The following is a 141158-nucleotide window of genomic DNA, read 5'->3' on the forward strand; positions in this document are numbered from 1 at the left end:
CAAGAGACCTTTCCTCGGATTCTCGTCCTCCATGTCATCGTAATCGTGCTCATCGTAATTGCTAACGATCGCGTTATTATTGCCTGGGCTGTAAGTTACGTCAGTGATACTCAGAGAACGGGAGCACGCCGGGCTTTCGTATCGGAACGGGAAGGGTGGCGGTAGCCGATGATGCTCGTTATAATTATTGTCGTTCTCATTCTCCTCCGAGTACGTCATTAGAAATACGTTATTGTGATAACCTTGATTACTTGAGCCGATTGGGAGTAAGGGATCGATACGAAGTTTCGCGAGTCTGTCATGCAATTCGTACATGTATTGCTGCTGCAGTTGCTGTTGTTGCAGCTGCAGCTGCAGCTGCTGATCTTGATTGTGACGCTGCACAATGAGTAGCGGTTCTTGTCACACGCAGTCTTCCAGTGACATTAGTAGAGGATTCACATACTCGAAGCCGTCAAATTCACTCTGATCGATTTTCTCAATTACCCTCCTGAAAGTTTTTTTTCTCATCTGAATATGACGCGCGGCATTATGATTATGACGACACAATTAACATGTCGACGTTCAAAACATTTTGGAGTTAAACCAGTATTCATGAGGAACGATGTTTCGCGGATATCCCAAGATTAATTAACCCTTTTGCGACTAACTACACAAATTTGCAAAATAACTTACGGATCGTCCGGAGTCAGATGCACAGGCTCATCCGTAAATTCGGGCGGGAAATTTGCCAGATCACGATCGGAATCCAAGCGTGGCTTGTAAGGCGGTGTAACCTGCTTGTGCTCCAACTGCGGCAGTGAAAGTAATCGTCGATAAACGCGATAAATTAAAAAAATTGCATCTATATCATGACGAAACTTACCATGTACCAATCGATCACTTTGAAGAAGGGATGGTTGGCAATGTCGTGAAAACCGGCAGGCCTCTTCGCGCAACCTAGCCTTTCCGCGGGGTCTTTGCAAAGGAATCCTTTAAGAACGGACGCCGCCTTAACGGATAACGAACGAGGTATACGTATGGTCTTCTCCAAAATAACTTGAAACAAGAAGTCTTCGGTGTTCTGATCCGGATTCTCGGATGCGCCCGTAATGTCGAAGGGACTACGACCCGCCAGCATCTCGTACAACAAGACTCCTAGGGCCCACCAGTCCACAGAAAAACTATATTCCTCGCCGCGGAGTATCTCGGGAGCGATATAATTGGGAGTACCGCAGAAAGTGCCCGTGTTGTCACCTTCTCTGATACCCTCTTTGCACATTCCGTAATCCGTCAGCTTGACGTGTCCTTCGTGGTCAAGCAGTACGTTGTCCAGTTTCAAATCCCTATAGATAATTCCTGAAAGCGAATCAATTTTACGTTAAAATGCGCATTTAATCTTCTAAATTATGAATATTATTACCTATAATCTTTAAATTATCTTGACTAAATTTACAAAAATTATCAATAAGTTCATATGAAAAGTGAGAAATATACACTTATGTAAGTATATTTATATGAAAGAAATAAAGTCTTTTACCTTTTTCGTGTAAGAAGTTCAAGGCAAGACTGATCTCGGCTACGTAAAACCGCGCGTGATCCTCGGGAAGACGGCGCTGTCTTTGCATGTGGAACATAAGATCACCGCCACGCACGAATTCAATCACAAAGAATAGACGCGAGGGTGTTTGGAAGCAGGAATGCAAGCCCACTAGGAAGGGATGATTCGAGGCCGTCTCGAACACATGTTTCTCCGTCTGCACCCAATCGATGTCTTCGTCGTCCGTCACCAGGGCTTTCTTGATCACTTTCATAGCGTAAATCCTCTTGGTGCGTTTGAGCTCTACCATCAAGACCTTCGCGTAGGAACCACGGCCGATCACCTTAATTAGCTCGAAGTCATTTAACGAATACTGACGTTGCATGTCATTGGAATTATCGCCGTCATTTAACGTGTCCAATGGCAATTCCTCCCCTTCCTCACTTCCCATCCCTGCGAAATAAAAAGAACGGTAAGATTTGATTGTAGGAACAGAAAGATTTCTGTAGGAGAGTTTTTATTTGGTCAATATCTAACAAAGTATGGGAAACGAGTGTAAGAGTTATTGATTATCCTTCATTAAATTAAACGCTTAATGAAATTAATCGTGCCTTCAGGACGCTCAAAAACGTCCGGTTCCGCGCGGCGTCTGATTGAGAATATAATCAATCACGTCACGGGAATATCTCCTTGAGAAATTGCAATTTGATATACTCTACGGTTGTCAGGGTAAACATCAGGCGTACAAATCATGCATCTTCACTGCACTGTTATGTCCGAAAGGAAGTGCATTATTAGGAGAACCTGAGAAGACGAAGCGTACGAAGGTAAATCTGAGGTAAACTCTCTTACGATCGCGCGGATGCTCCTCCATAATCGGCGACTCCGTGATCTCATCCTCGAGATGGGTCGCTGTAACGCATGGGAACGAATCAAGCTGTTGGTCGCCATTCCTGTCGATCGTCTGCGACTCTGCGCTCTGCAGTTGCTGCTGCTGCTGCTGCTGCTGCAGACTCAAGCATGGCTTCCTCACGACCTTGTGACATTTTTTGTGCACGAGTAACTTGCACTGGATGCACTTGAATCCCTGCCGCCCGAGACCCCAGATCCGATCCTGGCAGTATGCGCAAAAGGCTCTCTGCGAAGCAATCGTCGAAGGACGTTATTACCATTTACTTCTCGGACGATGACACGCCGGACAGCTGGCGTCCTGGGGCGCCGGCGGGATGAGGAAATTCGTAACAGTTAAGCCTCATTGCTCGACACGCGACGCTCCGCAGGTTGCCATGCCAAGTTATAAAGATCAACCGGGCTCGCCGAAGTTACTCGAGACGCGACATAACTGTAGTATCATCAGTGTGTTGGCGCAATAGCGCAAGTTCTCCTCTTGGCAGCTCGGAGCTGCGAAGTGCTTAAGGGAGAACGAGAGAAAGAGACAGATAGATGGATAGTTGGAGATAAAGATAGGAAGATATAGAGAGAAAGAGAGAGAGAGAGAGAGAGAGAGAGAGAGAGAGAGAGAGAGAGAGAGAGAGAGATATGATAGTTAAGTTTAAACCTGTATTAAACGCGAAATGCTCCTCCCGGAACACGGGCTCAATTCCGAGGGATAAAAGGAGTTAGGATGAACGAAGCGGGAGGATTACGCGCGAAGCGACGGATGTGGATATGTACTCCACGTATACGTTTCGTACGGGGATAGCTCTGCGCCTCCAGCAAAGCACAGACAGCAGAGTCTGCTCTTCATCGACGACGAAATCACTAGCCAGCAAGTTTCAACGTTGGAAGTGCTCTACGAAAAGTGCTTTACGCCGTGTCGCGACGTCGCATCCGCGAACATCTACCTTCGCGGGACAAAGTCTCTGGCGTGGAAGGGTGGAGCGACGGGATAAAGGGATAAAGGGATAAAGGGATAGAGGGATAGAGAGATAGAGAGATAGAGAGAGAGAGAGAGAAAGATAGAGCGAGGGGTTGATGAGTAAAATAGGCTGACAATGATAATTAAATGAATATGATGCTTACCCGATTGAATCGTTTCGCCTGAAAAATATGGCCGTTCACTCGGTACAGCTTCCTCCATCTACGAGCGCCACGTCTGTAGATGCTTCCTTCGGAAAATGAAATAACATAAATGTCATAAATGATAGAAAGCATCAGCTGATTGATCGGCTCGCCGCGACTCCCACGACCGTGGCAAGCTACGATGAATAATCGCGCGGTCATCCCGACGCGAGTGTTCCCTCACGATTCATTCAGCTATTCTTCAATAATAAAAAAAGCCGATAAAATAGTGGTAACGAATTGCTCTCCACGAGATCATCGAGATGTTCAGCGGTGAAACATCATTCGCGCGCGCTCTTTTTCCTCTCATATATATCTCTGGGCTTTAAAGAGAGAGAGAAAGAGAGAGAGAGAGAGAGAAAGAGAGAGAGAGAAAGAGAGAGAGAGAAAAAGAGAGATGAGCAGCTCCGTACAGTTTCAATTATACAAAACATTCACACAATTCGGAGCGAGTAACAGTAACTATCCATGAGCAATGTGAATTTTTCAATACCAGCGTCCATAGAAACAAATAACAAAGTTTCGCCGCCGAACATCGCGAGCTGCTCGGCGGATTGATTTCGCACCACCATTTTCTCTCCCTTTTCGTCTCGACCGCGAGACCTCGACGTGTGATTGAGCGACGCGCGGCTTCACCGGCAACGGACAAAGCAAATCGACGACGCAGCGAGACAGCGACCGATGGCGATAACAGCAACGAAATATATTCGCGCGCCAACGCCAGTTTCCTTCTTTTACTCTTGAGAGTTACCGCGCGAGAAGCTTTTCATCAAGTGTAAGACTGGTCTGATCAAGTCCATGTTGCTCGACAGGCACGATCGCCGAATATATCACACCAGGCGGCGATCCGGGGACTCTTGGCACTCTCTCGACACTTTCGCACACGCGCGAGAAAGAGAGAAGTCGCGTGTTTGAAAACAAAAGTTGATCCCGACAGATCAAACGGGTCAACAAATCGACTCAAGAGAGTAACGTGTAGTAGTTGCGCAAATGACGTGATTTCGATCTCTCAGCTCGCTGCGGCATCGAGTGTTGCGAGTGTACCCTGGGTTTCAAAAGTGCTCCGACACTTTTCCCTTCTTCTTCTTCTTCTTCTTCTTCTTAGATGCGTTTCGGAACGCGGTAGAAATGTTCGGCGAGAGAGGACTTGACTTTTCAAAGGAATTTTTTAGAAACCAAGCCATCGGCTCGAGTTTTCTTTTTCAACAGCAGGTTCTCTCATTGGACCATCAGCTGCGTTCCGAGCTGCATTCAAGAGAAGTGTCGGAACTGTTTTAAAAGCCAGAGTATACGTGTAGGAGTCCGAATGCGCTCTAAAACTACCCTGACGCAGGCGTTGATGTTATGATTGATTGTGATGGTTTCGACTGACGTATCGATGGGGAGACATAGATAGACAAAGAGTGAGAGAGACAGAAAGAGAGAATTTAGGGTAGGGTGTGAAGAAAGAGTGTGTAAAAGAGGGGGAGAGAGAGAGAGACAGAGAAGAGAGAGAGAGAGAGAGAGAGAGAGAAAGAAAGAAAAAAAAGAACCGGACGGAAGTTTCTCCGAGCGCTTCTGTTTCTCTTGTAAACGGAGCGAGCGCGAGACGTGTCTTCTATTATCGCGTGCTAAAGTCGTTTCTTTCCACCGGCCGGTTAATTAGAACTCGCTGGCTAGTACGCAATTGACTAGACGTCGAGCGCAAGCGGCCTGCGCGGATTTGGCTTGCGATGTTTCCAATGAACGGTAAACACACTCACTGTCTTCTCCCTGACAAGGCATCCCAGGTGCGGGCGGCACGTTTGGAAAAACTGCAACAGAAGAGAAAAATTTACGCTCACTTTGTGACCCACAGGATCCCTTTCTCTCCCCTTTCTCGATGCGCTAAGGCGGGATTTCGAATCACACTTGGTGAAGTGTGAACCCGCGACGGTTCCGTTTGAGCAATCATCATTTCTTTTTCTATCGCACCATGAACTCACATCGTGAACTCAATGTTGCACTTTTCAACCAAGTTCGAGGTACAAAGAGAACAGATTGAGATTAAAGCGACGCACGGAGACAAAGAGATCCGTGGAATCAACGCGACCATGAACGGAGCAAACGCGCTTCCGTCGGAGGAGGTAGAAAATGCCGATCTCCTCGTGAAGCGAATTCGACTCGAAGAAGCGGAAACTCTGCCTCCTCGAATCAAGACGCGCCGCCTGTTCGCTTCATCGCCGCGTCAAGTCAACCGGTCTTTTTCCTCCGTGAGGTGATTATCGTTTGTACGGCAAGATTATATCATCATCGACGATGAGACGGAAGACTTGTTTCCTCAGATCGAGCCATCACACTGACAATCAGAGACAGACAGAGACGGACAGGTTTCCCGAGGCAGCGAGACCCCGATCTCATCCGGACGATAATCCAGAAGACGCCGCGCGGAGAGTCATACTTTTCAGCAACACAAGCGTCAACGATCTGAGAGCCGCGTCCTCGAGGTGACGGTGAGCGAGCGACATCGCGCTCGTTCGGGCTAGTCCTGAGGCCACCGCCGAGAGAAGAGCACCACGTCGCGGCTCGGCCGACGGAGCGACGGTCGCGGCTTCGACTTACAGAGGAAACAGTCCGCGTAGAGGAACCCGATCGAGAGCCGCTGCTCGATGTCCAACATATCGCCGCGTTTCGTGCTATCCTGCGCGGTATCTCGCGATGTTACCGCTTACGGCGAGATAACGAGTAACACTGTGAATACTAGGCATCGAGGCATCGAGGCGCGTTATCAACTTATTATCGCCGTCGTTGTATTCGCGAACGTGGGGCGCGCAAACAGCGGCACACGTCGCAAATAGACGCGGCCGAGCGAGGTGGTCGTCGCGCGCTCTTCTCCTCCTCTCGGCGTCGCGCGGCGTTCGATTAAATTTCTCCGTGCGGCGATAACGCCCAGCCACCACCGCCGCCGCCGCCGCCGCCGCCGGGTGGAGGGTCCGGCGACGGAGACGCGCGCGTGTCGAAAAACAGCCGCTCGTGAGTCTCCGCGGTGCACGCTGACGTTTGTAATCTCGTTACCAGCGTTAGCCGGCGTTTAATCTATCCCTACGACGGTCACGAACGCGGTATAAATTGCGATTAGCGAGAATACGAGACGCGCGCGATATCCCGCGGCCCTTCCCCTTACCCGGAGCCGGCTTGTGTAACGGCACGGCCGGGAGGTTAAATACAAGCAGGTACATTGCTTCGCGTGTCGCCGTGAGCTGGATAACGCGCCTCGCGGGGTCCAGAATCCGGGGAGGAGAAGAAAGCGGACGCGGCGGCGCGGAGGTGAAGATTAAAGCCACGAATTGTTCCGGATTATTCGCTTTAAACGCTTTAAAGCGGTCATCCAGACGCGGCGGAGAGTCGTATTCCGCACGACGGCGGAGGCTTCGGAGGAGGTGGAGCAGGTGCAAGTGGTGGAGGAGGAGGAAGAGGAGGAGGAGGAGGAAGCTCCGATGGAGTGGCCAAAGCGATGCGGTGGCTGAAACGACGTCGAAGGTCACACGAAGCTGCCGAATATAAAGGGTTTTTATCGGCGGCGGGCACGTGCTCGATCGGATAAAACCGCCGCGACTCTTCGGGATAGGTTCCTGCCGCTCTCGATGAATGTAGGGCTTCACGTACAATGGCTGCGAGGTGGCGAGGAGGGAGCGAGCGTCCGCTGAAAATCACGCGGCACGTGCGGCGAAAGAGGAGAGGTACTCGAGGATACATCGTCGGCCTCTCGCGTAGCGTGACTGCGCTCGGATCCCTCCTATGGGCTATGAGCTATGGGAGGACGAAACGCGTCGGAGCCGAAGAAGCGCCTGAGAGATCACCACGAGACTCACACCCCTGCGCCAAAGTCACCCCAAGTAGAGGCTCGAGCATCAAGCGAGCGGGATGCGAAATATATGTGTGTGTGTGTGTGTACTCTCACGTTCGGCCGCGCGAGAGTGTCGTTCGGCCGTATACATCCCGCGTAGAGACAACGACGCGTGTCATACGATCGCAACGGCGGGCTCGCTAAACGAGGCCAACGCGGCGCTCTCTCGATGCGTAATCAAATCGTTCGTTACGAGATCGCGGCTCACCGCAGACACATATCAATGATGCAGGGCGTGTACAGAGAGAGAGAGAGAGAGAGAGAGAGAGAGAGAGAGAGAGAGAGAGAGAGAGAGAGAGAGAGAGAGAGGGAAGGAGGGGGGATAGAGGGGCGGGGAGAAGAGGGGGGACAGCGAACGCGAGCAATTTCTTAAAATATTCATGGACTAATTATCGCGGGGGATCGATGACACGAACGATAAAGACGATACGATACGCTCCCCCACGGTGCAACGAGGTATGGGGATGCACGTATACGCAGCGTGTACCCCAGAAGCACGATCTATAATGGCAAGCACGTAAGTGCACCCCGCCGGTGCATACGTGCGAGGGGTAGGAAGGCTCTCCAGCCGAGATCGTATTTGAAATTCTTCTGGACGCCGGCGAAGGGTTCGCGGGTGGAAGAGCGAGCTCTCTCACGCGCCGGTATCGAGAGCCGGAGCGAGCAACGCACATTTGTCGTGTATTTGCCGATAAAGGAGAAACGGCGAGTTACAAGAGAAAGATAATATTTATCGCCGAAGCGCGATATTCAGAGCGATAATGAATCGTTGCTTTTATCGCTCGAACGTGTTGTAAATAAAAGAAGCCGCTCTGCGCGGCGCGTATCGTTCGTCGCGATATGTGCGTAACATGTTTCAAAGGTTTGTCAACAATACGGTGTTACGTATTCTCCCCCCTCTCTCTCTCTCTGTCTCTCTCTTCCTCTTCCTCTCTTTTTTTCCCACGAACAAATCGTCGGCTATTCTGCCGTCGTGCCTCGTTTGTTTAATTGTACCGCATCGGAGAAATGGTTACTCAATGTGACGGCGAGTGGCAATGCGTCAAATTACGTCGTTAGTCGCGGCGCTGTCGAATGAAGCGCGAAGCGTTAATTAAGAAACGACGAGGGAAACCTTTCTCTCTGTCTTTCTTCTCACCCACTCACCCCACCCATCCAGCCGACCGACCACCGAGCATTAAGTACTCAACGTCGAAAAGAAGGGAAAAAAGGGTGTGCTGGAGAGAGAAGCAAGCGACTCGACTACAATCACTAATCTCCGCCGTCTTATTTCAGTGAAGGACAGAGTCGTGATAATGAATTCACGTGACCGACTTAGAGAGTTTTATATTACTGCAGTGCGCTAAACGTCGCCTACGGTCTCCAGACTGTCGTCGTCGCCACCGTCAACTGTCAACAATACCAAAGCCGACCAGACACGGTGGCGACAGCGTACAACTGCCGCCGATAATAAACGTCGCCGAGGCGCCGAGTCCTCCGAGTGAGCGAAACGCGCGTTTTTCTGCGAACGCGCGAGACGGGCGTCGCTGGGAATGTGCACCGAAGGCGGATACACAAAAACGTTATCTGGCAAGCCAGACTTTGACCTAGATCACGCGCGCGCCGCATTAAAGAAATACGACGAATCCCCCGCTGGGGCGGGGGGTGAGAGTCAACGAGGAGGGGGAGAGGCGAAGCTGGTTGCAGCGCGCGCGAAGGGCGCTCCCGTGGGACCAGACTCGCCCTGAGGGAAACAACCTGGGACCACGAAACCGCCGTCGTCGTCGTCGTCGTCGTCGTCGTCGTCATCATCATCATTGCCGACGACGACGACCATGACGAGCGACACGATTCACGTACCCCAGGTGATCTCGTTGAACTGGAACTGCGACGAACCCGCGTGCTCCTCCAGCAGTGACGTCATTGAGGGCGCGGGTTCAGGAGGCGGATTGCACGGCCCGTGCACGCGGCACGTCGTGGTAGTCCCCAGTCCGCGACTGGCGTATATCAGCTCGGCGTTGTGATGCACCTCCTCGAGCTCGACGTCCGGCAGATCTTCCATGCCTTCGGGGTCGCAGGGAAGCGGCGGTTTCGGCCTGCCGGCCGACGAGGACGAGGTGCCGGGCTGCGCGAAGATATCGTCGTGCGGCGTGCCGCCGCGGGGTGGTGAGATCTCGCCGCGGATGCCGCTTGTCACGATTGGCTGCTCATATTCGGCGGAGTCGCCGCTACCCGGCGACTGTGGCGCGTATGCGCTCGTGCCGGGTCTTATGTGTCGTTCGCGGGGTAACACTTGAATGCCGGTGGACGTGGTGGAGGAGGACGGGCCGACCTCGACGCCGGTGGTGATGCGCCGGCTGGCGACGGCCGCGGCTGCCGCCGTCGCCGCCGAATACGAGTAGAAGGAACCACCCTGGATCATCATGCTGCAGGGTGGTTCCTCCACCACCGCGACCGCGCAGCCGGGGGTGGCTGCGAGCTCTCCTTGCTGCACGCCGTAAGTGCTCTGCGACAGCTCCGCTTGTGTCTGGTACACTTGTGATTGCTGTTGCTGCTGCTGCTGCTGCTGTTGGTGCTGATGCAGGCTGCTCTGGTGTTGCTGCTGTTTGTCTTTCTCGCGGCGAGGCGACCGACCCCGATCGCTGACGGAAGTTGCGCTCCAGTAGCCCCACGCCATTCTGTAGCAGCGAATTTAGCCGTGCTTGCCTCGCCTACCTCTATCGCACCGATGTGTGTATCCTTTATCGCTCCACCCGCGCGAGATCACCTCGCCTTGCCTCGCCTCGCCTCGCCTCGCCGCGCCGCGCCTAGCCTCTCTGTTTTCGCTCTCTCTCTCTCTCTCTTTCTCTCTCTCTCCCTCTCTCTCTCTCTCTCTCTCTCTCTCTCTCTCTCTCTCTTTCTCCCTACCGATTTCCTGCCCCACCGTTCGCCGTCTCTACCCCGTCTCTCTTCCGTCGGCTTGTGCGCCTTGCCCTCTTTCTTTCTCCCTTGTCTCCTCGCGCTTTCTTTCTCTCTCTCTCTCTCTCTCTCTCTCTCTCTCTCTTGGACTCCTTCACCACCGCGGTCGACCTCTTGCAGGAGCCGGGATGAGCATGCGACGACGAATCACCAGCTCGATCGATGCTAGTTTACCGCCTCTTTTGCGACCTCTCTCTACTCGCCGAGCGTCGAGCCAAGCGCGCCGACGACTATCGCGAATACTACTACTTGTCTACCGACATGATGACGCAACTCCTTCGCAGCTAACGACCTGTCGAAGGTCCGTGTTGAGGAAAGTCTCGTTTTCTCTCTCTTCCTCTCAGTCTTTCTCTTTCTCTCTTTCTCTTTATAAGTGTACTCTCTCTCTCTCTCTCTCTCGCTCTCTTTCTCTCTCTTCCTCGCTCTTTTTCTCCGGTAACCGGGTCTCTTCCGGCACAACTTCCCTCTCGTCCGCGATCGACACTTCCTCCGTCGACCTCGGCGAAACAACCCGAATCGCGTTCTCACGGGACGACCAGGCGCGACAGTGAGGTGCGACGTGACGTGACGTTGTTGCCCTTGCTGATCGGCCCGTGCAAGGATATCGACTACCGCGGTGAGATGCGTTAACCGCCGCCGCCGCCGCCACCACCGCCTCCACCGTTGCGCCGCCGTCGCCGCCCGGCGCGCGCTACCGACCGAATCGCGCAAACGCGGATCACATCGAGGTGGAAGCGATATACCGTCCTTCGTCGTCCCCACGCCGTCGACCGGTCCTATGTCCCGCCTGTATCCACCCACAGGCTCTCTGCTTCTCCCAAGCTCTCTACCTCTGTTCACAGCCTCGTCCATCCTTCTTTTCGCCCCGTTTTTCTCCTTTTTCTTATGCTTTTGCAGTTTCAGCACTGATCATCCAGCGATTCTTCTTCCTGATCTCGCCCCCGTCTTCGCGCTAACTTTGCTTTGCCGACTTATATTGCGTTACCCGGCGCCCGCGCTTTTCTCGTTAACTCGATTTCTCTTCTGTCAAAGGGTATTCCGTTCCCGCGGCAAGTCCTACGGATAATTTCGTCCCAGAATGGCGCGACTCCGTTCACAGTGCCACTTTATTTTCTACCAATTTTTCTTCCATTTCTCTCGTCGAGTTTCACGAAAAGCCCTTCCTCGACTCATCATCGCCTTGGCGACGTTGATCCTCCCTTGTTCCTTCCTTGCGACACGCAGTATCACTGTTGTTTATCACAGCCGCAGCTGCAGCTGATGTCGAACACACGTGTGCGATTGTGTAGGCACACAAAGCTGCGACGCGTTACGTGCATCGATTCCACTGTCGACTATTGCGCGGTGATGCTTCACTCCACATATCGGGTACAGCCAGCCGCGTCGCGCCTCTTCCGTTGATCTCCGTTACAAGATCGTCATTGATTTTCGGAGTGGAATCTCGTCAAAGTCCTCAGAGAAAAAGTGCAATCGTCGCATTTAATAAAAGCGATGAGAGAACGATACATTCCACGTAAAGGTCTCCACCTCTTTGAGCCAGAGTGCCCTCGACAAGGCGCGAAACTTATCTTGTCCAAGTGTCTTCTTAATTCGCCGTACGTGATCGATATTCCTCGATGATCGATGCTGCTCACGATGAGATCGTTGCGTTTATTAATCCTTCGCTGTCGAATGTCGAATTACAATTTCTCAATATGAAATTTATACCCCCCTCCCGATTGTTCGAGAGCCGGAAAACACGATGAACTCCTACACCTATCTCTTTCAGAACTTCGATCTTTGCCGCTCAAAGAGGAGCAGACGACGAAAGCGTGAGAGTCAAACCTTTCGGGCCGAAAATGGGAAACGCACGAACGCAACAAGATCTATCGTCTAAGAAGTATCCTACTGTCACGCAAATGAAACCTATATAGAGTTGTATCTCCAGTGCATATCTCGGGCTAGACGAATCCCTAAGCACGTCACGTTCCGTATGTGTGTGACCGGGGAATACTCGTGAATACAAACCTGCGCCCGCGCGCGAGCGATCTGAAAGAATGTCATCATCTCTCGTGGCGTCGCGATTGATAGATCAGCCAGTGTGCATTATCGGTAATAAACAACGGGGTCAGCTTTCCACGAAGGTATTTCGCGCGGAACTCGATACGATGACGCTGATAAGCAACGACTCGTATCACCGATAAACTACCGATAAGTTGAGCATCGCTGCGTACAGCGATACGCCGATGCATCGTTACTCAAGGCGTATATCGGCGCATCGTGATCACATAAAGAAGCGCGTAACACGCTGGTGTATTATCGTTAATTGTATGTTAACCGCATGCGCGACTGTTATGGGTGCATTCGATGCTCGTTTCATACGTTCTCACCTCGACGGAGCATGTAGATGATCTTTAATCGATGCGGCGGCGCGATCAACTAAACGCTCCGAGGATCGATCGGATGCACGTTAGCGTTAGCTCACGGGAATTAATTAATTCATTGCGTACGCCACCGCTTGTCGAACCAACGTCGCAATCACCATCGTCGCATGCACGTCCATGAGCACGATATGACACTTTTGATTATGTAAGCGTCTAACATGCAAGGAATTTACCAACGCAACGCGTAGTCTTCAAATGATTAATGCATCGTTGCATCACCATGAATCCAAACGATAGACAAGACAGCTATGAGGTCGACTTCTATGTTAGCCTATGAATAACGTACTAACCGTGTATCGTTATTTCTGTATCCTTCTCGAGCTCGTACAGCCTCAGTGCTTCGTCCAGTTCCTGTTGGGAGGCGATTCTGCATGGATCACCTTCGTCGTCCACCCACTTCATAGTGAACTGTGACTCTGGCCGCATGTCAAAGCCGCATATTGTCCGCATCTCCTCGCGCAATGTGTCCACTGAGATTCCAGCGGTGATGTATGTGATTTGCACCTCCCTAATGTGAGAAAATTATGAAAGTTATCGGTTGTGAGGAAGTCACATTACGCACAGTCAATTTGCTGTATCTGGCAAGCTTGACTGATCTTCCTATTAAACTATGTTTTTAAGCATTTGCACAATATTATATCAGATTTATTGTCAGATATTGTATTCAACATTGATACGATTCAATTGCTAAAGAATAAGCATAAAAGATAATCCCAAATATATGAATATATGATAATCCTCAATATGTCATACAGCGATATGAAATATCGAGTGTTATTCTTTTGATCAGAGACAAATGTGAGAACAAATATACTACTGAGATTATGGCTTTGTAAATCGTAACAGTCAAGTTGATTAGCAAGTGAATTACCCATTGTATATGATTTTCACTCGAATGTCATCGTTCTCTGTCATCTGTGTAGGCATTTTTGGTACAGCGGACTCTTACTCTGAAAACACAGTTCAGCCGTATAACACCAAGTTCATTTAACTCAGTTCACAGAGGTACACTTGGTCTGCCACAATGTCACATATTATTCAGTGCAATAACGCCACGAAGAGGATACTGTGAATGTTGCAATATAATGTGTGTGTACACATATTCAACATTCTTCAATAATGTAAAGTTCAGATGCGATTTAACGAGTCGCTTCGAACACTCGACCGCACGGACTCTCACACGAAACTGCTCGCGAATGTTCCACTCTTAGCGTTAAAGTAGAAAAAGGCGGAAATTAGAAGAGGCTACGATGTTGGATAACAGTTATCTCCGAGTGGAGATACAGATCCCGCGACGCGGAAACAATGCTCGACGGGCGACGATCGACTAACGGCCAGCTTCTTACGGTTGTGCGACCGCCAATCAGGCCAGATACGTGACAATTGAGCTCTACTTCTACTGTCAATTAGGCTGCTTTACGTGCATGGCTTCTGTGACTCACCGCGATGAACTGTTACTTGGCAATCGCCATGTTTGTTGGTCACTGGCTGCCTCGTCGTGCGTACCTACGTATTCGCTGTGGTCGTTAATGCGCGAGTTTCGTGCTAGATGGCGCTCGCATCTATATTTTCGAGCATAAGACAATTTAATGCGAGGAGAGGTGCTTTAATTCACAATGAATCTTCCAGATATTAGAAATCGCCCACAGTTCATTAATGTATCATGATGACGAAGGATATCCCAAAAATTCACCACCACCAAGCGCAACTTGATACACGGTGTAACTAGGTTATAAAAACTTTCCACCAACGCGCATTAACAATACCACATATACGCGTAATTGATTATTTATTGATTATTCAACGAAGAAGAATGTCATCATGATAGCTTCACCTTAATATCCACAAACGAATGTGTGGAATTAGAAAATGCCGAGGTACAACCTCACGCTGCGCCCGCTGCGATGTCGTCCCGCCGGTTACACGCGCAAATGGACTGTAACTGCTAACCAAGCGCATCTTTCAAATAAACGCGAGTCTCGCAAAATAAAGCTCCCAGACGCGTGATATTCCGCTCAATCGTCTCATATGCTTGCCAAGACAACTTACCGTCGTGCGACGAACCGCACGTAGCGAGAACATGGATACGGTTTGGTCGAGCCATTCGAATCAGCTGAACTTGTCGACGAGTTTGAACTCGGACGATAATCGAGGTGCGAGATTACCGATCGAGAGAACACGCGACGTCGCACTTCGGTACGCGGCAGATTCGAACGAGCCGCCGGAGCGGCGTCGCGCAATGGCCAACCTGTTCGCGGTTCTATCGGAAAGACTGGGGGCCAGTCCAATGGGGGAGGGCGTCGCAATAGCCGGCGATGCGGGTGTAGACGCATCATCGAGATGCGTCAGCGATCTAGTCGGCGACACTTATCTCCGTAGATAGTTTCGTTACGCGCGAGCTGTTGTCAGTCGTCCTTGCTGCCTTTGCTCTCTTCACCCTCTCGCGCGAGAGCCTCGGGATCGTCGCTGCGAAGCTATGTTTGTCGCTCGTGTGCTCTAAATAGAATTTCGAGGAGGGACTCGAAATGTCCCGAGACGTAAACACTGGCAGTGTTGCAGTTGCGCATCGTTACGCTTGAGGATGCACTAGGAAGTGGCGTGAGGTCTTGCGAGGATTCACATCCGCGCTGGGACGACGGCGATCATGAGTTGACATCGCTTGACGGCGCAGTGAACGCCGCATCAGCCGAAGGATGGACGTCGCGGAGGACGCCGAGAATGCGCTGGACCCGCGTATACAGGTGACTTAATTGCGCGTCCTTTCTTTTTCTCCGGATCTTCTCTCGTTGGGTCGCGGAAAAGTAAGCCTTCGTCGGGCATTCGCGCGCGGGTTTTCCGCCCTCGTCTTTAGGTTATGTTACTCGCCGTTCGACGAACGGCCACAGTGCCTAACACCGCCTGGTACACTGTCCCACTTTGCTTTCACTTTCCTTCCTGAGCGCGTGTAAGAATGAGATGCGCTCGGAGATCATGAGAGATCATTGATCGCGCCGTTGCTCAGGCGTTGAGCTGTTGTATCATGCAGAGAGGTGATCTAATGCAACATTTGCGTGGTACACGTGTAACCAGACAGTATTCTCTTTGTTTTTCATACTTTGACACGTCACGTTTCAAATGGAAGATCATGAAGTTGTTTAATTGTTGTTGATTTTGTCTTGATTTATATTGTTTGTGTTTCAATGGACATTTTTCTTTTTTAAATATTTCATGACGTGACTGAAGAAAGGAAATATAGTGATTCACTCTCTCTCTCTCTCTCTCTCTCTCTTTCTCTCTCTCTCTCTCTCTCTCTCTCTTTCTTGCGAGATAACATTCCTTAGATTAAGTTGAGTATGGGCACATGATATGATTGGCATATGATAATGATTCAGGTATAGAATGCCATTTCTAACCGAAAAGATTCCAAGAATAATCTTTCGCTAATGATAAAATTTTATCTGTTATAAATTGCTCGTGATTGTATGTGAAGTACATATATAAAGAAATATACAAAATATAAATAATACACATGAGAGTTAAAGAATAAACTTATATATATTTTAGATTGAATTGGAGAACTTGAACAATGCAACAGATGATATTAATAAGCTGGAAACTGAATTGGATGTAAGACACAAATATACATAATTTGTATAGAAAAACAGTATGCTTGAATAAAGCATATTTTACAATGTAATTTAATCATATTTCATTTTTAGGAAGCTCATACTGCTTTTAGGCAGCTTCTTTCTGACACAACAAGGCGACTGAAAGAAATAACTGATAAGTTGGGCACTAGTTGTATTGAGAAGGCAAGATGTTATTATGAAGCACTAGAAATGGCTCGTCAAGCTCAGGTAGAAACTTACTTAAACCTGAGAGTTCAATTTGATGATAAACATCTCTTACACAATAATAAATTGAAGATATTGGGACATATAAAATTTCTTGTATGAAAAATACTATGCAAATATGTATTCATCAAAATAACTTTTTATCCATTCATCGTTATCAGAAGATGATATTTTACTCTTGGTTGCTGATGAATGTGTTTTGTTATATCAATTAAATGTAATTATTTGGCATTACTCGGTTGTGGTTGCAACTGCATGAGTTGTTACTGAACAATGCACATTCTCATGCAATTCACAGGTGCAATGTCAGCAACAGGCACAGCTATTTCAACGAGCCAGCGAAATTCACGCGGCCGCGAAGGAAACGGTCGCTCTGGCCGAAGCGCGATTCATGTCGCACCAACATGAGTGGAATTTCGACCAAGCATGGCAGGATATGCTCAATCATGCTACTATTAAAGTAAGCACCAGAGTAGAACGTACGGCGCGCGTACGCATGGTTATCGCGTAACGTGTTCAATAACAATTCTCTTTGAATTGATAAAGCGCTTGGAATTACAATAGAAAATATTTTGATATCGCTCACGTTTTCTTTATTTGCATTTTTACCCGCGTATCGATTTAATCATATTTTATGTCAGTTAATTTAGCAACGGTTGATCCCTGTGATAAAGATCCCTTGTGATAAGGAAATAGCAAAGTAATATCTTATCTAGGTGATGGACGCGGAGAATCAAAAAGCCGAATGCGGCCGAGAACATCATAGGAGAGCAATGCTGTTTCACGACGCCGAAAAGAAGCTGCTGCAATTGGAAGAGAAACATCGACGCTCGATAATAAAAGCAAGGCCGTATTTCGAGGTGAAGGCGCAGTGCGATCAGATGCTAGCGACGCAGAAAGAGAGAGTAGAGCATCTGCAACAAACCGTTAAGGAAGCCAAGCGCAACTACGCAACGAGTCTTCGGACATTAGAGGAAATCAGTAACCAAATACATCAGCAACGAAGAGATTACGGTAATTGGAGACATACTTTACTGGAGATGTACAACAGTCCCGGAAACTGCGCTTGCATACTCCTTCGTTTTTGACACGTAACATTTATATTTTAGATATCGTGGTTAATGGACCGCGAGAACCTGGTGTTGGCGCCGAGTTGATCGGCTCCGACACGTATCAGAAGCGTGAAAATGAGTATAGTGCTTCCGACAGTCGTAAAATATCTTCAATTAGGTATAATGAAAGCGGAAACAACGAAAATCTACGCAATATCGAAGTTAGTAAAATGCTAACTTGTAGTGTAATAGTCACACTAATAGCCGTTTTTTCTTTCTCTAACATGCTTGTCGGTTTAACAATCGCTTCAGCATGAATGTTTCTGAACGATCAATGTCATGAGTAATCAATGCTGTTTCATTCCAAGTAGAAATATCATGAGAATTTCTTTCTAACTATCTAACTACACTACATCACTTCGCTTTTGACTCTCACTTCATGCCCACTCAAGCTCGATTTCATAATCGCCACGCTTATAGTGCAAAGAGTCGCAATTACAAAGCGCTATTATCCATTTGAAATTTTTCAGAAGCCTTGTTCAACGAAGGAAGACACGGAGAAACTCGACAAGAGATCTGTGGACGGCAGCGAGAGCAAGTTTACCCAGTGGGAGTTGGAGCTGCAAGCTAGCATGGAGAAACTGAATCGTTTATCACTCGAGAATACATTGTACGTGAAGGAGCGAGTGATTAATTCTGCCGACCTACCGAACGGCCGAACTGCTGTAAGCGGAGAATGTTACGGCTTCTTATCCATGGAACAATCGAACGCGCACGATTTGAAGCAACTTGCGCGATCGGCAAGAGATCCGGCGATTCTGAAGAACGAGACATTCATCGACGGATCGTCACGTCTGCAGAGATCGTTCTCGACAACCAACTCCATGACGACACTACGCAGTCCTGCGTCGAAAGCCGTTTCGAAAAGCAATACCTCCAAGTCACTAAGCAGTAGCCCAGTGAACAGAAGAACGTCCAATTTCGGGCATAGGATAATCACGGAGAAAGCTGCTAGTGTAGATATGACGAAATATGTGCCAAATCGAATCTCCCAATTCGACGTTCAGAAGGGTAGATCATCTCAGAGTAACTGGGACATTGGTATTCCCAGCGACGTTGACATCAATGTCACAAACGAAGAACGAAACATAGATAACTGTAGTAACACGAGCGATAATTTAGTCGGTAAGAGCCACTGGCAGCTTACGAGTTTACCTTACATGCAAGCTTCTCGTAACGTCGAGTTCCTTCCCGCGAAAGCTCACTCATCGGAAGGCGTCCGTCGACGTCCTACGAGCTCGCAGGACGACGTCACGTTGTCACCAATACGATCTAGCTGTAGTATTCCGCAAAAGAACGCATCGTGCAGTGCCAACTCGAGTCCGGTAAAGCTGAAGAGTTCACTAATGTCGTCCTCCGGTTCGTCGGACAGCGAAATAAGGGAGCAACATCTCGGCGGGCGATCAACTTCCAAAAAGTTTGCTGTCAAAACCGCTAGTATTAAAGAGTTACCGTTATTGTCGCTCTTCGGGCGAACGTCCAGCTTGTCGGCGATCAGAGGCAAGAGTTGCAGCATGATCGACTTGGACAGTAAACAGAACCTGAAGACGCTGCTGGATAACTCTCGTTTGGGCAACATACAAGCGGTCAGTGCGGAGAGATTAGCATACGTGAGACACAAGTTGGTTAACAATAACCCAGAGATAAAAGCGGACGCTGTTACGAAATAAGTACAAGAGAACAAGTTAGGGTAAGATAAGTTATTCTTGTGATAAACAATTTTTTTTATGTTTGACGCGTCTAAGTAGAGAATTGTTAATAACTTTAAGGAAAATCATGCGCGTATGAAAGGTTGTAGCAGGTAAAGGTTACACGACGTAATTTAAGCGACAAATTTCAAACGTTATACGAAAGTTGAAACATTGTAAAGTTAGTTTCTGCAGTTGTATTGCCAGTTGTACGCATTATGCGTATATCACCGAGGCTGATCGATCGTACGTATAATTGATTGCGTGTATAAATATTCGCAGACTAGATATTGATATTTCATTTGTAAATTTACTTGAACGTGATTTTCGAAGAGCTCTCAAACTCAATCAGTAAGAAATTCACACACGTACGGGTCGATTGAGCATATAAATCTACGCGATTATTTACAATTACACCTGCCACGAATAATTAAGCAGGCGTCGTGTCGTTTACTATTTTCTAATCTCTTTTAATATGTGCTTTTTTTAATAAAACATGTTTCTTAACAAGTATTTACCGTGTGTATTTTTTTACACTAACATTAGGGATCTTTTTTTTTTTTTTTCCATATGAAAACTACCTTTTCATATGAGCAAAGCTATCTGTGATAGTTCATACTTGTATTTCCAAGTACATATTCCCAAATGGAATAATTAATACAATAATTACTGTTTTGTGCTACCTTATTTAGAAATAATGTCTAGTTTGTCGAGTCATACTGCGAGCTCGATTTTTCGTTAAATAGACAACGACGACTCGTAGCAGAGACTTTGGAACTAATAAAGTATAACAGGCTAAACTGTCAGTTAAACAAGGTTCGAATCCCGGATAAATTATTTTTGAAGTTCTGAAGTGTCCGTTATGAGTCGCCACCATCCTTAACGAAGACGAGGTCGTAATACGACTCGATGATAGGCTGCCATAATTTTGTTCAAGTAGTCTAATTCATTTATAAATTAGGCAGACTTTGCATTCAAATAAATAGTACGACACAACGGTAAATGGTTTACTTAATTATATAATCTATTTCATTAAGCTATGTATATTTTTTATACATATATATTTATTAGATGATATATTAATATATTATTAAATATAATATGAAATTTATACGTTGCTGTTATATAATTAATTTTATTACTTTCTTGCAAAAATGAATTATAATATATATATATATTTTTTTTCCCCCATGTGTATATCTACTTGCGTATTAAAATAATTAAAATTATAAATAATGTTGAGATCGAGTTAATTTATACAGGGATCAAAATTGTGATCAGTCGATATTTTCTTAAAAAAAATAATTAATACAAAGTACACCTATTATTCCCATGTAATTTGAGAGAATTAAATACAAAATGACCACAGATCAGATGAGATCTTTAACGATTGAAACTGAAATTCTTGATCTTGGAAGCCTACAGGAAGTTAATACCCGATGCACCGGGTATGGAATTTTCTTACAACGTTGTTGTACTGATATCTCCGTAACTTGTTTCTTGTTTGTCCCCGGAGACGTCAATATGGCCTCATATTTTTGATCTAAATACCGTGCGTATCGAGTATTTTCTGGCTGACGAATGTAAATTTCCTCAGACTAAATTACAGCGAATCGGGAACGCAGGCGAACGCTCGTCAATTGGACTCTCAGTCTGCCGTCGAATAATTCTCGTCGCGAGTCAACACAGAAATAAAAAAAATTCGTCTCGCCGGTATATATCTGCTTTTAACTACGTAGCTTTAATCTTCAAGCAAGGAAGATTGGCTCTCTCTTCGGAACGGGTAAGCTGACCGCTGAACCGTTCTTTACTATACAGGGTGTCTTGTGTTAATTTCGCGGCAGACTCCTTGACGATGTTGGAATCAGAGACTTTTCTCGATAAAATGGTTAAAGTTCCAGTATAATCCGCAAGTGCATAATAATAGAGAAAAATATAGAGAAGCCAAAGTAAATAACAAGATCGTGTTCCTCAAAGGAGAGACCTTAACAGAATTTTAAATTAAGTTTTATAAGAGGCAACAACGCTGCAACATGCTGCGGGTTCTAAAATCGCGGCAACGCGCAGTGACTTCTCTCGCTTTCGCCAAAGTCATTCGTCATTTTCAACGAATGTCCAGAAAAAAAATCTCTTGCCCTGGAAAAGAAGAATGCTTTATTAGACGCTTTATTACAGTCAGTCGTAATCATATTACAAAATATCAAAGTATCTTCATACCCGTGTTGTCGTTCGAGAGAGAAGGGGGAGTGAGGGAGGGAGGGAGAAATAAAAAAAGTACAGTGCATTAAAAATTGCACGTGTTTGTCGCTTCGTTAAGTTTCAGATACCGGAAACTGCAGTCTTGCATTATACGAAGGGTAAACGGTTGCGCGCGAGGATAAGTCGATCGCGGAGACGCGCGTCATCGACGAAAGGTTATCGCGCCGGGCGATAAACTGCTGACAAAACGGCGAGATGCTTCGCGAAGAAACGGAGAGCGAGAGGGTCGATTACAGAGTCGCCAGAGACGACGGCCACGCGATAAATAATCACCGCAAGGCATGTGATAGAGTCTCGCATGCACGAGACTGCGAGAGCGACGATGACGAGAGCAGACGCGACTGTCGCAAAATTTTATAACACCTGATAACGGATTGCGCGGAACAACGGCTTTTCCAATTCTCCTGCAGACGCAATCCGACGCGATTTTTTTAATCGACAATTACGATCTGACAGATGCGATATGACCGGGGTAACTCGCGTAGAAAGGAAAACCCGCACTTGCTGAGAATTATAATTACTAGCACAAACTGATATTTATTTATATTCATAATTTTGTTAAATGCAAAAGTTACTTTGCGTGTTCCAACCGAGTTCCCACCGAACGTTGTAATCACTTCAATTAAATATCGCACGCGAGATAAGCGATAGCAACCGATGCACATCAAACTGATATACCCGATGCTGATAAGTTCCTCTGCTTGTCGAGTATCTGAAAGAGTGTTGACTCAATGAGGCGACTCTTATTTAAGTAAAAGAAAAAATAAATCACGCGATTTTAGGGGTCGGACTTTCTTCACCTCGGTCAGAAATATTCAGATATCGATAAAAGAGCGCAAGAGAGGAAAGAATTCTTTACCGAGGTCGCAGGAGACGAGACGGAAGACGAAGAACGGGAAATTGATGAGGATCAAAGCGAAGAAGAGGACACAGAGCGGCGGGAGATAGACAGGAGCAGGAAGGAGAAGGGCGAAGAACAAGAGCCGGAAGAAAGAGAGAACAAAGACGAGCAAGGAATTCGGGAGAACAGGCAGATCGGGGAGTGCGCGATCTGCCACATTATCGTCGACGACGCGAACCTCGGCGGCAGCATCGTCGATTCCGAGGAAAATCCGCGCAACACCGAAGGCTGTGTGTTGTGTCAGCGTTGCGTGCGGAAGTTTTCGATTCGTTCAGGTCAATAAAACGCGGTCATCTCATAAATTACATTCATCAGCAATCGCGATAACGGCGGTAATCCGTCCGCGAAGTTCCGCCGAAGATCCGTCGGATCTCCGCCGATTGCTTCGTCGACAATAATTGATCGGCGAAGACAATCGATTACAACGTCGGACCGATTGATCCTAGTCATCATCGATCTACCCTCTCTTCAAGTAGTTGCATACGAAAGAAGCTCGCTCGATCCTCACAGGCGCGGAATACCTTCAGCCTCGAAAATCGCACGGCAGTCTCTATCAAAACAACGACCGTGGTCGCGCACGCTCCAGGAAAACGTACGACTCGCCGATCGCGATGTACCTGCAGCCACCTGCGCCACAGCAGGTGTATTCGTCGCAGCCGCGTCGCGACCAGTGGGCCAACTTCGCCAGGATGAGTCGTCCTGAAGAGGCGAGCGAGACGCCCGATTACGAAGCGATATCGGACGCTGTCTCGTACGTCGCCGTCGATCGCGAGCGAGCCGATCCGCGGGAGGTACGAGGAAGACAGTGCCAACAGCAGCACGGCTATTGCGACCTGTCGACGCGGAGGAACGACGCGGATCGATACAGCGCCGAGATTAAGGTCAAAAGCCTGGCGTCCGTTGACTACTCCCGCAGACCCATACGTTGTCCCCGTCTGGATTGCTCGGTGAACGTCGCCTTCTCGGCGCTCACCCATCACTTCCTCTTCGACCACCCCGAGGTGCCCATTCTCAGCGTCGAGCCCGGCGCCGAGAGCACGCTCGTTGTCAGCTACGAAGCTCTCTCGTGCGACTCCAGTCGATGCTTGGCTCTCTTACTAGTCTCCGGAAAGCTCTCGTTAGTATCACACGCTAGTGTCATCCTACATGAATATTTATCATGTGAATAGAGAATACGTTTCGTATAGATGTGCGTTTGTGACGTGCGGTCTTGATGAAAAACGAAACGAAGCGATTTCTTTGGACAAGATTGGTCTTGTATCTAGTACGGAGAAAAAAGTTAGACTGAGTCGATGCGACGATGGACGAATCGGACGAATCTTGCTGGAAGGGAACCGGATTCTTGCTTCTTCCGCGCCCAATTCAGTCGTAAGAACCAGAAATCTCCTTCAATCAAGATCAAGATTCGATTCGTTCATGGTCATATAAATCCCATCCACCAGTTCTTTTCTTCATGCGTGTATGCGTGTTTTCGTGAAGGCATATTTCTGCAAGTGCACAAACTTGTAATAATCCCAGTCAAGAGCGTCGCGCATCGCGACACACGCGTATGTGCGCGTAATTAACCCTACAAATTTCTATAATAACAAGAGACTCGTCAGCGAGGCTGTTCGGTGGTAATCAGATCAACCCGAAATATCGGAATCGGCTGCCGTTGCCGGTGCTGGCCGCGCGCCTGCACGGCAATCGTTACGCCTGCTGCGAGGAGGTGCACGCCGGCGGAGAAGGCCAGTGCGAGAAGGACGTGATCATCGCCTGGGTGGCGGGACTCGACATGGGCGACGCTTCGGCCCAGGACAGGCTTCGATGCAGTATCCAGGTATCGGGCACGATCGATTCGCTGCAAGACGAAGACGTACGAGTGCGTCTTCCGCGCAAGGTGCGCGGCTAATAACGACGCTCGACCGCTTCACGACAGGCCGTGGACAGCATCGAGAACGGGGGCTTCCGTTCGCTGACGTACACGGGCCCGGTGACGTCCCTCAGAAGCGCCCAATGCCCGCGCGACGTCCTCCTGGCCGGCGACTGTATAGTTCTTCACGAAGGACTGATCGGCCACATCACGTCCGGCTGCACCAGTCTCAATGTAAATGTCATTGTACACTAAAGCGCTGTCGCGTGTCGCCGCACGGTGTGTCCGTGCTCGTCGCATCTTGTAAGCATCGTTGTCCCAAGAATGTATGGTCGTCCGATATAAAGCAGTCCGAGTGGACAAGAAATGAGCGAGGGTGAGGCGAGATAAGGAAATGAAGGCACCGACGTAAGTCGCGTAAAGGAAAACGTTATATTGCACAGGAATACGTATAAAAATGCGCGCGGGGGAGATTCGTCGAGAGTCACAAGCTAGTCATGGCAGGAGGCCGCGCGTACGCCTTAGGAATGAAACCGTACTTGCGGGTTTTGGGCGCGTACGCCCAGAGCCAACCGTCCACCGTTTGATTTCCCAGATCCGCGTATATCCAGTCGGCCCTCCTCACCGACAGGTCGTCCGGCGCCTGCGCCTTGTAATCGTAAAGCACCACTAATTCCGTACCGGTCGTCTCGTCCCGGAAATCTCGCAGTCCCTTTTGCTGCAGCGATTCGCTCGCCGCTAGGTTTCCGGTGCCCTTGCCTGCAAAGCAAACGCACCGTTAACACCAGCTCGACCAGAATCGAGAACAACGCGAGTCTTTTGCGGAATTTCACTAAGTCCTATCGTTAACGTCTGCAAAGTTTACAGACTTTCAAGAGGAGTATTTCTTTTCATTACTTTGTAAACCATTTGATTGTCGGCCAAGGTGCTGACCTAGACTATGAGTCTCGGCGGACGCTGTATTCGTAGTGACAGTGGTGGCCGTTGTGGTGGTCGCGTAAGAATGAAGAACGTGGCCTGGGTAGACGAAACCAGATGGCACGAAACCTTCGTTGCCATCGCAATGCCGGAGCACCCAGAACCAATCTGGATCGTCGCGATTCAGCACCGTCACGAACTCGCCTCTCTCGACGCTCACGTCGTTTTCGTCCCGTGCTACGAACGTGTAGAGGACGATGTATCTCCCGGCCGAAGGGTCCTACAAGGGTAACGTGAACTTACAATGCGACTTGTTGCCGACTCAAGCAACTGTGGCAGTCTCTGAGCAGTCGGCTCGTACCTTGAAGAAGGGATGCACGTCCGGCTGCGACGATATGGTCTGTATGGAGTTTTGGGATTGCGTAATGTTGGAGCGATTGACGTTGACATCTGCGGTAGTGATGTTGTTTCGCGCGTAGCTTTCGCAATCGGACGCCGACCCGGTGTCGGTCTGCTGCGTCTCCGTAGTCTGCAAGCGACCGCTGCTGAGCAGGTCGCAATCGTTGTCGCTGGAACGCGGCAACTTCTTCTTTACGTTGTTCAGGCTGGCGAGCGTCAATTCCGCCAGCTGCGACGTGTACGGTGCGCAGTACGAGTGCGGTACGAATCCTTCCATGCGCGTTTCGGCCGCTATTACGTATACCCAGTCATTTTCCCGATAGAGCACGTTCACTACCTGAAACGCAAACATCCTCACGTGTTTATACCGTGTATGAATATGAATAACGCTTTATTATTATTATCATTATTATTAGAAAAAGCCCTAGGATGCTAGAGGCTCCGAACAGCCTGTGCGTCACCACGACCTCATATCAGATCTATTATGCCCAATAGTCTTCTTTTAAGGGACATTGGACAGGTTAAGATCCTTGAAGAACCCGATTATCTATCTGGGTCTTTAACTCCCTGATCTCCTTTGGTGATACGAACGTGTCCCCTAAGGAAGCGAGTCTTCTAGAATAACGCTTTATGTTCTGTATAAATTTATAAACATGTTTATATCACACGTACGGGAGAATTAATTGTGTGTGTGTGTGTGTGTGTGTGTATATATATATATATATACATGTGTAAATCGCAGTAAGATACGCAGCAGGATGGTCGAAGGATGAGTAATGAAAAATCGTTGGTAAAAGTTCGGTGAATCATTGCTGACCTGTCCCCTCTTGACCTGAAGCTCATCGTCCACACAAGGGGTGAAATCATGCACGATAACCATCTTACTATCAGGGGACAGCCCATTCTCCTTTTCAATGCCGACTCTTACGAGGGTCTCGATACTGGCGCTTCCCGTTATCCGACCAGGAGGCACCGGCACCCTGGTGCCCAGACCGAGCCCTGTGCTTCCTGTCCCAACGCAATCCTTCTCCAAATTAAAGTTATGCGTTCCGGCTGTGTGTGAAATTAACGATTATTACATAAAGAAATTCAATCCTTCGGAACTCATCGGTCACGGTAAATTAAGAGCACAAATTGAAATATTAGTCCTCCGACGAATCACCGCAAGCGCAACAGTGCGACAACAATTGATAAAAGCGACTTTTCCTCGGCATTATTATTCGCGACAAGCTCAGAGACAAAAATGATTCGTACGACATTCGCGTTCCCGATCAGACTGGCGAGCGCGAATTATTCGCGAAACAACGTCGTTGCGCGGGCGAGGAAGCGACGTTGCGTCCTCGGGACGGAAGAAAAATCAAAAGTCGCGCGCGTGATCGGTGCTTGAACTCGGCCGAGTCCTTTCCGATGCCGCGAGTGGAAGCTGCATAACCGGTCCGGAGCAACAGGTGATCGAGCCGAGCGTGACAACTGGCTCCCACGGCCGAACTATGCTGATCGGCTCTCGAGCTCTCCTCGCGACGGCGCGGGCGAGGACGCGAGCGGACCGGCCGCGCCGTCCCGGCGTGTCTACTCACGTTTCTTCTTCTTGCCGCGACGGATGCGCACGGGGCACAGGAAGGCCATGTTCTGCCGTTCGTTCGCGAAACACGCTCCGAAATTTCACATCTCCAGGCGCGGCGACCGGTCACCTGCTCGCGCGCGACTCACACGCGCGACACGACGCGCGTTCGATTTCTCTCGCGACCGACGCCTACGTGGCTCGCGGCGACGCAGGAGTCACACTGCCGCCGCAGGTCGGCTGGCCGGCCAAAACACGCTGCGAGACCGAGAATACTTCTTCGTCGCGACGGCGCGAGTGACGCGGCGGACCAACTCGTGCCTTCCTCAGGTCGCCTCGGCCGTCCCTCTCGGACAGGACTCTCATCGCTATGGGAATCATTAATCCTGCACACGGCAGGTAGAGAGCGCTACGGTGGCGAAAATCGCTGAGCGGCGAGTCCCCGCGATCGGTACCGTTAGTTAGGTTTCGACGACAATTCGCACGGCGCGAGGCGCTTTATGTGTGTTTGAAGTACCATTGAAATTAAATGTAATTCATACGCAGAGAGAGAGAGAGAGAGAGAGAGAGAGAGAGAGAGAGAAAGAGAGAGAGAGAGAGAGATCAACGAAAAGAATCAGCAACGATGATCGAGGATGGGATTTAGGGGAGCTTTGTCCGTAAACAAATTCCGCTTGTTCTCCCTGGATAAAAAGGGTTTTTGATAACGTCCTTCCTAAGACAATTGATTACAGTTTGAAATGAAACAGCCTGAAATGAACAGTCTCTAAATGTGATATAAGTAAATTAAACAAAATTACAGCGGCGGTCTTTTGTCAAAATAAAAATATCGAAAATGCTGTGCTGCGGAAGAGAGTGAAGTTGGCTGTCGTTCTCCTCCCTTCTTCCCCGTAGTGAATCGACACCGCGGAGAACATCGAGTATGAATCTCGAATCGGAATCGAGCCGATCGTGCGATGTGCGAAATTTCGAAAACTTGCGATGCAATGACACACATACACACACACACACACACACACACACACACACACATACACACACACACAGGCGACACGCACAGGCGTTGCTCGAAACTTGATTTTATTTGTATCAATTAATATAAATGACGGTGGTATATTTGTTTCCTGTCTGTGTAACAGCTCTCCTGGCTTACGCTTAACAATTGCGGGTGTGACTCGTTCCGTTTTTTTCCTCCTTTTTCCTCCTCCCTTTTTTTGCAAAATACTCGCGTATGTACAATTGTGTCGTAATCGTGCCGAATATAAGTCATCGGTGGATTGCGGATCGACTACTACTTAGGTACCATTAACGTCTTCGGCACATATATATATATATATATATATATATGTATGTATATATATATATATATATGACCGTAGAAATGACGTTTCTCTTATATATATATTATTTTTTATTACGTTACGTTACGTTACGTCTGTATACCTCAGACGTAGCGGAAGTCGCGAGATTCTATCGAAGGTTCGTCGGATCGGTGTGTACGTGTTCAATGCACGTGGATATATATGTGTGTGTGTGTGTGTGTATGTGTGTTGAATAGGTATACAAAATTGTTTCGGTACAAAATCGTCCCTACGCGTGTGTCACTTTTCTCTTCGCAATGCGATGCAACTGCATGTCCGCAAATACGAGATCTCGGGCACGCGCTTATAAAACGGAATTCCACCGTATTATCGGTAAATTTATCGCTACGCAGATACGATCTCGGTGGATAAGAGATCTCGCGCGCACGCGCGCGCGCGTGTGTGTATGTGTGTATGTGTGTATACGTATGTGTTATACGCCGCGAAGAGAGGACCGGCGCTCGTTTTGTCGCTAATTTAACGTTTTTTTCTTCTTTTATTCTTTTCGCAATTCTTACGACTACGAGGGCGTAGAACACTTAAGAAGAGCGATCGTGTCGCGCGATTTCTCCTCCCTTCTTTTCTCTCCCTTCCCGTGAGAATTTATAAAATGCGAGAACAAGAGGTCAGACTTTGTACTTTCGTATTGCACTTTGTTGTGTATATATCTCAATGACACGCTGAAGTTCTTAAAGAGTATAATAATCCTACGCAGTTCGCGAGAGAGACCCGTCTTCTTCTTTCCTGCTCTACACGTGCGATATATAGTTTTTTCAACGACGAAATAAATATAAGAGAGCGCAAGTCAAGAAAATAAACTACCGTCTAAATCTTCTCTCTTTTTCGCTCGAGCACGTACGGCGCGTCGTAGTTGCCGACGCATCGTTAAGTTATTTCCACTACTACGACCTCTCCCCTCCCCCTCTACAAAGTGTTCGATAAATGAAATTACCGATAACAATTCTAGACAACACAGCGCCTCATACCCAGACGACACAAAAATCCAAAAGACGTTCCCGACGACGTCTTGAAGATTTGAAGTACGCCTAGGAGACAGCTAAATAACGTCTCGAAAAATTGGGGACCTCTAAACGACGCCTTAAAAGATCAGGGCGTCTAAAAGGTGTCTAAACGGCGTCCGAAAAATTCGGGGCGCCTAAAAGATGCCTAAGTCTCAAAAATCTCGAGCGCCCAGAAATGTCCGAAAGCGACCCGCTCTCGACGCGACTGAGAGAGATGTCTAAAAGATGTCTAAACGATGTCTCCGCAAATCTAGGGCGCTCGATGGGACGATGTGCCGAGGACATCCGACGAAGTTCTAAACGTTTAAACGAAGTCCTTAATGACGTCTCTTGGATACACGCGCGGGAAGATGACATTTGTGAGGTCTGGGTAGCTAGTAGTGTACGAAACGGTGTACGCGTGGAATTACTTTTGTAGCGGCCGAGTATTAATAGAGTGCATGTTCGGAAATTTCGATCGTTACGTTACAGACTATCGCCGATTACGCAGGTACTATATTCTCCGCTAGCGGAATCCACCCTACGGTTGCCGGAAATATGACATGTTCGCGGAGCAAAGTTCTCTCCCCTTTATGCTAGATACGCTCGGCGTCTCCGCCTCGTCCATTTATTTCGTTATCGCATGAACGAAGCGATGCCGATTTGCTCTATACGCCTTATCGTCTATTCAATAGTTTATTTTCTGCGGCGTGTGTGTACGGTATGTTTTCATCTTTGTGTGCGTGCACGCGCGCGTGCGCGCACGCGTGTGTGTGTGTGTGTGTGTGTATGTGCGTGTATGGGCGAGTGAGTGGATGCGTGTATATGCGTATGCGTGCGCGTTATGGATTGTCCGTATCACGAGAGCAGTATTGCTCGTTCTCGTTGTCTTTACGACTTTCGTGTGTTTTCGTACAAAGTTAAGAATAGAACAACACTCGCGTCTGCCGCGCGCGCGCGCGCGCGGTGCGCCGACATCATATGTTACACCCGGTGATAACAGCATCGCTGATAAGACACGCGTCGCTGGAGATTGACGAAAATACGCGAGCAATTTCGGCCGGGCGCGTCGAGACGAGGAATTTCGTAACTACCACCGCGCGTCGTCGTCGTCGAATCGCGCGACACTCGAGTGAGAGACGAGCGTACGCACACGCATGCACAGCACGTGTGTAGGTCGTATCAACTAGCACTTATACACACAATTCGTGTTTCGAAAGTCAGACTAAACATATGTATATATAACAACAGAGATAATATTCGCGAAACGCACGATGAAAAGTCACTTCCGACGTCTGCGCTATCACAAGCGCGAGCATCAGCATCTTGCTTCGACACGGTGTCGTAATTATACTTATAAGCACGAGCGACACAATCTCGAATGTCGCATACACATGTCGCGATTTAAAAAATAATACATTTCCTTCTCGTATTTTAACTTCTGTCCTTTTTTTTTGTAATTAAATCAGGCATCGTATGTACTCTCCATTTTATTTGCGTTATATATTCATTCGAAATTAAAATACATCTCTCACTCTCTCGTATTCACAGATACACACGCACACATACGCGCACACACACACACACACACTCTCTCTCTCTCTCTCTCTCTCTCTCTCTCTCTTCCTTTCTTTCTCTCTTTTTCTTTCATCCATGAAATCAAGATATATCTTAAGTCATGGCAGTTACAATGATTCGTCGAAATCGTTTAATTATACAGACTTCAAATGTGTATCCTCGAAATCGAGCTGTATGTAATTATAAGTATTATACGAAGTATCTTTATATGTTACGTCCTAGATAACTCTACGGTAAACTGCGTTTGTATGTGTGTGTACGTGTTTCGCATGTGTATGAAAAACATAGATTATTACATTCTTTATCTTAGATGGGATGCTTAGATTATTGTAACATTACGATGTAACGTATGCGTTTCTTATGTATATTGACCGAATGTTACATAGGGCGTTATATATGTCTAATATAATGTCATGTATATATATGTATTATATAATGCCCTATGTAATATAAATATATATTTATATTTATATGTGTATGTAATGAATGTGTATATTCTATATTCTATATCGTCGATTATTTCATACATAATCAGGTTTCTCTTTACATTAACAGATTGCTTTGAAAATTTAACATTCGCTTCATGGACACACCATCGTTAGAATCGAGAGAGCTACGTCGAGTCTCTCTTTCCCTCTCTCTTGTGAGCTTGAAAATGTCAAATTTCTCGTCGCGTTCTTTCGTTTTTTTTTTCCCATTACGACGCGATGCAAGAAAATTACTGGCACTGTTGCTACACTAAAAAAAGAAAAAAAAGAGGAAAACATAAAAGAAAGAAGAAACAAAAAGAGAACAGGTAGGAAAAGACAAACGTACATACAAGAGATCTTCGAAGCAGTCTCGACACATGTATATATGCGTGTATATTTTTTCGCGATACACTATCGTGCATTTAATAATCATGTTTTGCTACACAATGGAAATATAATGCAAGTGTATACGATTTACATTGTTAATGGCTATTATATGCCTGACAAGCGGATATGAATAGATGCGCGTTGTATATTATACAATCCCGACGTCAGTCTCTTCGTATCTTGCGCGTCTTGGCCACATACGTAATATAATACAAGTACCTCAAGAAAGATTTTTGCAGTCAGTCGGTATAAAAACAAGATTACATTCTTACAAATACACTCGCGCAACGTATAGCATGCCTCAACTTGGAGATTGTACTACATCCTGTCACTGGGAATTCTCCGTCACGTATCTCTCATGTAAAAAAATATTCAAGCGGCGAAACAAAAGCGCAGCGCAACGGCGAAAGAAAAAAGAAAAATAAAATAAAACAGGGGAATGAAAGATATAGACATTTCCATCGCGCATTATCGATTTGCGTATCGTACATGTATGTAATGAATGACAATAGAGTCCGTAATAAAAAGTTACTTCTTGCGTATATGTCTGGTATATATGTATTTTTTTCTGTATCTACATCCTCTTTTACACGTGCATATAATATCTGCTGTTTGTTCATGCTTCAATATATATATATATATATATTTATTTATTTATCTATACTTCGTATGAATATATTAAAAAAAATCTATTTCCCTTTATTGTGGCGTGTGTAGTATAATATATAATAAATTGATACACAGACAATTCATATGGAGTATTCTCATGCAGGAAAAATAATCTTCTTGAAGCTTTTCCGTATCGTCAGTCCCAACAATCGACTCAAGTTCGCATAAAAATAAAAATCCGCAATAAAAAAAAATAATTATATCCAACATATAATTTAACACTCGGTCTCTGCTAAAACTCGAGACATATTCAGAGATTATAAGCGGTGCTGATAGCGTCTTCCTTTCTCTCTCTCTCTCTCTCTCTCTCTCTCTCTTCAATTCTATGTACTCTTCAGCTGAACATTGACAAATATGAAAGCGCTATCAGCGCGGACAGTATAATTCTCTGCACATATATATTTCTTTCTCTTTCTTCCCCTCCCCCCTCTCTCTCTCTCTCTCTCTCTTTCTTCCTCTTTCTTTCTTTCACAGTAGGACCATTTATATATTAAATACAACTAAAATGATATGTGTACCAACAATACTATACAAAATAAATATAAATATATATCTATATGTATATATTAAAGATGTGAGTTGCCCAGTTGCGAATCTTTAGTTAAAAGTATTACATATATTAATAACAAAAAACATTGTAGTCTCAACAAGAATTATATACAGTACGTGTCCACACGTACGTGCCATTTCGCTTTTATTCGCTATGCCGTAAAAAGCATACATACTTTTAGAAAAAGCTTTAATTTTATTTTTTGGAAAAAAAGGAAGAAAAACAACATGACTATACAGGAGTATTGACGATTTGTGTTACCTGGATCGTCGTTCTCTTGTTATAAATAAACAATTTGCCGCGGTCGCGACACCATCGCGCTGATAGTCCGAAATGTGAGAACAGTCGAACTCATGTTCTTATCAACGACGATTCGAATTATGGTCCTACTGTATGTAACCACCAGATAATTGTCGTGTACGCGATTTCTTTCGCTCCTCATTGATGATGTCGTTAGGCTTAGACCGAGCTTTTTTCATCGAACAAAAAAGCAGATCCCGTTAATATACGTATTGTACAAGATACGTAACGTAACGGCGCAATTCGGTTCGGAACGCGTATAACGTTCTGGGCATTACAATTGTAGTACGAGCTGCTGGAACACACCTAGGTATACGCTCTTACAGCATTACCTAGAATATAACAATATAGCATCTAGATTTTTTGTACTTCAGCATTATTTCGTCATGATAGTGTAATTAATTATATAAACATACATACCCCCCTGCCCCTCCCTATGATGCCACAGTATATTTACATTATGCGATCATGACTACAAGACGAGAATGGAAAGCAATCTAACTCATTCGTTCATTTATTCGCGCACACACGCACATACTTTCACGCACACGCACACGCGCACACACACAAAACTATACTCTTTTCCCTCATTCATTCACTCGACTTCTTTTCTCAGCATATCGGGGATCAAAATTATGATTGTAAAAATCTTGCTTACATCTCGCGTATATTTAATATACGCGAAATGTATCATTTATAATTATAATACCCATTAAATGTAATTGTTATTGGCGCGGTATATTCCTTAAAATTTACTCCCCTGTTTCGATATAATACAATATATCATCTATGTATCACTCTCAGATATATATATACACAGTATCTGCAGTATCGCTCGATTTTCATCGACGAAATCGACCGATACAGGCATATCTGACGTAGCTATCCAACTCGTGGCACATCGGTTTACCACGTCTCCCACCGGGAGTATCACCCTTCTTCTAATCCGCCAGTGTCACCGATGAGACCGGGAGATTTCGACGGGACAACAACGACGTTCGTCCCCGCGGCATCCGACCGACATCCGACAAGCAGAAATTCATTCGCGGAACGACCCGGCGGACCTCGCGCGTCTTCTCTCTTTCTCCTTATCCGCTGTGGAACGCTACGACGAAATGCAAACAGGAAGTGGACGTACCACGCGTAGTTGACAAAAGAAACCGTCGTCTTTGAGCGTGGAAGGCAAGTTATCTACGCTGACAACGGCCGGTCGGCTTGAATTTCGCGATGGGAGCACGAGGTGCGCGCGCGCGCGCGCGCGCATGCGAAGACCCTACCTAGCTCGATGTTTTCTTATTTTGAGTTGGACAGCACGTGGTTACTTATCGTAAAAACTCCGAATTAACTGCGATAACGTTTATAAAGGCTCGTCGCGTATCACATAAACCTAAACAGTTTTTCGTTTCGTTTAGAATCGTAATGTCGTTTACTCGGGCCGAGGCACTTAAGACGACCACCTCGAATCATTTCTAAATTGCGCGTCGCGTGAGGAATCGTCGGGTAAAAAGGAACCGATACGATTTCCACGAGGTCATATTTTCTTTCGTTACCTCGTTTCGTTTTTTATTTGCCGAGAGTTGTCGTCGCCGTTTTTAACGTTAGAATTTAGCTTGGAAATGTTGTGCATTATTTAGCTATTTCTACATATTCCTTTTATCCTCCTTGTTCAGTGTGACGAACAGTTTGTCACGTATCGCATTTTTCACTGCAGTAGCAACCGGTAATCACCGTCGCTACAATATTATTGATTCTATATTTATAGCCGTTGCTTTTTTTTAATCTCACGTATAACATAATCTATGCTTTCGATACTAATTTACGGAGACCAGATGATGGAAGTAATCAGAGTATAATTGTGTTGACGACCAGAGATAAAGACCTTTGTCCCGCACACGTCACTCGGTGATATCGTATCTAATTCCGACGCAGTTCTTTCATTAATATTTTGTTAACCATTAAACTTAGGATAAATAGAGCATAATGCGCTGTTCAACTCGGAATTTGGCAGCTTTACATATGCGATTACAGATGCGATATGCAGACATTCGGACGTCCATTATCTGTTTAAGAATAAAAAAAGAAGAAATTTCCACGCAAATTTCCATTTCAAAGCACTGACTGAAAGAGCGAAGATAAAGAGCAACAGAGAAAGAATAAACGCACGATTTTGGAAGCATGACTCGCGAATAGGTAACTTGAAACTTTGCAACTTTCGCAGTTGTAACTTGTCAACGCTATTTCGAACGGTTAGCCCGAGGTGGTCGAGTGATCGCGGCCGTTTTAAGTGCCGCATCCCGCACGTACCTAACGCACCAAGTTCAGTACACGTTTATTCGGCCGACAGAGATGAGCGTCGCGATAGTCGCTGATGAGAGTCGCGGTAATTGCTGAGCGTTAAATAACTTGCGCGTATCCTAATCACTGTTCCGACTCGTTGTTAGTCGCCAGCGCGGCCGGCTCGGACTCCTTATTGTTCGATGGTAAACTCGCGTCGGTCTCCTCACTGCCCTCGGTGCTGTCGGCCGCGGCGCCGGCACGCGCCGTCGTCGCGTCCTCCTTCGGCTCGCCCTCGTCGGCGGACTGGAGCTGCTTCTGCATGTGCAACTGGCCGCGCAGCTTCGATATCTCGCGCGCGTCCGAGCGCCGATGACGGCGCAGCTGCGCGTTCTCCAGCACCACCCGGCGCGCCAACTCCAGCACGTCCTGCGGCACCTCCAACGCTATCAGCCGCTCCTCGAGGTCCACCGCCGCGTTGCCGTTGGCATCCGAATCGGAGTCGCTCTCGGGCGACGAGGTGCCGACCTCGCCCGCGCCTGGCACCGGCTCGACGTTCACCGTGGACGACGTCACCGCCGCGCTGCTCTCCTCTTCCTCGCCCTCTTTCTCCTCTTTCTTCTCCTTGACCGTTGTCGGTGCTTCCTTCTGATCGTCCTCCGACATGTAGTACAGAGGGTAAGAACCAACGACGGCCGGGGTCGCTTGACTCGGCGACGTTTTCTCCAGCTTGACATTGGCGGACAGTATCTCCTGCTTCTCGTCCGGACTCGACGAGCGATGACCGTGACGACGTTGGTGATGCTCGTGGTGATGCCGCCGTTGCTGATGAACGGAGGACGCAGCCGACGGCGATATTTGTGCCATCGTAGGTGTCGGTATGGGCGCCAGCGCCACATTAGGCTGGAAGTGCGGCTCGAAGCGCTCGCACTCCGACAACGGGATGACTCGCTCGGGATGCTGCAGCACGGGCGGACCTCGGCTGAGATAAGCAGGCACCAACGATGAACTGTAAAGGAAGAGAGACGCGGGTCTTTAAGAGCCGTCTGAATGCGCGAAGAAAACGCAGGTCATGCGTGAACCGTCGCTGCACACGAGGAAGCCGATACTCACTTGTCCCTGTGTTTGCAATTGCCCGTAGCACTCCAAGGCCGAAAGGCGGACGCGGTGCCCCGAGTGGCGAACTCGAGGACCGCCCAATGCATCTGCAGGTACGGGTCGGCACTGGCCATTTGAGAGACCGCCGGATGATACATGCCCAGTCCGTTGCCATTGTAGATAGCGGGACACTCGTCCTTTCCTATGTCCTTCTTTGTGCGTTTCGCTAACTTCTCGTGCTCGTGTCGCAGCTGAAACAGACACTCGCGTTCACACACACACACACACACACACACCTTGCCAGCACACTTGCGACACAGGGTATTATCTCGAGCGGTTGAATGCGTATATCGTATCGAGACGCGTAATATTAACATTATAATCTTATCTTAACGAATCTCTCTCACAAATAACGTGCAGAATTGTGTATCGAGGCGTATCAATAATACCTTGAGTTTTCGCTTGGGGTTTAACGCGAGCGTGCCCTCCTTCAGCTCGCGAAAAAGGATGAGCGACTTGTAGTAGTGCTGTTGATCGCGAGAGAGTAACAAATACGAGCGCCAATTGGCCGAGTCGAAACCCCAGTGGCAGGTACGGTTCTCCAGAGATCTGTGAGCGTGTCTGACGAAGCGCTGCGGCGAGAACGAGTAACCGCACTCCAGACACTCGATGCACACCGAATCGTCCGTCTCGAACAGGTCCGCGTCGAAGATGCCTTTACACTTGCCGAAACACTCGTGGTACACTTTGAACTTAACGATAGGTTCCTCGTCGTCCTCACTCTTAGCGCACACCTTTTTATCGAGGCTCTCCTGGGTCTGGGCGATCTGCGACGGATCGCAGGGTTCTGTCCGTGACAGTAAAGCACTAACGAGCCTCTCCGCGTCGGTCTGCGTGATGAGGCCGCAGGAGGGTGCGTTACGCGGCAGAATCCCGGAGTGCTTGAGCTCCTCCAACTGGTCCCTGGTGCATCGCGAGCAGTAGATCTGCAGCTCGTCGCACACTTGATTGATCTGTTGCAACGAGAAGTCCTGCAGCACCGTGTTGAGTATCTGCGGTAAACATAACCTCCTCTCGCCGCCCACCTCGAAGCAGGATATCCTCTCGCCCTCCAGCAGGGTCTCGCTCCTCTCGGAGCAGCTCTGATCGGGCGCGGTGAGTATCGGCCGTTGGAACTCGTGTTCGCGTTTCTCGCACGCACCCTTCGGACGGTCCACCGGGTTCACAGGGAAGTCCTCGTCCGAGTCGGTCAGCGGCTGACGCGTGATGGGAACGGGCGTCGTCGGCGAAGTCTCGCGCTCCTTCTCGATGACGACGTCCTTCGCGCTCGGCACTTGCTCCGACGGCGACGAGTCCAGGCCGCAGTTCACCGTTGGACGACTGGGGGGTGGTGAGAAACACGATGTCGCGGACTGTTCTTGCAGCAGACCCTTACAGTCCATGCCCAAGAGGGCCGAGTTGGGACCCTGCAGGCTCTTGACGGCCGACAGCTGATAGGTCTTCAGCACGGTCTTCAACTGCGGACTGTACGACTGGCTGTTGGTAGTGGTGTTGCCCGGCAATAGTGTCTCCATTATTCCTCGTGCGTGCCTTCGTGACCGTGTCGTGACCGAAAGTATCCGCACGCAGCAAGAGACAAGCGAGCTGAGGAAGAGTATCAAAAACGACGGGCGACGAATGAATGAATGAATGAATGAATGAATGAATGAATGAATGAATGAACGAATGAATAAACAAACGAACGTATGTATGTACGAATGAACGAACGAACGGACGGACGGACGGACGATTAACGATCGTCGACACCGCTGACACCGCTCGACTAAACGTATGTTCTCTCGCTCTCGGTCGAGCCGCTGTCGAACAAGCGAACAAGTTTCATATAACGCGTTACACGATTCGATATCGTATTATCTTTCAAACTGTCAACCGAGCGTTTCTTTATTTATGTCGCGGACACCGAAGTAACGCAGCGCGGGGATCCACTAGAACAACAACTGGCACGCTTCGCGATCCCACTTCCACGACATTCGGGCCCAACGGCAACATCTTGTCACGGCGGTCTTCTTCGTCTTCATTGTCGCGCGGGCTCCACGTTCCTCGCGCTCGCTCGCGAATCGACGCGCCAAGTCCACAGACGTGCCCGGGTCCATCTCACTGAGCGCTGAGCGGGGTTTCTAACCCGCGCGCGCTAAGAGACCCTCCACCTCTTGCTTCTCTTTCTCTCTCTCTCTCTCTCTCACTCACTCACTCTCACACACACACACACACTCTCTCTCTCTCTCTCTCTCTTCTCACTGCCCGTCTCTCCTCGTCCTCTGTCGCACGTTTGCTCGCTCCGCTCCCGTCCAGCACGAGAGACCGAGTTATACACGCTATAACCCGTTCGTCGCGTCCTTCCTTCCTCTCTACGTTCGCCCCTCCCGCCGTTGCTGCATTATTCGCCTCCGACGAAGACAACGATGCTACCAGCACGAGCCGCGATCCGTCGCGACGCCACTTCCACGTACATGATAAAGTCGTTCGCTGTCTTCTTCGTCTCTCTCTCTCTCTCTCTCTCTCTCTGTCTTTCTCTTTGTCCGTGTCCCTTACTCTCCCTCTCTCCCGCTTTCGCGGCAGAAAAGTGCGTTACGCGGAGATCGCACGCAGAAGCGCCGTCCTCCGTTAGCCTCGGACGAGAGAGAGAGAACCTCCTCCTCGCGAGTTCCCTCCGTCGTGGATTCCCTCTTTCCTCTCTGCTGTGCTCCTCTTCTTCTTCCACTACCACTGCCACCACCACCACCTCCTCCTTCTTCTCCACCTCCTCCTCCTCTTCGTCGTCGTCCTCCTCCTCCTCCACCTTCACCTCCTCCTCCTCCTCCTCTTACGGCGGTGACGGCGGTTTTCAACGCGACGTCCTCGTAGCCGCGAATTCGATGCGCGACGAAAGCGACTCGGGTCGCACGGTCACGGATACGGGCCGACGATCCATAGCTCGGCCTGAGCCGTATCTGTCTTATCGAACGCAATCGTAGACAGCCGCGGTGAAATGACACATGTCTCCTTCGACCGCCACTCGTTCGTTTACCTATCTATCGTTCGTAATCATCGCACGGCACACACGCGCATTTCTATCTATCATATCTCTCTCTCTCTCTCTCTCTCTGTTTCTCTCTCTCTCTCTCTCTCTCTCTTTCTATCCTCTTTATCCGTCACTTCACTACAGCGCACTGCCGCGGACGGTATATGTTATCGTCAACGTGCCCGTCGTCGTCGTTGTCATCATCGTCATCATCATCATCATCGTCGTCATCGTCACTGTCGTCGAGACGTCGCGGCTGCCAGCACTACGAACGTCGTCCTCGCCGTCCTGGTCGCGGTCGTCGTCGCTGTCGCTACTGGCCGATCGGTATCGCGCGCCACCGTTTCGCGCGCGCCAACCAACAACAACAACAACGAGAATGTCGTCGGCACGATACGTCCGACGTCCGGCGTATATTATCGCATGTACTGCAGCGCGACCACCACCAGCGGCATGGGCATCGTCAAACGAGCGATTTACTCGTCGGCACGTCGCGACGCAATGGCGTATCGATCGCGGCGGCGGCGGCGGCGGCGGCGGCGGCGGCGGCGGCGGCGGCGGTGGCGGTGGCGGCGGCGACGGCAGCGGCGACGGCGGCGGTGGCGGCGACAGCAGCGGCGACAGCGGCGGCGACAGCGGTGGCGGCGGCAACGGCGACGGCAGCGGAGCACGCACCGAACGACGAGCGTGGACGGGACGATAACAACAACAACAACAACGAGCAGGAGACACCAGCGGGAGCACGCATATTTTTCACAGCGTCGCGAGAAGAGCTGATAGCGATTCCGAGCGACGTAGAAGCGAATGGACCATCTACCGCGCGACGCACGCACGGGGCTGGTGCGAATTTCTTTCTCTCTCGCTCTCTCTCTCCGTCTTTTTCTGTCCCTATCTCTATTCCCCCCCTTACTCTCTCGCTCGCTCCTTCTCTCTGTTTCCCGACGTGTGCACAGACGCTAACGAGACAACGGCAGACCTCAGCGAGATATATACGTACGCTTTTCACGCGCGCTTCTCCTCGCACGTCGCGTTCTCGTGGACGACGACCGTCGTAGATGTTTGTTCTGTCTCTGGTTTCTCTCCGTCTCCGTCCCACTCACGCTCGTGCTCCGCGCGGTCTTTTTGCACTCGCAGGGTTTGCGGAGGGGCGCTCCTTTTTCTCGTTCTTTTGTTCGTTTTCTCTCTCTCTCTCTCTCTCTCTCTCTCTTCCTCTTGTCTCCCTCCTTTCTTTCTCTCTCTCTCTCTCTCTCTCTCTCTCTCTCTCGCCCCTTTGAAGTGTGTCCGCGCACGTTACGTACGTACACACATACATATACATACATGTACACATGTACATGAGCGCGTGCGCGCATACGGCCGCGTAAACACGAGACGAGAGTCAGAGATAGACGGTGGAGCCCTTGAAGAGAGCGAGACTGGTTTCGCTCGTGAGTTTTCCGTCTCTCTTTCTCTCTCTCTCTCCCCCTCCCTCCCTGTCTGCCTCCTTTCTTTCTCTCTCTTTGTCTCCGTGTGTGCGCGCGCGCGACGCGCGCTTTTCGCGCGATTACGCTGCGCGCGCGGCCGCGTACACGTGCACGCGCTGCGCTCTGATGTGAGTGCCCAACCGGCCGCATGTACAGGGTGTCGAAGAAGCACCGCCATTGCGACACCACCACGTGCCGTATATTACGTACTTCTCGATGAGGTGTCCTTTGAAAATTTGATCGCTCATCGGCTCTTCTTACATTTCTACGTTATTTAAACGTTTCAATGATTGAACGTAAGACGAAGAGCGAGACTGTGATGTGGAATTTATTCGAAGTAACGTAGATATCGAACATTTGCCTTAGCTATTCGCACCTGGACGGCTCATCCGCCAAAAGCGGTTCATCGTCCTTTGTCCGCGACTACGAGACAAAACGGGTCTTCCTGCCGACCGTTCTTTTCATTCGAAGTGTCGTCGAAAGAACCTCGCAGACCGGGCGCTTAATTCCTCGACACCTCGTATGTGCGTGCGTGCGTCGAGCGCTGCGCAATGTGCATAATGCGCGCGAAGTGTTCTGCACGCTCGCCTCGGTGTGCGTGCACGCGACGAGAGCGGGCGCGCTCGCGCTCGCCGTTCGCACATACGCGCGCTCACGTCCGCTCGGTAGTAAAGAATCACCGTAAACTCCGCATGCCTGTCTCGTTCCCCCCTACGAGCATCGCGGCCGCGACGGCGGCGACGGCGGCGGCGACGGCAATTCCCTTTCCCCCCTTCGGCGACACAACCGGCCACCTACTGCGTACTGCCGCGCCTGTCGCGGTCAGTGCCGGATCAAGGCACGAGTACTCAGGACGCTGAGATCGGCGAGAAATGATGCGTTAGATCGTACTGCGAATATCGCAAACTGTGCGGTTGTAAATCGGTTTTACGGAGTCTCGGCAAAATATCGCTCGCAATCTCGGTGTGTTCCCACACATATACCATTTTCATAACGACGTCGGCGATACGGATCGTCGCAGGAGGATTTCGCATTCGCAGATGAAGGGCGAGGAAAATTAGAAAGCCTGGGGCCCGAAATATCTCGGTACAGCTCTGCTTGCGGACTTCTCTGTCTCAACTCCGCTCGGACCTGACAGGACCGTACGGTACAGGGCAGCGCGAAGGAGAAGCGGTGCTTCTGGTCTGCTGAGCGAAGACGCCCTGATGAACCGTTCGATATCGCGCTTACGTCTTATGATATTCCGGTACACGAATACAGCCGGATGAGAAGCGACGATCGATGGAGACGGCTTCTCTATTGTGCGCCTATCGGAAAATATGCGCGAATTTGATTTGCAGGTTCAAAAATCCCTGCCACGTCCTTGCGACCCCTCGCGAGAGCCGCCGCGCTCCAGGAGAGCAGGTGTGTGCGCGCCGCTCGTGTACCACGCACACGTGTGCGTGCGACGCGGCAAACACCGTGATGCGTATAGCTCGATTACGACGACGACGACGGCGCGCGGTCGGCGGCACACGTCTGTGTGAATCGGCGGACACCGACGACGCCGCCGGCAGCCGAGTGTCTAGTCATGTGACCTTCCCGTCAAAATAGCTTGCGTACCTCCCCGCGCGCTACGCACACACTTAGGCCGAGCGGCGCGCCGCACACATACACGTGTGTACACACGCGGAAGAGAAAGAGAGCGAGAGAGGGGTGAAGATTGCGAGGAGGTGCGGCTGCGGTGTGCACGCGTAGTATCGTTGCCATCTTGTGTTCATTGTCAGGGCCGGCGCAAAATATCGTACACAAAGTTCTGGCCGATGACGACACGCTCGTCTCCACCGCGAAACTCGAAATCGGACGGTTGATCACAGCGGGACATGGCGTTTCGCGAAGTCGCTTCGGACGATTGTCCGATTCCGTCGCGCGTCTCTGCGGAGAGTAAAAGACGCGAAATTGCGCGAACGGCGGCCGCTGGCCGGGAAATGATGTCTATTATGATGTGACGCAAGCGCTGGTATTGTTTATGTATGCGATAATACTGTTACGCGCCCGTATATATGTCTTGCTGAACGTGGAATGTGTCGGCGCTCATCTGTGGCCTGGTTTACAATACGTGTCGTAAGTTGTAAGCCATAAGAATTGGCGAATCACAGTCGATTATTACAAAAATAATCGGCTATAATTGGTCAGTTCTTACGGCTTACAGCTTACAACACATATTGTAGACCAGGCCTTAGCAACCGTTGTTACGGTTGTTGTTATTGTTTACAGCAAGGGTAACTTTCTGTGGAGCGATCGAGCGGTTCGGTCGAATTACGTTGAGAGTTTCCTCTGAATAATTGTTCTCGTTTGCAAACCTTGTACAAAGCTTTGTTTATATTAAAGAGTTCTTGTTATTTATTCACGGGAGTGTTGCTTACTATTTACGCGGGTGATCGTGAGTGAGAGGAAAACTACGCTTGAGCGTAACAATACATATGTACATAACATAAGAAATATATTTTCGTTTATTATTGTACCATTCATCTCGAGGTCTTAAAGAATTATAGAACGACGCAAGGTATTTACAAGTAGAACAAATAGATAGATTTATTATACATGTAGATGTTGGACACAGGCCGGTGGTATTCATAGTCGGATCTTATATTTAAGACCGTCTTAAGTTCTTCTTCAGATGCTATACAAATTATTTCATTGGCTACCCTGCGAGAAATGAATCATCGATCGACGTCGAAACGATGTCGAATCGACATCGATTTGATGATTTCGACGTCGATCGACGAGTTATTTCTCACTGAGTACAGAGTATCTTAAAGTGAACTTCAGACGGTCTTAAATATAAGATCTGACTATGAATACCGATTATTCCATATGCATTCGTTTATAAGAGATAAAAAAGAAACTAGCTCTGGATTTATTCACATCTCTCGTAAGATAAAAGACTCATGTATATACTATACTTATGTATAAATTTTTTAATATACCTATATATATTTGCATTTATTTCTATCCCGTCCTCTCTCTCTCTCTTTATCTTTCTCCCTCACTTATCCCTCTTTGCCATCTTGCTGCCTTTCTTTTTCTTTTTCTGTGCTTTTTTGTGCTTCTGCTCCTTCTTCTCCTTCATTTTCGACTTTCTCCCCTTCCTATCCTTATTTTTCTTCTTCTTCTTCTTCTTCATTACAACTTCATCGTCCGACGACGATGAGGAATCACTCTCCGTGGAGCTGGACGAGCTAGACGAGCTGGAGCTGGAACTTGACGACGAACTCGACTCGTCCGAGCTCGAGAGTTTCTTCTCTTCCTCCTCCTCCTTCTCTTTGTTTAAAACCGGCACAACGACCGGCTTCGGATGGGACTTGAGATGTTCTCTCAAATCATCCGTCAGACCGCCCAGTCCGATGGAAGTGAAGAAATTGATGGCAAAACGCGTGTTCTTCGGGTCATCCCTGGGAAACAGCCCTTCAAACACCTCCTGCAACGTCACGTCTTTGACTCGTTGATTCAGCTTGGACAGACCCATGTTCTCGGAGAGTTCCTGGAACAGGATCTTGATGAATATCCTGCTGGAGCTTGTGGTATCCTCTTCATTCAGCTTGATGCACGACAACACGCTCCACGAGATGGAGTCCGTAAACAACAAGTGAGCGAAGAACTTGGACACGTTTCTTAGCTTGTTGGTGTCCAGACGGTGTATCGTATGATAGGAGTCTTTGAAGATCTGCTCGAATGGTGTCACATATATCTTGTTGATGGAGCAAAACCGACCGGCCAACAGGCCAAAGAACTTCTCGTACGTGCGCATCTCAGCACAACAGTCCAGGAACATGTGGCACAGCTCGATCTCTTGGCCGGGTTTTAGCTGCATCTTCATCAGTTTGTGTGCACACTCCTCAAAGTCGAGCGACGAGTGTATTGTCAAGTATATGGTGCGCCGAAGAGCGGTCAGATTTGTCTCTGTATTGTCGAGTATCACACCTTCCTTACCTTCGGTTTGCTCGGCGCCACTGTCCTCGTCCGAGCTCTCGTCTTCTCCGTCCTCTTCCTCGGCCTCCGAGTCGCTGACATCTGAGCCAAGTATCTCTTTGCTCAGTTGCTTATATTTATCCTCGTTCGCAAGATATTCCGCGTCAAATTTGAATACGTTCAGTATGTCCTGCGCGTCTGTCACCTCGTCCAATGTAATCAAGTGAGTAAACTGACTCTCTTCCTCCACGAGATCCAGTTCATCTGGTACGGCTTCGTGATCCTTGAATCCATCCTTCCTGATTTGGAACATGACTTCAATCATGTACTGGACTCGTTTGTCCAACTGTCCCTCATGCAGTATGTTCCTCAGCATTTCAAAGATGGCTTCAATACCTTTACGGGAAACCTCTGTTAGCTTCATACCGCATTCTTTCAGGAATGCTATAGCCACTTCAACAGAGTCATCTGTTGGTGTTTCCACCAGCAGAGTCAAGATCTCCAGAGCAAGGATTTCATGCGCTACACGTTGATTGACCAAGTGTGCTATGAATGTGCCTGAAGATATACACAGAGGCTTGTCGTTCCTACGAAAACCTCGCTTAAACTGTAACACAAGACGCTTCAGCACCAGCTCGCCTATATTGGGGAACTTGGAATTGATTATAGCAGTCAGCGCTGCATAAACCGGAGTGAAGGTTGGAGATGCAGCCTGTGCCTGAATGATAGAGCGAGCCAATAAGCCTCTACCGCGGACAATGTTCTCATGTAACAATTCTCTTGTTATAATACCTATGTTACTGGTGTTCACTTTATTGATGTATCCATGGATGGACTTTTTCAGAGCTTCCCATGCGATACGCTGGTAAGCAGCTCCTGACTTGTCAGTAATCTCCGCCTGGAGCATACGCAGCTTGGCAGGAGGTATGTATGCACCTCCTGTCTTGGAGGTTAGAAGATCCACCGTTCGTTTTTGCCTCATCTCCTCTGGATTTTCCTGTGGCTCTCCGTAATACCTGCTGCCGATCTCCTCCTCCTCTTTCCCTTCGGAATTCCGTTTCTTGTACCTTTCGTCATCGCTATACCTGGAGTCCCGATGATCATCATTGTACCTGCGATTTTCTTTGTGATCGTCATAATACCTGCGATCTTTACGATCGTCGCGTCTGGAATTTCGGTGACCGTCCTCGTCGCGTCTGGAACTCCGATGATCATCGTCACGTCTAGAGCTCCTGTCGTCGTTACGTCTGGAACTTTTGTGACTATCGTGCCTGGAACTTTTGTGATCGCCGTTACGTTTGGACTCTCTACGTTCGCTGCTGCGCTCACGATCCTTTCGCTTGTGATAGCGTTCTTCGTCCTCGTCTCTTTTCGTATGTGATCTCTTCATCTTGTTCTCGTATAACCTCACATGTACGAATTTACAACTATATCTTTTCTCACTCTAACTTATTGCACTAGTTCAGCAGTGCAGCTACAAAAAACAGACCCTATATTTACATTATATATTTATATACTACTTTATATTAGACTATAGAATCTTTACTATAGAATCATATGAATGAAATATAAAACTTTAGTTCTTACAATGTTTTCTACGCCGTGTTCGCTTCAATTTATACTTGAAGTTTTACAACGCAAGTGCACTCAGCCACCGACAAGATACTATAAAGACTGTTGATCTTACGGAATTTAGCGTACCAGAGAAATCTCGCTGTGCATTAGCGCCCTCTTAGGAATATCGTGGCCGGAATATGAAGCATAGCTCGAAATAAGCATGGAACGATTAGTGACTATTGGCAGAGAGGAAGCTGAGAGCGGCCAACACAGCGTTTTCGGCGACACCGATTTTTCGCACTGGGAATGGGCCCGTAGAGTCGTAAGTAGTAGAAATTGACCAATCATAGTCCGGTAAGAGAAAATTAATCGACCGCGATTGGTCAATTTGTACGACTTACGATTCTATGGCCAGTATTCATAGTCGGATCTTATATTTAAGACCGTCTTGAGTACACGTTCAGATATTTTGTAGCCAATGAAATGATCTATACAACATCTGAGTTTTATATTTAAGATCGGACTATGAACGGCTCTACGACTTCTATTGTAGACGAGGTATTAAGTCAGCGGCACACGGTGCTTGTTTTCGTGCTGGATTGCTTGCTGGATGAAAATACTGCGTTCTGATTGGTGCATTTCCATCCATTTTCGGAAATGTACCAATCACAACGCAATATTTTCATCCAGCAAGCAATCCAGCACGAAAACAAGCACCGTGTGCCGCTGGCTTTACTTGCCGCTCTCAGGTTTCTCTCTGGAAATACGCTCGCATCCATTAGCAATTTTCGATCAATCGATTATCTATCGATCATCTTTCGACCTGCCACTGATTCTATGTTGAAATTTAATTTATGGTCAATTTCTTGTACTTCAAGAGAAATAACCTCTAAAAAATTGAGAAGTTTCATGTATTTAAATAAATTTTTTAATAAATTACTTAATCATAATATAACAGAATATTAGAAGATGGCTGTGATTTCTAATATTTTTTCTCGCAGTGGTTACAACGGGTTACGAGCAGCGAAAATATTACGTATGTTACTTTGATGTTATATGATTGGTTATAATATACGATTTATACCGGAACTATTTATGGTTATTAATAATTATACATATTATTATTTGTATGTGATATAGAACAATTATTAATTTACGAAAATGCCATTTTCAGGCAATGCAGTTAAAAAATGTACCTCGTTTACTAATGTAAATTCAGTGGATAAATCATTGGACAATAAGACAGCAGAGCAGAATTTTAAACAAAATAAAATTATACCGTCAAGGTATCGATATACTTATCCAGAATTTTTACCAGATCCTGATCCAAAATATCGCAATTTACTCAGAGAGAAATTAGAACGTATGGATATGTTAGCAAGGCGAGCACACATAAATATACCAGAGTTTTATGTTGGTTCTATATTAAGTGTAACTTATTCTGAGCCGCATGCTCCAGGGAAGGTTAACAAATTTATTGGAATATGCATTGAAAGGAAAGGCTGCGGACTGAGAGCTACGTTTCAGTTGAGGAATGTAGTTGATGGTTATGGTGTAGAGGTGCTCTATGAATTATACGATCCTGCTATACAGAAGATAGAATGTCTCAGGTAAATATGAGTGGCTCTCTTAAATTTACATATATATTTAAATTATTTATATAAACTTTCTTGTATCAGTATTGCTATTTATGAAATGTCTAGACTTGAAAAGAGATTGGATCCACATTTACGGTATCTTCGAGATGCACCACTGGATTACAGTACATTTCCCTTTGATATGGAACCAGAATATCTAGTAGAAGGAGCACCAGTTCCTATAAATGAAATGAAAGTGAAACTAAATCCATTTCCATGGGTAGAGAAATGGGAACTTCAAGATTTAAAAGGTGTAGAGAAATTTGAACTTTATGGGAAACGTTTGAAAAGAGCTGAAGCATTTAAAAAGCCTTGGGAAAAATATGACCTAATGAAAATATATAGGTAAGAGAAAACATACTGAAAATATAAAATATATATTTATGTCAATATGCAGCTTGCACTAATATTTTTCCATTCAGATCGACTGTACCTGAAGAAGATCAAAATGAAATATTTAATGAGGTATATACAAAATTGCATGAGTTGGAGATTACTAGACGTAGGCAGAAGCACAAACGAGCTTTCGTACGCCCGCAGAAAACTGCTTAAATTGCTGATTATGTACAGCAATTCTTAATTTACATAAGATGAAAATATATATAATTGTTTCTTTGTACAATATGATGTTTGTTTGTTTTCCTAAAATCTTATAATTATATAATGGAAATTACACAATAAAAGTAAGATTTGTAGTAATCGCTAAAACAGATTTGAAACTATTATTTTTTTTATACAAAATCTAATTAAATATAAGAACAGAAAGTCCTAATGTATTATTGGAAACTTCAGATCAATAAAAGTTACTTTTATTGGGAAGTGAAAAATATACAATAGAAATTGGAAAACTTGTTAAACCCTATATTTTTGTATTGTATCATTGTTTCATCTCTGACTAAAAACTAGTCAGCTCATTCGTTAAACAAATACACAGGAGATCAATGTAATACGTGAAATTAACTTGTAAGTAACGCTACATTAATTTCTTTAACCATTTTTATACGATATAACATTTTGATGAGTTGTTCCTTTGCGAGTGGTGACGTCGAGTACCATACCGGGCTATCTGGTACGCAACTGCGTTCTGGCAATAAGTAGAAGACATCGTTGCGAGTTTTAACGCTTTCAGGGCTGAAATATTTTAGAATATAAGATTGCATATCGTATCGAAGTCGAAGTGACATAATCTAAGTTGAAAAATTTCATATAAAGTAATGATGAAGGTAGTAATAATTTTCAAATAACATAATTAATGTAATATATAAGAGACAGTAAATGTAATATAACAAAGACTGATTAAAATTTTTTAACGATTTTACATTTCATAATTAAACAATTTGTCAACTTGATGTAGTACAAGTTTTGTACATGTTATCAACAACAAAATAAAAAAAATTCAACATTCGTAAATACATCTGAAACCTTTCATGTCAATTTGGATCTTCTTTAGTAAGAGAAATTAAATCAACTTCAGTACTGAATTATTCTTAATATGCACACACACACACACACACACACGCACGTACCATTTAGATAAATAGAATTCGTATAGCTTAACAGGACATCTTAATGGATCCTCTTCATTTTCTTGTTGTTCGTACACCTTCTTTTTCCTTGAATTGTTTTCTTTAAAAAATAAAGTCTATAATTAATAACACAATGTGAATCGTATTACTGATAATACAATTCTCGTAAAGTATAATTAGTAAATGGAAACGTACCAAGGGCCGATTGTGGTGGGTAAAATCTTAGCAGAACATTCCTCGGAGCTTTCCCTGTTACTGCTGTACTAGCCTGAGCTGCCGGATTGCGCTTCCAATGTTTCATAATGTGCGAAAACGAAAGTTGCATATGTTCTTCTACTGTCTGTTCGTTAATAATACGTTCCATTATGTTTGTTAATAATATATAGTGATAGTGAGATACATGATTTTCACTAGCCGATGGAGATAAACTTACCACAAGATTAAAATGTTTCGTATTGAAAAACATAAGTGTGCTTAACAAGACATGTGGGGAATGGGCACCTAATTGTTTGCATTCCCACAAATGTTCTTCCTCCACTCTGGTTACAATATATTCTGTAAAACAAACGATATGGTAAGAGGAAGGAAGATAAGAAAATAACAAGGTGTACTTACGTGCTTCGTTGTAAAGCATAGAAAACTTTTTCGCAACTTCATTCAGACAGTCTGTAAACTTCTCATAATATGAATCCGTGAATATATTATCAATTCTATTATTTTCAAACAAGTACTGTTGTATTCCTAAAAAGAGAAGGATTATAAAAAAAACTGTTTCAATCTACAATTATCTTAATTTATGAAATACACACGTTTGAGAGTAACATATTTATGATGAGTAATATACTTATCGTTTGATGCCATATCATTTATTCACACTTATTCACATTATTGTTCATGGAAATTGACTTACCTAGACACAGATAATATATCGTGTCGGGGGCGTATTCCGAGCCACTCGGCTTTTTTACTTCTTTTACGAAAAGACATAGAGAATAATTTAATTCATCCGCGGTAAGTTGCAGGAGATCGGTTTTAAACAATTTAATTTTCCTCATTGGCGTAATCTGCTTTTCTAATTCGGCATTTTTCCCTATAACCTAGCAAGTTTTTCAAGAAACGATCATGACTATTCTCATTCTGCCTCGTGTACATGTACATGTAGATGAAAACAACATTACTCACCCATTGTCTCCATGCATTTACACCAAATGTATATTTCAATGTCATATTAGCGTCGGGTTTTTCCATCGGCTCCATGATCCGCGGTTGCGGAGGTGGTTGTGGCTCCGGCGGTGGCATTAATGGCATGTCGTTTGTATTAGATACCCTTCTGGCTCGTTTAGTAGATGTTGATCGTGGTTTGTATGGCACCATACGTTTCCTTCCTCTAGAAGCAGCGATTAACCGCTCCGATTGTACTGAAAAGAAGTGTTTACCTATTAAGTATGTATCCTATTTTAAACAATTCTATATTTACTTCTCCGCAGGATACTTAAATCACAAATCCATCGTCACAAATTCATCGATATGTGTTTATCATCATATACACATCATATGTATATGTGTGTGTATATAACATAAATATACAAGGTGGTTGATTATAAGTTGCCAACACGAAATGTGAAGGTAAATTGGGTTAAGATAAACATAAGAGTCCCATACCGTTTTGTGAGATTCGCAATAATTATCGAGTTATTAATGACAGAAATCTGAGGAATGGGAGTCGACACAAATAATTGGAAAAGCGTTGCAGCTGCTTAGGCCGCAGCGCGGCTCAGTTGATCCAGAAACTGATGCCGGTGCGCGGCGAGGGGAAAGACAATACGCTGCTATTCGTTGTTTTATCTCGCCGGACCTACGTCTCGCCGCACGCCGCCAACAGTTGCTAGGTCGAGTGGGCCGCGCTGTGGCCTGAGTAGCTGCAACGCTTCTCCAATCATCTATGTCGGCGCGCTCCCATTCCTCAGATTTCTGTCATTAATAACTCGATAATTATTGCGAATCTCGCAAAACGGTATAGGACTTTTATGTTTATCTTAACGCAATCTACCTTCACATTTCGGGTTGGCAACTTATAATCAACCACCTGTATAATAAAACATATCATTAGAATAATTCCTTTTATATAGGCGTTGATTTAATTATTGATGCATATATGTACGCGTATGCACTCATTTTAAGCGATATATGTTTAATATAATTACACGCGTACCATCGTTATCCATACTGGCTTCTGATTGTGACGTTGGTTGCGTAGCTGTGATTGTATTTGGCGTTAATGCAGCCTCCAAATCAACTGCAGGTTCATCTAATTCTCCAGTAGCCATTTTTAACGCCATTTGCAACATATCGTCACCGAACGTGTTACTGGAATCAACTGCCTCCGGACTGAAACCATCACTATGTAAATTGTCTTGACCAGCTGTGTCACCATCCCTAAAACAAAAATATAATACCTTTGGTGTGTAAGATCAAAAGAATACGACTATATTACAGCGCGATGGAATTTGACCGATACTTCTGTATTCAAGCAAACTATAAAAGTATCGAACCTGTCATCAGCCGAATCGGAGTCACTGTCATTGGCCTTCTTCTCAGTAGCTACCATTTCTGCCATCATCAGAAGTTCAGCTTCGTATGGGTCGGATGGTATCTTCTCCTGTATTCTTTTTATGTCCTTCATAATGCCTTTAGCACTATTTCTCGTAGTAGGTATAAAGAGGGGTATGGGAATGGGAAGTGGGAATGGCATCGGGACTGGGAAAGGCATGCTGTACATGTGCATAGGAAACGGAACGTAGATCGGCACCGGTATGGGTATCACGACCTGTTGAGGGTTTTTCGTTTGCGTCCATTTTGTGCAAGGATGAGGACGAACAGAGACTCCTTTCGTGTGGACAATAGGCTTGCATTGAGTTGTCTTGTTGTGCATCTTCACTGGGCTAGGCGGTCTGGTGATGATTTGTTGCTTATAGAGGACTGGCTGTGTTTGATTTGGTATGGTGCTCGCAGGCATGACCATATTGTTCTGCTGAGAATTAGGACTCGTCTGGCCGTTTCCTATTGTAGCCAGACTCGTTACTGATGAGATTACCGGCATGGTTTTCTTATTCTGTATTTCATTGGGCTTTGGAACGGTTTGACACGTAATTTTCTGCGGTATCGTCCTCTTCGGCATGCCTGTTGGCACCGGGTCGTCACTGGACGGTATAGTTATCGGGGATTTTGTGTACTGAGCTTGGAAGTTCATCACACAATTATACGAACAAAAATTACGTATGGTCGCGTCCGACATTGTGAGATGATAATGCGCCAGAGAATATTCCTTACAAAAGTCACAATTGATCCGTTTCGCAGACACTGCATTAATGGAAACCTGAGAGAGGGGATAAGAGATATTTGTTATTTATATTTTATTTAATACTAGAAGAGTATGTAACGAGTATTATACCTGATACAATGTCAAACAATTTAAGCTGCACATCATCAGGATCTGTCCCGTTTTCAATTCCTTCTTAATCATGTCGAAATTATATTTCTTTACTTTACACCAATTACATGGTACTATCTTTCTATTTGTTATAATAAATATATTTAAGCACGTCTTATTACAAAATGTATGTGGCTCATTCTCGTAAAATACAACAAAATTTTGCTTATTCGGTAATTCAAAAAATTTCTTGCAGGTGGAACATTTTTCGGGTTTGACTTGTTTTACAAATTTAAATGCAGCGAAACAGGGGTCACTACATATAGCCACTGGCGAGCTATTATATATTTGGACTTCACAATGTACAACTTTCTTCTGTAAAGAAAAATTTGTTATATCTGATAACAATTTACGACATATATTCGGAGAAATATTAGACAATATAATACACAATGACCATACCTCTTGACAAACACTGCAGGCTTTTTTTTCCATAGCTGGTGGTTCTGTAGAGTTCAATTTTGAATATTTTTCCATACAGTCTTGAGTACAGAAATCCTTAAATTGCCCTTTCTCACCAACTGGTGCGAGAAAACCATCGGTACTAAGGCTTATGTCTTTCTGACAATAACTGCACACTTTCAATCCTTTTTTGAATTCTTCTAAACATGTTGAGCAACAAAACTGCCTCACATCGCATCCAAATCTTACGCAATATTTTCCTAAACTCACAGCTTGTACAGAACCATTGCAATTCTTACAGTAACTTCCATATTTCCTTTGGAACTTTCCCAGACAATCTTCGTTACAGAATTCCATTGTTTCCCAAGAAAGATTTCGTTCATCATTTAACTCTATAATTAATAGACAAGTTGTGCAACGCTTCTCTTTTTTAGAAGAACCCTCAAGCTGACTTCCACTTGGTATATCTATTGATTTGTTATTTGCTGCCTTGAATAATGCCTTACACGTTTTGGAGCATACATTGTAACTTTCCGAGCCGATCTTCATCCGAATTTTACACATTTTTTCTTCGTTGCATTGTTTACACATCTCTTTGAAAGTAATTTCCTCTATTTCTTCTGAATTTTTCGATTCGTCGTCAATGTTAATAACATCTGTCGCTTTGACTACATTTTCTGTTGTCTCTGTATCTTTATCTTCAATAGTAATTGCACTTTCTGTACTACTGCTTGTATTTTCTGCATCTACTGATTTCATTTCTTCTTGCGCGGTGTCTTTTACAACATCAGAATCAGACTTGCTACTTTTTTGTGACACTTCGTCATGTTTAGAGTCCTGTGCAAGTACAGGTTCACTTTGCTCACTCTCTATTACTTTTGCAGATTTATCTGGTATTATAACTTTCATACTATCTGGAATAATACATAATTCATCGTCCTGCCCTGGTAACACATCAGTTTGATCCACATCTGTTTCCATAGATGTAACTTCTTCAATATTCTTTTTCACTTGCTCATCCTGATTATGTGATTTTACAGGTGATGTACTCCTTACATCTGTTTTGGATGTACTATCGTTCGTTAGGTCAGTTTCCACTGAAGTGTTTACAAGAGAATCAATAGTACTTTGTATATTAGTTGATGTCTCAACAGTATCATCCATATCTTTGTTGACAGCAGTATCCTTTGGATCATTTGACGTATAGTTAACATCAAGCTTCTCATTGGAATTATCATTTTTAGCATTTACTACATCCTCTAAATTATTATCTTGCTCATATATATTTTTAAAGCTAACCTCACCATCAGCCAGATTGTCAGCTTCCAGTTGCTCCACATTTTCAGAAGCAAGATTATCACCACCAAATGGATCTTCTGCATCTATAGATTGGTTTTCAATTTGGGTGTCATCCTGTTTGTCATGAGAAATTTGTACAAATTCTGTATTTTCAGGCTCAATATTTTTTTCAGATATTAAACAATCTTTGTCAGGGTGTTCTAAATTACTGTCGGAAGAATCAGATTCCAATTTTTTGGAAGAATCAAGTTCTTTCTCATGGATTGCATGATTCTCATGGATTTGCACATCATCCTCGGTAATACTTAATTCATCTGGAATATCACAATCTTTCTCTTTTTCTTGAGATGCTTCTGGTATATTTGCAGCATTATTTTCGGAAGACTTAAAACAATCATTTGCTGTATTATCTGCATCTTCATGTGAAGCATTTGACAAATTTTCTATGTCACATACTTTTGTTAAATCTGACAAATTTGATGTTAATTTTGTTATTTCCTCATCTGCATCTGCAACTGATGTACTTTCCTTACAAGAAGTTACTGTTGTATTATTTTCTTGGGATGTTATAATTTCAATATTTTCCTCAGAAAGTGGCTTTTCAACACCAATATTGTCTTCTGTTGTTGTGGTTTCTAAACTTGCATGATCAATCGTTTCCACATTTGTCCTCACTTCCAAACATGATGCGTGATCATTTATTTCTACATTTGTTGTGGCTTCTAAACATGTTGTATGATCATTTGTTTCTATATTTGATGGAACAGAATCTTTTTCAAGAGCTGTTGTGGTTGTTTCTTCATATACTGTACATAATTTATCACTCAGTTCTTCTGTAGCATTTTTATCAAGCAGTGATTTATCCAGTTTTTCATTTTCCTCTAAGACCTTTTCAATACAGCTTTCAACATCATCTTTATTTTCAGAATTATCTACAATTTCCTTTTGAGACACATTGGTTTCATCCGGTACTAAATTCTCCTTGGACTCCATTGTCACTTATATTAATTCTTATATTTATTTCTCGTATATCTAGAAATATAACATGGTTAGTTTTAATAACAAAATAACATCCAATAAAGTAACTTTTGGTTAAAAAATATATATATATTTGCTAAATTTATAATAAAAGTTTAAAGGTATAATGTGCTGTATAGAAATCCAGAATCCATGTTAAATTGCACTAATTATAAAACATCATGCATCAAGTTTTAATATGAAAATATATAAACTCGTTTTCACATATACTAATATGCTGCATTGAAAAACACGAGAATGACATCTATAATTAAGCAGTGAATGGTTTGGAAATTTTGGATGATATTTTGTTTACAATGGCAACGAAGGATATGCTATAAAATACAAAATGATATGTAAATAGAATAAAAGAGTATTTTATATAATATGGTGGTAATATATGTCATACATGATTTGATATTAACAGATTCGCGCATAAAGAATATCAAGGTTATGACGAGCATCGTTGAATCGCCATGTTCTCTTTACCTACCTGCTGTTTCGGTCGTTGAAACGTCAAGTTCGACTTTAACGAAAACTAAGCGTCAAAGATGGACTGTGCGCCGTGGAATCTAGCGTCCATAATTGTCGGATATAAATATAATAAAAACACAAGCGTATGCCTATCTCCCTTCAGAGAGGTAGCGGCAGATGCGACGTTGTTGATTACCCCATTGAAATGCACTCACAGGGATGGCCGCGAGAAGATGTAAAAAAGGAACTGAGCGTGACTATTGAAATTTCGGAACAGGAGATTCCCGTCACCAGTGACAGTTCACTTTAGGATATTCGTATGGAAGCAACGCAGGTATACTCATAAACAGCTCCGAAATACTGACGACCGTGGGCGGTAAACCGCTTCACTGAGGAGATTGCATTAATATAGCGAATTTGGTCGCCCGCACTGCTCTCACCGGAACATTCTTAAGACTGTTGTACATGAAATAATCCAAGCGCAAAAGAATTGCATAAATGTGTACTGTGTATAAGAACTTGCATAAAATCAACAAAAATTCATCACGGATATATTCCGCCAAATAATAAGACGATATTGTAACAATCAGGTGATCACACATTATATGTTTAGCATTTAATTCGCTTCATGTATAGTAGCCTTTATTATGCAGAGAAAGAAGCGCGGGATAGAAGGTTAGAAACCTTTCGGTTAGTGATTCTGAGAAGCTGTTGTGAGTGCAGTACAAGAACTCTCTGTGCAGATGGAGTGCGGTGTCTTGATTGGCTACGAAGGGCTTGTCGAGGGGAGGTTTGAAGTTGTCAGATTCTAGCTAGGAAATTTTCGGTGTAGCTCATCGAAATAATCTGTTTTTTATAGCTGCATTGCTGAACTAGTGTAATAAGTTAGAGTGAGGAGAAAAAATATAGTTGTTCTCATTTTAACATTTTATCGCACTAGTTCAGCAGTGCAGCTACAAAGAACAGAGAACCCAATATTCGCAAATAAATGACACATGACATCTGACGTTATTTCTTCCTCGTGTGTAGTAGCGTCAGGCAGAGATCTTCCCCTGAAATTAGATCAATATTATTCTTGTTCATGAGGCGACAACAGCAGGACACGTGGAAGAAAATATATAATTCAAACGGAGCGAGCGTGATGGAAAGTTATCATTGGCAGCGATTGGTGTGTCACTATTGGACGACCGTTTAGGGGTGTATCTATGCTTCTTACTGCTTATGGCCGTTTTTACCAACCGTGGTTAATTTAACCGACCGGTTATTCCATCGGAATGGACCAATTGCATTTAACAATTCTAATTGACGACAAATGCGATTGGTCAATTCCGTTGGAATAACCAACCGATTAAGTTAAGCGAGGTTGGTAGAAATGGGCAATGGCATTACTGCCATTGCCCATAGACGACGCTTAAGGGTGCTGTCCAGCCGCTACAACACTTGTAGCGGTCACTGAACCGCACCTTAAGTTTTACGATGTTTCACAATAATCCCTAGTATTTACAAACGTTCGCGATTTCAGGGCCGTAACTTGTGCCCGCGACATCATGGGCCCGCCTAAACTTGAGATTTGCTTACGGAACGTAAGTGTTCCGAGAGAAGAAGACAAGGTAAGGACGGCAGGCGAGTTCAATGACCGCATGTTTAAGCATTTGGTGCCTTTTGTATTGGTGATTTGCTTCGTGGCAAAAGTGGCTGGCGTTTCACCCCGAAGAGATATTTGAGTGAGAGTCGTTCCGTTTGTAAACAATGTGATCGTATTCATCGCTTCTCGGTGTTGCAGTGTGATTACAGTGAAAATTCGTGACTAATCTCCTGCGAAGTTGAGAAGGCATCCTGGAGGACATAACAGAGTGATACAGAGCAATTCAACAAAGTCGAGCATCTGTCACGATATAGGTAGTAGACAGTCTGGCTCGGGTTAATGTTCGTACAGGTAATGATCGAGCACAGCGTCGTACAATTTTAACGAATAACCGAATAAGGAAGAAGGAAATATTCCGAATTATATGTCGCTGCCTTTGCTAGCAGCAAGCAAGGTTTACATGGTAAGCGTCGCCGAAAAGCTGACAGCCAAGGACGCATCATTCGTCAATTCGAGTGAATTTAAGGAATAAACATGAAAACTGAAAAGTGATAGAGGTGACAGAAGTAAACATAACAAGGCAACACACAATAAGAGGAGGTGACAAGGACAACACGCGATTCTCATACACTAAACAAAAAAGAAGGGGAGGAAGAAGAGGAGGAGGAGGAGGAGGAGGAGGAGGAGAAGGAGAAGAAGAAGAAGAAGAAAAGACGAAGACGAAGAAGAAGAAGAATAAGAAGAAGACGACGAAGAAGTATAGTAACAGTAGTACTATCGGACAACAGTTAAACAGTTGAACCACGGCACTGAGTGGCGGTACGTGACGTTGCGTTGCAGTGAGGAAGCGATCGAGCCAAGATTATACCACGCGTTGCAAGCAGAACAAGGCTTGCTGAGAGAGAGAGAGAGAAAGAGAGAGAGAGAGAGAGAGAGAGAGAGAGAGACGAGTCGAAAAAAAACGGGTGCGCACGCGACGTGAATGCGTGCGGCAATACACACGTCTCTTGCGAGGTGTTTACTGCGTGTTGTCGAGCGTGCCTTGTCATTCTGTACGGGGGTGTTGGTGAAGGAATACCGCACTTTCCGGGTCGTGACCGGATCGTGCCGTGTTTGCTCGTGATTCCGGAGTTTAGTCGCTCGTAACGCATAGCTGTTTCCATTCTCGCGGCGAACGCACGCGCGACCCTCCTCTCGAGGACGAGGACGACGCGTCGTTGATCATCGTTACGGACGGAGAAGAGATCGAAGAAAATGGCCGACAGTTGGATTAACAGTGTTGCTTGCCGGTAAGGGAATATAACGGACCGACCGCGTTCTTGTTAATCTCATTGGCAAATTTCGACCAGACGTCGTGATTCGGTCATTTTTCGTGTCATTGCCGAGAGGTTAACTCGTACTTGTTAATCGCGTACATGTGTTGAACAACTGCAGTCTAGGGGGCTGTTAGATGAATACAACAATGTAAATATTATTGATGACTTGGGATGTCAATCGATGTTGTTATGAAAACTGTTGACAAGGACTTTGAATTTTACGTTTTCGGCTTATCTCTCGTTTTATAAATATGCACAACATTAATAACTCGCTGTTCTGTATTGTCGCGTTGCAATAACCAACACGGTCTCATCTCAGATATTTCAAGAACGGCGTTTGTCGCGAGGGTAACAACTGTCGATTCCGGCACGTACAAGGGACCAGAGATGATGCAGATGTCAATAACGCAGAGACAACATCGTCCGGACCAATCTTCAATGTTACATGTCGCTTCTTTAAGCAAGGAATATGTAGGTTCGGAAATCAGTGTCACTTTCGACATAGTGCAAGCAACTCCGATAGTAATGCCAAACAAAGTGATGCAATAGAAAATCCTGCCTCAGGTCAGCATACTGCAAGCTCTTCAAAGAAGGGGTAAATACAAATGTATATTCTTTTTTGTAATATGCATTATAGTTATTGATACTTTACTATTATTTTTATAGTGTTCTCGATGCCAGTAAACATTATAATACATTTAAATCTTGCAACACTTGGCCACGTTGAATTTAAGTGTGATTTCTGCTTTATTTATTTGCAGGAATAACGACAAATGTGCTGCTGAAGAATGGGTGAAAGCACCCGAGTTTATACCTACAGTTGTGCCTCCCATTGCTGGGTCATCCTCTTCTACAGATGAAGTGTCTACTTCGGGAACATCTACAGGCACGTTGAAACCAACATCATATGCTCAAGCTGTTAATCCATCTGGTCAAGCCTCGAGTCCTGCTTTAGAACCTTTGTGTCCGTACGCCGAAGCAACCGGAATCTGCAAAAAATTAAACTGCACATATCTTCATGGCGATATTTGTGAATTGTGTAATCGTGCGGCTCTCCATCCACATAATGAAGAGCAGCAAAAAAAACATACAAATGTAAGTCCCATTAACTTGCTCGATTGTGTTAAATTTTTAGAGGAACAAGAATTATCGTTTAAGCGAGTAAATTGGGTCTATCACATTATTATTCAATGTAAGTTGCTAACCTAAGTTGATAATTTGGATATTTTGCAAACCTAAGAGAAAAAATGCTATTTCATATATTATGACTCAGGCATGTGTGAAACAACATGAAGCAGACATGGAATTATCCTTTGCCATACAACGCAGCAAAGAGAAGTCTTGTGGTGTATGCTTTGAAACAATAATGGAGAAATCATCACGAGAGCAGAGGTTCGGTATTCTGCCGAATTGTAATCACTGCTTTTGTTTAACTTGTATCAGAAAATGGCGGCAGGCAAAGCAATTTGACAACAAGATCATAAGAGCATGTCCAGAGTGTCGTGTTCCATCAGATTTTGTCTGTCCCAGTATGTACTGGGTGGACACGAAGGAGGAGAAGGAAAAGTTAATAAGGGATTATAAAGGCGCCTTGAGGTATAACAAATAGCCGTTTTTATTACAAGCAACAAGTATGTTGTTATCCTGGTGTCTCTCTCATAAATGTTTTTCACAGTACTAAGGATTGCAAGTATTTCAATAAAGGTCGTGGCAAGTGTCCATTTGGTAATAAGTGCTTCTACCTGCACGCACTTCCCGATGGTACCAAGAAAGACGTTGGTCCACCGCGAAGACGCCATGCTGATTATGATATCGATTTCTTACACGTAAGTTGTTCATTTTTATATATATGTATATATACATATGTGTATGTAATACATATGCTATATATGTACATACATGTATTTTACACGCGAATAAATGTGCCATTCACGTGAAATTTTGCCGAAGCCAACGACATACTTTCTGAATCGAGTAGTGGAGTACTTTCACCGTGCGATATACGTAGCACTCGTGCATATACAATATATATGCATATTCGTACACATAATGGTGGTATATAGCGGGTGAGAATAATTCTATATAAAATTTACAGCAATTAATCCTATGGGATTTCCTCGAAGAAAGAGACGATCGCTGGATGTACCTCGATTTAGAAGAAATTCCATTCTTCTCTGATTCGGACGATTCCGATTGGTCTGATTATGAGCTGTCGTTCGACTAGAACAGTAAAGCTAGTCGGGTCGTATTGCCCTTATCAGATCACTGATATCCTGTTGGTGTTCGACCTTTAGCCACTCCCTTTACTTTTTACTTTACCTTTATCTTATCCTTCACGTGCAAATTTGGCGGCGGGAAGAATTACTGCATTGCAAATGATTTTGAATGGTTATATTTCGAAGACACATTTTAGCCAGTATATCTTAACGGGAATGCGTTATAGGTGAAGTCAAGCACATTATGAGTAGTATTGGTATTATTCGCAGTACATTTGGATTTTCCATGAATACTTTGCAAAGTTACAGTCGTATAATGTATAATTACAACCTTCGTAATTATTGTCGTAATACGTATTGTCATAATTACATCGTACAATTACGTCGCATCATTAAACCGCAAAATTATAATTTTCTGAGAAGGATTTGAAATCTTTATGAGTACCTTCAAGCGTAACATATATATATGTATATATTTATATTAAATTATATACTTATATTTATATATACATATATACTCTCCTAAAACAAATTTAATCTTTTTTAAATAAATAGTTACGAGTTAGATACGAGTTGGGTACTGTTGGGAGTGCGAAGTATTCATAAGTTTTTAATATATTCTGAGAAGTTTCGATAATATGATACTTTAGTGTTTCAAAGTATTTGTAAAAAGTTCGCATGTATTGTAAATATTATCAATATTATCACACGTTTACTTGATCTTATCCACATCAGTTATTTTATAGGAATCAAGGACAACGATAATTATAGCCGTTATTTTTTTTTTTTTTTGTTGGTCGAAATTGCCCAGTACGCATTCCAGTTAAAACAGATTTCAGTGAGTTATACAGAAAGAAAGGAAAGAGAACAAAAGGGAGACTTATAAAATGATAATTCATACGCAAAGAATGTACAATAAATGGTTACGCAGTTTTACTAATAATCGCGGCGCATAGTTGAAAACAAAAAGATGACAGCAGATATGGATATCAATACGGACAGTAGTGATAGTTTTGTTAGTAATGCATCGCAAATATGGAATCACCTTCTTCGTGCGTCTTGACCAATGCTCTGCTAACTGATAATTATTATAGCCACTATTATATTTCTTTTTTATGATGTAAATTTTGTTAATGAATAATTTACGCGTACCGAAATTTTTTCGACGTTCTTTTGTAGATTAATATTGATCTTCTTTTGTATACTCGGTATTAATTAAAAATTATTACGCTTTTCTACGATGCATGACCTGGAAACATTTACACACATTAAATCAAGTCGTAGAATAATCGTGTAATTAATCGGTACTTATTACAATTAGTAGATAAAATTGTTTGCTTTTCTTGGTAACATACAGTTTTCAAGTATATGATCAAGTATATCGTGATGGTTATGTTGCAGAGTAGTTTTATTGTAGTCTTTATATATTTTTTTCGGTCAACGCTTCAGCATTTTTCAATTAACGAGAGTTAGATCTAGGTTTACTTAGGTTTAGATTCTCCGTAATTTCAATAAATAATTTTTATGATAATATATCATTGTTATCGAAATATGATCGGATACTCGCGCGGTATAAGCAGAAAAAAAGATTGCTGAAATTTGTGTGTCGATATGGGTTTTAAACGATACCATACACAATGCAAATTACCGTTCGAATCGATTATTTCAATTTGTAAGAAATATATACCTATTATAGAGAATGGGCATGTTTTGTGATTGCGGTATAACTTTGTATTTGAAGAAAAAAAAAAAAGAAAAGAATCGATTTGAATCTTTTATCGCGTTTGTAAATATAATAAAATTATGACATAGCCATTGGTATCAACCAAATGCGCGCTATATTTAACAGCAGTCTGTTAGATGTGTTCATTTATCTTTTTAAACAACCTTTATGTATTATCGTAGCGATTACAAAACATGCTATTTAGCCTATTTTATGCTACTCGTCGATATAGACGTAACACTACTACTTACATGTAAAATATATATAGAAAAACCGGACAACGATTTATTACTTGTGTGATCAGTGTGCATTGTTAGTTCAATTATCACTAGTTCATATCGAAGGTACGATCCACAATTGTCGTCCTACCTCTTGCTATGGCTCCGCGAATCTTTAATACATTTCTTTAAATTATTACAGTTATATAGCGTTACTCGTGAATAAGTATTCCTGAGACCTCTGAGAGCAAATGTGCAAAGTGAATGTAACATACTTGTAAGGATATTTTGCGTGAGTGTGACAATGTTCGTATTTGTGTGCTTGTGCGTAAGTGCGAATGAAGCAAAACATTTGCGAACAAGAGACAGACTACCAATAGCATATGTAGAATAATAATAATAATAAATGTAACAAAAAGGTCGCTTTCCGTCAAGAGTACGCACTTGTAGATTTCAGCGTTTAAGAAAGCAATTAGGGAGGTACGCACGACGGAGTTGGGCCCACGACATAGAATCATCTGGGAAACATCAACAATCGTTTATACATTTTACCAATTTACTTAATAATAGTGACACCGTTTCGATAGCCGTTCTCTCGATATAGAAATACGACATAAATAATTACGCTTTGGAGGGCACAGAAATTCTCTTCTGTAAAACTGTTAAAGCCGACGAGAGATGAGACACGAGCGCGAATAGAGATAAGCACCAAAGAGAATACGATATATACCTTCTAGCATCGGATGTTTCGCGAGGAATCCTTCTTTAACTTGTCGCTGAATGATCCTTCCTGAGCATATCTATGACAACTAACGCGTTGTTATAACCACCGAGTTCCTGCTCACACTTACAATCCTTTTCGTATTCACGGTAGAGGAAGCGATCGGTTTTTACAGCGGAGAGTCGTCGGTACTGCCTTCAAAAGCTATGTGATTATAGATTAATATATCGTTCATCGCTATAAGTCAGTGTCTTAATCCGTGTCAAGAAGCGTTTTATCAGATCTTTCACTATGCTGAATATCGTTTACATTTACCATGGAATTTCTATGCTGTTAATTTTATTGATAATTGTTAGTATAAAACGCTTATTTTGTTACCCGGTAATGTTTATATAAAACCTATGGTAGGCGCTATATGCGTTTCGAGCGGCTATTTTTGGAGCTACTTTCTTCAACAATCGTGAGACTCCCTGACGAGGGAGAAAAATGTATGAACGTTTGAGAGAGAGAGAGAGAGAGAGAGAGAAAGAGGGAGAGAGAGAGAGAATTTAGGAAGATCAATCTATTATTTTATTCAGATTAATGACGGGATATAACGAGTATTAAAATGATATTCTTAACATTTTAGTGTTATTCTCAGGATGGTTTCATTAAGTTAGCTTAAAAGTTATCAGAATTCACAAAACAGCTCATGCGTTTTGTTTTCGCGTGCAGAATTAAATCGCCAAGTTAAACATAGCGAATGTACATTAATACGAATTGATTGTACTAAACATACTGCATTGAATATTGTATTATATAGCGACATATATCTTTTCTTCTTTAACGATTCTTTAAATACGCTTTATAAATTGTTATGTAGTTTATCATTTACATAACACCACGTCAAATGCTTCGGACATTTTTCTTTCTTTTTTCTTTTTTTTTTTTTCTTTGTTAATGCTATACACGATTCTTTAGGATAATATTATAATGATTACATCAATTTATTTTTAAGCGCGTATTATTTATTTTTATCCTGTGTCAAACAAATATTTTAACATGTGGAAAATAGAACGTAGGAAGCGTGTTAAATTTTAAGGGAGACAATTGGTTGATGTTGCTCTGAAATTCCCATATACAATTAAATCTTATATTTTTGTAACTTTTTTTATCACGTTACATGTGCTTATATTATGATGTAAAGACTCTGTGCAGACTGCAGATTGGTACATATAAATGAAAAAATCTCATTTGATATATAGAAAGCGCTCCATCGTGAAAAAGTAAAACTGAAAGCATTGTTGTGCCAGCTTGTTTCTTACATCTTTAATAGACTCTGATTATTGTCAATGAATTTTTAACCAATAAATGCGTAGATCTCAAGCAAATTGTATTTTCACCTACATGATGCAAAGCAAATCGTGTCGCAAAGAGCGGACGTGTGAATACGTTTGTATTTGTTACGTATAGTTTATTTCTGTTAATTTTTCACTCATTTGTTTCATTTCTTTTATACATAATACAATAATACAAAGCTGTTGCCATACTATGCTTTTGTTTTATCACGTTTTATTATTAACGTGTTGATTCTACGATGACTATCGCAACGATAATCCTTATATTTCGTTAAACTTTTTACGTTACCGACTGCTATCGACGGCAGTCAAGGCAGTTATGTTCATTATTGTAGAGTGCATTTGATAGAGGGCGGCTGCGGCCGCTTTATTCCCGACTCATTCGGCCGAAAACTCGTAAATAGCTGTGCTTTATCTCCGAGTATAATTTGTTGAAGAGTAACAAATGTGTTTGCTGAGTGTTGTAAAATAGATTAAACCGGCATCGATCCAGCAGGATTGTGCGTTCGCGAGAACAACACGTAAGTCGTAAATTCGCCGTTGGTACAAATTTCGCTAACGATCTAAATCGTTGTTTGAAGAGGCGCTGGCATAAAAGCGTCGTAAGCAAGAATAACGTACGTTACGTTTTAAAAGTTGAAACATCTCACGGTTGGAATAACTCTGGAAATTGGATGAATATTGCTTAATTATTACAGCCGAGCGGCGGGTATAACGTGGTAGCACGTGCGAAACGGCTATAACTCGGATGGAGATTCTAGCGAGACTAAAAAGGAATGAATTAAGGAAGGAAAGGTTAAAATTGCGAGACTTTCTTTTATCTACGCGTCAACACTCTGAATTATGTCTTTTTCTTTCTTTTTTTTTTTTCTTACGCCGTGCGAATGGTCATGCAGCGCTCGTAAAGCGTTTGGCACGTAAACCTCTTTTTATCAGGATCGTTCACGTCGTTCGGTAGATAAACACGTCGTAACAATATTTTTTCCACTTTGCTTTCATGACTTCTCGTTATGCGCGACAGTTAGTTAGGTTAGGTTAATCCATTGTCGTGAGGTTAATAACGCCGGGAAATTAATTATCGACAAATTAATCTCAGCCATGCCGACGCGACGTGCCCGTGAACGTCGAGTGACTGTAAGATCGTATTTTACAGGCGTTGGAGCAAGCGAAAAGGGTCACTGCATCGCGTTTTTCAGCGGAATCGTCGCTTTTGTTGGCGGTCGCTGTGCCTGTACGAGGTATGTATTTGACCCGAATAGAGCCGTGATCCTGACATGGCTCACTCGCTATTTTTTGTTGCGGCTTTTGAAATCTCCATTATTTATACGCTCGATCTCCCGTGTTGCAGTCGTACCATTCCCGGACGCCTAGATCTGCATATCACCTGAACTAACACATGTTTACTCGCTTATTGGTTTTTTTCGACTACCTTCACGCGGGAAGGACATCAGAAAAAATATCAAAGTTCGCGTTGCATGCGGGCCAGGCATTGGCCAGGCCAGGCATGATAATGCCCGAAATCCCAGTAGCTGCAAATCGCAGTAAACTCGCGGCAAAAGCAGACGTAACACACGGGCGAGACAACGAGGTACGTTTTTGCAGGACGTTTGAAATCGGATTTGTCCAATTGACAGACTATAGTGTCGTACCGTGCTGTACTCGGTGCGACAGTAGTGCGACGATATTTACGTCACTCGTTGCAGGACGCGTTACACGGCCACGCGGCGCAGCGCGACGCGGGCCGACTTTGTTGTGCACGTCGAGAATATGGGCTCGGTCAAGCCGGATTCGCGACGGCTAACTAGAACAGGAAGTTAATCTCGACGAGCACGGCGAATTAGCATATAAATTCGCCGAAATGGTCTCTACGTATCCAGAATGATGCGCGCACGCGGCCGCCGCGCCGCGGGTATCGCGAGATCGCTTTGAGTCGCAAAGACGCGACCGCGACTTCTCTTTGTGGGGCTGATTCTGTTGGATCCTTTGTATTCCGGCGTCCATATATTCGGACGATACATCAACGACACGTGTACGTATTATTACGCGAAGAAACGGCGTCGCGCTGTCTAACCGCTGTCTATCCTTTCGCCCGCTCTCCTGCTTGCCCGTCCGCTCGCTCGAGGGATTAAGCAGATTGCGCGACTGCGAATTTAACGTTGCGAGGATTACGCGTCGTTACGTTGTAATCGGCAAGTTTGTGGTTGCACACGCCGCTTGTAAAATAAAATATTGTCGACGGTGGATATTCACTTGATAATGCTCGGACGTAGTTGTGCGATTCGAAACGGGCAAATTCCGAGAATTAGTTTTGGTCGAACTTTCTCTCTCCCTTTCTCTTTCTCTCTCTCTCTCTCTCTCTCTCTCTCTCTTCCTCTTTCTCTCTCTCTCTCTCTCTCTCTCTCTCTCTTTCTCGTTCTCTTTTGTATATTTCTGACGTTGTAAAGCGATTTTCGTGCAACAACGTCACGCATTTTTAGATTTGAGCTCTTTCAGATATATTTGCAGTCTTGATGAAAGGAGAGAGGAAATTTTGTAACACAAAACCACAAACATCGATAACCGCAGTTGGTCCAATGTTACACAATTATGTCCCAATTGGCACTGGCGATCCGGTCGTTTCGAGATTTATTGAAATCGACAGCAGATGATGGGATTGAACGTAATGAGAATGGAGTGTACGATGTAAATCTCCTTGCCGCGTTTATCTGTCGTGTTATTTATCACTGGTATCTACATCTGCGTGTGCGTGTATACGAATGTTGCCGAAACGATTTCGGCAATCAACACCGTTTAGCACTTAGAATCTCTCTCGTCACGGATTGTACTGCGGCTTTTGACGTATGCTGGGTGTTCCGTGTACACATCGATAAAGCGCGCGCATGAATGTTATAAGAACAATCACCGCATCAGCGCGTTATACAGCGGAGTTTAGTATTTAGAATCTCGTTACGACGCTTGTTATGGCTTTTGATATTCCGGTATGCCGGACATCCGGCGAGTTCTTGCGCGCGCGCGCGCGCACGATCGCATTATTTATCCACGGCTCCCAAGAGCGACGTAGGGGACGGACCTAATTACAAGCGGAGGTAGTTTTGGAAGCTGCTGGACGAGTAGAAATCTAATTAAACGGTCGCTCGGTGGCTCGCGCTTGCTTTGAAGACCCGTGGAAGATTAGACGGCGGTATGGAAAAATCGTACACGGCGATACGGCGTGGCGCGAGTTTGCGCAGATTTGCGCTCTCCAACGCGAGATTTTCCCGTTATAAGCTGGACTTAAAGCGCGGTAAAATGTGCGGTGGTTAAATTTTCCGTGAAAATACGGGGTGTCGCGGGGGCAAGCAGTTGGGGCGGCGGAGAGGCCGGGAGGGTAACTGCGTCGGTGTACAACGCCACGAGAACCGACGTTCCTTTCGTGCGTATTATAAAGTCGCGGTGATTATTCTCTTAAAAGTATATTTATAGCAAGCCGCTCCGACTTTGTAGCATTATATTTTTACGCGCGTTACCGCTGTTGCTGTTGCATTTCCTCTTTTTCTCCCGCGCTTCCCGGTATGTAAAATTATTAAAATTATAATATTGTTGCATCTCGCGCGCGACCCCTTTCTCGCGCGATTATACAATGCTCCGCAAGGTCGATTTGGAGGTCGATCTGAATTTTATTTAAGTGAACCTTCATTCGTACACATATTCACACGCGTAGACGTACAGGATTTTTCAGCAGCGTTCGTTCCCCTCCGAAAGAAAAATCGTCCGAACTCGGATTTCCTTAAAAACGCGGCAAGTAAATTCAGATAGTGCTGGGTTAACGGGAGGAATCTCAGACGCGGAGAAACCGAAGAGGGAGAGCGAGGGATTAGATCGGGTGAAGCCAAGAGCGGAAAGAGAAAAGGAAAACAGCGCGGGGGAATGTAGAATCGCTTTCTCTGTCGAGTCTATCTAACCCCGCGGAGAATCTCTAAATTGCCTCTGTTTGTTTCGCAAGCAAAGAAGCGCGGCCGTGCATCAAAATGGTCGATCGCGCCAGCCGGTAGTCGGTGTCTAATATATCGGAGGAATCCTCTTCTTCGTGGGCTGATCGTGACCCATCGACTCGATGTTGATTCACCGCGTCTCGGGCTGAAAGCTCTTTTGGCCGGTCGACGGGAAAGCAAGGGGAAAAAAGAGAGAACTTTAGCCGTGAAGTCGAACGGGATATAGCGCGAATTCTGTTACTCTCGACGCGAGATTTAATCTGCGTGGTAGACAACCTATATTTCAAACCAATCTATTTTGATATCTATTTTGATATACCGTTATAGTTCTTCAGTTATATACATATCATAATTATATATATATAGGCGTTTGATATATAAATAATATTGTGCGGTTTCTAAATTATACAAAACTGCGAGGAATTTTCGTAAAGGGTCGAGAGGAAAAGAAATCGTAGATTTATTCTGACGGCCCGATATTCTTCATACGATCGATCGATAATTGTCATTGGTTATCGATTGTGCTGATCATGATCGAACGGCGCGCGGTAGCCGCCGCCATTACGCGTCAGGCGTCGCTAGAGTCGAAACGTATCGGGATTGCTCCGCGCGTGTTTAGCAATTTTAACCGTAAACAGTGAGTCGTGGTTGTAAGCAAACACGGGCAGTGATGTCGATTCCAGTAGCATACGTCGTGTCGTTGTAAGTAGCCTTGTATCTTCAGTACTTCCAACGATATCTGGCTCTTCGTGTCGAATGTGATATCAAGCGTGATCCATTAGTCGCTGTGAATGCTTGGAAGTGTTTAAAGAAATGCCGTGATTGGTCCACACAGCGCTCCAAAGCGCCTGCAACGTCTAATGGATCGTACCCATAGTGTAGACTGTATTTCAACGCGTTATTTGAATCTCTTCGTATTGTTGTGTGAGATCGCGTGATGGTGATATACAACAAGTTTTAGTAAACAATTCCCGGTCGCGTTCGCGGAAAACAAGTGGACAATGATAAGGTTTTAGGAATGGGCGAAACATCGAACGGTCATTATAACCTTGTTCGTAGGCATCGTTAGCATCGCAGCATAATCAGTCGGATGTTTTCGTAAACAGAGTGTATGTGGTCGTAAACAAACGAACGACGCACAGTAGCCGGCATTACGTGTCGCGAGTCGCCAGAGTCAAGACTCGCCGAAGTTCGCATTACCGTGCAAGATCGTGCCGAGATAATGTATAATTAGCTACTATGGACACTCTTCGATCACGTTTGGGAGGCAAAGCGCGGGTTGCGAAGAATTTTTCGAGTGTCATGGTACGCGAAATATCAGACGATTATTATTATATTTAACGAGGCGAGAGGATCACGCTAGTGCCACTAGCGTAATCATTCGGACATATTTTGTTCATTAAAATATATGAATCGGATGAACTTTGCGCGTTAGCTGCCATTACGCGTAGTGGGAATCGTTAGCGTCCAAACATGCCGGGGATCGTTCCGTGCGTTTTCCATAATTTTACACATAAAAAGCTCGAGTCGCGAGAGAGAAAATGAATTTCGGCGATGCCGGGCATAGTACATCCCGCCCGGCCGGCGTGTTATCATAGTTGGTCGCGTGCATATTCGACATTTGCAACGATATTTGAATCTCATTCGCACAATACGTACGATTTGCAACTTTCTCGCGTGAAAAGTGAGCGCCGGTCGAGAACGAGTTTCGGGTTGCAATAGCGCGCGCACGCAGCGCTTTATTATCAATATTCACGATTTCGCGATGTTGGTAAGAACATTAAAATCTCTCATCTCCAAACGGCACGTTCTGTTCGCGGAGTTCATCCGTAAAAACGAGAATCGCGAGTGAAAATGGATCTCGAGAGAGAGAGAGAGAGAGAGAGAGAGAGCCGAGTGTGTGTGTGTGTGTGTGTGTGTGTGCGCGCGGGCGCCATATCGTACGTCACATTAATATCATAGTTATCCACGTTATGCTTGATATTCGCAGCGATATGAGTCTCATTTGAGCGCTGCATAGGATATTCGCGTATAACTTACCGTGGAGAAATGAGCCGGGCGCGTACTTGAGACACGACAAAGAACAGCAATTGTGTACGGCGTCTAAAAAGAGCAGGGATCTACGGGATATATCGCACTTTACGTTATTAGTATTCGCGACTTTGAGATTTTCGCAGGAGTACGTAAATCGCATGTATGTGACCTGTTTGTTTTCGGGAGCATCGAGTGTAACGTTGTTTACTCGTCATCACGCAGCCAGTCAAGGACTTTCGAGTCAAAGTCGCGACAAAGTCAGACGAGCACGCGTCGCAGACGGACGTTCCGCGCGGTGCCGAGCGAATCTCAGGCGTGTCCGCGGCCAGTGATAACGTATTAATTAATGCGCGTGCGATGGCAATTAACCGCGTCTCACTCCTTCCTCTCCTTCGCTCCCTCTTTTTCTCTCTCTCTCTCTCTCTCGATATTCATCAGGCGATATTCAGTCCCCTGTCGTGTCCAAAGTTTCCTTCATCCATTTTACACGTTCGCATCGCGACCAATGAAACTGTACGATTATCGTTACGTGTTAATTAAGGTTGCGGTCGATGGATATGCGGCTATATCGAGTCCGAGCGATCGACAGAAATGAATGGCCGGCTAATATTGGAAGTGCTGAAAATCGTAGGAGTGCGGAGAATCGAGGTTGTCGCGCGATCCTCCCTGATAATATATCTCTCGGTCGTAATTAATCGCGCCCCTTCCGATTGACAGGCGCCTTTGGTATCGAGTCTGATTGGCGTAAAGTAATGGCGAATATTGGGAATGCCGGGAATCACACGGGAGTGCCGAAAGTTAAATATCGCGCTTTCGTTATCAATAATATCGCGCACGCACGATCGTAATTAACGGTCGTTATCGGGAGTGCCGGAAATGACGGGAGTGCCGAAAGTTAAATATCGCGCGTTCGTCATTAATAACGTCGCGCGCGCGCGGCTGTGATTAACAACGATTGTCGCGAGTGCCGAAAAAACCACGGGAGTGTCGAAAGTGAAATGTCGCGCATTCGTTATTAATAATATCGCGCTCGAATAATAATCAATTTGTGAGTGATAAATGAAAGCTGTTGCCGATGGGAGATCATCTTAGATGCAGTAGCTGGCGAGGCAGCTCAACAAACACCAACTGGTAAGCAAACATATTTATTGTATTCTTTTAATATCGCATTCAATTATTGGAACCATCTATTCATTGAAGTCAAATGCGCACTTATATTATAGATAATATAGAAATCATTTCGACAATCAATCAGCGTCGCTGTACAGTCTTTTTGGTAAATAAATAATTATTTTGCAAAATTAGAATCAAATAGTAGTTTTAATTAAAACTGAGTTAATATTTCCGTAAAATACAATTATGGAATGAATAAGGAACATGATCATTAAATCATACACACGTAATTAATGGTTGTTTAAAAATTGTTTCAGATGCAGTATATGTCATCACGTTGGTGTGGCCGGTGAGTGCACTTTTTTATACACATATGCGCGTATAATAATTGTAAAATTTGTGCACAACGTATTTTTAAGCAAGTTTGAACGCACGCCCAAATTATAAATATCGTTTTAAACGTTAAACGAAAAAACGTTTCATTTGATAAAAGTCCACTATAAGTTATTGAGTTATTAATAGTCAATTAATGGTTCAATTAAATACAATGTTATTAGCACATTAATTTAATTAATCGGACGTTAAACGTTTACGTATTTTTTCGATTTTCGTCCGGGAGAAATCTGCTCGCTTTAAAGTTTTTCTTCTTTTTTCGACGAGGGTGTGTGCGCATATTAATGAAATTATAAATGAAGTATAAAGCATGCATCATAACTTTTGTATGCGTTATTCATATTTATTTACACGACAGCGGATTTCTGTATACTTTACATACCTTGCATAAATTTGGGTATTACTGTACTTGCATTTTTATTAATGCGCACTGTGTGCCCGCGTTCTGACAGATGCTTCGTCGTTCTAATTGGACTTGCATCCATTAAACGATAAACCAGTTCTCTGCCGTTCTCTTTTCGGAAATATTCACACGTAGCGCAGCATATTTCGCCAAGTCAGACACATAAATTTCTTTCCCGAATGACTTATCTGTATTCTAACGTCGACGCCTGTAAATGAACTTTAATCTGTCTGTCAGTCGGATTAAAATCAGAATCACGCTGGACTTGGTCGCACGACGACTTGAACATCGTTAATTTAATGGGACGAGATGGCGATATTTATGAAAGCGATCATTCCTCGCCAGTCTCTCGGTGTTGTAAAAAATTTCATCGCCGAAAGTCCAATTTGAGAATCGCCACGGGAGGAGTAGGCAAAAAATAATCCATGCGGATTCCGAAAGTTCAATTTTCCGGGACGGCGGGAGAGCTTGTAACGGCAAATATGCGTCGACCTTTTTGTTTCGATCCCGCGGGACTTCGATTCCCCCGACGTTGAATATTCATGCGATTTTATTAACTACGTTTCAAACATCGCTTTCACCGGGAACATCCTTTATCTTCTTAGATCTCTGCTTCCGTTCGCCGACCCTTCGTCATGGCGCGTAGCGGTGCGGCGCGGCGCGACGCGGCGCGACGCGACGCGACGCGGCGGGTATAGAATTCTCTCTCGCGAAATTAAATTTTACCCGATCGTATTGTCCCCCCTAGATTACGTGACGTTTCCGTTGCTTCGCCAGACGTCGTTAACCATTACGAGCAAAGAATACCACGATCTTTTCGCCGTGCTGATCATCGTTGACAAATTTTTACGAGGTGATCCACGCACGTAATCCGCACTCGTATTCCGCGATAACTCGCGCGAACGACGTGCAATCAACCGCGATGTCCGATCTCAATTCGTACCGTCTTTCGCAATAATGTTTTATTTTATTCGTTTCACGAATACGAGAGCCCTGCCCGATCTGCCGGGTGCTCCGATTGCCCGAGTGCGCAGAATCGCATCGTATATCAGCCCGCGTTCGATGTTAGTTATTTTTTAATAGTAATCCTTTGGGTCCTATAACCAGCAAATGTGTATAATGACGTACTCGCGAAAGCGCGTACGTCCTTTGCGCTCTGTGAACTTTTGCGCGTTTATTCGCAAATACAGTTTATTCATAATCATTACCTGCTAAACTAAATATAAAGAGTGCATTTGTCCAGTTGATTATAGTCTGTTATTTCATTTGCATTTAATACAATTTTACCATCACTATCAAAGAGTTGGCATACACGGGGTAAAATGTCAAAACTCTCCAAGCTGATCAGGTTGGTATTTGGAGCGTAAACGATTAAATGTATTTCGTATTTATCAGAAGCAAAAAATATGATACATGTATATAATTGCAAAATAGGAGGAACAAAGGGAAACAGAAACATCATAGTTGCTCGGTGCTAAGAAATGGAAAAGAAAATATGCAGTAATAATAAAGATTACTTATATGATAAATATATAACAAAAATAAGTATAAAATATAATTTTTCACAAAGCTTGAGTATAAATATTCATGTCCTCTGACGCACATCTTTCTTCATGCGCACTTTTTACTCGCGCTGTGCATTTCTTTGCAAAGAAAAGACGAGCAGTCGGACTAACGAGCAATGTGCAATCCGATAATGACGATGCGACGGCCGATATCGACGACAAAGCAATAACGTCGCGTCTAATCTCGTCGCAATAGCACGATCGCGTATTTCCGGCGGGGAATAACTTTCCGTTTCGCAAATCCGCCCTCTGGAGAGGCTCGTAACGTTTCGTCAGTAGTAGCTCATCGCTATCCTCCCGGATCGGGGCGCGCGTTCACGGGGAAATTTTTCCCACGGCGCGCGGAAAACTTTCGCCGAGTTATTCGCGCGCGCATATTAGTGCACATTCATCCTTCGAAATAGCGCTAACCTCCGGCCTGAGAACAATTTATCGGCGAGCGAAGCCCTGGGTACCTCCGCGAGCCATGGGTTACTTATTTGCACGTTTCCGCAGTTTACATAGCTTCGGAGCGGCCCCTTGGCTCTCGAACCCTCTCCGGGCTCTCGCTCGCTCGCTCGTTCGTTCGTTCGTTCGTTCGTTCGTTCATTCGTACAGGTGAAGCTCTACGCGAACGAATTGGCAATACGAGTCCCTTTCCGATTGGTTTTTGTTAGATTTCAATGCATCGGCGTATCGGTAATTGCGCGTCTATTTGTTGCGCCAAAATGGTATGACGTTATCGCCGCTGTGGATATCGCTCAAGCACTCGCGGCTAATTACGCATTATTACTGTTTACTGTACGTATACATATCCTCTGTACACTAAATTGCGAATGATCGATAGCGCGATGGAAGACGAGTTGTGCCGGCGACGAATGCGCCGACGCCGCGCCGCGCGCCAAGGGCCGCTCTCTTTCGCCTCGCTCGCGATTAAAAAAATATCGAGCGTGTTCTGCGAATTTTTTTCATGTTGATTTTAAAGTCGCGTGTATTAGCGGCATCTGCTACGCGAAACGCGACGATGAAAAAAAAGAAAGAAGTGAGAGAGAGAGAGAGAGAGAGAGAGAGAGAGAGAGAGAGAGAGAGAGAGAGAGAGAGAGAGCGCGTGCCGTGCTATGCGCCGGCAAGTATTCGCGTTTTGTGGCGTCCTAGTACCGCGAATTGTGCATTTTATTTCGCGCGCTATGCGCGCGGATAAATTGTTTGCTCGAGAATACGCTGAGCTGCTGCTACGGGGAAAAAAGAAACGTCGGGCAACAAATAACGATTCGACATTTTACGTTTTACCCGCTCATTAATGAGTGCGTGATCAACGAACCGGTATTTACGACGGGACTGGGGTTAAAAAAAAGATGGAAAGGAGGAAAATAACGTACGCTTTTAGACAAACTGAATGGCGCGCGATATAATTGGCGCAATTAAATATCGATATTGGAATATATGTAAGCCGAACGAATCGATAAATGGACTCGTTGTGCTGCCAATCAGCGAACGAGCATATTATGATTTTCTCGTTAACGATAAGGGATGAAACGTGTCCTGTTAATGAGCAAACAAAATTTAACCTCCCGTATACTCGAATTCCCGTTGCTCGGTCGTTAGGTTTTCATAAAAGTATCCTCGGCAACGCGGTATTCATAATTGCCGGTTGTTCGCCAAAAATTTGATTTTTTTGCTACTTAACCACTACAATGCTGTTCATGCTTCTCGCTTTCTGTGTTACATGACAAAGTTATAGAGAAGCTACAAACTACTACAAAGTAAATTCACACACCACTACATGTACAACTACTAAATGTGTTTAATGAAAAATAAGTATAGATTAGATTAGATTTGATGCCTCGTAACTCGTAGTCGAGTCGGTCGATTGATTATTGCACGCTAATCAACATCTGGTTCTTTCGCTCTTGCGTTAATTAGCTCAGCGCAAGAAGAAGTTTTTTTTTTATTCAAGTACGGCATGAGATGAAATTCTGTTCTTCTGGCTAGACATCGTGTTGCAGCGAAAGGGGTTAAATTTGTTTCACGTTCGCGAAGGGTGTAATCCGAACTCGGTACATGGACGACGATCGTCTTAGGACGTGCTTCCGGTTGGGAGCAGATCTGCCGAGGATCCCAAGCATCCTCCGAAATGTTCTTGTTGCGGGGATTTTAGGAGATCGCTACACGGACCGATGCGGTTAATTTTATAAATAATTTATAGAAGCCCTCTCTTCTCTCTCTCTCTCTCTCTCTCTCTCTCTCTCTCTCTCTCTCTCTCCACTCCTCCCCTGTACTACTCCTCGCCCCTTACCCCTTTCTCCCACGAAAGCGCACGCGCGCAATACCTTCATTATGTAGGCATTAATAAACTGTTACGCTTCCGGACATGATATCAACGTCGTGGGTTTTTCATACGACGCGCAATAAATAAACGCGTGTAAACGCGTCATTAGCCGAGTGTTTTACTCTTTTTAATATTCATGTCAGTCAACTAAATACGATTAACATGTCCAATTAGATAGTACAAATCCTGTACCTGTACTCCATATTAATTATTAGCAACGGTGTACGTCGGTTTTGTCCGCGATAATTAGCGCGATCTATAATTCATAAGTCACGTAATTATCATCGCATTATGGATTAGATTAAGGAAATCGATATGCGTCACGGTGGAAAAAGACAGTAAGAAGAGTAGAATCCATCGTCGGCGTTCAAGAAATGACAACGCGTAATTCTCGGCGATAATGAAAGCTGCATTAATAATAAAGACGTATTCGGGAGGCAATAATGGGGACACATCGCGTGCTTACGGCTCTCATAAATTATTTATGAAGGTAACCCCCATGAGGTTATTCGGACTTCTTTTGGGTTATTCAATGAATCCTTTTAGGATTTGTTTTTTAGACGCTTTTTCCGCGGCTCATAATATATTCCGGACGCATATTATTCTTTGCCCTATGGGTAAACCGCCGCGCTGGGATCTATCATTTTTGCATATCAGGAGGAACCGCGCGAGACATCGAAATGATATACAACAGCAGACTTTTTTACTCTCTTGAAAATAAACACGGCGCGACTTTTGTTGCGCGCGCGCGAGATACGCCGAAAAAAATTACGCCGACTGCGGAACGGAGCGTTAACAGATCCCATAACGGAGCAGCGTCGAGCTGCCTTCTCTTGCGATAATTGTCACGATTGTCGAGCGAACGTCCGTCGTCGCGCGTTAGTTTGATGCATCTGCCTGTCGGACGCGTACGCGTACGCGCGTAGACGCGCGTAGGCTTCTATACTTCCTTCCAGCGCTGAGTCTAACAGACCGAGCGCGCTGCTGCTTGCCTTTCCCGACCTGTATCCGCCAGCGGGCGAGATAAAAGTAATGACATTACCATTTGTCTGCATCACTTTACTGCTCTTTCCTTGCCTGTCGCGCGGACCTTCCTTGTAATCGATAGTGCAAGGACATTCGTCCGTCCAGCGGTCCAGCCAGCCGTCCAGCGTTCGCCCGCCCGCCCGCCCGCCCGCCCGCCCATCCATCCATTCATCCATCCATCTATCCATCTATCCATCTATCCATCCCATCTATCCGCCACCCGTCCACCCGTGAACTTAACACAGCGCTCAACGCGATGCAAGAAGCGACCATTATCGCGCTCTCCTTTTTGCGCCTCGCGTTGTCCCACTTTTTCGATACTTTCAATTTATAGAAACGAGATTCCGCCACCTATCTTATAGTATGGGAGTCCTCGCTCCTGTCGGCAGGAGAGAGGACGGGTTTTATTATAGTCTCTCGCGCACGTCCCTCTCGATCGGTTTAATGAACACGACGGGTTTAACGAAGCGTCTATCTCGCTCTCCCTCTCTCGCTCTCTCCCTCCCCCCTCATGGCTAACGTTCGTTAATAATCTTTGATGCGAGATGTTCCGAGAACGCAGCGGGGCGTTTGATGGAACGAAGTATCGGGAGCCGGTATTCTCGGTGTGAGAGAGAAGAGCAACCGACACCGAGAGGCGAGCGAGATTGCCCTTCTCGGATTAGAAGTTGCGCGAGATCAGCGACGACGCGATGATGCGGGGTTTTCGAGCACGTTTTCGAAAATTACCAAGTGCGCCGCGTATATGCGGTGCAGGACATTTTGGCGATATTACGATGAGAGAGAGAGAGAGAGAGAGAGAGAGAGAGAGAGAGAGAGAGAGAGAGAGAGAGAAAGAGAGAGAGAGGACATCCGGGATATATATCTCACGCGATATTAACAATTTTTACGACAACCGAGACTCCGTCGTACGTACATATATATTAGTGCGTCGTCCGACGAACCGTCGTACGACGATTTGCGTGTTTCGAGGCAACGGTAAAACGGTCAAAGAAGTGAAAAGGAAGCCTTTTCAGTCCGAATTTCCGCGGGAGCGTTTTTGAAATAATACAAATTTGCACTTAAATACGAGCGCGCGTGTCTGATGTGTTTGTCTCCATGCTAATGAGTTCATTGAAAAGAACGTCCCGAGCGGTAGCTAGAGGGAGTCACTAATGGAACGTTGACCGACCAAAAAGTTGAGCCCGATCGGAAATCACGACGGGAGACGTGTAGGATGTCGAGCGAGATACGGGCAGATTTAAAGGTCTGTTTTCATTGCTATTCCGAATCGTGCGGGCTTCCGCACGGCTTCCGCTGTCCTGTACGGAGGCATCGGCCTGATTGGTAAATCTACGGCTGCCCAATGGTGCGTTTATTTGTCGGAGAATTAGGACAGCGCGCGCGAGACAGAGCGACGGGGATAGGTGAACGTCCACGAGAGAGAGAGAGAGAGAGAGAGAGAGAGAGAGAGAGAGAGAGAGAGAGAGAGAGAGAGAGAGAGAGGTTTGCAGCCAAGCTGCGGGGGTGCAAACCGGCTGCGCGCGAGCTAGGGGTGAATGGAACGCGAAGGGACGCGAAGGGGCAAGGAAGGTCGAAGGGGGCTCGAGGAAGGATCGGCCCACACGCCTCTCGAGGACCGCGTCGTACAGCGCTCCGCCGCAATCAGTAAACCTGTAAAACATTGGATTAGGTGGCCTAACCTGACCTTACTCCGACTCCGGTGGACGAGCGCAGTTCCAATTTCCCAGCTATGGCTCGCGAGAAGCGCGGCTATACGCGCTCCCTCCGTTCTCCAGTGTCGCGATACGTTATCCAATAGCGCTCGAATTATTCTCGTTTTATTCTCCGGTCCAGCATCCGCGACCACGACGTGGCCGCGCATCCTGCGCTTCCCGTATCGTAACCGGTTAGCCCGGTAGTACGTTTCGCGGGGCAACGATTTATTCCCCTACGTTTCTTCTTCCCCTCTGCCTCTCTCCTCCTCGTTCCTCCTCACTCTCTCTCTCTCTCTCTCTCTCTCTCCCCCCCCTCCCCCCTCTCTCTCTCTCTCTCTCTCTCTCTCTCTCTGGATGGCACGTTCCTCCGTTGCCCTGTTCGCCAGCTCGTCCCCCCTGCCACCCTTTTTGTCTCCCCAGTTAACAAATTCTTCGCTTTTGTCGCGCGATAAATTTGATTTATTATTATCGTTATTGCGCTTGTTATTCCGCTCTGATGTAAAATCTTGCCCGCGTAATTCCCGCCCGCGGGGGATACACCGGGCGCGTGTGCCGCGTCAAGAGAGCGACGTGTCATTATCAATTTATCACTGTCGCCCTCGTTTATTCTCATCTTTAGATAATCAGCCGCGAAATACCGACGAGCCACCGGGCCGTATCATCGCTCACTCACTAACTTCGCGCTGGCTGGAATTGAGAAGGCAGCGAGCGCTCTTCTCGCTCCCAAATGCCCGGAAAGCGTCGTCATTTAGAGTCGTCTTTTCAACCCGGGGATGTTTGCGCGCTTGTTACCGGTGGCGGGCCTCCGCTACTTGCCGAATCCCCCTCCCCGCCCCGAACCGGTTAGTAGCCACTCGACGATGTTTTCATCCGAAATTGTCATGTGCCGCACACAAACTCTCTTCTCTCCGAAGAGTAAGGAGAAAAAAAGGGAAAAGAAGGGGTGGGGAAAGGGTATCAGGGAGAAAAGGCGCGCGGAAGAGGGATGGTCGCGCGGGTCGGTCGGGGTTGAGAGAAAGACGGAGAACGTGTCGATGTGTCGAGGCTGCTGCTGGTAGTGGTGGTGATGGTGGTGGTGGTGATAGTGGTGGTGGCGGTGGCGGTGGTGGTGGTGGTGGCGGTGGCGGTGGTGGTAGTAGTGATGGTGGTGGGAGAAGTAGCCCCCCGTTGCGCTCGCGCACCCGATATCGTGCACCCCCGACTCGGTGCGCGCGCGAAGTCCCTCGCTGGAGAACCGTGGCTGGAATGGCTGGTCGGCGCTGGTATGAGTGCTCCGCTCTACGCACCCACACCCACACCCACGCTCGCGTACACGCGCGCGAGCGCGCGCACACACGCGCAAACACACAGTCGAGCGTTCGCCGCACGTGTATACGGTCGGTCGCGAGAGAGAGAGAGTGGGGGTCGGGATGTCGGAGGGTTGCTGAAGTTTCTCTAACGCTCGATGGCGTACCAGTGCGGATCGTGATTCTGCGGGACGCGCAGCGTCGCGGCGCCCACCGTGTCTCTTGTGTCCTACCGCGCGTCCGTCTGTCCGTCCGTCCGTCGGCCGATCTTCTTCATCGAACCGCGCGAACCAGTAGCAGGGTCCAGTGCGACGAGGGCTACGGGGGGTGGGTACCGAGACACCTACCGGAGGGGGGGAGAGGAAAGGGGAGAGGAATCGAGAGAAAAGAAAGGAACGAAGGAAGAAGGAAAGAAAGAAAGAAAGAAAAAAAATATGAGAGACACGACACATACATGACGCCATGATAAGACGCTCATCAGCGTGACGATTGACTCGCCGACGCGGAGCGAGCGCGGAAAGTTAGGCGCGCGAGAGGTGCACGACACTCCTGATGATTCGTTCGTCCTGAGAATCACGTTCGCATTTATTCCAATGTTAGTATCATTTCACCTCGCACTTGGACGCTTTCGATGGCCGGACAGCGGCTGAAAGTAAAGGTACGATTGGGGATTGAAGAGCGAGAGAGGGAGAGAGAGAGTTTAGTTTCGATGAGAGAGGAATTCCTTCGGTATTAGGGTACATGTTTCGCTCGAGGGCCAAGAGTCGAGCCGATCTTGCCCTTCGCGCGATCCAAGATCGATGGACACCGCGCGGTGCGCGAAGCAGCGAGTTCGCTTAAATGGTCCTATTGCTCAATCGACGTTTGTACTTCGATAGTTCCCGCCGGGCGGCCGTGTGCGCACCCCGTCCTCCCACTTTCATTAAGGAGTTCGCGGAGCGTAATTGCTTAGATCTCATTCGGAGCAAAAGAGCGGAGTGTCGCTTAAAAGTTAGTTGGATTACCGTTCTCGCGTTGCATACCGTGCGTCGTCTCGCGTGCGTCCCTCCGACTCGCTTCTCGCAAGAAACCCAGACTATTTACATATCTGCTTGGTCGATTATAACTTGAGGCGTTTAAGTTTCCTCGACGGTTAATTCTTTCGCTTTATCCGCGCTGCAACTCGATGAAACTCACGGGCGTGCGCGCGCGCGCGCGCGATCAATTAATTCATTTCACCGGCTCGGGAATATATCTCCGAGCCCGTGGAAAAATTCAACGGGCGTAATTGGTTTTTTCGTCCCTCTTTCCGTCGGGGACGTCGTAAATTATTAACCTTTCTCCCCGTGCGCCCTGTTTATTAATCAGCTGGTGTTACTTGCCATCGGGAGTATCAATAATAGATATTACTGCTTACGCAGCAGCTGTTAATTGCGGCAGGGCGCGACGCAATATTTTTGCATATCGCGCTGCCGCTCGCTCGCGCGTGAGCGAGCGAGCGAGCGAGCGAGCGAGCGTATACGCTCGGCGGACGGGAAGTAAAAATAAATGCGAAATCCGCGCGGGAGCTGCTGGATCGTGTCGAATCGGAAATCGCGCAGCTCGTCGGCGGATTGGCAGTTTCGTTGGATCAGCGTGCAGTTACGGCCTGAATTCGATTATTATTGCATTCTGGAAACGAGGCTATACGACGCGCGCACTGAAACTCTTACATTTTACATAAGCGCTTTCTCGCTTCGTTCGGCGGACGCTCCCGAGTCGCTCGGGCTTGACTGTCCTTTTGACGTTTAATGAATCTCCGCGCAATTACATCGCGTAATAACTCGGCCGTGATCGAGTAAAAAGCAAGCTTCATCACAATCCTCCGACCTCCGAGCAGGAATCGAGAAACACTCGCCCGCGCCCGCGTCGTCTATTAAAATCCGCGCAGTTCCACGCTCTAACGAGCTGAAGCGCCAAAGGAATCCTTAACGTTCTTGTTCTCGGCGTCGACTACGCCCGTCGACGTACACGTTTCCGATTCACCGTGGAAATTGTCCCTCCGCGGTATCAGCGATTCCGCCGTCAGCGAGTTCCCCAACGCCCGTCGGCGTCGCGCCGCGCCGCGCCGCGTCGCGTCGCGTCGCGTCGCGTCCGATTCACATCGGCTCTCTGTGTCTCTCTTCCTCCCGCTCTCTTTCTCTCGGTGTCCAGGGCTCGGCCGCTCAGATCAGTTCATCTCGGCTCGGCTCGGCTCGGCTCCGTGCCGCTCCACGGTTGTGTTTTATCTGGATCTCTCCACGGCCGGCGATCGGCGAGATCGTAAAATGGCTGGCCGACGGACTCGTTGTCAGTGGTATTTCCAATTGGCTAGTTGCGATCTCTAGAGGGAAACCGGTTCGACGACCAGCCCTGAATGTATATCCCAGTCTCTCGCCTTGCATCCCGTTCTCCACTCTCCCCCCTCTCTCTCTCTCTCTCTCTCTCTCTCTCTCTCTCTCTCTCTCTCACTCTCACTCAGCCTCTCCCGCCGTCTCTTCTTCTTCTTCTTCTTCTTCTTCTTCGACCTCCTCCTCCTCGGTGTCTTGTGCTCACCTTCTTATCCGTAGCCGCACTCGCGAGTTCACCTCCCGCGCCGGCTACCAGTCCCAGCATTACTCGCACAGTGATTCGCGCACCACGTCCGTAGCTCGTCGCACGTGTGCTTAACGCGATCGCGATCAGACGGTATTGAGGTATCCGAGTTGGCGGCGATCGAGTGGACATTGTTGGATGTTAGCTGGCACCGTTCGTTCCCGAGGAACGTGAAAAGGAGGATCACGCTGCGAGGACTTGGCTGATTTGTTCGCGATCGTCGAGCAGCGGTCGTCTCTTCATCGCGGTGCCATCGTGATTACGATGGTCGTACTCAGCCGCGCCGGCGATCGATGCGTAAACGTTTCGCCGGAACTGTAAATCGACACAAAGGAACGAAGAGAGGACGTCGTCGTAGGGCGAGGGAGAGACGCCGAGAAACAGAGAGGGAGAGGAACTCTGGTTGGGGTGTCATTTGACATGACCAGGCGATGCGGCGGCGGATTCTTTTGAGAGGGAAATATCGAAATTCGAAAATCATGTAGAAGAAAGCCATCGTCGTCGTCGGACCCGAGGACTGTCGCGTTGATTTCGCGGGAGATTTCCGAGAGAGAGAGAGGTGAACGGCAGACTCTCGACTCGCCGACCTATCGCCGTAGACTTGGAAAAAGCATGGAATGAGACTTTCACAGGCGCTTGAAAGATAATATCTGTGTGTGGGCTCAGTGAGTTCCGTGAGTTACGACGCGGGAGAACGCAGGAGCGAACGTCCGACGAGGCAAGATGTCGTGAGCGTTTTAAGGGACTCGCGCACGGCTCACCCGGCTCACGCGCGCGAATTTCGCGAATGGTATTTTTGCGAGTGGCCGGGGAGTTTCTCGTGTTTGCTCTCACTCTCTCTCTCTCTCTCTCTCTCTCTCTCTCTTCAAGTCGGCCCACCTAACCGAGTCTCCTCCGGCTCGGCTCGACTCGGGAAATTGGCGGTGTTGCCTCGCGAAGGATTCTCGCGGCGCATCGTCGAGGAGCGCGCAAGATTCCACTTATGAGCGATGCTCTCGGACGTAATATCGGCGAAAGTTGAGCCGTTAGTTCCGCCCGGTTGAGTGATACCGCGGTGGCATCCTCGTGCATTCGCGTGGGTTGATTCCTTCGGTGCGATTACGCGACTCTCTCGTTCGCCGAGCGACAGCGTTGAGAAGAAGCCCGCCGCGAAGAAGTCGCGCCGAACGCGGACGGTCGCTCGCTCGCGATTCATCTCTAATAATCGAAGCGCGATCATGCGTCGCACGGACGGCCGCGACGGAGGCGGCGGCGGCGGCAGCGGCAGCGGCAGCAGCAGCAGCAACGGCGGTGGCGGCGGGGTCGTCGTCGTCAATGGCGCGCGTCCAATCTCCAGTCGCTGCGTTAACTCACGGATTCACGAGGCATTACGCGATGCCGCGGATATCGCCAGTACGCGCGCCGATGTGCGGCGGCTCTAGCTCGGCCACGCGCGATCGCGAAAGGACCGAGTCTCAGTTCCGCGGGTGTCGATTCGCCGTCGAGCGGCGGCAAATCGTCAGAGACAAATCTGGGCGACAGAGGCAGGAACAGGAGGAACTAAGAGAAAGAGAGAGAGAGGGGCTGTCTCCCCCTCTCTGTGTGCAAGCCCGAAACTAACATTGAAAAATAATTAGGTTGGAGCACCGTGCGCGCTTACCTGCGCATTACGCATACACACTACGTCGTCACACACACAAAGCAAAGTGAATGTGAAAAGTGTCGGCTTCGTTATATCGCGCTTGTTCGTACCTCCTCCGTCGTCGGCTTTCGTTATATCGCGCCTGCTCTTTCATTCTCTCTCTTTCAAGCAGCGCGAATGTACACGCCTGTGCTAGTGGTGGTCTCGTGGTCGCGGTCGTCGTCGTCGTGAACGTCGTCTTCGTCTTCATCGTCGTCGTCGTCGTCGTCGTCTTCGTGGTCGTGGTGGTGGTGGTGGTGGTGGTGGTGGTGATGGTAGATCGCGTGCCTGCGGTCTCGTGCTCGATGGTTGTCGTTACACGTCCGATCGTAAGTGTAACAAAACTTGCCGTATACACGGTATCGTGCACCGTCACGTTACGGTAAAGCTCGGGCGCGCGCGCGCGCGCGCTCTGCGGACTGTGGCCCGTCGCTTCAACGGACGGGAGCCATCCTCGTGAGGCGAGAGAGGAAGAGAAGAAGAGGAGAGCAAGATCTGCGAGGGAGATATGCGTTTCGCGGTATACTCGCGGATCGGTCTCGACCATCGGAAGTCGAGGATTCGTCGATACGGTGGCACTCGCATTTAGGCACTCGACGCAGCGCTCGTGAGCGAAGCGCGCGGGGGAACGGCTGAGAAAGAGGAGTTACGAGCTAGGGGTGCGTGCGGTTCTAATCAACGTCGATCGAGTTAGATTAGGGTCGAAGTGGTTGCACGAGAGGAGCACGATAAAAGCCATGGGCATCATGGATGCGTGGAAGCGCGGCCGGATAATCTATGCTTATCTCATATGGGTCGTCTTCAAGGCTACCACAGCGGGGGGACTTTATGGTGAGTACACATCCACTCTCCTAATAGTTGTTTGGAGCTTTCGGTATACATAGGAGTCGTCAATGCTTGCGCGTCAAACTGGAAAGTCGTTTCAAGGCCTTTGTGATAATTACGTGGAAACGCGAAAATGGGAAGTAGAAAGAGATAGAGAGAGAGAAAGAGAGAGAGAGAGGAAGGGAGGAAGAGGAAAAATGCGTTGTTGTAAAAATAAAAACGTCGATATGGGGGGAGGGAGAGGGACGAGAAGTGTCTCGTGTTTAGAAGCGTAAGAGGAATGGTGGAGCGACTTTGAGTAAAGAACTTGAGAGAGAGAGAGAGAGAGAGAGAGAGAGAGAGAGAGAGAGAGAGAGAGAGAGAGAGAGAGAGAGAGAGACTATAGAGTCTTCCGGTAAACACGGTCTCGACTATTCAACGCGCGCCGCGCGCGAGACGTGACATCAAAATTACTTTAACCTTTCGATCGCCGGTCGTAAATATAGTCGCGCGGAGAACTGCTGCCATTGACTCCGGTCGCTGTACGGGCTATAAATGTTATATTGATCGTTTTCACCGCATAGTAAAGAGAGAGTGCATCAACATTGTGCATATTTGAAGCCGCGTACGCGTGCAATAATACACGGCGGAAAGTTGCGGGCGAATGGAAATACAAAAAAATATATTCGACGGTCGACAAAGCAATGTTAGTACAAAACCGAAAGCTTCGTTACAAAAGCTCGATTGTGCGAGGCCTCGAGAGTTGACCGCGGCAAACACACACGGCAGGAATGGTGAAAACGTTAATTAAAGTTTACCGTGGATTTTTTGCGCTAACGCAAACACGCAGAATTATGTGGTTTACATTCTTAACGTACGCGCTGTTTTAATGATAAGAGTAATGAAAATTCGCGCGTATCGCCGGGAAAAAAACAGAAAATTATACCGGTGCGCTCCAGCCTTCGGCGAATCGCCTCGCGATTAATTCGAGCCGTTGAAATAACGAATTGTGACCGATGTCCCATCTCGCCCCCATCAATCTGCCATGGGTAAAAATATTCATAAATTTTAGGTCCCCTCTCTGGATATACGTATATATCGCCGTGCTTATCTGCCGATTCGTCTTTATTATTTCCTTTTCTCTTCTCTATAATTTTTCCTCTCCTCTCTCTCTCTCTCTCTCTCTCTCTCCCCTCTCTTTCGTACTCTGCGCGCTCTCGTGCATTAAATCTTTTTCCGTCATAAATAACGTGTAATTTCCTTTAAAAATGTGACCGCGCGCGTGCGCGAAAGAGCGCGAGCGTTACGAGAAAACCGCATTATCTGTAAATTAATCCCGTACTTAGCCCAGAAACGGGGGAGAGATCATAGACACACATATTTAGTTTTCATTAACACGCTAAGCGCGAGCACGAAACTCTCTATTCTCTCCGGTGCATATCGTTCTAAAAATATCCGGGAATTAATATCGATAAGGGAGTTCCTCCGGTGGGAGAAAATGCGAGATGAAGAGAGAGAGAGAGAGAGAGAGAGAGCGAGCGAGCGAGAGAGAGAGAGGGAGAGATAATTTTATTCGGAGACGCTTTGCGTGTCGTTAATGGAAATTACGGCTTGCAGCGTTTCGGCGGAGTGAGTAGATAGGTCCTCGCGGTGGAGTAATCGTTTAAATCCCGTGCAATCGGTGCAAACGTCGTTCGGGGAACTTTACAATGCCCTATTTTGCCCTCTGGTTTATCCAGGTAGCGGAACGCATAAAGGTGAGCGGAGTAAAAATGGATGTTGCTTTCGCGGAGGGAGAACTCTGCCGAGCAGCGCGCGGCTGCAGACTCTCTCGGGCAGCCGAGAATCGGGTTCACATTTTTCAATTTGTATCTCCTTGCCGATGTAGCCGTAGCCGGCCACGGAGACGCCATTCTTACGTGAGACTTACGGCTCGACGGGGGGTGAGGCTAGCTGGGAAATCGCCGGACGATCGGACGCCGCGGTGTAAACGCGGACGGTCACGCGGACGGCAATAACTAACAAGCAGTACTCCGCGCTCGATCGTCGCCGACGTTGTTGATTGATCGCCGTGCCCGTATAACGTCATCATATTCGACAAGTGGAAAGTGTGCGTCCCGACGGATTGATGATTTTTGTCGCGCGCGAGACTAGCCCGACGCGGTTCGACGCGCGTTTTTAGCCGCTGACACCGCCGGACGACGACGACGACGACGACGACGACGACGACGACGACGGCGCTCTACGCGAATATTAAACGCTACGTTATCACGTCGCGGATTAATTATGAATCAACGCGTAACCCAGATAGAGACCATTAATTAACGCGTGTCAAAGCGTTTCGGACGCACGCGGAAGCCGTTCGCCGCTGCGCCGCTATGCTACCATCATCAGGACCTAACGTCCTTCCGCCTTCGTATAAATCTCTCACCGCCTTCTCCTCCGCCGCCGCCTCCACTGCCGCCTTCGCCGCTCTGTTTGCGTTACCCACGTTGAATACCGTCGGCTTTAATGAACACTTACGGGCGAATATCGCGCCGAATGTGTAACGCCCGCGCGCAATTCGGCAAGCGGGCGAAGGGGATAAATGAACCGTGCGGCGGAAGAAAGGTCATAGCCCCGGAGATAACGGTGCCGCGCGCCCTGCGAATTAGATCTAAGGTATGTGGCGGCGCACCTATATGTAAGTACACCCTCGGTACACGCGTGTCGGCTCTTGCGAGTGTGTACGCCACATACTCGCGCTCGCGCGCGCGCCTTACACGCTCCTACACGTTCGCGCGTATCCCTACATCCGACTTTCGTGTAAATTGGAATTGCAATTAACGGCTACATTTGCTACCGCCGGTCCAGCGTTACCACCTTGTCGGAAAGCCCGTCTTCCATATTTCTATACACGTTTTATCTCCTGCTCTTACCGGGCTCTCGCTTCCTCTCTCTCTCTCTCTCTGTCTGTCTCTCTGTCTCTCTCTCTGTCTTCCTTCTCGTATTTCCGTGTTGGCCAATTACGTATTCTCGAGCCACGCAAGAATTTACCGTCTCCTAACCGCTATCCCGGCGGTGGATGTTAAGAGCACGGCAGTCGGAAACCGAGGTCGATCACAATCACAAGGTGCTACCACTCCATCGGCCATGGAAATCAGCGGTATCGATTTTCTGTCCGGAGGATCCCCGTTAGAATTCGGTCGTTCTGAATGTTTCAAAGCGGTTAATGGAATTCGTTAGTGACAGAAATTAGACGCGCGCGAAATATACCTGCGGCGATCGCACACGTGGCGATTCGCGGACGTTCGAGCGCGCGCGCACGCACAACGAAACAAATTTATTTCATCATGAATTGGGCTTTCGGGTCGTGGGCACGAAAACCGGATGATGGGTAGCGCTATGAAAATCCGAAACTAATTTTGCAATTAGCCGTAGAGCCGCACGGTGAATAAATGTTATATTTTCGGTAACGAGTTCGCAACCGCGAGGGAGAGCGACGAAAAGATAAATATCGTCGCGTGAAATTTTTGGGCCATCGTTAGACGTGCAATTCGTCACATTTGTATTGATTGCGTGTATCGCCCCCGCTCCCCCCCCCCCTCTCTGTAATTTTCGCGCGTATCCCCTTTATCCCGGGGGCCGCAGGCATGGCGTGCGTTAGAATAATTTGTCCCGCTGTTGTTGTTCTCACTCAGCCGGCGTTCCGTAGGCGCCAGCCGCCCGACAACTTCATTGAAAATGCAAAAGACGTTTCGTATACTCGGCAGTTAGCGCCGCAGCCTAAATAAACCCTCCGAGTTCTCACCTTACGTGCGAATAGGCGTCCAATCCGCGGGAGCGAATACGCGTATCTGACACGCGGACACACACAGCGGCGGCGAAATGGTCCCGGCATCTCGACCTTATCAAATGTTATTATCGGCGCATCCTGCTATATATGCAGTAGACTATAATCTGCCCCGGGAATAGAGCGTTCGATTTTACGACGCTCCGCCGCGCTACGGAAATTACCTAAACACTCGCACACTCGCGGATCAGCTGTCGGAGTTGTTTTGAAACTGGCTCGAGATAAATGAGGGCTCCAAGTGAAAACGAGTCAAAGTGCCAGAAAGTAGAGGGTAGCGAGTTAACCTTTAGATCTCCAAGTCTGATTTTGCACACGGTAATTTTCCCCAGTTACGGCCCAGTTTCCCCACATTATATCGTTTCCCGCGAACGGTGACGCATATATATCGTCCTCGTGAAAAACGGATTGACAAATGTGCCATCTTTTTAAATTACACGCGCGATTCGCGTAACGTACGACGTTTCGCGTAAAACGCGTTAGAATATACCGATATCCGATAGCAAGTGTGACCCATCGGGATGTAATGAGTGCGATTATCTGTGCGGCGCGCAACTAATCCTGCACGCAGGTGTCGTACAGCCAGGATCGTGACGACTGGCTGACGCGTTATCGCGATCGAGGAAAATCGATCGTGAAAGTTTTGAGATTCTTGACTCTCGAGGAGGGTGAGCTTCTCGGAACGCGAGTATATCGATCGTCGTACCCTCGCCAGTTTCGGTCGAAGCGAAGTGCGAGAGAGAGAGAGAGAGAGAGAGGGCCGCGGTAGGTTAGGTCTTGGCCTGGATACCGATGCGTCTTTGGAGTTAGGCCGGCCATCGGCATCGTCGAAATTGAATTTCTCGAGGACGATTAGCCGCCGACACCCTTACCGCGCACGTGAAAGAGGCAGGACACGATGTGGTGACTTCGTGAAGGAAGCTCCTGACTGAGAATTCCCCGGCAAACCGACAAACGAGAGACGTAGATGCCAGTCGACGAAGTCGAGAAAACGGTGACTCGATAATGACGCCACAAGTTGGAAATTGGATGCGCGAAACGGATCGACCGTAATGAAGTAGACGCGAGCGACAAGAACTATATACCGGTTTCGAGGGATACGCGTCGCGCGATAATACACCGTAACTTATCAACTCGCGATCGTATCGAGCTAGAGATAAGCTCTCGCGGCCTTCGTTTTTATTCTCGATGTCACGCGTCAATTTGTGTTGCGCGCGAAACACGCGATAACGCGCCGAGATTCTGCGATTCTATTCGCGCGGACATAGCCGTCGGGATAATCATTGGATCACAATTACCGCTCATTTGTCGATCGATGTGGTGGGTTTGACTTGTTCACTGTTCGTTTCCCAAGACGAAACGCGTGGGAATTATCGCCGCTCAGGTGCGTTTCGCTTACGACGTGTTAGTCTCCCGAAGTGCCTTAACTTGGAATTAACTGAAATACGCAAATTGAAAGTTCTTCATTGCACGGCTGAAACTCAAATTTATCGTAGCATTTAATATAACTTGTGTTATTGCGTTATCTAATATTTCCGAGGAATTTGATTGTTATAAGTTTCCTTGCGTTACTTTGCGAGCACGTGGCGACCGTATACTTCGGAGCGTAATAACTGAATTACGCTCGACGTAGCTCTGAAATCCGCGAATTTCTATTGGCATTTATGTACGCCAGCTTGCGCGCGCGCGCATGCGCGCGTGTGTGCCTAGCTACGACATGCACACAAATTCGCGGAGATTCTACGTAAATACGCGAATGTATCCATTATTCCGGAACGTCGACAAATACCGCCTGTTCTACATCGCGATACGTTACTCGCGCAAACGACTCGAGCAAGGGAACGCCGCCATGGTGTGTGTGTGTGTGTGTTGTTCCCTGATTTCGAGAGTTTTTGGAATTCTGTGTCAAACGCTCCGCGTTCGAGATATCAGCTCGTACGTCGGGACTTTATTACTTCATTTTATTTTCACGTTTCCAAATCGATAGTACGATTGGCTGATTTTCTCCAGATGGCGCCTCTTCGTTAAAATTTCGTTATTTTCTGCACGAGATATTGGATGAGTGCAGAGGTTTTGGTGGGTTTTTTCCGAAGATATGTGTGACTGATTCAGTTTTATTGCAGCAGCTATAAATACATAAATACGCAATATACAAAAGATAATAGAAAACTACGAGAGAGAGAGAGAGAGAGAGAGAGAGAGAGAGAGAGAGATTATTTGGTGGGATGAATAAATCGTTTTTAATAAAGTTGCTCTGTCTATACATTTTTCTATTACGAAATCCATCGAAACTTGTGCTCTCTAACTCGATATAAATATTAGACAGTTGAAAATATTTCAACAGGATCCAAGCGCGCACAATACTCGTAACGATCGCGGGCTTGCGAATATTTCTACGTCCTTGTTAAATTTGCACGAGGTGACAAAATTGCAAACTGAGATGACCTTGTTGAAAATATCGATCGACCTCGTTGAAAATATCGAGCGTACGTCGATCCTAGACAGTTTGGGGATTAATGGCATGCGTATATCAGCCGAGGTATGAGGTAGGTAGTTAGTCTTCATCAATCGTGAATATTTGGATGATAAAATAATTAAATTCCGGCTATCTTACAAAGCTGCCGTCACAAGCCCGTAGTTCTACGACGGATGGTCATAATGTAATTATCTCGACTGTAATTCGCGAAATTCGCGAAGGTAATTTCTTTGAAGTAACGCGTCGCACGATTTATTGCACGTATAAGTCGTTGCCTCGGTTGACGTATTTTATGTTCAAGATTATCGTTTAATTAGAATCTGTGCGTCTTTATGACTCATTCGCCTGGGCCATTGCTTTCCAACCTCGAATCTCGAACTTGCGATATAAATCGAGGTCACGTGGAGTTACGATAGGATTTACAAGCGCGATCCATTTTTGTAGGAGTATTAAGAAAGATAATTGCGCCAAAATCTCGCTGCTTCATCATCGCGTTTCTACTTGTCTAGACAGAACTGATACAGATATAAACCCGCACATCCGCGCGCGCGCGCACACACACAGTGGCAGATTTAAAGTCGTTTTTGCCTAAGTGTTTTGTTTTTTACGGCTAGTAAAAAACAACGTTTAAATGTATCAATACACACAGCGCATTGCAGAATTGCCGCTTGCAGTTTATTACTGTGCAATCGAATTTCGCGTAATATTTGAATTGTACTTTCGCGGTGCCGGGGCTATGCTTTTATTAGATTACCGCGATCCCATCATCGGTAAATAAAACTTTTTCATAAACATTCAGTAACATGTTTTTCTCTTTGCGCGCGTGTGCGCCGATCGAATGTGAAAAGTTGCAGCGCGGGTGGTCCTGCGGCACGAATCCCTACATGATACACAAAACGAGAAACGACAATGTCGCACAATATAATGATATGATAATGTCGGACATATTCCATCGATGGGATCGCGTATCGCACGACTTGCCACCCTCGTACGCGTGATTTCTCTCCCCCGGCGGAAAATCGATCGACGCGAGTTTCTCGCGAGACACCCGCGCTAAAACTTGGCTCAAACTCGTCATTTTAATTACGCAATACGGACGTGTATACACGCGACATGAATGCGGCATACGTATCTAATTCCGCGGACATAAAGGTGACGCTCACAACGCTCTCACGCCGCTGTGTTCGTGCTATTTATTGTCGTCATCGCTGTTGGCCTCCCACTCCCCCCTTCCTCGGCCGGATATAATGGCCTGTAACTCCGTAATTACCGCAAGAGCCATTCTCGACTACGGTGTAACATAAAAGCTCGGCTCACTTATGACGCCGAGCAACGATAGTAGTTGTATTGTTTATGATGCGGAAGCTCGCGCGGCGGCGGGACCCGCGTGTACTACCCTTTAAAATCTATAATTATATGCCGTGATTCCTCCGCATTTCCCGCTGTTTCCCTATCATTAGCGGGACTGTGTTAACCTTCGCGGTCGGAGTTGTTTCGTAATTGGCGTGCAGTCGACTCGTAATTATCTTTCGTCGCGCACAGGAGGTCTATGCTCTTTCCGGTCTCGTGAATTCGTGATATCGAGGATGTAGGGCGCGACCGGTCGATGCTCGTCGTCGCGAGCAACGCGACAACGAAGCTGAAATCGCGGCGATAACCGTAACGCGACGAGTATCGAGTTGCAACGATCGACGAGATGTTGTCCGGTCGGCTTCGCTTAGCGGAGCGGAGATGCGGCGCGTTTCGTGCGAACTTATGGTTTTTTCTTTCTTTCTTTTTTTGCGAGAGCGCGGTATCCCGCGTATATTTTTGTCACGAACGGGGACCGTCTCCCGCGAGAGGGTTGGGCCGATCGCTAATTAACGCTAAGCTTTTCGCTAAGCATTGGGGTGACCGTCGTTATCGACAACCTGTCGCGGACGCACTATTAGTTACGCTTTATCCACTAATTCCCGATTAAGAAAATCTCCGTCATGAATCTCGCGCGTTGGTGCAATCTCTCAAAGCGATCTGGCGATTAGAAGCGCGGCCGAGAGCACAGAGGGAGAGAGAGAGAGAGAGAGAGAGAGAGAGGGAGAGAGAGAGAGAGAGGAGGGGAGGAGGGCGGCGCATAATCGATTATTAATTTGCCGCGTTTTTATGAAGCAATTTTCTCCTAAGGACGATTAATTAGGCCGACGCGGTGGTGGGGCGCCGTGTATTTTTCGAGCGCTTGTTATTCAATTCGGCGATGTATCATACAACATTCATGAGGTATCATGAAATATAAAGCCGTATTGTTGGCCATTATTGTGTTTTTAATCTATCGATCGGACGGGACTCACATGTGACCTATTTGTACTTTGCGAGTTAAACACTTTCCGATAATCCTTCGGCATCGGTTTATTAGTTATTTAGGTATCAGTACCGAGGCGAGAGAGAGAGCGAGAGAGAGAGAGAGAGAGAGAGAGAGAGAGAGAGAGGAGAGAGAGAGAGAGAGAGACACTTAATAATAAACGCCGTTGTTTTAACTTTAGAAAGTTGCGGATCTTCGCGCGCGCATATCCGTCGCTTCTTCTCGCGCGCGCGAGATTGATCCTTCGAGCTTGATTCGAGTCACAAGAGAGATTCTTCGATGCATCTTTAACTTGTACATCCGCGACCTTCTTATTCCTTATGGATACGGCCGCGCGAATATTCTTATTTTATTATCGCGGGAATCTGCCGCGCGAAAGAATAATTTCGTTCGGTTTGCTCTCTAATTTCGTCTGATGTTGCGCGGAATAACGCGAAACAACCGCTGAGAGTTACACAGCGCGTAGTAAAATTTTGTGGATCCTGCGGGGGCGCGCACAATGGATCTATTAAGAGGCGCACGCGATGTGACGTGACTTACACGTGAAACACAATTCTTTGCTCGCCGCGGCTACGTCGGTATGCCGGCGTATCTTCACGCCTATCGCCTTTCTTTGCATTGTGACGTTAACAACGTGTTAAAATCAATATCAATGTCGGCAAAGGCTCTAAAACAGAAACGCCAGGCCGACATTGTCAGAGATCATCTACAGCGCATCTACACACAATTACATGCATGCGCGCGCGCGCGGTGAAACCTCACTCCTGTTCTCACGATTGGAGAGATTTCGGGACAAGATAGCATCTCGTCCAACGACAGGCTTCAGCTATCAGTATCGTTCGCAAAAAGTGAACAAACCGCAAAACCAACCGAGGCGAGATCTTACCGGCCGGCGCCGTTTGTCGCATAATATCACGGGGAGGTCTTTCCGCAAATACCGCCGATGTAACCTGCGCGTTTTTTCGAGCACCGTGCAGCGGCATGCCATCGGGGCGAGCTTTTTTGATGTACCTACACCTACAGCGAGTATTTGGAGCCTACGGACGTAATCGGAGCGCGGGCTGTACAATGAAACTGCGGGAGCAGATGACGAGTATGAAGTGGCGGGACGTACGGAAGTATTGCTGTCGCGCGTTGCGGCAATTGCAATCGTGGCCAGGCCGTGGGACAAAAGTGGAAAAAAGCGTTTTGACAGACACGCTTGCCAAGTCGCGTCGCGTATGAGTGTAATCCCACGAGTATCGGGAGCGGGGGCAGCCCAGAGCCACGTGTTCTCTTGTGTTCGACGATCCGCGCCGCCGCGAATCTCTTTTTAATTAAACGGCGCGCGCGCTATTTTACCGCGCGTGGTCGAACGTTTGCGACGTTTGCGCGGCGCAGCGCGGCGCGCGACGCGCGCGGATAACTCCGCGCTACGAGATTTTCGTTTTGATGACGGGGACGCCCGCGCGTACCAGCTTTAGCCAGCCGTGGCGTGGGGCTTTTTCTACGGCGGTAAATGAGTAATTTTGTCGCGCTCTATTCCGTCTTGGGGTTTTCAGCGTAAACTTTTAATATAGACTTTAATAGAAGACATGCGAGGAGGAGGAAAAAAGGGGAAGAAGAGAGAGAGAGAGAAGAGATGCGCGTTAGACGGGAAGAGTTTCCCGAGAAAGTTGCGACCTTAAAGCGACCGTTGCGCTTGTCATTCCTTTGCCGTTAAGGCGGGCTGCACTTTATTCGGGGCATAAATTACGCAACGAAAGGAAAATTCGGGAGAACGAGCCGCCGTCGTCGTCGTCGTCGTCGTCGTCGTGCCGCTTAGTTTAGCGCAGCGCAGCGCAGCGCGACGCGACGCGACGCGATGCGACGCGAAGCGGCACCGTGCCGCCCGCTTGGTCCTGACCAAACTTTCGTTAAAACATAGTTTGCTCTACGTGAACAGCCGCTGCCACCGGCACTCTTCGGCGCTGAGAGTGGCATTTATTAGCATTTCTCATCTCGCGATAACAGACCCTGCGAAAGCGAGATAATACTTCACAGGCACTTCCCGATTTGCGTAGTTAATTCGCCACGGGAAGCGGCGCGCGAGTTGGATATTCGCCGCGAATTAAGGCCGCGCGCGCTAGGTATTAATATGGGCGCAGGTAATGACGCGATAAATGACGTTTGTACGAATTTTACACTCTGTCCACATTGGCGGCAACATCTTCGGCCTCGGCAGCCTCGAAACGATCTCGAAGCGGAAGCGCGCGACCGTCGCCCTCTCGCCCGCGCGGTCGAAATTTTACGCGCGCGAACGCGAGCGCGAACGATGACGGGCGAAGAGAACTTTATGGGTAATCAAAACGTAGTATTTGAATTTCCTCAGATTTGCGAACCCGCGCGCAAACTTTCCGCGGACTGTGTTCAAACATCTCCAGGATAAGTTTGATATTTGCCACGTGCGAGCGCACATTTCTCCGTGAGAATCTTTGCCGCTCGAAGAATCTCGTCGTGACTTTTACGCCCCGACTCTAAACCCGAAGAATAAAAATGCACATCGGAGGAACAACTCTCTCTCTCTCTCTCTCTCTCTCTCTCTCTCTCTCTCTCTCTCTCTCTCTCTCTAGCGGCACACGCGGATCTTCCTGCGTCGGAAAGAGTCGACGACGGATTTGTTTCTGTTTGTAGACTCAACGATGCTTATCGTAAGCTCGTGATCGTCGGATGCTCTGATAAAAAGTCCGCCTGTACGCTTCGGACGGCGGCAGCGATGACTCGCGGATATACCGTAATATCCGCAGGCATGAATTATAAGCGCGTATGGGAAACGGCGCGTCGACGTTAATTCTGGCCGATGTAATTTGGCAAAGTGCTCCGTAGAACCGCGGTAGGTCGAAAAATCGAGACTTATTGTTAGCTCGGGGGAGGCACTCTCTTCTTCCCCCCTCCCTCTCTCTCTCTCTCTCTCTCTCTCTATCTCTATCTCTATCTCTATCTCTATCTCCATCTCCATCTCCATCTCACTCCCTTGAAGAGATTCAAAGACTATCCGGTGGTTCTTTGCGGCTCTCCGCGGTAATCCTGAATTCCAACGCATTCCGGCAAATGCGTTCCGTCGCATTACAGAGAATATTGTCTTGAATAATTCACGCGATGCAGAATCATTTTATGCCGCTTGACTGAGCGAGCTCAATTTCTCCGCTATTTCTCGAAAATATTTGTATCCGGACGCAGTGTTTCGTAGTACTGCACGTCGCGTCGCGGCGAGCGTCGAGCCACACGAGCTCTCTTCGAGGACCACACGCGTGTCTCCGGTTGTTAAGCGGGGATTCAAAAACTTGCTGATACTGTGAGCTTAATAAATGAATATGTTCCGCGCGCGCGAAGCACACGGCCATTCTTAATCCTTAATTACGACGTCGCGTGTAAGTGCTGTTTCGCTGGAGTGTACTTCGCGCTCTCCGGCGCGCGTCCGTGCTTCGCGCCGCTTTTACGCAATATCGGATATCACGAATCCCTCTGAATTCATTTGTTAAACGCAAGTTGACGACGCGAGGCCGGAACTTTCCGCGTATGTTATCTGCCACACCGCGCCACCCGTGATAGGTCACACGAAATTCGTTATACCGTCGGGGACGACGGTATGATGTAAAATTCTCCCGCTACGCCGACACGACGTCAGTCTCTGCCTTGGGTCTCTCGGTTGCCGGCGTTATCAGCGACACGGATCGGACGTACAGGCACGAAGGATCATCGTTGGTGTGACACGTCGCGCGATATCCTTCGATTGCTCTTCGGCGGCGCGCGACGTGGATCGGGATATCTCTTCTTTCGGCGCGCACCGACGTTGTTTCCCGCGCGGACCAATCGCCCGTCTCGCTGTGTGTCGAACGACGTTGTTAATATTCATGCGAGTCGGGACAAGCGCGCGGTGTGTTATTCGGGATTTCAACGATGTCGGGTATAATTTCGTATCTTCGATACGAACGCCAGTCACACGGACCGGCCGGCCGGTCGATAACGGAAGCAAACGGTAACTTAACCCTAACAGATACGCATAGACTGTGCTGTGCGATTAATGCCGTCGGATTTAAACGACGTCGCTTGCAATGATGATGAATTCGCGTGATGGATCGTGATTTACGGATCGCGCGCGCGCGAGGGGGCAGGGGGACAAATTTTTCGCGTCGCGGTGACTCGCAATAAAAGCGCCCCGGATATCGACTTGCTTTGAATTTTTCAGCACGAATTTTTCAAAAATTCTGCGAGTGTGATGAAAATATAATTTGCGCGGATAATAGATTACCGGGGGGATTATTAAGCGAACGCCCGGCGCATACCAAACTTGCATGCTCGCTGGAAAATACGAATTTTTCGCCGGGTTATTTCGTTATTTCGAACGACGCGACGTGCAATTTCAGTGTGCCGTGACAATCTTTGTTTGCGCCATCGTTGTGTGTCGGAACGAGAGAAACGAGACCCATCAAGCTACTTAATTTATTCCGTTTATAGATCGCGCACCCTCTTGTGCGTAAGTGGGCAGAGGGGGGTGGCGTTTAAGGGCTGACGTATTTGTAAGAGCAGATTCAAAGCGCAGAGCGACAGGGTCCTCCTCGTCGAGGGGTCGCGAATCCGACCAAGAGGGGGCTATCCGCCAAGTGGACGATTGATTTTCCATGCCATAAACGCGCACGTGCTCCTCGTCCTCGGTGCCGCTCTCGGGGCAAGCGGCCGGGGGGGGGGGCGGGCGGAGGGCGGGGGGTGCGATACGAGCGATTTGTTACAGGTTCCGGGCGATGGTTGCGAAATTGACTTATGCGACCAACGATGGGCCATCTTTTCCACTCTCGTGATCTCGCGCGCACTGTCTACGTTGCGTCCTCGCCTCCGAAAACGGCTGTAAAATATATCCCTGCCTCCGTAAGCCGCCGCGCGTCTCTCAGCGCGAGAGAAGTCGTCGCGATCTCTGATATAATCGCGCACTTCTTGATTCCCTCTTTCAACAGGCCGAGGGCCGTTGGAAAAAACCTACCATGAATCGGTATCGCGTGCATCTGCCGCGCGCGCCTCTCTCGGCAGCGCGGTCAATCGACTCGCGTCGCTTCGGCTACCGCCGAAAGAATACTATGCAACAATATATAGTCTAGTATTACATACGGTGTGTATCGTGTGTTTCAGTTAGTTACGCGGTCGAAAATTGCTGCGGCTCGAAATCGAGTTGCGGTCCGCTTCTCGCGAGTTGCGCGCCGCTTCGAATTTATCGATTCTCAACGTTATCCAGCGTTATCTTGTGTATATGTGTACGCTGCAACCAGCGTGAGGAGCGGGGGGGGGGCAAGGGGAGAGAGAGAGAGAGAGAGAGAGAGAGAGAGAGAGAGAGAGAGAGAGAGACAGAGAAGAGAACCAGATACGATTTCTTAAGGCGACGTAATGCTATACGCTTGTCCGAGGATGCATCCACGTTTACGCGTGTTCTCCCTGCGGAAACTGCAAATCGGGTACCGTTCTCGAGATCCATAAACCCGCTTTTACGCCCTCGGCTTCAAATTGATTTTGACAAATCAATCGAAATACGGGTCTTACGCGCGAATCCTGAAACCTCGCCCCGCCGCTGCCGCCGTCACGAGCGGCGAAATGCAGCCTTTTGACTCGCCTTTTCGAAAAAGGAATCTCTCGGGAACATGCTCGTAAAGTGTAAGCGGATCGTCAACCGAACGCCTTCATTCGCGTGAGCCTCTATTTATGATCACTCGTGTGGCGCATAAAGCACGCGCGCGATACAGCCTGCACATACACGCGTAAACACGCGTCTGTGAGAGAAGGAAACATCTCTCTCTCTCTCTCTCTCTCTCTCTCTCTCTCTCTCTCTCTCTCTCTCTCTCTCTCTCTCTCTCTCACGAAGGAAACGTTTTCACGATCCGCGCGCGCATTCACGAACATACCTGCATATTTATTCGCGTATACGCGCGATTGTCGCGTAGCGCGCATCCTCCGTCATGCGACGTCGTGTCTCAATTCCGCGAAGATGCGTTCGTTAAAACGTCAGACTGTTTACACGTGCGTGATAGAGTATTCCGTTAATTACCGGAAGCAACGGCCACTATCCCCAGGTACAAACAAGCAGGTGTTGTGTCAGACGATGCAATACGGGCGCGAACGCTCGTGTGTTGTCCCGCTCCGGGGCGACCGGCGAAGGCTAGGTCGTTTTGCGCAAAAGTCGCGCGAATTTTACGCGCGGATTTACGCTTTACGCTTCTCTCGCGCTCTTCTCGCGCGCTCGCTCTCTCTCTCTCTCTCTCTCTCTCTCTCTCTCTCTCTCTCTCTCTCTCTCTCTCTCTCTCTCTCTCTCTCTCTCTCTCTCTCTGTCTCTCGCGCGCGCGCGCGCGCGCCTCGCTCGCTCTCACGCTCGATCGTTGATTCTAAAGTACATCGATCGTGTGTCGACCGGTTGTCGACGCCGACGCGCGAGTGCAATTCAATTAGTCGCCGATCGAGAACATCCATTTAAACACCCGACCGATAATGGAGCGAAAGAATTTATTTCGAGTGAAATTTATGCGCTAGTAGCGCGGCCGCTCTAGCGCGCGCAGTAGCGTGCGCCGCGCTCGACTGCGATTTTATTCGCAACTTTATTTCCCCGCGTGCGATAGTGTCGTTTTGGAGATAACTCATATTATCGACACGCGGCCGCCGCGCCGTTGCGCTCGCGTAGCGTTTGGAAATTATGAAGATGTGCAACGCGATATATTTAGCACGAATTATACGATTCGTGTTAACGATAACGTAAGAGCATTCTTAATACTTTATGTTTGTCGATTAAAATTTGTTGTCGTCACCCGATGAATATTTCGTTGCTCGGTTTTCCGATTGTTTGTCCGACCAATCCACCAAAACACACACACGGTGCGCCGCTATTATCGCGCGTAATTTTTATTCAAAGAGCAGTTGCCGCGTGTGTCACGCGCGGTGCACTTCTTAATAAACCGCGTATTAATTACTTACTCTCCGCTGCGAGCGAGCATCAGTGAATTTTACTCTCATCATCGAATTATATTTTCCAATTGATTTTTCGGGGAGCTTTGGTTGTGTGTGCGATATATCGCTTGTGTACGTACAGGTGTGTTTATAGTTTGCAATGCTACTTTCGTAATTGCATTTGTGCCTCAAATATTGACAAGCGTAAATGAGCAGGTCGCGAAACAATATTATTAATACATAATAACAGTGTACAGTGTACATAAATCCGAAGAAAGAAACTGTTTGAAATGGCTCGGTTTACTCTGCTGGCGCTTTGGTGTGTCTATGCTCGAATGCGCTCTCCATTTCCCCGGAAGAGTGCTCATAAATTTTGACACATGCGGTAAAAATAATTTACCGGAAATAACAGGACGTTAAATAACAGGACGTGTATATATATATATATATATATACATATGCATATACATATACATATATACATATATACATATATATATATATATATATACACACGTCCTGTTATTTAACGTCCTGTTATTTCTGGTAAATTATTTTTATTCGGTCGCGTCGCGTAAACTGTTTAAAACACATCGACGAACGTGCGAACGTGACGCTCGCGGTAAACGAGCCTCTCTCTCTCTCTCTCCCTCTCCTGAATAACACACGGCCGATATCCCTAAAATAGTTTTCTTCGGGATTGTCAATGAAACCGTCATTTATACCATAGCTGCGCGCTGGCGCGAAGAAAAATATGCCGCCCAAAGCGAAGGCCGTAATATTAGTTTTGGCTGGAAAAGAAAACGCGCGCGATCGTGAGTCCTCTCGGCTGGCTGCGCGCACGGGGGATGAACGCGCGGGCGCAGGGGCGAAAGGACGGTGGAGAAAGAGATGGAGGGACTGAGAGAATAGCGTTGGAAAACGGGAAAGAGGTAGGGTGTCGGCGGCGGACGAGAAAGTCGGGGAGAATCGGAAGGAAGCAGAGAGAGGAGCTTCTGTACGTGACGGTGGTGCTCGCAGTAAGGTGTCGCAGAAGTCGCAGATGTCTCTTGATTTATTGGTGCGACAGCTTCCGGAGACGAGCGGCATTCCCAAAATGGTGCCCCCGTGTGCGCGCGCGCACTCGCGGACACCTTTTAACGCCCCGGCCACGACCTCACAGCGAACTTCCGTCTCACCTTGAGCTAGCGCGAGCAAGAAAGACGAAGAGCGAGATCGGAGGAGCTTACACGCGGACGGTCGCACGCTCGCTAATTTTCATTTCTGATCGCGCAGGAGCGAGTCACGCCTCGAATTAAGTCCCCGGTAATTGACGGAGGGCTCCGGCTCGTTCGTTACGGAACGATGACGGCTGCTTTTGTCTGCCGGATTGCCGCCGTCGCCGTCGCCGTCGCCGTCGCCGTCGCCATCGCCGTCGCCGTCGTTGTCGTCGTCGTCGTCGTCGTCGTCGTCGTCGTTGTCGTCGTCGTCGTCATCTCACCCTTCGTCTCGAGCTCATGGTGGCGTTAATTAGGATGATTCACGACACTCGCGTCCGTCCGTCTCGCTGTTAACAAAGTCAAATAAATAGGCGGCGATTAATGAAAAGAGTCGGGACGGTTAGCGAGCGTCCGCCGTGGCCACGCTTCTTCTTCGAGAACGGTTTTCGGACACTTTTGGAACGTCTCTGTTTGGAACGTCTCTGCCGGCAAACGCGATCTTTCTCGCAGTTTCCTTTTAAAATTGCCACGTTGCGGCAATCTCCGTTCTTTCTCGATTTGTTCCGTCGTAACGGGTGACCGCATAGTTAGATTGCGCTAATCTTGCGGCGGAATAAATTGATCGTTATTACCGAGGGTTATCATAAAAAACGGAACTTCTCTCTCGAAGCGAGACTCTTAACCACTCTCTCAATAATGTTCGTGCAAGCGTGAAACGAGTTCTATCTTCTCTTGCTTTTGTTCTTCTTCTTGTTCTCTCTCCCTCTCTCTCTCTCTCTCTCTCTCTCTGTCTGTCTCTCTCAATGACGCGTATACATTCATGTGGGCGGGCACATAGAATCTCGGTCTAGTCTCTTTCGCGAAACAGAGCGCCGAAATGGTTCCGTGGCGAAGGGAAGGCTGGAGAGGAACAGAGAAATAGGGAGGACGGTAGAGGGCAAAATTGACTCGATCGTGAAATCGAAATTGCAAGGAAATGAACAGCTAGCCGCCGGTAGCCGAGATTAGACATTCGAGGCTGTAGATTGCTCGCTGAGAAGACTGAGCGGGAAGGTCGATAGCTCGCTCGAACTCTATATCGATCGTTTGAACGAAGTCGATGCGCCCAAATGATGCCGGTAGGGAGTGGCGACGTTTAATTCATTACCTTCGTTCTACAACGACGCTCGTCGAGATCAATTTAAATAATTGATTCGTACAAGCGGCCTGGTCTCGAACATCCTGCCGTTTCTAAGTGCCTTGTGCTCCTAATCAAGAATATCTGGTAAGAAGAGCTGCCTTTATGAACTTACATCCCAAATTGGTAATTGTAAGACAAAATGTCGAAGGCTCTTCGCAAGATATGTCGCATCACGCATTACGTGGGAAAATTTCACTCTCAGAGACTTTTTACACGTCGAATTGACTGTAACTTTTTAACGACGGAGTGCGACGCGAGGGAGAGGGGACGCTCTTTAGAGCGTCCTTTATCGTATCCAATCAGATTGAATCAAAGTCTCAATCTATTATACCTGTTTTGGTCCGCTCTCCCTTAAGTGAGATATCTTTTCTGACTTTTAACTTTAACATCGTCTAAATGATGCATCAGCGAGCCGCTCGCCCGGTCGAAAGATTAATTTAATCCGCAATGACGATTTGTCTTCCTTTAAAAAAGAGGAACGTCGTCGGCATGAGCGGCCAAAGGAAAGATTGGCATGGAATTGTGTTCGCCGAGCGAGCGAGCGAATTGTTGGAAGAAAAAAGCAACGGGGAAAACGGGGAAAGCTTATCAAACGGGTTTTCAAATTACAGAAGTGATCCCCTCCGTAATAGACTCTCCTATTGCGACTTATAGGATCTCGGTTGGCTCGAGTTGGGAAGGGAATTATAAAGGGGGTGGGGAAGACGCGCGAGATGGTCCGAGGGAGGAAAGAAAGCGCTCGCGAGATGTGTGGGGGAGAGAAGGAGAGAGGAGGGGCGGAGTAAAGAGGAGCGAAACAGAAAGATAACGAAGAAAAGCGGACGAAAACGGAAATAGTACATTACGAGGGATCGTTCTTTCCTCATATCGGTCCGGGGATCATCCGCGGGATTAATTGGCTATTATCGGCCGCTCATCGCTGTACGATTGTTATTACGGCCGAACATGTCAATCGTCGCGTGAAATCAGAGTTTAACATAATAATAAACAGCGGGGACGTCATCGCGCTGAAATATACGCCTGGTTTCAGCTCGGCTTTTATAGGTAAATGTGGGCAAATGTTCCGTCGGTTAGTAATTGTCAATTTGATCCGCGTATATTGCATAAAATATTCAACGGAACGCTCGGCCCATTTTGCGCGCTAACGTATGTACGATCGTTACTAACGTTACATTAAGTTAATGCCGTTTAAACCTGTAGAATAGGGCGCCGCAGGGATTATTTCGCTTGAATAGTCGGTTATAATATTTCGTTGTTGGTGATCGTTTCGCTCTAGATAGTACCCAGTGTATTAATCGTGTATAAAGAGAGGGAGAGAGAGAGAGAGAGAGAGAGAGAGGGAGAGAGAGAAAGAGAGAGAGAGAGAGAGACTTAACAAATGAAAAATAAAGGCGTGTCTCTCATGTACCAGGCGCGCGATTTAATAATTCTTTTGCGCGTTGGATTATTTAAATGTGAAATGCTCCCGGAATTTCGTGTCGGCAAAATCAGAGTTCGCTTCGTTTCAGCGTGTCATTTTTTCAGTTCGCACAATGTATGAAATATTTCGTGATTCGTGAATCGCGATGATTCGATCAGAACGTAATAATTATCCGATGATTCAATTGAGAATCATCGACGTTATCGAGCAAAATATTTACCGATGTGATGCGCGCGCGCGCGCTCGCGCGCGAGCTAGGTGTCGACGCGGATTTTTCGCGTCTGAACGGTAAATAATTTCTCCCGTTCGTGAATTCATCCCTTAGAGAGACCCGGGAGACGCGCGCATTCTTCCAAACGGTGCTCTTTAAATCGAATCAAAGAAGCGACCATTATGTTCCCTGTAGACTAAATTGCGAGCGTTGCCGCGCTGAATAGGCGCATTCTTCTCCCGTAAATTAATTGCTTCAAGCGCTATGCTGAACCGACCTTTGTCGACTCGTGTCGAGTGGCGATTGCATATAGCATCTTGATGAGGCGCACACCTATACGTTACCTAACGAAAGTTGCGATAGTTTCTCCTCAAGTTATGATCCTTATGATAAACTAACTGAAGTACACTCTCCTGAAGTAGGAATACCTGCATTATGAGAACAGCGCAGGTCTAATCGCCAACACGGGGGGCCTGCCTCTTTGGGCTTTGATGGATTTCAAGCGATTGTAACTCCGAGTCTCTTTCCTCGATCCTCGCTCGTGGAATCAACTCGCGCGCGCGCGCGAGGTGCTGAAGAAATCGAGTTAGACCGCGTGCGTAAATCGCACGGTTATTAGTCCCCCGAGCAACGTTTCCTTCTCGACGCGCGCAAACTCCGGCATTGATCCCTCGCAATAATCGACGACGACATCGGCCGGTCGATGCAACACGTATTCTCTGTGCGCCGGTTGATTAGCCCTCGAGTTGATCTACGACGATAATCGACAAATCCGAGGTCACTTTGTAGAACGCGGACATCACGCGGAATTGTAAGCCCCCATTGTGCCCGGCAACGTTCAAGCCAGACATAATTTTACACCGCATACGAGTGCACGCGGCCACACGAGCGTGTAACACGGTGCACACGCTTGCACCGAATACAATGGGCGTGCGTCGCGACGTTAAAGGCCAGTGGCATGGTCACGTCGACCCGCTTTTATAACGGAATTGTCGATTAATGGATGGAGGTAATTAGGGGCATATCGTGCCTCCAGGATACGTCCATTGCTTGTCCTCTCCGCGTTCCGCGCACTAAAACGCGTCTTGACGCGGCTAAATTCCAGTGGCGGCCGTGACGCGAGAAGTCCGCGAATTTGGCTAGATTCGCGCGATAAAGCGACTGCGAGCAGAGAGAGAGAGAGAGAGAGAGAGAGAGAGAGAGAGAGAGAGAGAGAGAGAGAGAGAGAGAGAGGATGCGTCGGAATATCGGCCTCGAGTTCGTCTTGCATTTTTTATATTGCATTTAATATCGCGTTGCATTTGATAAATGATACGCGCGCGCAATATCGCGCACTCTCGAGCGAATTTTGCCTTAATTCCTTCGAGTCAAACACTGCGAGTGCTTTCGCTTTTAGTTTTTAATGTTTGATTTAGCATCGCGCGCTGCAATGATGCGCGCGCGCGCGTGACATTTGCATGTATCGTCATCGTAAAATATACATTAATCCGGACTCGCAGTTTGATGTTATTTTATGCAACAGGCGTGTCGGGGCCGATCTTTACAGATTGAGCCATTTTGCTAAAATGCTTGGACTTTTTCAAACAAACGTCGGGTCTCTTCCGCCAAAGGGCGGAATTTGCAAACACACCGCGACAGGTGTCCCCTTGATACCGGTTCATACCGCCAATTTGATCCGGAATTATCTGTCATAGAATCCGTAAACTGTTCCCAAAGAAATTACATCACGACAAGGAAGAGAGAGAGAGAGAGAGAGAGAGAGAGAAAGAGAGAGACAAGAGAGAGAGAGAGAGAGAGAGAGAGAGAGAGAGAGAGAGAGAGAGAGAGAGAGAGAGAGAGAGAGAGCGCGCAGCGCTGGCCGCTATAATGTAATTTGCGATGCTTTTCGCTCGCTCTGTCGCTATAAATCGAATGACACGAACGATCGCGCTCGTTCCGCCGAACGGAGGGAACGGTTCCGCTAGAATGAGAGCGTCGTGGAGGAGCCACCTTCCGCTACCAGCGTGCCGCAATTAAGTACGCGCGAGTGAACGTTTGTGACGTCCCAAAAAGGAAACAATCGCAAACGTCCCTGACATTATAGAGACGCGTGGAAAATGCAATCGGCGGAAGAATGTCGGAAACCGTCGAGTGTCTAACGAGGGTGCCGCGCGAGGGTAAAGAGAACGGAAAAGTGGGTTACGACGCGTACACACGTTAGCGAACACTCGGCCAAAGGTAACGTCTCATTTTTCACGCTACGAAATATTTGTTGTCGAGCGGTCTGTCATCGCGGTGGTGGTCATCGAGAGGGAATCGCCTCGCACAGAGGTAATCCGAAAGAAGGTAGCCCGTAAGGAATGGGACACGAGTATAAACAATATCGCGGTGTATTTTCGCGCGCGCTCGCTCGCTCGCTCGGGCTTCGTCTCGCGCACAAAGTTGCAGATTGCGCTCATTCGGATCAGGATTCCGACATACCCCTCCCCGTGGAAACGTGGAAATTTAAGCTCGCGGATATAATTGGTATTGATCGCGCGCGGGCTCGACAATGGAGATTCGCTCGATTCATCCCGGAAGATACAATGGGAGAGCGCAGGGAGCTCGGCTCGGCGCGTCTCCCGCGATGAGTCACACACAGTCGGACTCATCGCCGTAAGTTATAAAGATCAATCTCGCGATGGCGCGGTGGTTACAATACACGGTAACACGCACACTGCGCACACACTCTATACCCCTCGCGATCACGCGACCGCGGTTTTTCGGTCCTGGATAATATATCGCTCCGACGGCAATATCGAAAGTAAATCACGAAAACCGCAGAGATTCCGGCACGAGGAAGAGGGGAAAAAGTGCTCGCCTCGCGGTTTAATCGAGTTAAGTGAAATTGTGGGATTCGCTTAGCGAAGGAGACACACGTAGACGGTAAAATGTGCTCGTCGATTCTGAGATTGTACCGCGCGTACGATTATCCATCGTAATTATTTATGGACCGGCAAAAGTCGCGACGTGTCGTATATCAATGAGAGCTTTCTCAGAGCGAGTGATGGGAAATTCGAGAGATGAATGTTCAGTCTACGTTTTTCATACTTTGCATTGCTCGTACATGTCAGCTAGACATGTCTCGCAGCTGGTACAAGTTCCAACTCTCTCGACCCAGACAAATCGTAAATTATATAGCCACGTGACTTTTAATAACCGTCAAAGCAACTGCGCTTGAAAAAGCCGAATATATCTCTCTCTCTCTCCCTCTCTCTCTCTCTCTCCCTCTCTCTCTCTCTCTCTCTCTTTCTCTGTCACACACACACACATACATACAGATACGCTCCTTAATTATCATTTTATACACGCGACGTTCGATAAACTTTGTTAACTCCCAGTCAAAGGAGCGCATACGAGATGCGTGTCCATTTGTCCCTCTCCCCTCCCCCCCCCCCCCGTTCTCTCCGGTGCGCAAAGTTTTCTCTTCATTCTTATTAACTCGGGTCAGGGTCGCCCGTGCGGAGGGCACCGTGCGGCGATGGCAAAGGGGGCAACGAGCGGGCTGAACCCAGCGTGTGAGGCAAGACATTTCTGTCTGACAGAAATAATAACCAGTCTGGCTTTTAGCCAGTAACCAGCGATTCCCGCATCTGACTGATGGATGTGTTTGTCTCATCGATTCAGCGCCGCCAGTTTACCAGCTCGCCGGGGAGTCTCTCTCTCTGTCCCCCTCTCCCTCTCTCGTGTACCCCCTTACCGCCCTTCTGCCGCCCCCTTTGCCAGTCCCTCGCTCCTCCCATCTCCACAGCTCTCGCACATATACATATGTATATACGGTACGTCAGGTCGGAATGGAAGAGTGTCAATAGCCCGGGTCCTAAATGCGCGCGCGACGCGCGCTGCGGCGATAGCGCTACGCGAGGGTGCCAATGCGGTGTCAGCCCTATTATGTGTACGATAATTCAATGTTACATGGCCCGGCGACCACCCCATGCGGCGCAATTTAGTCCGACCGCATTCGGCCCTCGTTTCGCCCCTCGTCGCGATCGTTCTGTATTTTCTTTTCTCTCCCCGCCTTTATCGCTGATAGTTTCGGAAGCCGCGATTTGCATCGCGCGCGCGCGATAAAGCAAAAGGGCCTCCGTACGTCCCTTCAATCCGACAGCGATGGCTCCAACTTGGTGTCGCAGCTGTCGCTCGCGCGTCAGCTCTTCTCCGTAGGCGTATGCTCCGCGGGACGATCTTCAAATTCGTAACACTCGAACGAACGAGTAAATCAAATAAGTAACGCTGCAGGGAGCGTGAAAATTGGCGAGAAATTAGATCGCGAAGTTGCCCGCGATTTCTCTTTCCCCCCATCCTTTCACCTCCTCCGCCCTTTCCTCCGTTTCTGCTCTTTTTGTTTTTCTTTCATTTTTTATCCCGAGCGGTAGTTTTTGAACTGTAAGGGCACGATCAAAGTTTGCCCATCGCGAGTTGCGTCTGAGCAACTCGTCCGTTTCTGTCAGCCGCGCGCGCTCGCTCGCTCGCTCGCTCGCTGGTGTCGGCGGCGGCACTCTTGGCGCGATCTCTGGCAGTGGGCAAAGGACACGAGACGAATGTGAATTTACAAACGCACACAGGCACACGAGGCTAAGTGAGTAAATAAAGTCCCTCTACTCGATCGCGCTCTGATTGATAAAGCACCGTGTTCCGCTCGGGCGGCGAAAAATCACGGTCACCCGAATCGCTTGAAACTCCTCCCTCTTTCAGCGGCTGAGCGATTTTGTCTTGCGCGACTTTGCGGCGGGGCCCGCAAAGTTGCCGCTTATACAGCTTGCTGCTTGATGCACTTTTTAATTAAGAAAAAAGGCTCGACAGCGAGAACCCCCCTCCCCCCCCCCCCCGGCTCTTTACACGCAGTCGACGCATGCAGCGCGAAGCGCGCGCGCTGTTTCGCAATTTTCCTCGTGGAATTTTGCCACGAGGAGATTACAATCCCGTCGTTAACCCGTCTTGAGTTTCGCGGTTGCGGCGTTTGTTTGCGCGTAACCACGCGATATTTGTGCACGGTTATTATTCGCGCGGCACGGTTCGCTCGCAGAAGAAGCGAATAAATCTCGTCGGAATATTTCGACAGAGAATATACGCGTGTCCGTGCATTACGTCGGATTACGAAAAAAAAGGGGGAGAAAAAGAAGGAGGGGGGGGGGGAGAGAGGAGAAAAAAAAGAGAGACAACGCATCTCCATTATTTTTCCGTTTTCGATAACCCAATGCGGCGGAAACATTTTTCGCCAAAACAAATATTATGACGAGCGAATACGAATGCGATTTGTTATTACTTTCGACGAGCGCCGAGTATCGCGCATCTGTTGTCAATTCGTCGTTTCATCGACACATGCAACTGCCGTGTTTTTTATACATTAGAAGCAACCGATACGGCGCTTTTTCTCTTTCCTTCTCGCATCGCGTCGCCCCGAATCCCGATGTACTGCTGCCGCCCGACCGACGGCAAATTTATCGCGCGTTTGTCCGCGCGAGCGACATCGCGACTTTCGAGAGTTTTCCGCGTCGAGTCGCACGGCTGCAACGCGAAGATGCTCCTCTCTCGCATTTGTCAGTGCTCGAGTAGCCCCTCTCTCTCTCTCTCTCTCTCTCTCTCTCTCTCTCTCTCTCTCTCTCTCTTTTTCTTTCAACACACGCGTACGCGAATTAGCTTTGCAGATTCGGCGCAGTGGCTCACCAGCGGTCGTTTTCCGGCCGGCGACGTCCTCTTCCGTTTCTTCGTCATCCCGATCGATCGCGCTCGCGCTCGCTCGAATCGCTGTCACCGGGAGATTTGTCACGATCGAATGTTTCCCTAACCGGCTTACCTCCTCGCGATCGCGGGATTTTCCGGATTGTCCGTTTTGCGCGTGTGCGGTTAATCGAGCATCTAGCTCCCGACCCCGCCGCGCATTAGAATTTAACGAGTACTCTCGGGAGGCCACGTAGCCTTGACGTAGCTTGCACTCGCGTTGTTTGGCTATTTATGACTATAATAAATGTGTTTTAGTGAGACACAAGATCGATCCGAATGGAACTCCATTTCCGACACGCGTTTCGCTCGCTCTCATCGCGAAATTACTCTCTTCTTTCTTTTTCCCCCCTTTCGGCAGAGCCCTGTATAACCCCACCGCTGACGGGCCGCTTGTGACACGCTCGTATTTTTTACGGATGCCGAAATCGACGAGCCGCGCGACACGTGCGAGATGTGTCCGTGTGTCGCTTTCGTGGGTGTTTTTCGCCGCGCGGCGACGGGAACGAGTTTGCGCGCGGCTTAGGCGTATCATATTCGCGCTCGTCGTGCGCATTCGGCAATATCGGGCTCGTGTAGCGCGCGAGTAAATACACGGCCGATATTAATTTGTGTTAATTACGAATTAATATTGACCGGCCGCGCCGCGCCGCGCCGGTGCGCCGACGTTATTTATGTGCGTTGTATCCTCCGTCGAGCGCTCGCTCTCGATGCGTGTACCGATAGAGAGAAAAAAGAGAAGATGCATTGGTCGGCCTTGCGCGGGCTCTCGTCGTCCCGAAGCATCGTCGCGCCGCGCCGCGCCGCGCCACGCCGTGCATTCCGCCATCGGCCCGTACCTCTGCGATAAATTGTCCGTGCGAGCTTGAACCTTTCTTCCCGGCGCGACTGTAACGCGCGTGTTAAAACTGGCCGGGGCGGAGAGCTCTCTCGCGTCCCCCCGTGGAAATACAAATTTCCTGATTGGCCAAGTCCCTTTCCCATTCCCCGGATAATCGACTTAGATTGGGCGACGCTTAATTCGAAAAGTCGACCGCACTCTTGGCGCGGCGAAAGCTGTTAGCGAACTAGTCGAATTAAATGAATCAAGTTAGACCATTAACTTGGGCGGCTGCGGGAGCAGGAGGGTGTCAAGACACGGCTACTGTTACGTATGTGTTTTCGCTGAAATTGTTGCCCGCCACTTTGCCCGCGGCACTTTGCTTTTGCTTAACGCCGCCGCCGGCCTTTGCCGGCCGATTAATCGTCATTGGCGCTCGATTTTACACGAGCGACCGAGTTTTCACTGGGCCGTCGATAGAGTCTCGCGAATCGAGTCACGCGCTCGCACGCGCGCGCTAATGTTTCAGCTGCTACCGGCGGCGGGGAAGGTTCTGAAAATTATCGCGAAATTAGATTCGCGATCCCCGACGTCGAATAACGCGCGCACGGTCCGAGTGCCGCGCGTGTCAAATTGCGCGAAAGAATTCGAATTAAAACGACAAAGTTCCGAGCAGCAGCAGCAGCAGCAGCAGCAGCAGCAGGCGGGCGTGTATCGTGTGTCGGCTCGTGTAGACGTACTTACGTAAAGTTCGATGAGAAATCTCATGTACGCTCCGAAGGGAGAGAGAGAGAGAGAGAGAGAGAGAGAGAGAGAGAGAGAGAGAGGCAGCGGAACGTGTAGCGTCTTTCTTAAAAGTAGCGTAGCTGCGCTTCCGCGAGTACAAGCCTCGTGGTTCTATTCAACTTTCCGTGCGGACGAGCGACCCCATTATCAAAGCCGCTAGCTCAGGAAGACAGGGGACGATGGAGGGCTATTTTATGCGTCAATATGAGAGAGAGAGAGAGAGAGAGAGAGAGAGAGAGAGAGAGAGAGAGAGAGAGAAAGACAGAGCCGCCTCTCCCTTTGGTCTTGTTATTGCTCTGACCCTCATACGATATAAAGTATCAAAACTTTACAAGTAAATACATCGCACACTTCGACCCGCTTTTTTCTCCTCGCTTATCACCTCTCTCGCTTGTCCGTTATCTAAAAGTAACCGACCGACCGACCGACCGACCGACCGACCGACTAATGGCGAGACGAATGGCGAGAAATTGAATAGAATTGTGCTGGAAACAATTGTATAATTGTTGGTGACACTTTGGCGAACGAGGGTGAAGATAGGAGGGAGGGACGCCAAAGTCGCGCGGCTGTAAGAACGCGCGGCTGACAGCGGAATCTGGATGAATGATTCGTTGAATATCCGGCGGCGACGTGAAGAGATTGTCGTGATCTCATTGAAATATAAAATCTGTCGTCCGCGAGCACATTAATTTAAATTTGACGCAGGCGCGCGAAAAACGGCTAAAAGCAAGGCGCGTCATTAACCCGAGCGATTTATAAGAAAAGCGCGCGACGCTTAAAACTGCAGCTGTAAACGCTGCGAAAAAGAGGAAAGTTTTCAAGAGTAGTCCCTCTCTCCGCGTCTCTCTGCAGCCGCGGTGATTCCGTCGGTGAAAGGAAAGTACACGGAGTAGACCGCAATCGCTCGAACGCTTTCAATAGGTGCCAGACTCAGCACCGATAATTTCATAATTCTCCATGGCTAATTAACTGCTCCCCGCGCCGTGTCATATTTCGCCGAGGGTAACAACGTGGAGGACCCGGCTAATGGGTAGTTGGGTATTTTAAACCGACACGCTTTAGCGCCTATCAATATGTCGAGGCTTTTTCACGATAGCGCCATCCTGCCGCTCGCGTTGCTATCTCCTCGTTCATCAGCTCTCTCGCGCCGCCGATCATATCAGCGTGAGCCGTACACTTATCATACTTGCGGCATGTCTGCTTCTATTGAGAAGTGTAAAGGGCCTTAAAGAGCCGAGGTTTTAGATCTCCTGAAGGCCTTTTGAGACCTTTCCCGTTGGGTCGCAGCAGAATTCGTTGGATGAGAAGCGGAGCCTCTCACAAGTATATTATTTTCCCGCGCGCGTATTTTGTTGCTTTAAATACCTCGGGATAATGAGGAACGTAACACACGCGTTTACAGCGCAGCGTTAATCCCCCGAGGAATAATCCGAGGAACGGAGAAAAATGTGATGTGACATGTAATTTGATGTCTCGGCGCGCTTTAAATATTTAATATTCATTACACGATATCGCGCGCACCCCGTAAACTTGTGACGCGCAGAAATCTCCGTTAATGTCCGTCCGAAACAAACCGTAAGATCGCTTCAGTTTCATTTTCTCGGCACTTCGCTCTTCTTTCCACGTTTTCCATTGTAATCGCAGTTTTTCTTCCTGATAAAGAGCAGACCGCGAGATAATATTTTACTTGGCCTTTGTCCCTTGTTCTGCCCGCGCTGCGTGGTTCGCAGTTCCTCTTTGTAGTCATTACCTACCTCGCGAAAATTATTAATGAAGTCGGCTTAAGCTCACGCCGCGATTGTTCTAGCCGCGCGCGCGCGGCATCATCTACGCGTGATAGCTTGCGTTTTCGTGCTCATTGTTTCGCCTTAGCGCATGAAAACTGCGAAATATGCGCGAGAACAGCACGTCCGTTTAATCAAACGGTGTCAAAATTTCCTCCTCAAACGGAAATTAAAAATGTCAAAAGAGTAATTTTGTACGGCCAGTGTCTCGTAATATTCAGCACCTTTCAGCCTGCCATTTTCCGTGCTCGCTTTTCGTTAGATAATAAATTTGATTACAGACTTTTCACTTTGAGATTGGTTCCTCTGTAGTGACAATTTTATCGGCCGTCGTGTATTTTTCCAGAGCTTTATAAGAGTTTAAACGTTAGACATATCTCAGTGTATACAATTGATCTTAATTACATTAAAATTCTGTTTGAATTAAGTCTATCTAAAATTAAAGGAAGAATAATGACTCGCGCGAAAGGCTATTTATTTTTAGTTTGTAATTCAAAGTGATAGAGGGAGAGCTGTTTCTCCAGTCTATTGATTTCTCTTATTTCTCTCTCTCTCTCTCTTTCTCTCCTCTCTCTCTCTCTCTCTCTCTCTCTCTCTCTTTCTCTCCTCTCTCTCTCTCTCTCTCTCTCTCTTTCCTTCTCATTTTTAAATCTTTAAATACAATCTTAAAGTTTGTACATGTAATTCTTTAGCACCTCCAGAAAGGAGAAGCGAATCTATTAATAATTATATCCCGCAGAGTTGCCTGAACACGACGAGAAATTTATCTTCATACTAAAGCTCGCTCTAGCACGGCTAGAAAGTTCTAAAACGCACTGATTAGCGTGCGTTTTAAAAAATTTCTGGTCGCGTTAAAAAAGTATGTTCTTTGATAAGATCCGCGTGGGCGGATAAAGTTTAGCGTAAAGTTGAGGAGTGTCCGGTAATTATGTCTGGTATTTTTCACGAAATCTCCGACCTCCGATGGAGGAAGCTCGATTTTCGGAGGCAGCCGTTGGACACGCTTTTGTTTTGCCGATAAAACTCGCAAACTTTTCGGATGCGAAGCCGAGTGCAACCGCGCGCGCGTTGACAAGGTTAGCTCGATTAAACGAGCCCGGTAGGTAGCGGCTCGCCTTGGAGAGTTTTATCTACCACCACCAAGTTTCCCGGGACAGGATTTAATAACACCATAAGTTTCGGTAAGTGGTTCTCGGTAACGCGCGAGCGCCGATCTCGCGTGCGGACGATGTGAAAATTGATATGCACCGACACCTTGGAAATTAACACACAACGCGCGCGGTTCTACGATCGCTTCTAAAAGCTTTTAAAACATTGAGGGCATCGATATAAAGCGCGAGGTGAACATCGTTACATTCGTGTGCGCTTAGGGAAATTGCAGAGCCTCTCGGCATGCATCGACGAGATTAAGACGATCCTCTGAGAAGAAAAGAGAAAGAAAGGAGAGAGAGAGAGAGAGAGAGAGAGAGAGAGAGAGAGAGAGAGAGAGAGAGGGGGCAGAGATGTTTTCAAAAAGTTTCCGCTCGTGTTAATTCTGCTACGTAATATCGAAGAGCAGCGATTTTCCTCTTGTGCAATTTAAGCGACGTTAGCGAAAACGAAACTAAAGTACCGAACGCACCAAAGATAAACGTCACTCTTGGACTTTACGATAAATATTGACATTTGTGTTTTGTGCATCTGTTGGTCTGTGTTTATCGTCGACATGTTCCGAGTTTACTCGTACAGATCACAGAACCGCGTGTTATAAAAAGAGGCGTGGATAATGAGATTGGCAAGAACGACGCGTTGCCGACGCGATTATTAGCGTCGGCATGTTAATTTCACACGGTATTCAGGCAGCTCGCGCGAAATCTACGCAGTGATCCGCGAGTGTCTGCGAAGGAAAAAAATACTCCTCGCTCGCTCGCGCATCAGTCGCAGCGGAAATCCATTTATCCGGAGCGCTGATCATTTTTCTAATCTCGGCCGCGCTCAAGCTCCCGGTATTTTTCCTGCCGGGTGACTTTTGATTGATTCTACCTCGCGGGGACATCTGCGCGTGAGAACTTTCCGACGTAATTATTTCAAACCGAATTCATAATCATAAGCCACGTTAACGAACCGTGAGACGCCGTAATTCCGTGTCATAAGTCAGGTAATTAGCCAGTGACAAGATTAGGGGGTAATATATAATCGTCTCGCGCGCTCTGTCGTTACGACGTAATGTCTAAACTTCTTAGAGTCCCGGGTTCCCTTTCGCGGGAAAATGTAAATGCGAAATTCGACTTCCCTCTGTGTACTTTAACGTCCGTTGACTTTCTCAAAAGAGGCGGATAGAGAGAAACACACAGAAAGAGAGAGACAGAGAGAGAGAGAGAGAGAGAGAGAGAGAGAGAGAGAGAGAGAGAGGGGAGGGGGGAGTGAGGAGTAAAAAAAGGAACCGAGAGAGAAAAAGGAAGAAACCTGTTTGCAAATTGTACCGGCTGCAGCATGAATATTACATGCTAGGGATACTACCGAAGGCTACGTCGACCCCGCGTCCGCGTGCTTCATTTAATTCGCCGCCGCGATACCTTTCGCCAGTCTTGCTCGACGGTGGATATGCCGCGAGGTCGACGAGGCAATTGTCGGGAATAGCGAAGATTACTGGGTCAATCCCGGAATCCCGGCCCCGCGTTCGCTGCTAGGCTGCACTTTCGGCCTTGCGTCCCCGTCGTCAGGGGACCGTATGCAGTCGCTTTTTAATTAAAACTTTCATTATTATAGACTGCTACCCCGAAAGTTAGCCGGACCTATTCGAAATAGCAAATAATTTCGCGGGAAAGTCCCATTCTCGCGTTGGCCGCGTTGGTCGCTGGCTGGACGTTGTCAGAGTGACATCGGCGCAAACTACGCTTCCATGCATTTCGAGGCGTTCGTTGCGCGAACGCTGAGCGCGGTCAGGGGGGGGGGAAGGGGGGCGCGCGATTATTAATCTCTCCGATTCTCCGGCGATACGTGCCATCCGACATCGACGTAGCGTTATGGAGAGCGATCTATTCCAAGCGGAAAAAAATCGGGTTAGCCGGACGAGAGGGAAGGAGGGAAAGGGAGATAAAGAGAAAAATAGAGGAGAGAGAGAAGAGGAAGTGGGGGGGGGGGTGAGAGTGGAGGAGAGAAAAAGAAAAAAGAAACAGACGGAATGGCGGCGCGGAAGTAACTAAGTGAGGCCGGGGAGACGAGGGAAGTTCTAGAAAGGAACAGTCTAATAATTTCTGCAGTTCAATCGTAACGGAAAGAGAGCCCGTTCCCCGGGGTGGCCTGAAAGAAATATGTATTGGGATATCTCGAGTGTGCGCCGCCTCGCCCTTGTCGCGCGTTGCGAATATAGCGATACTATTCCGTGGAAATGCCTGTCCCATGTACAGAGAGCCGGGCGTCACATATACGTGCCCGTATATGTACGCTGTATATTTACCGGGACGCGGTATACCCTGACGCGTGTAAAGTATTTGCGAGAAAGTCCAAGCCGAAAATTTTACGTCCTCCCTGTATCTCGTGCTCTCGCACTCGGAGGACACTTCCCGTGGCGCGGCAATGGCGGCGGCGGCGGCGGGCCGTAAGTGTGTGCGTAATATGCGTAAGCGGCCGCGACTGTCGTCTTTCCGCGCGAAGAACTTGGGAGGACCGCGCGACTGTGCCGCATTCGCCGTCAACTTTATTATTTACCCGCGACTTTATTTTCACGTCGCGCGTCTCTCGCGCGGAAATAGGATGACGGTGGGAGCGAGGGCGATAAGAGACGCGGCGCGACGGTCACGCGATTATCCTTCGTATTCGGAATACGTGTGTGTCATAACGGTTTAAATTGGCTAGAATTTGATGAATATGCAGGACAGAAGCGACAGCTTACCGATCCCGATGAAATTGATACATGTTGCAAGAACGACGGTTAAAAGCGATTTGCGGTATTTGCGGTATCGATCTCTTTCTCATCTCGCGAGCGAAACGCGCGTGTTGGTTTACAGCAACTTAGGGGATGACGATTATAATTTCGACGATCGTTTCCACCTATCTCTGACGATATTTAAGTAGCTTGTGTGACCGCGCGAATTATTTTATCTTATATGTGTGCATTTGCATTTGCGTATCTAAAGTATTTGGTTACGTCGCTGTAATTTCATCGAGCGAACAACGGCTCGATGTAAAAATATCCCCTGGTTGCGTCGACTTGACGCTTCTTGGCGCTTCTAATCCTTTATCGAACACTTCACAAGTCACTACCGATATTGTATGATATGATGTTTGCTCGGCTCTCGAGAGAACGCTTCTGACATCTTACGTGTACACACACACACACACACACACACACATATATATATATAGCTTCAATTATAAACTTGGCGAAAAGGGGATTTAATATGTCTCGGTTTATCTCTCTTGGTGTAATCCTTGCGCCCGTTGCCGGTACATAACTCTTTGCTCTTATCACTTGCGGATGTGCCTTCGGACGTATTTATTTCGCGACGTTATATAATGCCCCTCTCTCTCTCTCTGCGGGCGTTAATAAAAAATTAAATCCGCCGCGACGCGCGCTTGTGATTATTTTCTCAACGTTTCTGCAACGTCGTTATTCTAACGAGGCTGTAATTCGCGATTTCTCAACGGCCGATCGAAGTAAATGTCGGCTGTAATTGCGAACAAATATCGCGGTTACCTTTCGTCGGTGATCGATTTCCGATCTTCGATTTAGGATTCGCTCGGGCACCCGTCCGCGAGAACGGTCCCTTTCCGGCAAATACCCGTCGCTCGATCACGCCCGCTCCGTGCACATATTGGTAGTAGGATATTGCCATTGAGCGATCGATCGTGGATTATGCGAACGATTCATCAAGAAGCGCACACTCGTGCGCGCCGCCACTTCGTACTATCGTGTTAAAGTTATGCGCTCACGAGGGCGTAATACTCCGCCGACGGCTTGTCTTCCCCTCGTATTATTTTCATTACTTTCCACGGGGCGGGATTACGGGTGTCACCCGTTAAACGCGAGCTTGGCGGATCATCGCGTCGAATATTCCTCAGCGAATTAAAAAAAGAAAGAGAAGAAGAAGAAGGAAGAAACAAGAGACAGGGAGAGAAACGAGGGCAGGGGATTGGGGGGGAGGGGGAGAAAGAATTAAGAAGAAAAGAGGAGAAAGAGAAGAGGAGAGCCTCTTCTCCCGCGAGATTACATAATTGGTTTTGCCGCGGATTGCGCCGGCCCATTCTCTCATGCCGCCATGCTAATTGCGAGTTACTTCTAACGCAAATTGCGAGATTCAGTTTTGAGCCAGAAGTCTCTTGAAAACGCGCGCGCGTTTTTGCGAATTTATAAAAATTTACTTTGCGCGCTATACATTCGTCCGCGCGGGGACAATAAAGACGAGAATAGAATTTGCCGAATTCAAACGAAGTACGCGCGTCGCGCGGATACTTTGGTGGATTCCTTCCGCCGTTCCTTCCGCCGTGCCGCGGGCGAACGGCGCGGAAACGACGGCGCCGCTGACAGGTGTGTGACGGGCCGGGACGCGGCTCATCTTTCGTCTGCTTTCGCGTGATCATTATCGAGGCGCTGTTAATTATTTGGCGGCGAGCCGCAACGGCAGGCAACGGCAGGCAACGGCAGTAGTCGGCGAGGCAATAGCTGGAAGAACTAATACGCTATCGATTCCACGGCGGCCGAAGTCGTTGCACGGTATAGCCTCTGACGTGTCCCGCGTAAATGTATCTCCCTCGCTACAAATCGATCCTTGTATGGCGAGTTACATTTCAGTATCTTTCCCTCTCCGGAAAATAACTCCACTCCATCTGTCTCTATTGAGGTATCGGAGCTGCGACACGCGCGCGCGAATATCGGTAGCATAAAGCGCCGCGCGTCCTCCCTCCCTCTTCCTTCGTCTGCAGTCTAGCACCGACCCAATTTAATCGTTCGTTTCGGGAACGCGTCTTTTGTATTACGTGACGTCTCTCGCGTCCCGGCAAAGTATGATGTAGTGGCATTACGTGTGCGACGTTCCGTGTCGCGGCTACATCCAGCGCGCTGGAAAACAAATGATTTCAGCTAAGTAACTTTCCGTCCCTTTCGCAATTATCTCTTTCGTCGGCGGCTGCTTGGCACATACTCATACGAGCCAATGTGCCTGCCCGTGTGTGCGTACGTGCGTGCGTGCGTGCGTGCGTGCGTGCGTGCGTACGTATAGTTTTGTATGCAAATAACGGGCGCGCGCCGGCTGGTCAGCTCGTGCAGAAAAGAGAGACGCCAACTGCGAAGCGACAGGTTCGTCCGTCCATCCGTCGGTCGGTCGGTCGGTCGGTCGGTCGGTCGGTCGGTTGCTCGCTCGTGAGCCCTGAAATTGAAGGGTCGGAACTCGCGAGCTGTTTTCCCGCCGGCTAAAATTAAAACTAGGTTGCATCGTTCGAGTACAATACGCCCGGACAAACAGCTCCCTTCTCTCTCTCTCTCTCTCTCTCTCTCTCGCCCATTCTCTCTCTCTCTCTCGCCCATTCTCTCTCTCTCTCTCCCTCCCTCTTTCTGCCTCGTTCTCTGTCTCTCCCCTTCGAGCGCGGTTAATTAATTTCCCTTGTCGCGCTTCGCGCTCGATCGCGTCCTTTAAAGTCACGTCGTAACGACACGACTGCTGCCGTTGCTGCCGTTGTTGCTGCCGCTGCCGCTGCTGCTGCTGCTGCTGCTGCTGCTGCTGCTGCTGCTGCGGCGGTACGTTTTCGTCGCGGGACCGTTCCGCTCGCGCTCGCGGTGCTCTCGGAAAATTCAATAAAGCGTTCGGGAAAAGACGGTATCCTTCCCTCCGTCCTAGATATAGCGATAGTCTGACATATCGTCGGTTTCTAACGCTCGACGACAGCTCTTTCCAATCTCCCGGACGAAATTCTCCTCTGGGAATTCGGAGCGATTTAATAAAGGCGCGGTACAGAATTATCGGCATTCTCGCGGCGCAAAATTCATAACATCCATGATATCAACGACTGCAACAACAGTGGAATAATGACGACGCGCCAATTATTTTATCTGCTCCACGCGCGCGCGCGCGCGCGCGTGCGCGCGGTATCGCCTCCGCGCGCGTGTTGCGAGCGAGTTGGAGCATTCAACCAGGCGTATAGTATATAAATCATGGAGATTTTTGAGGCGCGCTCCTGCGGTGGCCTGTACGCGACAAAGAAGGAGAGCACCTGCCGCTGACGTTTGGCTAAGACTTACGGTCAGGAAATACCGAGAGTCTGTCTAATTTAAATTGCATCCCGCCGCGCGCTCGCGCTCGCGCATGTAAACGCGCGCGGACGCGCCCGCGCCGTATATTTCTGCACGCAAACGAAGCCGCGGTGCTGTGTGCATAGAGGCGACGTATATATAGTTGCGAACGTACGCGTTAGAGGGAGACCTCCCGTGGGAGCTGGTATGCTCCATTTAATACGTAAACCATTACATCGCATCCCACCGTCTAATCTGAGATTTTGCTATCGGGTGATCGAGCAAGAAATCACGCTTTGAGGGAGCAGGCGTGATAATCGAACAGCGCTCTCTTTTCTCTCTCTCTCTCTCTCTCTCTCTCTCTTCCTCCTTTTGCCTTTTTTCTTGCCGCGTCGGGCTACCCATCTACCGAGATTTTGCGGCGGCACACCGTACACCGTACGTTGTGTGTATGTCGATCTTTATCGTCGCTATGCGAGGTGAAAAGATGAGAGATACGTGGATATTAGAGCGTGGAATATTAAGTTGACGTTGGGGTTCGCTCAAACAGCGTGGAAATTAATTGTACGTGAATTTCTGCTTACGCGCTGGCCGGCCGAGCGGCCGAGCGGCCGGCCCTCCTCCGGCGCATCGATCACGGCTGTAACGTACGTGTGTAAATGTGCGTCGGGTTTTTGTTTCGTCGCGCGATGCAACGAATGCGCGGCAGTGAATTTGTTCAATTAACGCGTCATTAAGTTTTGACGTTTCTAGAGTCTGTTCGCGCGCCGACAAGTGTTCCCGGGATGCGTCATAAATCAAGGCGCGCGATAAATTATTCCGTAATCTGCGCGGTAATGTTTGCGACGTCGCGACACATGCACACGCGCACACACGCACATACATTATCTTCTTCTTCCATAAGTGTGTCCATAAGTATCGCGGTATGTTAAGCAAGCCTGTAAAGCCTGTGCGCTGAAACATGTGATAAATCTCAACGGCCCTCCATATTATTCCGGTCGGAAAAATAATTAACAATGCTAATTCGGATTTGTTCGAGGCGCGCAGGGCGGCCGCTATCAGTTTTAACCTGATTCATCTTATCCGAGCGAGGCATAAAACGTAACGCTAAAAGCCACGACGACGGTGCGCCGAGATAATACGTTGATTCCCATTTATACGGATTTGCATGCGCCACGCGGCCGCGATGTATGACGGACGGACACGAACGTTCTCCGAATAAGGACTAACGAGCAATTTTCTTGGCGCCGCGTCGCTTTGCAGCGAAGAAAGCGCGGACTGCGCGCACCGGACGGAAGCGTGTCCGCCGCTCGGCGAAACAAAGAATACCTCGCGCGCGCGCGCGCGCGACCTAACCTAGGTCGATACTTCGTCAAATTACTTCATCAAAGATATATATATTTCAGCGGCCGCGCGGGAGCGTGTTTAATGCGTGCATTAACGAGACGGCTCGCGCCGTTGGAAAAAGCGCGGTGGAGGTGACGTAGCGGGTTATAGCGGCTAAGACCACGGTTAAAGCGAGCACGTACAAAAATACGACGATGCCTTGCTTGTTTAATGCAGAGAGGCCGGCTACTTCATTCGCCATAACTGCGTTTTTCGCCGCGTATACGAGCTAGCTGAATTATCTGTGACATGTACGCGCCGCCACGGCGGTCGACCGTGTACACGGCTTCGGCCGCACTGCCTGCTCGTTTATTCACGCGACATTGTTTAAGTCACGACCATGTGTGTACGTGTGTGTTTGTATACGTGTGCGCGCACGAGAAAGTCGTTCTTCACGCGACGAGGGATTTTATAAAATCGTACGGTTCGACTCGAGAGTCGAGCCGGGGGGTCACCGTGGCCGACGCGACACCCGGTATGTAGCCGATCAATAATTCCACTCTGCCGCTTATGCCGGCTCTTAGGACAACGGGCCCGAGGCCCTTGAACGTTAAATAGTACATTAACAAATAAAATTAACGGGATGTCGGCCACAGTCGCTGTCTGCCTGCCTGCCTGCCTGCCTGCCTGGCTTGGCCGCCTGCTTGGCTGGCGGTCTGGCGAGCGGACGGCCGCGGTTAAATCTCGTGTCGTTCGCCTTTTCGATAATTGCCGCCGGAAAACACGTCGGTCTCGCACGACGGGCGTTAAAACCCACGGGGCTGGAGACGCGCGATTTAAAGGGAAATCGAAATAAATGGCACGAGACGGGGGAGAGATGCGCGCGTGCGCAATTGTAAACTCGTAATATTATCGGCGTTACGATATCGTAGCTGCGCGCACGAGTAAGCAGACTTCATGCAATTTGCAACGATATTGAAAACTTCATGATCTTGTGTGTGTGTATATATTTATATATATATATATATATATATATATATTTATATACATGTATGTATCTACATGTATCAAGAGGCGGGCACCGAAGAGCGCGGGAGCTGCTACGTCGACTCCGCGTGGAAAAATAAACAAGCGCTCGTATCTTTTCAAGCCAATAGTCCGACAATCGTATGAAACGTTGTCGAGGGGCGGGGGGGAGGGGGGAACGGGGCGGAGAGACGCGAAGGCCGGGAAGTAGAAGAAGATGAAGAAGGGAAAGGCGGTCGGACATTGTCGAGATAACCGGGATATACTTTCATGCATGGCTATGTTTTATAGAATGGGTGGGACGCATTGTGCGTGCAATAAAATGCAATACGGAGAACTTCGTCAAGTCGACTCGTTGGTCGCTGGTAAAGTTTTCAGCGTGGCGCGCGAGCGCGGAGGAAAGCAGGCAGACAGGCAGACTGTGTGTATCGTTTGTGTCTTAAACAACACTCCCTCGCCACCCCCAGCTTGCCGCCCTCCGTGCGATTTTAAGACGCTCGTCGCTCGCGCGTTTTGGGATCTTCCGTTCCGTGTTCTCAGGCACGCTGAATAATTCGCACGGATCGTCACGGTTTATCCGGCGGAGCGTGCGAGACGCAATTCGCTGCGCTGGCGCTTCCTGCGGAATGAAATGGACTCGCCCGACCGGGGCTCTCTCCTCGTCCTGTCACGCTCTCTTAATTGGAAATTCGTATCCTTCATAGACGGGGATTAACTCCGAGCCGCCGCCGCCGCCCCCCCCCCCCCCGATGACACGACACGACGGTGGCACACTGTGCCGCGATCATCGCGAAATCGCTTTGGCATCCGCCTTGGCATCGATTCAGCACGAGATTTCGCCTTGTCAAATATATCGCCGCGGTCCCCTCAAATTTGCGAACGTAGCAACGATTGAAACCGAGAAGCGTCTTTCTGCCGTCTTACCCGATTCTCGACACGAACAGGGTCGAGCGCGCTCGTTCACCTCCCCCTTCCCCTCTCCCCTCGCAGGGTGAGCCCGCGAGCAATAAACTCGCGCAAAACATGTACGCACATACCGGCAAAGGCGGTCGCGGCGCAGGGGTTGCGAAGGGGTTGAAACGAGAAGCAGAACGAGAAGGGAAGCGGGAGGAGGAGCAGCAGGGGGAAAAGGACGAGGAGGTCTTTCGCGTTAGTGGAATACGTACGTGCATCGCACGTAGGAGCACAGCGCGGGCGCCACCACATTGAATATAAATAAGCTGAATTTGTTAGATTACAAAGCTGGAACGCCAGAGCGTTCTCGTCGTCGGTGTCGGCGTCGTTGTCGTCGTCGTCGTTGTCGTCGTCGTCGTCGTCGCCATCGTCGTCGTCGTCGTCATCGTCGTCGTCGTCCGTCGTCGTCGTCGTCGTCGTCGTCGTCGTCGTCGTCGTCGTCGTCGTCGTCGTCGTCGTCGTCGTCGTCGTCGTCAGCGTCGATGTCGTCGTCATCGATGTCATCGTCGTCGTCAGCGTCGATGTCGTCGTCGTCGTCGTCGTCGATGTTGTCGTCGTCGTCGTCGTCGTCGTCGATGTCGTCGTCGTCGTCGTCGTCGTCGTCGTCGTCGTCGTCGTCGTCGCCATGGCACGGGGATGCGAGAAGCGGTAGCTCGCGCGAAGGAAGAACGAGCTACGAACGGTTCGCTGCTTCGGCTGTCGAGCTCCGTTCTCGAGCCTTCGAGCTTTGTATACTTTCAACGCTTTGTACGTGTCGCAAAGTGGGTGGGACTGATCGCTTTAAACCGAGAAGAGTTCCACCCGCGCGCGCAGAGCGTGCCGCCCGTATACGTGTACGTACATCGCGCGGGTACCGAGAATAGGGAATATTGCGAAGTGTTTCTCCTCGGCTCTCCTAGTTCGTGCTCGTGCGAGCGATCCTTCCGTCGCGCGTCAGGCTGAATCGGCGCCCGGACGCCTCGTCGGCTCCCATTTCTGCGCTTCCTCTCCGTCTTCGTCTTCGTCGTTGTCGTTGTTGTTGTTCTTTCTCTTTTCCTTCGTCGTCTCGTCGCTGTCTTCTTCCTCTTCTTCTTCTTAGCTTTCGCGACAGCATCGACAGCGCGGGAATGTGGAAATTGCAGTTATCGCGAGTCGAGGAGCAAACCGCGTGGTTATCGCGCGGTTAAGAGCATAGCGGAAAATCGGAAAACCGTTGTGAAAGAAAGAGTGAGAGAGAGAGAGAGAGAGAGGGGGGGGAGGGGGATCGCAAACACCGCGCACGGGCGTGGCACCAAAGGAACGTGAAGGAAGCGTTTTATTGTTAGAACAAAGCAAACACACGTTGCACGCCGAAATACACTTTCATCGCGTGCGTGGGCTCGTGCGAATGTTTCGCTTCCTTCCGGAATTTACAGTAAATATGCGAAGTAGAGGGGCAGAGGGAGGGGAGAGAGAAAGAGAGAGAGAGAGAGAGAGAGAGAGAGAGAGAGAGAGCGACGTCTCGGGTAGATTTTGAGAAATATTAGAAAGCTACGGGAAGCCATTGGACGTTTGCAGCGACGATTAAGAGACGTGCGGAATGGATCTCGCGCGAGTTGACATTTTCCGACTATATTCGACCTCCACTTATTAACGTATTCCCCTTTTTCCTCCGTTCAAATATTATAATTAATCCGCTGGGCGTGTGTGTGTGTGTGTGTGTGTGTGTATGTGTGTGTGTGTGTGCAGCGGATATCTCATATAAATCAATCGGATCGGCAAAGCCGCGCGCGGAAAAGTCAATAAAAAAGAGCTGAACGAGACTGAGTTTGCGAAAAGGTGCAAACAAAAAGGCTCCGAATCGTCGGGAAGCTGGGAGCAGAGGGGCGATAGCGGGGTAGGCGCGGGGGGGGGGGGGCGGAGGGAGGTGGAGGAGATCCAGCGTAATTTCTCGGTACTGCCGGGCTGCAGACGGAATTTCGCGTTGTTTTGGCCTCGTAATTCGCGGTCGGCGTATGGAGCGTGATGTCGCGGTTAAACGAAGCAGCAGTTCCCGACGGGAAAGGGACCGCGCCACGAGAGGAAGAGAGGAGGGCGCGAGGGGCGAGGGGCTGGGGCGGGGATGGAAATAAAGAAAAATCCAACGATCATTTCGCCCGCTAAAAATGCGACCACCTACGTCGAAGATGGGACGGGTACACTCGAGCCGGAGGGCTAAGAGAAAATATATAGAATCGAGGTCCCTCGGGTATCTCGTGATATAAAAGGAGACAAAATACACACAACCCGCAGGCATACGAGATATGGGTCTCGCGGAGGAATGAAAACGAGATTTCCCTCCGCGTCGTGGAATCGCCCTGCTCGTCTCCCCCGGCCGTTCTCCCGCGCGCTCGCGCGTTTTCTCTTATTTTTCTTAAGAATGTTCCTTCCTTTCGCTACGTGCCCGTTCTACCGCAGTTTTCTTGCCGACCAATCGTGCCGACCATCCTCGTACCGAACGATACAGACTAGACGCTTCAAAGCTTTCGGCCTTATTAACAGACGAAGGCGGGGGGTGGGGGTGGGGGTTGGAAGGGAGAAACGAGGAAAGAAAGAGAGAACCGGCTGACGCGACGATTTTGTTACTACGCGCTCTCAGCGAGTCTCGGCAGGACCTCGCGTTGACTTTACTCCGTGACGTGTTTCGCGGATAATTGTATCAATTGGTCGGCATCTAATAAGGATCCTCGGCTCGGTGGGAAAGAAGATAAATGGATTAACTTGTTAGCAGCTGAATCAGTCAAATACACGCGGTATGGACGTAACGCGATGGCGCGCGTACGCTTCGCTCGCGTTTATATTCTAATGTTATTGCACGGCGACGTAGTACCGCAAAGGAACTGGATGCTAGCAACTGTCTTATCGTTCCGTATTCTCTTTCCTTTTCGCTTCTCCGCTGTCGAGCCGAGGTACTTTGTTCTCGAATACGTACGAGATGAGATCCCAAGCGAGTTATGCGAGAAAGTTTGTCGATAAAAATTCCATCGAGAGCTTCACCAGCCGCCTTGATTTTCGAGGTTTAACGTTGTGCTCCGCGCGTCGCGGAATTGACCGCTGCGAAACTGCCGTTCGGTTCGGTGGAGAAAAAAACAAAAAAAAAAAGTACCATCGCACATTGCACGTACTTGGTTTCTGCCCGCTCGAAGGGTCGAAGGGTAAAAAAAGGTACAAGAATTGAAAGACAGTGCGCGGTCCTGGTGGAAGATACCGCCGACTCTTCGGTGTCATTCGTGCGCGAGCGCACGCGAAAGAGCATTATTTGCGTCCTATTGTAATGAAACGTTTGTAACCCCTTCGAGTGATTCGTACCTCGGAGGGTTCGATTAGGGCGCCGGGTTCACGTCGATGCCGAGTGCTCTGATTGAACTGTGGTGCACGCACACGCACGCTCACAGGCAAACATATCCCGAACAATTTATTGTTCGCCTGTAAAGAGAAAATCGGTGATACGAGCGACCGAAGCGACGGTACACAGGCGACTCCTATTCTCGGAAGACAATTGGATGATTCCTCTTCATTATTGACAAAAAGAAAGCGAGTGTCTCGCGGAATTCGCGCGGGTTCCCGCGCGGAATATAAATGCGCTCGGCCGACACAATTTATATCTCTCATGCCGTTATAAATAATTTCGCCGGTCGCAGCGAAATTAATAATAAGAGTAGATCAAGGCATTGCGGAAAACGTATCAAGAGTTCTATTTAAAGTTTAAACCATGGAAATGACCCGCTTTAGGAATTTACTTGAATACCAAACTATCTCTCTCACTGAAATAACTTTAATATCCTTCATATTAAATATCGCGATGCGCGCGCGCGCGCGCGCGCGCGCGCGTTCTCCGCGAATGGAACTGTGATTACGTCACGGTCCACTCGAGATTAATTTAAGACTAAAGTTCTGTTTCTGATTTCCGTTTTCGGGGCTTAATTCGCCAGCGGATCCCTTCCTTCCTTCCTGTCTGCACCCGCGCCGCGCCGCGCCGCGCCGTCGGTCGTACCGATGAATCTCTGTAGCTCGTCTAGGTGCAGCGGCATGGACCGCATCGATGACACGCCGGTGACGTTGGCGTATATACAGGTATACACGTGCTAGAACGTGTGCTCGATGTACGCCGAGATAGAGCAGAGCGCATCCGTATTACGTGGGGTCGATCGGGCTAGACACATACCTAGTGGAGATGGGTGCATGCATACACACACACACACACACTCACCCACACCCACACTCACCCACACACACACCCACACATACACACATACAGATACAGACTCACACCCACAACGCGCACGCTGCTATACGTAGACTCGCGGGTGGGTAGGTGAGTATATCGTTTGGGACGTGCCTGGATTAACGAATGAGTAATAACCGGCAATGGTAGAGCTGTAGCGGCATTCGCCTGTGCATGCGGCATCGCCGTGGAAACTTTACTACCAGCGCCGAAAGTGCAGATACCGTGTCGTTGCGCGGAAACCCTGCCCCTTCGCTCCTCCCCCTGCTCCGTCGGCGCTGCCGTCGCCACCGTCTCCTCCTCGTCTCCTCCTCTGCTTCTTGCCATGTCGCGGCAATTAATATGCGGATTACAAGATATCGCGTTTAAATCGGCGTCGCGAGATCGCGCGCGCGCCAACACCGCGACGAATCTATCTATCAGCCGCGCTCGCGGTGACGGAACGGCACTGACGGCTGTTCGACGGCCGGATCGCCGGCTGAACACCGCGGAGACCTGCTTTCCACCTGCCGCGGGGAACTAGCCGGCATTCGCAGCCCCGCGCGCTTCCATATCCACGTCACGTCGTCTTGTTATGGATTTCGATAAACGATAACGTCGCGAGTCACACCGGAATGTTAAAATGTAAATCCGCACGGGGAAATTTGGGAAAAATCGAGAGGAGAGACCGGGGAGACGGAGATGTGCGGACGGAGACGCGATTGCGCGGCGTTTCGCCGAGACGAGATGCGAGATTCACGGGCGGATTTGCGAGCGTCCCGGCGTAAAGTCGATTTCGAGGCTTTCGCTGTAAGTAATTGCGGAATAACTTTAATATTGAATACATCGTTGAAAGTTATCCTCTCCATCCCTCTCTCTCTCTCTCTCTCTCACTTTCGTGACGATTGTTTTCAAAGTAGTGAGAAACTGGTATCTGAGAATAATACAGAATCTTGGATCTTCCGGAGAAAAGGGGCGGGAGGGCGGTTGCGAATCGCTGGACGTAGCGAGCGAGCGGGCGATAAGGAAATGCGGAAAGAAGACGAAGTTCAGGTACACTTAACTAGGTATAGTGAGTATCGCGGAGGCACGCGATTCTCGATAGCGGATAATAATAAATAGCCCGGGTAGGGTCAGAGAGGGCGGGCGGGCGGGATGAGAGGAGGAGGAGGGAGGAACGAGACGTGGAACAATGGACGGCGGCAAATAATTTCCGAACTCGCAAAGAGCAGCCCCGGTTGCTGCTGCTGCTGCCGTGGTCGGGTTAAGTTTCACGTAGAACGGCCAAACAGAAAGTGGAAAAAGAGACGGATGGAGCGGCCGGGGGCCTGGCGGGCCGGTCGGCAGCGGATCGTGAGCGAGGGTCCATAGAAAGCGAGAGAAAGGGCGAGGTGGAAGATGAGCGAAGGCGAGCATAAATTCAAGCATTTTTCGCGAAGTTTTGGCCCCCGGGACACCGTAATGGCGCGCGCAGCGAGCCGAGCACAGCCGTTTATGTCTGAATATGAGGTAGGGTTGAGCTTGTGTGCGCGATGAGTGAGCAGGAGGGAAGCTCCTAGGCGGCGGGCAAGGTGCGTTTCGCTACCTGGAGCGCTTTCCCGTCGCTCATTCCGGTCGCTTCGGTATCGCTCGCTCGGTGTCTGAATCCGCGAATCCTCTCTTCCCGCCCGTGCCGTGACGCGGATTTATCCGCGCCCGGTGTCATTATCGGGAATCGCCGCCGATGACTCGCGATGAGCGTGATAGAGGCCCTCCCCCCCGCCCCCCTTCCCCCCGATGCTGTAATTAAATGGACGAATCGCGACGGAAGCAAAAAGCAAACACGGTTACGATCGAAAAACGCGCGCACGGCTCTCCTCTCGTCGTTCATTTCTGGCTGGGTTTCGCTTCACGATCAGCTGTAAGCCCGATATTATCGCAACGACGAATTTGCGAATTATAATTGCATAATGCCTACATCCAACGATAATCAGACGATTATCCCTTTTAATAGTAATGTACGTATTAATGGGAGTATTAATTATACGGCTGCTTCTCTCGTGATATTTCATGCATGACGCTTGTCGCGCGCACGCGCGATTTCACGTACGCGAAACGTACGCGAGGATGTACACTTGAAAGAGCAGGAAATACGTACACCTCGCGCGTCGTTAGCTCGGCAAGTAAGGAAGAAAGTAACAGCAATAATTCCTGCCGGCTGTAAAAATCCGGAAAAAAAATAATGTCGCGAGTGCAGCCGCAGCGAACGGCGAAAAGACGGTGTACGTTTGAAAATAATATTCTACGCCGCGGTAAGGATTTCAAGCCGGGGAATAACATCCTGCGTAACGGTGATCCTCCCGAGGTACACGCTAACGGACATTGTAATGAGATTGCTCTTGGGGATTTCCGCGAGAGCATTGTCAAAATTTTGTCCCGGAGCTTTGTATTTTTATCCCCTCCCCTTCGCGCGGTTTTACGCGCGGTGTGAGGCACCGCGTCGTTCCCTGTAGGGAAAATTTTCATTATGCACGATGCGACGTTCGCACGGCAGGTAAGACATTAAATCTGATATCCGTATCGTCCTCTCTCTCTCTCTCTCTCTCTCTCTCTCTCTCTCTCTCTCTCTCTCTCTCTCTCTCTCTCTCTCTCTCTCGCACGGTACACAAGCTTCTAGAATTAAATTGTACAGCGGTTACATGTGATATTTACTCGCGTCTGCTAAAGTACTTTCTTAGCGAACATGAAAAAAGATCGTCCCGAGCAAAGAGGAAGGCAAGAGTGATACATTGGTTATAAAGTGCGCGAGAAATATTAAACCTGCCGTGCGGAAGGGACCGATGGTCGCGGGCGGCATGTTAAGACAGGATCTTTCACGACGGCTGAGACAGGATTTTACGAGGAAAAAAGGGCATCTCTGATGCTCGATCAGCTTTGCATGGCGTTCGTCCGGGAAGATCGATCCCCCTAACGATGCCGAACGTTGCCTTGGCATCGTTATATTACCGGGGCCTGAAACCATGGTCGCGGTTTACGATTTTCTCCGAGCCGATAAATACCGGGTGTAAAGTAAACTTGGCGCCAGCTGCTCGCGCGAGCGAGCACGCGCCATTATATAAAAGCCCGTGCGCGGCGATTACTCGTGTATATCGGCTGTCTGCGGCCTGCGAGAATTAAACGCGCGTACGCGACTTTGCGGTTCCTTCGATCTCGCCAAATACACACCCGCGTCGCGCGTTCACGCAGCGGGCCGTCCGTTTGGAAGATTCACCGCGCCATGTGATTTTATTTTTTTTCCCCTCCGCCCCCCCCCCTCCCCCACCGCCGCCGTCCCGTGAAACGCGGGGCGTCAGGGCGTAAACAGTTTTAAAAACTATTATACAAAGATATGCGTGATATATGCGCCAGCGCTGGTACGCGCGATTCATTGTGCTTTCGGTAGAAACGTAATCTACAACAATAATATTAATGCGACGCTACAATATTAACCGCAGCAATTTGTTTTGCACGTTGAAAACGCGAAAAATTTAGAGGGAAAAATTAAAACCGCGATATAAGTGAGAGAGAGAGAGAGAGAGAGAGAGAGGGAGAAAGGACATTTGAAAAACAACTAAATGTCATACGAAATCGCTCGTGCAGTCAATGAATAACTGCACTGAAGTCGGTAGAGAAAATACGTGGTTGGAAACCGCGTATCGACTTCGTAACTTGGTCGCAAACGGTGCTTCGGTAATGTTAATATTTATTCTGTATCGCGAACACAAAACCGCGCGTACACGATAGAGGAGAATGTACGCGCGGCGGAGAGATGCGGAGAAAGAGAGCGAAATTGGAGGCTCGGCTCTCGACGAGAAGAACAACGTTGTTTTGTGCGCCGCCTTTGTCTAAATCGTGTCCCCGGCTTCGCTTTCATTTTCCGTCGCTGTGATTCCTTCGGCAACCACTCCGTGACGGGAATTCCGAATCGGGAATGAAATTCGATGTACTGACAGAACTACAACGAGTGGTTTCACGCAGATTAACGAAATTAAAGCAAGGGTCGACTCGCTCTACGTGCCCGAGCATGCATACGAAATAGATATCGCGGTCTATTTTTGCCGTCAAACTCTTCGTTTTGGAACTCAATATCCGATCAGTGACTCGCACACGTTGCGTTGCATTCAAAGAGAACATGCGGAGAGAAAGAGGAGAGGGAAAGAGAGAATGGTGTTTCGGATTGGATGAGTTTCTCTCCCTCTCTCTCTCTCTCTCTCTCTCTCTCTCTCTCTCTCTCTCTCATTCTGTTTTCAGGATTTAAATTTTGCAGATTAACGTCGTGTCTTTATTGTTTCTTACATATTTGTAACTTTTTTGTACTTTCTTGAGTGCCAATTGTTACGAACGATAATCGTGTTACACTTTAATGACATTTTAATATTTGGACGAATTCGCGCGCGATGTGCACATTAATACGTATCAGAATTATACCCAAATATCTCGAAATGTGTAGGGAGTGGTAATTGCAGGTGTTGCTTATTGTCTCTTATTATTCTTATTATTCGTATTTATTGAGGATCTATCAATTCTAACAAACTAATCACATAACCCTCCTTCTCTCTCTAATATTTATAGTTACCAGTTCTCCTTGTTAAAGCGCCGCGCGTTTTCACAACCGATAACCGCGTTCTCTTTTCGAACGCCAGTCCGCTAATTCGAGCGACTTCACTCGGTGATCGATAAATGGTAGAAATCTGATAGGTAACCGATACTCCCTGTTAACCGCCACGAAACTGTGATTCTTGAGTGGATCGCTAACAAGAGCGACCGCCGACCAAAGAAAGTTACAATTCAACGACCAACAAGACTTACAATCCACGACCGCGAGGCCGCCCTGTGTACGGACCGAGGTACGAGCCGCGTACCTATGATTTCCCGTAGTGCATGTAAGAAGAAAAGCGGACGATAAAAACGCTCAAGTACGACATACGGACAAGCATTCGTACGAATGTACGTACGTACGTACGGACGTACGTGCGACAGCGAGTAAGCGCGGCGAAAGGGAAAAATGCGCCCGGCTGTTCTTTCCCGCAACAACGATATTATCCGTCCGCTCGTAGATGGCACGCTCGATTCGGCTCGTCAAAGGTAAATGCCCCGGACACATAAATTTGTCGTACCTGATGTTATGCTCGGACGGGAGAGACGAGAGAGAGGGAGAGAGAGAGAGAGAGAGAGAGAGAGAGAGAGACGGACGGATAGGTGCATGTACGCGTTCGGATAGCGCCGCGAGTCACCAAGAATTTACAGAACCGCATAGGCGAATTATACGGACGAATGCATCGAGCAAACGGCCGGCCCGTTTACGAAATGTTCCGTACCTAGTCCTACCTACCTACGGGACTTCAGCCTCATTCCGCACGCTCCGGCTGCGCTCCGTGGCAAGACGAGAGAAATTCTGCAGGATGCTCCCTGTTACTTTGCCCGGGGTCATTCCTACGGAACCCGCGCGCGGTGCCTTGCGCTGCACGGTGAAAGATTTTAATTAATTTCGGGTATACAGGGAGAATACTTTGATAAGACTCCGCGGTTCTTTTGTCGGAATTATGGGGGAATCCGTTTGTTCCAGCTTCTCCTTCTCGACGTACTTTTAATTTTGCTGAATTTCCAACGGCTATCCCCCCTCCCCCCCCCCACCCCCCCACCCCCGCGCCTTTCTTCCATCGCTGGGGGGAGGTGGGGAGGCGGGAGGTCGGTATGTTTAATAACGTATTAAATAGTAACGACGATTAATCGTGATTTCGGACCGACGAGTCTCGTTGTCCGTTGTAGAACAAATCAATAGAGAACTTGACGCTCTCCCGCGCGTGCACGCCGAGCGAATTATTCGAATTCATCGATTCCCTTTGCGGTGAATTTCATTTCACGTGCGTATATTAATCTGCGTGTCCTGCGGGGGAGGAGAAACCGGAAGGGGAGGTAGTTGAAAGTACGGTGAAACATGTGAGTGAGAACACACGCATGCGCGACCACGTGAATTAAGGGTGAGCCGAGTCTCGAAATTTTGACATCGCATTGACCGACAAAATTCCGTCGAACTCGGAGAACACTGCGCGGAGAGACTGTCGGTCCTCTACCTCGTCCAGTGCAAAACGATCATTTGATCGTTTAATGTCATTTTCTCCATGTTGAATTGCATTTAAAAAGAGGAGCATTATATATTTAACATCCGATTATCTCAATATTTCATCTGCATTTAATCTTTATTCCAATAAGCGATTAATCGTGTAATTTACTCGATACGGAATATGTATGGCAGGTAAACACGAAATAACCCAACAAAGATGAATGAGCAAACGGCAGATTCTGTTTCTTCATAATCCCTTTATTTATTCTTCCCGCTCTATTCCGACGCTGGAAATGCCGTTGGAAACGCGCCCATTTACCTAAATACGCGATATAACGCGTCGCTGCCCGCGTTCTGGTGTCCTGCGTCCTCCATCTTGACTTCCCGACCCAACAACATCCTGCCCTTGTCCGTCCCGTCATGGCACTCCGAGCACCAGTCCGCGGCGCTGACGCTTACACGGATGAGACCCGATCGGAGAAGCGCATGTTAATTAACGCGATGCCGACAAAGGTCCGGCGAGATATTTTGAAAGCCGGCGGATCTCGCGCGGAATGCGATCTAACGCACGGTTGAATCGCGGAAATGGAAATATGCGACAGTGCTGTGCGAGAGAGAAAATGATCGCGCGTTGAGGTAGTCGTTGAAACAATCCGACGAAGTCGTGAGAAGAATCGCTACCGCGCTCCGTAAGTAAGTTTCTCCGCGTCTCTCCGCGGCGACGATTTTTCCGGCGACGAGACTTTCCGCCCTAGGAAGAAATGTTTCGCGACAGGTCTCACGACCTAGTACGCAATCTTACGCAATCTTAATGAACCCCTCGTCTCGCCGGTCGTCCGACGATAGATTCTCGACCCGAAAAAGCGTCCAGTAATGTAGGAAAAAGTTCCTTACACTCGGCCGATACGAATTCAAATACGACCGGCGATATACGCAGCGCGCGATCGATAGCGCGGAACGCGGAGAACAGCATTTCGCGATTTCGCCGGGCAACTGTTCGCCGTCATTTATTATCCAATAAATCACGCGCATTCTTTCGCGGCTCGCCGGCGCGACGGTATTATCCGGCCGAGCTAGGCCGAGCGAGTTTATTAATGGGACGCGGGCTTTGACCAAATTAAAACGCTCGCGAGAGTGACCCGCGCCGCGCCGCGCCGCGCCGCGCCGCGCCGAGTCGAGCCAACGGATATTCATTTAAGAGGGATTTACCTCGCTCTCGCATCGCTCGGCTAACGTTCTCGCCGGCATTCATCCTCGTCTCGCGCGTTGCTTTCTCCCCCCGCGCGGCTCTTATTCACCGTACGTTCGCCGCGCACGGTTCGAAGGAAACGGCGAATTAAACCGAAAGCGATAGAAACCACCGGGGCTCGCGGATAAGGGACGAGAAAGTTATATAGCATTGTGTGCGCGAGAGATCGCAGGGGGGCGCAAGAACATTGGGGAGAAGTGCCAGGAGTGTACGCATCCACCGTAAACGACGTTAAAGAGAGAGTTTAGTGGCGGCTCTCTCACGCTCTCTCCCCCCGCCCCCTCATTCTCTCTCTCTCTCTCTCGCGCGCGCGTTCTCTGTCTCTATATCACGCAGCGCGGCCACCAGCCGAACACCATATTTTTTCATGCTCGGTCTTTTTCCCTTTTTTCTCTCCCCCCGTCATCCGTCCATCCGTCCGTACGTCCGTCCGCCCGTCCGTCCGTCCGTCCGTCCGTTCGTCCGTCCGTTCGTTCGTTCGTTCGTTCGTTCGTTCGTTCGTTCGTTTTACGAGTTCCATCCTTTGCCCCTTGCGCGATGGCTGATTTATCGCGTAAAGCTCTGTGATCGCGCAGAGGACGGTACGCCGATGTCCTTTCTCTCTCGAGCCGACGAATTATATTCGCGATGGGCGCGCAGTCGGCCGAGCGGAACGCGCGAACGGTCGCGTTACGCGGGGCGGATAAATTGTTTACCGAGCGGATAACGAGAAGAACGATGATGTTTGCAACGAACGATAACAACGGGGCCCGGCGATAACGAGTTATGTGAAATTTTCATTTTTCGCTATCGCGCGGCCCAACGTCGCGCGCCCGCGCGCGTGCGTATCGAACCGTGTACACGGAGCGTTAAGAAGCGATCGTTCAACACATATCCCGATAACTGCGCGAACGAGCGGGGGTGTAATCGCGAGACGACAAACATGAACTCGTTATTAAGCCGCGGGATCTGCTATTAAGTCGTTGCGAAGTGAGAGGAGAGCAGACTCAATTGAATCGCTCGACCAAAATCCTCTCCTCCTTCTCCTACTCCTCCTCCTCCTCCTCCTCCTCCTCCTCCTCCTCCTCCCCTCCTCCTCCTGCTGCTCTGCCTCGTCCGTACGAAACTGCGAAAACCATTAATAAAACTGCACAAAAGCATTTCATTTCCATGCTGTTCCATTACGCCAGCGTCTGGAATTGCGTGTGTGTCAAAATAAAAAAAAGAGAGGGAAAAAGAGCACACGTGCAGCACGACGGGGGGGGGGAGGGGGGCGGGCGGGCGGGCGGAAACGTATTTTTTGGCATTTTTGTAATAAAACCTTTCGCAAAAATGATCGATTCAATTACGAGATAGTAAAAGCGATTTTACTGTTGAGCCACCAGAGTCCCGGACAGTGTTGTCCTGTTTGTTGCGTCTCTCTTCCTCCCTCCCTGCCTCTCCTTCTCTCCCCTAACCCCCGCAATTCGCGCAACTTTTCCGCGAAGTAATCAACTCACGACGTTTATCCGATCGATGGAGAGAGCCTGTCGGAAAGTGATGCTTCGAGGGGGGGAGTAGTCGAAGCCCCCGGCCAGGTCCCGTTGAAAAGCTCGCGGAATCGTCGTCGTCGTCGTCGTCGTCGGCGACGGCGGTAGCGGCGTTGTCATCGCCCTCACGGCCGTTACTTCGTCGTCTCTTTTCGGACGACTAGCGGGAAATAAGAGCATTTCGGTTCGCGAGTGCAGCCGCAAATGGGGCTCGCGAAACAGTTAGGTACGAATGGACTATCCGCGCACGCTGACGAGAGGATATCTTGAGGGATGAAACGAGGGTCTTCGCCGTTCTTCTCTTTCTCCGGGAGAAAGTCCACGACGCCGAAGAGAGCACCGGGCGAACGTCGTTCTCCTTCGAAGCGTCGTTCGCACGTTTTCGAGCCTTCCACCTCTCGCTATCCCCCCCCCTGCTCATCCCCCGTCGTCGTTGCTCTCGTCGACATTTTCCACTTCGCCTAATACGGCTTTCCTAAAGAGCGGAATAACCAGCGAAGGACTCGGCCGCGTGCAGATCGATGCGCTTTCGTTCATCTAATCGGCGGACGCATCGGACGCGATCCTCTCCCTTCCTCGCTACGTGACTCGACCTGTCAAGCTGCGATCGGATCCGAGCGTGTTGGCGAGCGAGAGAGAGAGAGAGAGAAAGAGAGAGAGAGAGAAAGCTACGCGGAAAAGAGGAAATTATCGTAAAAGTCCTTTTGTTTTATCCAGTCGTGACCCCGCTATTCTGCAGACTGATGCGCTCGGACGCTAGTGAATAAACTCTCTCTCCTCCTCTTCTCTCTCTCTCTCTCTCTCTCTCTCTCTCTCTCTCTCTCTCTCTCTCTCTCTCCCACTTTGTCGGCCATATTGTCCGCGAGAGTACTCTCGCGATGCGCGACCGAAGCGGCTCGTTGTCGCGAGCCCGACGACATTTTCTTCCATCGGCGCGTTCGTTCCCGGCCCCCTTTCCCCGCTGACCCTCCCCCTCTCGTAGGCGCTCGCGAGAGCACGCGACGAAAATCTCGCGGCGGAATCTACGAAATAAACTGTGCCAATTACTCGTGGGCTACTTAGCGTCGTTGGGGAAATACATTCTGAGAAATCGCGGACGCGATAGCGATCAAATTGCCGCGAGTGTCGGCCATCTCTGTACACATTCACTCACACACAGGACACACACATGCTCACGCATAACCCGCATGAGCGCGCGCACATGCAGACACGTCGCTCGGCCTTTGCCCCCTCGGTTGTTAATACGAATTGTTAATCACCGCGGGCTAACCAACGGGCCGCCGTAGGATGTATCCGAAGGGATATCGCAGTTAAGCTTCGGCGCGGAGAGTTTCTATCGAGCCGAGCGGCTCGAGCCGATGGTGTGTATAATTAGCGCGTCTACTACTTTTGGTCCTGCCGCGCGCGGCATTGCCGCGAATGAGAATTAAAATAGCGTTCGATTAACGTGGCCCGGTAACTCGCTTTTCGCGCACAATCACTTTATTTCCGGAGCCTCGGGAATGCGGCGATCGATCGGAATCCATGAGTCGTTCCCGGCCCCGCGGGAATTCGCCGATCGTTTTTACGCCGGAATCTTGATCGCGACCGACAAATCCGCTTGAGCATTTAAGCGATCTCGCGCTCGCGCGCGCGCGCGCGCGAACGCGGAGGATGTTTGTCCCACGAGCGAGACGGGATATAATGGAGGAGATGCCTAGAAATTGTGTTTCTCCCCCGAACACGAAAATGCGGTTATCCGTAGTAATCAGAATGCGCTCGCGACTCACGCATACGATGCGCACGGCCCTTCGTGCACGCAAATTCTCTCTCTCTCTCTCTCTCTCTCTCTCTCTCTCTCTCTCTCTCTCTCTCTCTCTCTCTCTCTCTCTTGTTCGCTCGCTCACTCGTTCGTTGCCTCTCTCTGTCGCTTTCTCTCTGCATCTCTCGTCCGTCCCTCTCTCTCTCTCTCTCTCTCTCTCTCTCTCTCTCTCTCTCTCTCTCTCTCTCTCTCTCTTTCTCTCTGTACAGCGTTTCGCTACGATGC

The 141158-nt window shown here is 47.9% G+C and overlaps 9 protein-coding genes across 15 annotated transcripts; 4 read left to right on the top strand and 5 right to left on the bottom strand.

The window, feature by feature from the left end:
- Positions 1-234: 234 nt before the first annotated feature.
- On the bottom strand, positions 235-14328 carry aPKC (protein kinase C iota type). Of its 3 annotated transcripts, XM_025300700.1 has the most exons (10): positions 14248-14328; positions 13677-13755; positions 13096-13313; positions 5323-5373; positions 3542-3627; positions 2372-2657; positions 1520-1972; positions 866-1338; positions 676-791; positions 235-490 (listed from the first exon to the last, which is right to left on the bottom strand). In XM_025300700.1, the coding sequence occupies exons 2-10, from the start codon at positions 13730-13732 to the stop codon at positions 403-405; spliced, it is 1827 nt and encodes a 608-aa protein (XP_025156485.1). In that variant the 5' UTR covers positions 13733-13755; positions 14248-14328; the 3' UTR covers positions 235-402. The 3 variants fall into 3 exon arrangements, with proteins under 3 accessions (XP_025156485.1, XP_019698818.1, XP_011146380.1); XM_019843259.2 differs by having other exon boundaries at positions 13677-14326; XM_011148078.3 differs by lacking the exons at positions 13096-13313; positions 13677-13755; positions 14248-14328 and adding an exon at positions 9285-10264.
- A 763-nt stretch (positions 14329-15091) lies between these two features.
- LOC105187338 (SH3 domain-binding protein 5-like protein) lies at positions 15092-19949 on the top strand. The gene is made up of 7 exons (XM_011148081.3): positions 15092-15546; positions 16349-16411; positions 16504-16641; positions 16937-17098; positions 17355-17652; positions 17748-17911; positions 18221-19949. The coding sequence occupies exons 1-7, from the start codon at positions 15499-15501 to the stop codon at positions 19418-19420; spliced, it is 2073 nt and encodes a 690-aa protein (XP_011146383.1). The 5' UTR covers positions 15092-15498; the 3' UTR covers positions 19421-19949.
- Positions 19950-21892: 1943 nt separating this feature from the next.
- On the top strand, positions 21893-24738 carry LOC105187358 (uncharacterized). Its single transcript, XM_019843255.2, has 5 exons — positions 21893-21976; positions 22480-22873; positions 23109-23715; positions 24189-24417; positions 24517-24738. The coding sequence occupies exons 1-5, from the start codon at positions 21893-21895 to the stop codon at positions 24703-24705; spliced, it is 1503 nt and encodes a 500-aa protein (XP_019698814.1). The 3' UTR covers positions 24706-24738.
- A 121-nt stretch (positions 24739-24859) lies between these two features.
- Positions 24860-27877, bottom strand: LOC105187339 (Dachs ligand with SH3s). 2 transcript variants are annotated; one of them, XM_011148083.3, is made up of 5 exons: positions 27345-27877; positions 26585-26820; positions 25730-26104; positions 25348-25648; positions 24860-25209 (listed from the first exon to the last, which is right to left on the bottom strand). In XM_011148083.3, exons 1-5 carry the CDS (start codon positions 27391-27393, stop codon positions 24935-24937), a joined length of 1236 nt encoding a protein of 411 aa, XP_011146385.1. In that variant the 5' UTR covers positions 27394-27877; the 3' UTR covers positions 24860-24934. The 2 variants fall into 2 exon arrangements, with proteins under 2 accessions (XP_011146385.1, XP_011146386.1); XM_011148084.3 differs by having other exon boundaries at positions 25384-25648; positions 27345-27873.
- Positions 27878-28391: 514 nt separating this feature from the next.
- LOC105187340 (ski oncogene) lies at positions 28392-39812 on the bottom strand. 2 transcript variants are annotated; one of them, XM_025300706.1, is made up of 3 exons: positions 37466-39812; positions 37032-37267; positions 28392-36951 (listed from the first exon to the last, which is right to left on the bottom strand). In XM_025300706.1, the coding sequence occupies exons 1-3, from the start codon at positions 38588-38590 to the stop codon at positions 36063-36065; spliced, it is 2250 nt and encodes a 749-aa protein (XP_025156491.1). In that variant the 5' UTR covers positions 38591-39812; the 3' UTR covers positions 28392-36062. The 2 variants fall into 2 exon arrangements, with proteins under 2 accessions (XP_025156491.1, XP_025156492.1); XM_025300707.1 differs by having other exon boundaries at positions 28392-36927; positions 37466-39810.
- A 4202-nt stretch (positions 39813-44014) lies between these two features.
- Positions 44015-47233, bottom strand: ncm (pre-mRNA-splicing factor nucampholin). The gene is made up of 2 exons (XM_011148086.3): positions 47079-47233; positions 44015-46965 (listed from the first exon to the last, which is right to left on the bottom strand). The coding sequence occupies exon 2, from the start codon at positions 46879-46881 to the stop codon at positions 44569-44571; it is 2313 nt and encodes a 770-aa protein (XP_011146388.1). The 5' UTR covers positions 46882-46965; positions 47079-47233; the 3' UTR covers positions 44015-44568.
- Positions 47234-47917: 684 nt separating this feature from the next.
- On the top strand, positions 47918-49486 carry mRpL19 (mitochondrial ribosomal protein L19). Of its 2 annotated transcripts, none has more exons than XM_019843272.2 (4): positions 47918-48084; positions 48223-48658; positions 48728-49030; positions 49108-49486. In XM_019843272.2, exons 1-4 carry the CDS (start codon positions 48018-48020, stop codon positions 49235-49237), a joined length of 936 nt encoding a protein of 311 aa, XP_019698831.1. In that variant the 5' UTR covers positions 47918-48017; the 3' UTR covers positions 49238-49486. The 2 variants fall into 2 exon arrangements, with proteins under 2 accessions (XP_019698831.1, XP_011146389.1); XM_011148087.3 differs by having other exon boundaries at positions 47926-48084; positions 48752-49030; positions 49108-49406.
- Positions 49487-49525: 39 nt separating this feature from the next.
- On the bottom strand, positions 49526-57469 carry woc (zinc finger protein without children). Its single transcript, XM_011148088.3, has 12 exons — positions 56913-57469; positions 54104-56434; positions 53663-54016; positions 52764-53587; positions 52424-52647; positions 51394-51629; positions 51122-51308; positions 50827-50952; positions 50645-50766; positions 50407-50551; positions 50212-50311; positions 49526-49816 (listed from the first exon to the last, which is right to left on the bottom strand). The coding sequence occupies exons 2-12, from the start codon at positions 56393-56395 to the stop codon at positions 49642-49644; spliced, it is 4785 nt and encodes a 1594-aa protein (XP_011146390.1). The 5' UTR covers positions 56396-56434; positions 56913-57469; the 3' UTR covers positions 49526-49641.
- A 967-nt stretch (positions 57470-58436) lies between these two features.
- LOC105187344 (probable E3 ubiquitin-protein ligase makorin-1) lies at positions 58437-62478 on the top strand. 2 transcript variants are annotated; one of them, XM_011148089.3, is made up of 6 exons: positions 58437-59767; positions 60114-60389; positions 60556-60889; positions 61068-61390; positions 61470-61620; positions 61890-62477. In XM_011148089.3, exons 1-6 carry the CDS (start codon positions 59733-59735, stop codon positions 62016-62018), a joined length of 1248 nt encoding a protein of 415 aa, XP_011146391.1. In that variant the 5' UTR covers positions 58437-59732; the 3' UTR covers positions 62019-62477. The 2 variants fall into 2 exon arrangements, with proteins under 2 accessions (XP_011146391.1, XP_025156421.1); XM_025300636.1 differs by lacking the exon at positions 58437-59767 and adding an exon at positions 59800-59942 and having other exon boundaries at positions 61890-62478.
- The last annotated feature ends 78680 nt before the right edge of the window (positions 62479-141158 follow it).

This window comes from Harpegnathos saltator, unplaced genomic scaffold (assembly GCF_003227715.2).
Source record: "Harpegnathos saltator strain DR-91 unplaced genomic scaffold, Hsal_v8.6 scaffold38, whole genome shotgun sequence".
Taxonomy (NCBI): Eukaryota; Metazoa; Arthropoda; class Insecta; order Hymenoptera; family Formicidae; genus Harpegnathos; species Harpegnathos saltator.

Coding starts and splice junctions, on each gene's coding strand:
- ncm (XM_011148086.3), bottom strand. CDS start 46,881: ATGAAGAGATCACATACGAAAAGAGACGAGGACGAAGAACGCTATCAC.
- LOC105187358 (XM_019843255.2), top strand. CDS start 21,893: ATGCTTCGCGAAGAAACGGAGAGCGAGAGGGTCGATTACAGAGTCGCC. Junction 22,874..23,108: donor GAAGTTTTCGATTCGTTCAG/GTCAATAAAACG, acceptor CGATCCTCACAG/GCGCGGAATACCTTCAGCCT. Junction 24,418..24,516: donor GGCTTCGATGCAGTATCCAG/GTATCGGGCACG, acceptor GCTTCACGACAG/GCCGTGGACAGCATCGAGAA.
- LOC105187344 (XM_011148089.3), top strand. CDS start 59,733: ATGGCCGACAGTTGGATTAACAGTGTTGCTTGCCG. Junction 59,768..60,113: donor ATTAACAGTGTTGCTTGCCG/GTAAGGGAATAT, acceptor GTCTCATCTCAG/ATATTTCAAGAACGGCGTTT. Junction 61,391..61,469: donor GATTATAAAGGCGCCTTGAG/GTATAACAAATA, acceptor TGTTTTTCACAG/TACTAAGGATTGCAAGTATT.
- woc (XM_011148088.3), bottom strand. CDS start 56,395: ATGGAGTCCAAGGAGAATTTAGTACCGGATGAAACCAATGTGTCTCAA. Junction 53,588..53,662: donor ATTGTTTGACATTGTATCAG/GTATAATACTCG, acceptor CCCCTCTCTCAG/GTTTCCATTAATGCAGTGTC. Junction 49,817..50,211: donor GAATTCTATTTATCTAAATG/GTACGTGCGTGT, acceptor AAAATATTTCAG/CCCTGAAAGCGTTAAAACTC.
- LOC105187338 (XM_011148081.3), top strand. CDS start 15,499: ATGGACGTCGCGGAGGACGCCGAGAATGCGCTGGACCCGCGTATACAG. Junction 17,099..17,354: donor TCAATCATGCTACTATTAAA/GTAAGCACCAGA, acceptor TATCTTATCTAG/GTGATGGACGCGGAGAATCA. Junction 17,912..18,220: donor AAAATCTACGCAATATCGAA/GTTAGTAAAATG, acceptor GAAATTTTTCAG/AAGCCTTGTTCAACGAAGGA.
- LOC105187340 (XM_025300706.1), bottom strand. CDS start 38,590: ATGGAGACACTATTGCCGGGCAACACCACTACCAACAGCCAGTCGTAC. Junction 37,268..37,465: donor ACCCCAAGCGAAAACTCAAG/GTATTATTGATA, acceptor TGTCTGTTTCAG/CTGCGACACGAGCACGAGAA. Junction 36,952..37,031: donor AATTGCAAACACAGGGACAA/GTGAGTATCGGC, acceptor CGGCTCTTAAAG/ACCCGCGTCTCTCTTCCTTT.
- mRpL19 (XM_019843272.2), top strand. CDS start 48,018: ATGGCTGTGATTTCTAATATTTTTTCTCGCAGTGGTTACAACGGGTTA. Junction 48,085..48,222: donor ACGAGCAGCGAAAATATTAC/GTATGTTACTTT, acceptor TGCCATTTTCAG/GCAATGCAGTTAAAAAATGT. Junction 48,659..48,727: donor CAGAAGATAGAATGTCTCAG/GTAAATATGAGT, acceptor TTCTTGTATCAG/TATTGCTATTTATGAAATGT.
- LOC105187339 (XM_011148083.3), bottom strand. CDS start 27,393: ATGGCCTTCCTGTGCCCCGTGCGCATCCGTCGCGGCAAGAAGAAGAAA. Junction 26,105..26,584: donor TTCAGGTCAAGAGGGGACAG/GTCAGCAATGAT, acceptor TTTGCGTTTCAG/GTAGTGAACGTGCTCTATCG. Junction 25,649..25,729: donor ACGTGCATCCCTTCTTCAAG/GTACGAGCCGAC, acceptor TTACCCTTGTAG/GACCCTTCGGCCGGGAGATA.
- aPKC (XM_011148078.3), bottom strand. CDS start 10,101: ATGGCGTGGGGCTACTGGAGCGCAACTTCCGTCAGCGATCGGGGTCGG. Junction 2,658..3,541: donor AGGCGAAACGATTCAATCGG/GTAAGCATCATA, acceptor ATTGCTTCGCAG/AGAGCCTTTTGCGCATACTG. Junction 1,339..1,519: donor GAACTTCTTACACGAAAAAG/GTAAAAGACTTT, acceptor ATTCGCTTTCAG/GAATTATCTATAGGGATTTG.